This window comes from Cornus florida, unplaced genomic scaffold, assembly GCF_030987335.1.
Source record: "Cornus florida cultivar Cherokee Brave unplaced genomic scaffold, ASM3098733v1 CherokeeBrave_3.0.0_Hap2_Chr07, whole genome shotgun sequence".
NCBI classification, from domain to species: Eukaryota; Viridiplantae; Streptophyta; class Magnoliopsida; order Cornales; family Cornaceae; genus Cornus; species Cornus florida.
In genome coordinates this window covers 67,847,781-67,991,959 of record NW_026775577.1, presented here as the reverse complement: position 1 = coordinate 67,991,959, position 144,179 = coordinate 67,847,781, and positions in this window count along the sequence as shown.

Sequence of the window (144,179 nt, the reverse complement as noted above, 5' to 3'; positions counted from 1 at the left end):
GGCAACAGGGCACCTATGATGGCAACCCATCGCCTGTGCATTAGTCTCACAGCTCACTGTCAACTATACACCCTTGACAGTGGCTGTGAAGTAATCCTCCTCATCCTGATCCTCGTCTCCTGCAAGAAACTACAAGGAGTGGTAAAATGCTCGTACCAACATGGGATAGGCAATCTGGGCTGGACGCCGCAAGAATCCCGATAACTGCCGAGCCTGTAGGGCCTCCATCACCCAAAAGGTATCTAGATGGCACTGAAAATCCTCTACTACAAAATCTGTCTCATAGCGGATAGTACTGTATCGCCATGAGTCATCTAGTGCCATTGCCGGAGTACGGACTGGTCTCTGCCGCGGACATCGAGGCATCTCTACTATCCAAAACTCTGACTCAACCTCCTAGCACTAGCCAAACAAACTCCCAACTCTGTGCTCTAAGGTTTGCACCTAAAGTCCAAAGGCTCGAGCTTGGTACTGGCTGAGGCTCGAGCTTGGGATCCTGATGCTCGAGCTTACTGTAGGTAAAGGCTCGAGCCTGGGTAGGAGGGCTCGAGCTTCCTGGTTTGTAACTAAAGCAAAAACGTCCTTAAATCCACCAAAATTATCCAAAACACCTTCAAATTACCCCCAATCTTCTCCTTTATTACTCAACGACCCCTAAACTTCAACAAATTCACCCAAAACACCTCAAACCACCATAACCTGTGTTCTTTAAATCCAAATTAGATTCAGAATTTTTGAAAGTTTTTGGATGATTTTAAGGATTAGATATAGATATAAATGATTAAAATAATATTTTTATAGAATTTGGGCATGAAATTGGGTCGAAATCATAAGATATATATAAACTATATACATATACATATATATATATAGAATTCAAATGGAGAGTGAGTAAAAATCTTACCTCTTTGCTGTAGATCGAAGCCCAAAATAATGAAGACTAAGAACTTGAAGAGATTTGGAAGATTTAGGATGAAGAGGAGGCAAGAATGTATGGAGGCATGAGGGTTTCAAGCTTGGCTTGAGGGTTTTTTAATATTTTAAAGTACAAAGGCTCGAGCCCTAGGTTTAAGGCTCGAGCATGGCTGCTGAAAACCCTAAAGTTAATGATGAAAGAAGGCTCGAGCTTGAGGTTCTGATGCTCGAGCCTTTAGTAGCTGATGCTCGTGCCCCAAAGGTAAGGCTCAAGCATTGAGACAAATTTTTGAATTTTTCTTAATTTTTTAATTTTAATTTTCTTTTTCTGTTTTATCTAAACCTAAACTATCTTACACTTAAAATTATCTTAAACTAAACCTAAAACCTAGAAAAGAAAATAATTAAATCAAAAACTAAAATAACTAAATAAAAATAAAAATAAACTATGATGCAACATACAAATACTAAGTTTAACGTCTATAGCTTGACAACATGCTAAGTTTAATGTTGATAGCTCGACGAAAACCTAACCTCTCTAGTCCAAGTAAATAGGATCATGAAATTCTACTGCCTGCACTATGCCTCTTTGCACACTTCCCTCTATATAAGGCTTCAATCTCTGTCCATTGACCTTAGACAGTTGTCCAGTCTTGCAATTTTGTATCTTAATTGCACCGTAAGGTGTAACAGAAATAACCATATATGAACCTTCCCAATGTGACTTCAGTTTGCTAGGAAAAAGTTTCAGTCGTGTGTTAAACAACTAAATTTTCTTCCCAGGCAAAAAAGTCTTACGCAAGATAAGCTTGTCATGAAATGCCTTAGTGATGTCTTCCCGAGTGTGTGTACAAAATAATGCACAACACTTTGAGTTTGGAAATTAGTGTCAAGTGGGCATCATAATTTAAATTTATAAACCGCTTCACACCTATACTATGTAGTATGAGTAATAAGGGATCGTCCCAAGGGATTGAGGGTCGTACTAGGTTAAGGAATCAAGATTAGGGTTAGTAGGTCGAGTGATCAAAATAGTGGTTGGTGGTTGAATTAAACTAAAATGCAATTTAAACTAAAGTAAATAATAATGCAATTAAGAGAATGAAAGAGAGAGAGATCTTGGGGTTTAGAGATCACCACCAAGCATAGCTTTTCTACACCTTTAATGAATGATTAATGAGGGGAAAAACATGTATTGTAACAAGTGTGTTTGTGTGGTTGTTCCAACAAGCATGGATGACAAATTAAGCATATATTGTCTAAACAACATGGTGGATAGCACAACATATCAAATTAAGCCATTAATCCTTTCTTTAAGCTCACAATCCAAACACATCACAAGGTTAGAGATATATGTTACTTACTTTCATAAGTATGGAACATCAACAACAAATATAGATTGTCCTCCCATTTAACAACTACACTACAACTAAGTTGTTTATTGTTTTTCATCGTTTTTGACCTAATCTGATCTGGGGGCATTTTGGGAATTTACTTTAAAAAATAAATTCCTGTCTTAACTTGGTCACATAGAGAACGTGATTTTAGGGGGGGTTTCTTCACAACTTTTTTTTTTTTTTTTTCTAGAAAATGCCGTCTCGGTCACGAAAACCCCGCGTCAAATCTGATTTTTTGTGCGCACATGTTTTTTTTGAGAAAGTCTGTTATAAGGGCATTTTAGGGATTTCACGTCAAAAACAAAATTTTCTTTTGACATGGTTAGCTTGAAAAAATTATTTAAAGGGGGGTTTCTTCTTTGTGTTTTTCCAGAAAACATCATTTAGTACCTCAAAACGGCATACGAATTTCAGCATTTTGCCTAGGTTACTATTCACTGCTGTCAAAACATTATTCATTGCTGTCAAAACACTATTCACGACCGCGCAACTTTAAAACTTTGTTTTGACTTTTCTCTTCCATTCAAACTCTGAATCAAGTGATTCTTGAGTCTAACTTGATTAATTTTTCACTATCTTTCCAACGGTGTGCTCGGTAGTACCCAAATCTTGCTGGATATTACTATTTTGCCCTTGGGGCTAAACTTGTCCATTTTTAAAATGTCGCTTCCGCTTGTTTTCCTTTTGTTTCCGTGGCTTCATGAAAAGTCATGATTGTGTCTTATGGATGATGTACATATCTAGAGACGTCGCTTCTATGTAAAAAGATTATTTTGCCCTTAGGGGTTATTTGGTCTTTTTTGATCTTCTTTTTCCGCGTTAGTTCTTTTTGAGTTCCGTGGCCTCATGGAAGGTCACCTTGGTGTCTTAGGGATGTCGTATATTCTAGTGTGGTCAATACCTAGTTGCACAAAAGTGTGATAAAGTGTGGCCAAGTTTGAATTTATAGAATGCCACTGCCACTACTAACTATTAATGTAGCTGGAGTAAGTAGGGATCGTCGCAAGGGAAAGAAGTGGTATTCTTGGAATTAATTGTTGGATTAGTAGGTCAAATGATCGAAAGATGGTTTGTTGGTTGAATTATACTACAATTTAAACTAGATAAATGTAATGTAAAATAACTAAAACAAATGAGGTGTAGAGAATATGAGAGAGGAGTCTTGGGTCATAAAGTTCACCACTAAGCATTACCTTCCTAGACATTCAATATTTGATGGATTAGGGGGATTGTGTATTGTAAATGAAAGTGTGTGCCATTAATTAAAATATCAAACATAGATGGCCAAGTAAGCATACATTGTCTAGTCAATCTAGTGAATAACACAACACATCAACTTAAGCTATTAATCCTTCCATAAGCCCAATTAATGCACACTCATTAAGTTAGAGAAATATACCACTTGTATTCATAAGCATGGAGCATCAAACAACAAGAATAGATTATCCACCTATCTAAGAAAGTAAGGCAATTACACTACAACTAAGTTAGTGACATGAAAATTAAACTAATTAAACTAAGGGAGAGGTACAATCCATCAAGAAATGAGTATGAACCATCAAATAAACCATAAGAACATGTCATTAAGCACTATGTCTTGATAATCTCTAGATCTATAGCATCAATACACATAGACATGCATTAATAACATAAGAAATAGAGACAAATACATGAACATCTATTCTAGCATACATAGACATATGGATAGAATGAAATGATCAATTAGAAGCATTAAACCATATAATCATTGAATAAACAAGATCTATATATATAAAAGTGTCAAGACATGTATCACAATACAAATCCCCTCAAAATACATAAAACAAGAAGTATAAAGCATGCTTAGGGCTAACTCTAGCCCCAAGAGGATGTCTAGCCACTCATGGATGATGTCCTCTAACTCTCAAGGGCAAGCTCTATGGAAGAAATCTGCTCCTTGGTTAATGAAGAGTCTCTAATGGTGTCTCTAGCCTCTTCCTCTCCTTTTGCTTCCTCACTAAGTATTATCTTCTCTAAGTATGTGTATATGTGTAAAAGTGGCTCATATTCCTTATATAGGTAGGTCAAAAATCAACCCAAATGAGTTGGGCTCGTACACCAATAATCCTCTAATGATTGGATATGAGATAACTTTTAATGAGCTGGAATTTGGATTTTTCTCGGGATTTGGGAAGTTCAATCGATCGAATTTGTGGTGAGATCGATCGAACATGGCTGAGATCTATCGAATTGAAGTTGGATCGATCCTTAATGGTGGCGCTTTTTTGGATAAAAACAAATCTGAGATATTTTAAAGATATTTTTGGGAAAAGGACAAAAGTGGTTGGTAAAGTGGTACAGCTGGATAAGATCTAGCATGTGGATAAGGACAAGAAGGTTCGATCGATCAGAGAATGATGTTGGATTGATCGAACTTGTGGGATCTCTGAAGATGACATCATAGCCTGGATCTATCTTGAAGTGCTGAGATCGATGAAAGTTAGATCGATCGAACTTTTCTTGAGATCGATCGAAGTTGCTGAAATTCCACCCTTTGCTTCCTTTTACTCTACTTTGCTCCTTTTTTTAATTCATCCCAGAATTGCTTCAATTATGCTCTTATTTGGCTGAGTTAGCTTATTTTGGGGATAAGTACCTACAAATGTGTTGGTCCTAAAGTTCTTTATGCAGTGTTTGCCTTTTTAATGTCAAAAATCAGTGTAGCAGTGGTTTCTTTATTATTAATGTTGCCTGAAATAAGTCTCAAGGGTTGTGTGGTCATTTTCACATCAGTGATTTATACTCCATATCTGTCCTGAAAATTCATCACAGTGTACTAACCTGTTCTTGCTGAAATTGCTGAATTTTGTGTGGACTTAGTTCATAAAGTTGTCTCAGATGGTTCCAGGGGTAGCATTATCTTTTCTCAGCTGTACTTAATATAGATACGTATGTTCAGGATGCTGCATTGCACTGGAATGATCTCATTGAAGCTGCATTGTCACTTATACAATCTTAGGACTTTTTCTTAGCTGAGAAGATATAAATCTGTTACAAGGGTATCTTGGTAATTTTCTTCTATGCTCATGTGTATGTCACGCTCCAGTGGTCCCAGAGCAAATGAATATGCAAGAATATTGCATTTCTTAGAGGTTAAGTATTGAGCTAAATGGTGTGCACTGTCCTGTAGTGTGTATGTGTATTTTTCAGTATATATAGTGTCAAAAGTGCTTAGGTGTTCTTCAGTAATTGGCTCTTGCTCCTGAAAATATCTGCATTGTGCTTTATCAATGATTGGCTTGAGGTGATAGGTGTATTCCGAGAGTGTATGGAGTTCAGTGCACCTTGTGCTTATATATATATATATGCTGTTATAGCCATTTTAGGGATCCAGCCTTGAGAATGAAAAGTGACATTCAGCTGCAGCCTAAATTACCTAGAGAGCAATGAATGAATTTGATTTACTGAGAGTATCATGATGATTTATGCTATAAAATCTCACTGATTCAACCTTTGCTGAGGTTCTTTACTGAGAAAATGTTGCTGCTGCTGTTTTTGTTGTTGCAAGGGCTGGATTGAGTAGTGAATATGAGTTCGAAAGTGCTATGGTCTAGTTTGTAAGCTGACACAGGTATAATTCACTGATTTACACTTGCTCAATACCAAGTTATGTTGAAAATCATGCTGAACTTATATTTGGACAGTAATCACATCAGTTCTGCTAAATTTAATGACTGATTCTTAGATTTCAGTACTAATTGATTAAGCCTTGCTATATTATGAGTTTTTGATCTTCTAGCAAGTATATTTTGGTGAATCTAATATGTTGAAATTGACTTTGTGAGAGAATTGTGGTTAGCTACTATTTTCAGTATTCAAACCCTTGTGTTGAATTGAGTTTTGCTGAACCAAGGCCTGTTATGAACTTTGTGATTTGCTCATGCTACAATTCATTGTTCAATGTTATGATCATGAGTACTACAGTGAATGAAGACTGAATATGATGCTATTGATTGATTCTCGAAAGGAAATTCTTATTTTACCCCTCAAGTACTGATTGCTGCAAATAGTTATTTTGAAGTGGTAATTTGGAATTCTGAGGTGTCTGCCTATTTCAAATTGTAGGAAAGACTTGTGTTTCTTGCATATCATCTACTTGATGTATTTGGTGAGCCTAGAGAGCTTGTTTGGTCCTGCCAGGGTTGCTTAGGACAGGGGGAGTGTATGTGTACACTTTGTTGAGCTAGTGTGTGAATGAAGTGTGTGAAAGCTAGTGTCTACTTCTGATACAAAGGTGTGTGCAGAGAGTGAGACAGCTGAGTGTGTAACAGCTTACTTACAACTAGTGGATGCTTACATTGGCTGAGGCCAAGACCCAAGGTTTTCCCTAATTAAGAGGGTTTCCTTGTAAAACCTGTTGCATTGCTTTATCTACTGTTTTAATTTAACTTTCAGTTTAAAGAAAGAAGAAAGGACTTGACCAATTCACCCCCCCCTCTTGGTCCAACAAAATGGAAATAACACGAAATTAATACAAAGCGGTAAAATAAGATAGGTAAAGGTTCTAGAACACCTAAGCTTAAGGGGTTTAAATACGCACTTTTCAGCGCTCATCACTTAGTCTTTGATTTATAAACCTTGGCACTCTCATAAGCATCATTACGTAATTCTTCGAGCTCTATTAGTTGAAGCTTCCTGTTAGATCCAGCAGAGTTCATATCAAAGTTGAGTTTTTTTATGGCCCAGAAAGCTCTGTGTTCTAATTCTACAGGAAGATGACACCCTTTACCATAGACGAGACGGTAAGGTGACATACCAATCGAAGTCTTATAAGCTGTTCAGTAAACCCACAAAGCATCATTCAGTCTTAAAGACCAATCTTTACGATCTGGTTTAACCATTTTCTCAAGAATTCTCTTAATTTCACGATTGGATAATTCAACTTGGCCACTAGTTCTGGGATGATAGGGAGAAGCAACTTTATGAGTGACGGAGTATCTTTGTAGCAAAGTACGAAAATATTTATTATAAAAATGAGCACCTCCATCACTAATAATAGCTCGTGGCATACCAAACCGATGAAAAATGTTCATTTGAATGAACTCAATCATGACTGCTTGATCAACGGTTTTAGTAGCCACGGCTTCAATCCATTTAGACACATAATCAACAGCCATAAGAATATATTCATTTTTATTTGACTGAACAAAAGGACCCATGAAATCAATACCCCAAACATCAAAAACCTCAATAACTAAGATTGGAGTTAAGGGCATCATATTTCTTCTAGAAATTGATCTTAACTGCTGACATTTAAGGCATGACCTACAGAATAAATAAGCATCTTGAAAGAGTGATGGCCAAAAGAAACCGCACTAAAGAATTTTAGCTGCAGTTAATGACCTCTATAAGCTAAACTGTGACAGAAGGTCAGAATACTATAAATTTCACTCTCAGGAACACATCTACGAATGATTTGATCAGCATAATATTTGAAGAGCTGAGGATCTTCCCAATAGTACATCTTTCTATGAGAGAAGAATCGATATTTTTCCTGTTTTGACCAAGACAAAGGAATTCTGCCTATTGCGAGGTAATTCACAATATCAGCAAACCAAGGCAAATCCGAATGAGAAACCCCAAATAGTTGTTCATCCAAAAAGGAATCACAAATTGGAAGTGAAGTTGAGGTATTCGCAATTAGAATTCTAGAAAGATGGTCAGCTACCACATTTTCTGACCCTTTCTTATCCCGGATTTCGTAATCAAACTCTTGAAGCAAGAGGATCCATCGAATCAAACGGGGTTTGGTTTCCTTTTTGGAAAGAAGATGTTTTAAAGCAGAATAATTAGAATAGACTATGACTTTAGAACCCAACAGATATGATCTGAATTTGTCCAAAGCAAAGACAACTGCAAGTAACTTTTTTTTAGTAGTGGTATAATTCAATTGTGCCTCTGAAAGAGTTTTACTAGCATAGTAGATAACATGAGGAAGCTTATCTACTTGTTATACTAAGACAGCACCCATAGTATAATTAGATGCGTCACACATAATCTCAAATGGAAGAGCCCAATTTGGAGGATTCATGATAGGAGTTAAAGAAAGAAGAGAGCGAAGCTTATGGAAAGCTTCTAGGCATGACTCATCAAAGACAAAAGGAACGTCCTTTGCAAGTAGATTACACGAAGGATGAGAAATTTTGCTGAAATCTTTAATGAAATGTCGATAAAACCAGGCGTGCCCAAGAAATGATCGCACTCCCCTTACGGAGGTAGGAGTAGGCAATTTGGAGATCAAATCTACTTTAGCTGTATCAACTTCAATACCTCTCTCTGAAGTGATATGTCCTAAATGATCCCTTCTTGAACCATAAAATGGCTCTTCTCCCAACTAAGAATAAGATTGGTTTCCCTACAACGCTGAAGCATTAGGGACAGATTTTGGAGACAGTTCTCGAATATGGATCCGAAAATAGAGAAGTCATCCATAAAGACTTCGAGAAACTTTTCAACTATGTCCAAAAAGATAGACATCATATACCTCTGGAATGTTGCTGGCGCATTACACAATCCAAAAGGCATCTGTCTATATGCAAATGTACCAAATGGACAAGTGAAAGTAGTTTTCTCTTGATCCTTAGGATAAATGGCCATCTGATTATAGTCGAAATATCTGTTTAAAAAGCAATAATAGCTCTGGCCAGCCAATCGCTCTAGAATCTGATCGATGAATAGAAGTGGAAAATGATCTTTTCTAGTAGCGGAGTTAAGTTTTTGGTAATCAATACACACACGCCATCTAGTGGTGGTGCACTGTGGAACTAATTCTCCCTCGAAATTCTCAACCACTGTAATACCTGTCTTTTTAGGTACTACCTGAGTAGGACTCACCCACTTGCTATCTGAGATGGGGTAGATTATTCCCGCATCTAGGAACTTCACAATTTCCTTCAAAACCACCTCCTTCATATTATGATTCAATCTTCATTGGAGCTCCCGAGATGTTCGCGAATCCTCTTCCAAATGAATCTGATGCATGCAAATTATGTGACAAATTCCTTTTAAATCAGCCATACTCCACCCAATAGCCTCTTTATTTTGCTCAATAAATTTTAATGTATGATTGGAAGCAATGATCATCGGGAGGGTGTCGTTTAAACCCAAGAAAACATACTTGAGCTTGTCCGGAAGTGGCTTAAGCTCAAGCTTAGGTGGAGACTCTAAGGAAGGAATAGGCGGAATATTATAAAGTGATGAAAGAGGCTCTAATCTAGATTTCCATGGAGGAAAATCTATGATGGGAGTGGAGTTGAGCAAAGAATTCACTTCAGCTATCGAAGTTTCGATATTGAAATCTTCATAATTGAAGTGATTCAGATAAGCCTCTAAAGGATCCTTGGATAAAATAGTTGGGAGTAATTCCTCAACCAACTCATCAATAACATCAAGGAAGAAGCATTCACTATCATCATGGGGACGATGAATAGCACTGAAGATGTTTAGCTTGACTTTCATATTTCCAAAAGATAAATCCATGGCTCTAGTCCTACAGTTAATGCAAGCATTCGTTGTGGCTAGAAAAGGACGCCCAAGAATAACTGGAATATACTTTTTGGAATCGTGGACCGGTTCTGTATCAAGCACTAAGAAATCGACCGGAAAGAAGAACTTGTCCACTTTTAAAAGTACATCTTCAACAATACCTTGTGGTTGTTTGATAGAACGGTCAGCAAGTTATAGAACAACCGACGTAGGTTTTAACTCACCCAAACCTAACTTATCATACACCGAGTAAGGAATAAGATTAACACTTGCTCTTAGATGACGAAGTGCTCGCTCTATCACATTATTTCTAATGATGCATGAAATTGTAGGAGCACTGGGATCTTTAACTTTAAGAGGAGTGTTATACTTAAGAATAGCACTGACTTGCTTGGTGAGCCAAATTTTCTTAGGAATTTAGCTTTTAGATTTCCTCTTAAGGATGCACAAGTCCTTTCAAAATTTGGAGTAGGCAGGAATTTGCTTTATAGCATCAAGTAGAGAAAGACTGATTTTGACCTGTTTAAAGACCTCCATCATATCTTGAATTTTCTCCCCTTGTTTACCAAAGTGGGAGGGTTCCTTGAGACGTTCAGGATAAGGCGCTCTTGGCTTATAGGCTGTCTCAGGATTAGGAGCAGATGAAGAAGTGACTCCACCTTTAACTCTTGTGGTGGATTATGGAATAGAACTTGAGGAAACATCTTTGGGATGTGGGTTATGGATGATAGGAACAATGGGAATCCTAAGCTTCTCTTTTTCTTCCTGTCCTTTTTTAACTTGATTGTCAACCACTTTACCACTCCTTAATGTAGTGATAGCCTGAACTTGCTCATGATGAATACCTGAGGAATTGGTTTCTCCAATCATGTAGGTTTGCCCTTTCGGGTTGGCTATTGACTGATTAGGCAACTTTTCATTCTCTCTTCGAGATAGAGTACTCGCTATTTGCCCAACTTGTGCCTCTAGCTTTACTATGGCTTGAGAATGAGAATTAATAAGTTGGGTATTGGCTTTAAGATCAACAAGAGTATTGAGTACTTGATCCTCAAAAGTAGAATTTTTAGGAAGAGGTGGAAGATTAGGAGCTTGAGTGGGTTGATTCAGAAATTGAGGTGGATGGTAAATACCAGATTAGTTGAAAGAATTATTTTGTAGCATAGGATTGGATGAATTTTAATAGTATCCTTGAGATTGAGGTACAGTGGTTCCTTAACTTTGGTTACACCATGATAGATTAGGATGATCTTTCTAGCCAGGATTATATGTAGAAGAATATGGATTGTATGCTGGTCTAGAGAATACAACATTCACTTGCTCCTGTGGGATCTCAGATGTTTATCCCATTATAGGGAAAGTGTCGACAAAATAGGAAGGATTAGCACAGATTGAACAAACTTCCTTTGGCAAGGCAGTTTGTGGAATAGCAACAGGAGCAAAGCCAGATGATAGAATTTGATCGAACCTATGGTTCAAGGCTTCTATTTGAGCAGCTAATTCACTAGATTTGTCTACTTCAAAGACTTTTTCAACTTTATGCATTCCAGGTGAAGACCTAGACATAGAGTAAGGCGCATGTTGTGTTGAATTTTCACTTAGGGCCTCAAACAGTTCCCAAGCGTCAGCTGGACTCTTACACAGAAAAGCTCCATTACTAGAAGCATCAACCATGTTTCTATAAGAATCGGAGAGACTATCATAGAAAATATGTATTAAGTGCCATTGTGTAATATCATGGTGTAGAGACTTTCTTAAAAGATGATTATATCTCTCCCAAGCATCATGGAACTGTTCTCCTGGGATTTGGGAAAATGCCATGATTTCTCTTCTCATTTGACAGGTTTTACCTACGGTGTAGTACTTTTTCAAGAACTCTTGTTGCAACATCTTCCATGTAGATATGGAATTTGGAGGAAGGGAATGCAACCAAGTTCTTGCTTTGTCCTTAAGAGAGAATTGGAAAAATTGCATCTTGAATGAATCATTGGTAAGAGTGGTCAACTTGGTAGTTGAACACAATTCCAAAAATACATCCAAGTGTGTATAAGGATCCTTTGTTGTATACCCATGAATAGAGGTCAATTATGTTTTTCAAATGAATTGAACTTTATAACATTCATTCAATTCGGGTTTTAAAGAAAGATATTTTATAAAATTCAATTAACTATAACCTATCTGCGGTTAGCATAGATTATCCACCTACCTACTCTAACTAATTTAACTACTTTGCAAACAATTCACCTTTCCTAAGCATATATTATGAAAACATTCTTTTATAAAAAGCATTAGAACACTATTATATGACCTCTATTCTCATATCTGGCAGGGCTCCGCCAGATATCGTCCAATAAGATAGGTTCAGAATAGAAAACAAACAATTATCTAAGATAAGGTAATAATAGTTTATAGTCTATCAAAGCATGAAAACCAATTGAGTTATCTCAATTGCTCATAGTTATATAATCAAGAAAACATAATATATTTAAATAATCCCGAGTTAAGAATAATCAAACCATAATACTAGATTGGGTTACATCAGTGCCATAAGAGAGGAATTAGCTACTCATGACGATGTCAGATATCATCTGTGTTGGAGTTGTCTCCATCATCACGGACGTCACTTTTCTTCTCAGGATCTTCACTTTCTAAGGTTATGGAAACCCTAAAAGCCACTACATTATCAGCCTTCTGAATCACACTAGAAAAAGGACTTGGAATTTTAGACCTCTTCTATCAAGGCTTAAGCCTTCTTTTATAGAAGAAAATAAGGATCTGGTGAGCTTTTAGGTCTTCTGGCCCATCTGGAATGAGATACAGTTTAAAAAGAGAACATTCCCGTAACTTAACTCTGACATGTCATGGAAGGCTCGAGCTTTAGGAACAAAGGCTCGAGCTTTCCGAAGCATCTTTTTCTTCAACACTTATAATATCGTTTGGGATTGAAATCTTTTAACATTGCTCGATCCAAGCTTCTTGGGCTCGAGCACTAGGTACCAGGCTCGAGCATTTGGTTCTCAAGGCTCGAGCTTCAATGGATGGTGCTCGATCCTTGGGGTTAGGCACGAGGTCTGGGAGCTTGGAAATCAACTCTTCGGCACCTTATGCTCGAGCTTAAGGGTCAAGGCTTGAGCACCCTTTGGTCAGGCTTGAACCCAAAGGTACAAGGCTCGAGCTTTAATGCCTTGTTGATTTTTCTTCTTTGACTTGTAAGGCTCGAGCCTCAAGACTTGGGCTTGAGCTTTGGATTTTGAATTCTTTCAAACTTCACCATTTAAGCTCTCGGCTTGCTCTGGATGACCGGCAACGACTCTGTAATCCTCAATATCATCATAAAGTCCCAATTTTAACCATTTATCTAGAAAAGTACCTACAAACACACATTAAACATAAATTAGTCTAAATATAGATAGAAGTATTACTTTAGGCCTTAACATACGTATAGTTAGGGGCTCGAATATGTAATATTCAGTGCTCATCAGCACACACTTTGTTTACAACACATAATCCCCCTAATTTATCAAATGTTAAATGTCTAGGAAGGCAATGCTTAATGGTGAACTTTATGTCCCAAGAACCCTCTTTCATTCTTTACATCTCATTTGTTTTACTTGCTTTACATTGCATTACTTTAGTTTACATTGTAGTGTAATTGAACTAACAAAATCTTCTTTTGATCATTCGACTTACTAATCCAACATTAATTCTGAAATATCGTGCCTTTCCCTTGGGATGATCCATACTCACTCTTGCTACGTTAGTAGTAGTTAGTAGTGGTAGTGGCATTTTACAAATTCAAACTTGGCCATATTTCATCACACACCTTGCAATTTGGTGCACTGCACGATATACACCAGAACACTCCTCGAATGATTTTGTAATGTCCCGACTTTTTTTGGATTTTTTAAAAATTTTATTTTATTCATTTTCCGTACCTCTTTTTGCTGCTACACTGGCCCTGAGGGCTATTTCGGTCATATTTTGAGTCGAGGGACTTAGAAGTGCATTTTTAATCATTTTAAGTCAATTAGAAGTGACTATATCATTTTTAGAATTTTTCAAAAGTCGGGACGATTTTCGGGATCGAGAACCTCTCCCGGTTGTGCCTTTTCATTAGAAGGCATTGTAAACCTTTTACTCGTGTATACACACACACACACACACATATATATATAGACATTAAGGAGATATTTTGTTGGACATGTGACGACCCTAGTTTTTCAACCCGGTGCGTCAGTGATGACCCGAAAGGTGATCCAATAACGGATCCCGAATGCGGAAGCGAATTAAAGAAACAATATCTCTACGGATGCGCGTCATCCCTAAGACACAAAAATGGCTTCCTATGAAGCCGTGGAACTGAAAAGAAAACAAAAGCGAAAATGAAGTTTTGAAAACGATTAAGTTTAACCCTAGGAGCAAAATGGTCATTTAAAAGTAAAACTCGAAACCAACGAGCATAGATACAATCAAAAGGTTATTTGGCCCTTGGCCACACGTCATACATATAAAGAGGGTCCCAAATTGTGTGCTTAGGCACGCTTTACATATTCCAAATTAAAAATGAAATGCCAAAACCTAGTTAAGCGTTACAACTTCAAAAGTAAAACAAACATGCTAACATGTGCATGTATACAAAAAAACACATCAAAAGTACTTCAACACATCAAGCCGACCTGGGATGTTGTTCTTCCTAAAACAAAGTTTCTTTGCCTGAAAATATCCCAAACAACTAGGGTGAGTAAACAAGTTACTCGTAGGAAATGAACATGCGTATAACCTAAAGTTTTAATGGTTTTGCAAGTTTATATAAACCGATCCATGTGGTTCATGCCACCTAACGTCTATGTCCATGTGAGATTATAGGATCATCCCTATGCTACCTTAGAATATTATAACATAAACCACAAGGATAAAATAATTAAACGACGTTGGAGAAACCATCTTACGACAACAAGCTACAACTTCATAATGTTATCAACTTGAATCAAAGTACGAAATCAAATAAATGAAACAACATGTTACAAGATTTAATGTCATCAACTTGAAATGAAATGCAAAATCAAACAAAGTGGATATACTTAGACATCATGCCAAAATAGAACCAACAAAAATGGTTACTTTTGGGTTACTAGCCTGTGGGTAACCTCCCTAAGTGCGCACTATAATGTAGGGAAAACTCGTATCTCGTATACTAGAGCCTTACTCTAGCCATGTCACAACAACGATACCCCAAGAATCCAAAATCAACAAATTGTGCAACAATGCATATACATATATACCAAATGCACTTAGCCATTTACCATGCACAATCAAATATTTGAAAACACATAACATATGTCTTAAGTCCTCAAGCTATAATGGCATGCAATATGTCAATTTCACAATGTGAATTACTACAAGTTACAACCATGTCATCAATACATAAAGTTTAATTATGTAACTATACAACAAGTTCTAAATCCATGATTTAAACATTAAAACAACACCAAATATATATTTAAATCCATGGAAACAATTACTTAGAATTTAATCTCATTTCACAAGAATATACAATAAGCTTCTAAGTCATGATTTAAACAACAAAAACAACATCAAATACACAATTAAATATATAGAAATAATTATATAGAATTTAATGGAATTCCCATAATTAAATCTCTAGAATTTAAATCATCTCTAAATTTAATACAATTTCTACACAAGTAGTATATCATAACAAGCCTTAAACTACATTAAACCCTAAGTTAATTTCATTCATTTTTCATCTAGATATAACCTTAGAATTCAAAAGGAACATGCATACAAGTTATACTAATAGTGAGTTTCAATTCTCTAGATTTCAAATCATTTTCAAATGAAATAAGCTTTATATATATTAAAGATCAAGTCTAGGCCTTAAACAATATCAAGTCTTAACTTGATTTCATGCAAGATACAACTATAGACAAACTTAAAATGTAAAAGATACATGTGTACAATTTATATTAAACTTCAAAGACACTTAAAACACTAAGATTATAAACATGAAAACACCCCCTACTTCACTAGAGGATTGTTCCTTTAGAATCTAAGGCAAACGAACTCAAAATGGAAAACTGTAAAAAGGTGTTCTCGACCAAGAGGAGAGGAAGCTATGATCTTCAATGTGGGAGACCAAATTTGTAATGACCCTGGATTTTTTTCAACCCAGTGTCCTGTGATGACCCGAACTGGATCCAAGATGCGGAAGCTAGTAACAATAAACTGGTCTCCCAAGGCATAACACACCTCTAAAACCCTAAGATGACCTTCCATGAGGTCACATAACCTAAAGGGATAAGTGCAGAAGCAAGAGATCGGAAAAGTAACAATTAAGCCCCCCGGGGCAAAATAGTCATTTCTGAGAATATAGATTCGGGTGCCACCAAGCACACCACTAGAGAAATAATGAAAAACTAATCAAGATAGACTCAATAATCACATGATTCGGAGTCCGAACGAAGGAGAAATGGTAAGACGAAAAAAAAATGAGCACTTAAGGATAAAAGGATAAAATGGAAATTCCAAACTGAATTGAATACCCCCGTGCACACCATTGGATAGACAATGAAAAATTAACAAAGATAGACTCAAGAATCACATGATTCGGAGTCCGAATGGCAAAGATATCAAGTCACGAAGTTGAAGGAAGGGAAACCCTATCCCGGTTCAAACCAAATCCTGACACTATTTCACTAAAACTTGAATAACTTGAGTTACAAATTGAATCTGAAGCTCTAATTGGTACCATTGGAAAGCTTGTTTCGATGCGGTCAGTTTAGACTCAAGAACGGACTAATTCGGAGTTAAAACAAGTGAGATATGTCCCGTTGAAGAAAGATGTCTGGAGCTGGAACTGTTCCCGCGGGTGTGACGACCCTAATTTTTAGGCTAGTGCATCAGTGATGAACCGAAAGGATGATTCGGTAATGGATCCGAAATGCGGAAGTAAGAAACAAGACAATGATCTCCCAAGGCACAACACACCTCTAAGACACTTTGATGACCTTCCATGACGTCATGGAACTCAATGAAATAAAGTGCGGAAGCAAGAGATCGAAAAAATAACGATTAAGCCCCCAGGGGGAAAATAGTTATTTCTAAAAATATAGAATCGGGTGCTACCGAGCACACCACTGGGAAGACAGCGAAAAATTAACCAAGTTAGACCCAAGAATCACTTGATTCGGGGTCCGGATGAAGAAGATATGAAACTCCAAAGTTTCAAAAAATCAAACTTTTGAGTTAAAATCAATGCGGCAAGGGTACTTTACAAGGGGTAAAATGGTCTTTTAAGACAAAACTAGATGCAACTGAGTATACCATTAGATTGACAAGGAAAATTTAATAAATCTGGACTCAAGAATCACTTGATTCGGAGTCCGGGCAAAGAAGATATGAAGCCTCAAAATTTGAAAAAAATAGACTTCTGGGTTCAAATCAATGTGGCAAGGGTACTTTGTAAGGGGTAAAATGGTCTTTTCAAATAGAATTGGATGCAACCGTTCATACCGTTGGGTAGACAAGCAAAATTTAATAAACTTAGACTCAAAAATTACTTGATTTGGAGTCAGGATGAAGGAGATATGAAGCCTCAATGTTTCATAAAAACCAACTTTTCCGAGTACGAAAATCTGGGCAGGAATAGTGTTTTGACAGAAGGCAACTTTTGATTTTTTTCCCAGAACTGAGGCTAAAAATGGACCCTAAAATGAACTTTTCTGGAAAAACACGAAGAAGAAACCCCCCTTAAAATCATGTTTTCTACCTGGTTATGTGGAAGAAACGAAAAAAACATACATTATAAAATCCCTAAAATGCCCCTAGAACAGTGTAGGTCAAGAGGGACCCAAAAAGCTGGTACATGCATTTTTTTTTCGAAAATCAGCCAGAACAGAGAGTAAAAACGGGCTAGTAGATGAATTTTTCTGGAAAAACACAAAGAAAAAACCCCCTCAAAATTGAGTTTTCTACATGACTTGCAAGAGAATTAAAAAAAACTCACTGTAAAATGCCCAAAATGCCTCTAGCTCAGTAAGGGGTCAAAAACTTAAAAAATATAACTTTGCACCAAGCATGCATTTAGTGTTTTTAAGCGCGCGGGAATGGTCCGCGGCTCCCGAGAAGATCCGATGCAAAATCCGACCCCCCAACGGCCAAAAAGGCGAAAATGCATAAGAATTGAAAAATTTGAAAACCAAAATTAACAAATGATTTCAAATTACCGTTTGGCCCTTGGCTACACTTCATACATGATTAATGAGACCCTACGAAAGAATAAAAATGAAATTCCCACACCCGATGCAAAAGTTATGACACAATGTCTAAGCATTTTTCAGCATTTTTGTGATACCCTCGGATCCGAGACACGGGTTGATCAGGCCCAGGCCCAAACCCGAGGGAATATCAAACAATTAAAGTATATTAAAGTGAACACAGATGACAAAAAGAAACAATAAAGATAGAATAAAGCTGAAAGAAATAATAATAATAAAACTCTCCATGTATAATTGAAAATAAAACTCCAATCCTCCAAAACTTCAAGGTTACAACTTGGGAATCCACTGGATGGACCCCTAACCAAAAATTTAATTGAAACTAAAAAACTGAAAATAGATAATGCTAGAAACATCGAGAGAAGTCCTACATAATCAGATGAATGTGAGACTGTTCTCGACAAGCACGATCAAGCTCTAAGGCTGGAACCATCCGGTACCTGAAATGAATAATAAAGGAGTGGGTCAGACTCAAGAGCAAGTTCTAATCTAACTGCAATCCATACAGTGACCCGATACGCAGATACACCGTAGACACCTCATAATATCTATCTAGTCCATACGTATAAATATATCCACACAAAGGGACATTCACTAGTCTATAATAGGGGTCTCAATCTGAATAGAAGGCAACATGCGAATACGCACTCAAAGGTGGGCATGAGTACCTAGACCTAACATGGTACACCTCAACCTATTATAACCAGCTACGCATCCACCGCATATACGCACCCTAACCAACGAGTCTGAGACTCAAGCTCAGCTCGTGGTACCATAAACATATATATAAAATCCATCCAAATCCAGGGTATGTAGTTTAAATATTTATTAAACTGACATACAACAAACCAACTGGTTAGTCACTCAACTTATTCAGTTGATGTGACTTAACCACCATTCATTAATCCAGGAAGCCACTCAACTTAGTTGCAGTTGATATGTCTTAACCAAAATTAGGATTCAATATTTATAAATCCATTCCTTAAATCCGTTAGGTTAGGTTTAGGTGTTTGGAGCTAAATCGTCACCAGTATGTCACCGTCCCATACCGGTGCATACAATTCTCTATATCCTTATAAATTACATCATATATATAATAGTTTAGTAATTTACAATCCAAAATTTATATCCAAATAATTGCAGAAGGAATATTAACAATTTAGCAATCAAACTCCAGTAGTAATCCATGTAATTGCATCGAAGAATTAAATATTCTAACAATTAACATCCAACACATGCATAGTTCAAATTTAATAAAACAATGACCCTATCATGTATTTAAAATTAGTTCTATAATAATATTATAGTCCGATAAATCGCTAAATTAATTTAAGCGATCTAGTTCCCTCCATCGGGTAACAGAGTAGTAAGTCATATACTTATATTTTGTTGTATCCTTTAGCACAAAGCCCCCACTATGCCAAAAGTTTAATATATTACTCTAAAAGACTTCATTGTGCATCTAAAATAAATTTAAAATCATTTTATAGCACCCTAAACCGTCAGATTAAAATTAATCAACAAATCTTCTTTCAGCCGTTAACTGTACGCAAAGTTGTCAAATAGCGTACTGTTAATTCTATTTAAAACTAAGGGGTAAATTTATGCAATTCAAGACCTTAGTTACATGTTAAAATTATTATTTAAACACCCAATTAAATTTTTAAAACTGATTAATAACCCAGAATGCCCAAACAGTGTCTGAAAGTCACTTTTACGCACAAAACAAAGAAAGAGCCCGCTCTAGAAAAGTAGAGCAGGCTCAAGGTGACATAGATCTGGCTCTACCACACCTTGGAGCCAGCTCTAATAGGTGGGAGCCGGCTCTTGGCATTCCAGAGCCGGCTCTCTCTCCCCCTGTGAGCTTCCTCTCCGTTTCAGCTTTGTTCTGACCTCTGTTCCAACTCCAGCCAACTACAACCCTTTTGTTTGGTTTCTTAAACTGATCTTAAGTGTCTTATTAACACCCAAGAACATCCCAAAGGTTTGATAACAACCATTAGACCCAATCACAGAGATTAAACTTTGCTACCGAACTAACATGCGATAGGAACAAATCTGAAACTATTTGACAAATTGAAACGGAACAAATTGCAACACATATTTAAAATAGAATAATAACAACCCTATGAGTTTTATATAACCCTAGTATTGTTCCTATATTTTGTTTACAGTAGTTGCAATCAAATACAGAGACTAAAGTTACAACAGAAACAACATGCTTGCAGGACAAAAAACTGGAACGAAACTTGTATGCATTGCAACAGATTTATTTTCAACACAGCAGATCATCAATATAGCATAAGTTAAATAGGTAAATTCTAGTTACTGATTGATTAAACCCTAAAGATTATCTAGGTACACAGAACACGAGCCAAAGAGAAGGAGAAAGAGAAGAACTTGCCTGTGATTTCAGTTATGAAATCTCGGCGTTGTCTCTAAGTTTTCCGGTAATTACTGCAACACTGTCTAGCCTCCTATTACTTCTGTTCTTCCCTTTTCCTAAGCCAAATCTTGAAGCCTCGGTTGGAAACCTCACAAACTTAATCTGCTCTCTCAAAGCCTCACTCTGTAACTCTCTGTATCTATGTTACGTGAGTATGTTTTTTTTTTTTTTTTTTTTTTCCGACCCTTAATATAGATTATAACTATGTATATATAGGCGTAAAAATCCTAAACCCTAATCCTTATTTAATTAGAGACAGAGCCCTAATTCTAAACCTAGTCGGCCCATGAAACTATCTCTGTTACGGCTTACCTATACATGAATTTTCAACCCCAAAGATTACTGTAGCTTAAAACATAATTAAATTAAAATTCAATTAAATAATTAAATACACTTAACTAATTAAATAATAAAAGATAACACATGTTACATAGGTAAACAATTAAATCAAATTAATAAATAAAATAAACACATGTCACATAGGTAAACAATTAAATCAAATTAATAAATAAAAATAATTAAACCAAATAATCATCCAAAAGCAATAAAAATAATAAAAATAACAAATAAAAATGCCGAGACTATCATTTTTAAAATTAGGGGTATTACATTCTTCCCCCCTAACAAAAGGAATTCTGTCCTCGGAATTCGCTCTTACCTTCTTCCAATATTTCAGGAAACTGCGAGCGAATGACATCCTCCCGTTCCCAAGTGGACTCAGCCTCATTGTGATGACTCCACTGCACACGAACCAAAGGGATAACCTTATTGTGAAGGATTTGATCCCGACGGTTAACAATACGACATGGTGGCTCCAAATAAGTTGCATCCGGCTGTAACTCAATGTCCCCAACATTTATATGCTGATATCGATCCTCATCTCGCAGAAATTTCCGCAACATGGACACATGGAATACGTTGTGTACGCGGTCCAAATTATCCAGCAGTGCCAACCGATAAGCAACAGCTCCAACTCGATCCGTAATCATGAATGGACCGACAAACCGCGGAGACAACTTCCCTTTCTTCCCAAAGGGCATAACACCCTTCATAGGAGACACTTTGAGTAGAGCTTGATCCCCAATCTGAAACTCCACTGCCTGAGTACGACGATCAGCATAGCTCTTCTGCCTACTTTGGGCAGTACGCATGCGATCTCGAATAAGAGCTATCTTATCATAAGTATCCTTGATGAATTCAGGACCCAAGAATCTGCTCTAGCCAACCTCCATCCAACAAATGGGTGATCGACACGGTCGGCCGTATAACGCCTCAAAGGGTGCCATCCCAATAGTCTTCTGAAAACTATTGTTATAAGCAAACTCCACAAGTGGCAAATAATCCTCCCAGTGTCCCTTAAAGTCAAGAACACACGACCGTAGCATATCTTCCATGATCTAATTAATCCTCTCAGTCGGTCCATCAGTCTGAGGATGATAGGCAGTGCTAAGGTGCAATTCCGTACCCAGAGCCTGTTGAAAACTCTTCCAAAAACCAGACACAAAGCTCGAATCCCTGTCTGATATAATAGACAAGGGAATGCTGTGCAACTTCACAATATCTGATATGTAAAGCCTTGCCAACTGCTCCGAAGTGAAATTAGTGCAAATAGGTAAGAAATGAGCTGACTTGGTCAACCTATCCACAATGACCCATATGGAATTATGCCCCTTGAAAGAATTTGGCAACACTTCCACAAAATCCATAGATATGCTCTCCCATTTCCACTCCAGTGGATTGTGCCACACCCTTAGTTTAATTAGTTTAATTTTCATGTCACTAGCTTAGTTGTAGTGTAATTGCTTTAATTTCTTAGATAGATGGACAATCCATTGTTGTTGTTTGATGTTCTATACTTATGAGTGCAAGAAGTACATTTCTCTAGATTTTTGGTGTGTGCTATAATTGTGGTTTAATTGAATGGTTATTGATCTCATTTAATAGGTTGTGCTACTCACTAGATTGATTAGACAATCTATGCTTATTTGCCATCCATTATGCATTGTTTTCAATTGGTGACACACACACACATTTCATAACTTGAATTTCCCCATTAATTTATAATTACTAGTGTTTGGTGAAGTAAAGCTTAGTGGTGAACTCTAAGCCCCAAGACCTTTCTCTCATATATCTTTCTCTAATTTCTAGATTGTCATTTAATTGCATTGCTTTAATTGAACCATTAGTTTAGTAAAATCAAACCCCATTTTTGATCATTCGACCTACTAATCCATCATTGATTCTAAAGTACCATTCCTTTCCCTTGGGACAATCCTTACTCACTTTAGCTACGTTAATAGTTAGTAGTGGTAGTGGTATTCTATAAATTCAAACTTGACCACATTTCACCACACTTTTGTGCAACTCGGTCCGAGTGACACCAGTTAATCGGTTTGCTTCTTGATCGTAGGGAACATCATCAAAGGCCCGAAAAAAGGTAGAATTGACCGCTTTTGAAGGATAAGCACACTATACGAATAATGGTTGCGTCCTCTTTTTGCCATTTTCTAACATTTTTCCAACTGTCTTTGTTTGACTCCAAAAAGGCTTTAATGAACTGAAATTAGTCTGTTTGAACCTTATTGACCTAAAATTGACAAAAATATAAATTAGATCTAAAACATGAAAGTAAGATAGATGTAAGAACTAAAATACCCTAGCTTAGATGCTGAAATGTGCAACATTTCAGCACTTATCAGAGCTTACTTGTGGGTCTAACCCACGCTTTATTTTTTAGGTTATTAGAAGTTCCAGTCTCGAGGTTGAGGATCTGTAGCTTGGAGACTTGATTTTCATCTACTTTTAAGTAGTGTTGACATTTAATAGTTAGCTAATAATTTATTTATGTATATAAACTGATAGATTAGTCGATTTGGTTTAGGGGTCCTTGACTTACAGGATTCCCAAGTTGTATTCTAGAGAACTATATTTATGAATTTATTTTGTAAGGAATGGTTTATTTTATCAATAGAATTTCTATCAGCTAAATTATTTATTTATTTTTTATTCTCCTTGTATTCCGTGTTCGTTTATTGTTATATTGTTTTTTATATCCCTATGTTTCTGGATATGGTTCTGGCCAACCTACATATGAAAATTTTGGGGTATCACACGCTTAGTCAAGGAAACTTCACGTCCTAACTTCAACATCATCACCCCTTCTCTTCACTGTCCCTTAGAACACCCTTGGCCCCGACAAAAGTCAAATGGGGCTACCTGCCAAACCTATGAAATCTCCCTCATCCCGAGTCATTCCAATAAACACTCCACCCGCCTGGATCGCAAAATAACGAGTATCACTCCCGATACCCTAAGCATGCTCCAAGTACAAGTTCAGATCATAGCTTTCAAATTCTAAAACACAATCCACGTAGTAACACAGTACCAACCATCCACCACCTTACCCGTAAACAACCAAACACCTTAACAACAAAAACTGCCCGTATCATGTAATTCAACACTATCCAGCAAAAACTGACCACTACATATAACCTCGAGATTCTCTAGACAACAACACCACACAATCAACTCATCGAGAGTCAAAACATCCTTAACACACCTCTGTAAGTTTCCAAAATGGAAATCATCTCCCAACAAACCCGTCTCTAAAACAGACTCTTTCAAGACCACTAATTGAATTGCATCTACTAGTCGATCACCCGACACCGGCATAACTCCACTCAAAACTTAGGTTAATCCATACTTACTAGGTCATAACAAGTCCCCTTAACACCTATAACCAACACATCTCATCGAACCATACAAAAGTACACAAAATATACATCCACAATCCCTAGACCATACTCATAACTCCACCAATCTCTATCACACCTACCACAAATTGGTTTGAAGAGAACCTCTACACCAAATCGTGACCTAAGTCACAACACCCACATCTTAAAGTCACACATTTCTCACGAAACCTCACATCGTACACCTGATCTCCACAGTCACCAAAACCTATACACTAACACATGAAACTCATACGTCTCACCCTGGACACTGCACTATGTGATATGCAATCCTTCTAAAGTCGTACCCCAAACACCATACTATGAAAACAATGATAATATTGGAACAATCACTCACCGAATAGCTCAATCCACAACCTAGAAATCCAATCCATTAGTTCGATAAGAACTGGCACCCAAACAACCTTGGAGCAACTGAGCTCCTCACCTACTCAGGCCATAACTCACACAACGAACAACACCATTAACAAGTACTCAACCATACTAGCAACTATCACCTGCTCAACTGCATTTGTATATAAACATATATATATATATAAACCATAACCCACACCTTGGTACAATCGTATCCCTTCATTTAAAATTTTAACATTTTACTTTCTTTCTAGTCCTCATCTTTTCATATATAAAGAACATACTTCTATAAACCATGCCCAACTACCCATCACATTATCATCTAAAATATAATTGTACAAATCGTGCCTACCACTTGCCACTGCCATGGACATCATACTTGTCATCTTATCACAAATAGCATGTTTATCATTCACAAACAACTTAACAAGTAATCACATAGTCCATACGTCATACTTTAAAAATCTAATTACTTTCATTAATCAAATAGACCCTTCACACATACGCATTTCATTTACATGGCCTTGCATTTAAACACGTAAGCACGTAGCAAGTAAGCATGCTTCTCAAAACATTATATACTTAAGCATGAAACATGCAGTTAATGCAAGTTAGCTTTCTACCTCATCTAGGTAAGCCACTACCCGTCGTCTGGAAGGTATTTGACCTTAAAGCTTTGATACCAAATCTGTAACAACCTAAACCCGGGGATCCGGATCGTTAACCGAGTCTTAACCCGACCAGGGTACACCCAAGGATAAAATGTTTATTTTGACCAAAATAGTGCACTAAAGGTCATAATAATATCATTTTGGTCATTAATAATCAAATTGGATCACTTTCGGACTTACGGATGAAAGAATTAACTCCCTCTTCAAATCGGTCCACTTAGGGTTACAAGGTAAATTGGTCATTTTGGACCATACGACGCATTGGAGACCTTACAATTGTCATCTAGGTCATATCTAGTCACTTATATTCATTTGTAAGTGAAAGAAAACAACTTGGTTTGAGGTCACCTGTCTTAGGACTAAAAAGGGTAAAAATGTCATTTCGGACCAATCCACTTGCATTCTGACAGGGCTATAGTGATCCAAGCCTCCTAAATACCCCGTGGGACCCATACGTTGAAGCTCGGGGCCAACAAAAAATGTTTAAAAAAATAGCACCTAATTTTTAATTTGGAGCGCTCCGTCGATGTCCTCTGAACGCTCCGTAGATGTCCTCGGAGCGCTCAGAAGGTGCCACGGGCACCTTAGCGCACGCCCTGAGCGCTCGGTGGACACCCATAAAATGCTCCGTGGGCATCCTTGGAGCGCTCGGGGAGTGTCCTTGTCACCCAGGTGTGCACGCCGACCACTCGAAAAAGCCCAAAAATGGGCTGTTCGCCCCTTTTTGCCCTCGTTTATGATCCCGAACCCCTGTTTGGTCATTTTTTTACGTCTTTTCCCCTATTCCAACTCACACGCATGCATTAATACAAAAAGTGAAACATTGAAATACATTTTTAAATTACTTTTCATTTCAAAACTTCAATGTAAAAAAATAATCATAGTTTCATCATTTACATATCCGAAATGAATCAAAAATAATTCAAAAGATTACAAATATAATTTTAGACTCTTATGGTCAAAATTACCATACTTTATAAGAATCTACATCAATTTAAGCGTCTAATACAAGATGATAAAAAATGGTGCTTTCGCAACCTTAACTACACTTGTGAGGGTTCATCACCAACCACGTCATCGTCATGACATGAAAAATATTAAAGGAAGGGGTGAGCACAGAGGCTCAGTAGAAGATGCCTAATGCACCAACTTTGGACTCCCTTGAGCATATGTCACACATATGGGATAAAGGAACCGGGATCATACTTTGGGGTTTTCATGACATTTAATTCAAAAAACAATCTCAACAACAATGTTTAAGCATTTTGACACAAGTATGCATGAATGCAATGTAATACCCCATATTTTCCAGCCTTGGTCTCAACCGACCCTAACTTGGCCTCTATCAGCCCTAAACTTGGTCTCTACTGACCCCAATCTCACATTTGAAAACTGCTAACCGACTTTACTGAGGTGAGGTTGATAATTATTCCTGGTTCCAAATTCGGCAATCATTTGGGGCCTAGTATCAACTTTTTCGTGTCCTGAACAAGCACAAGCTCCCTCTAGGCTGAATTAGCACCGGACTCACAAAATCTAGTTTTTTTTTATTTATAAAAATATCATTCTAAACCTTTTTACATTTCCTGTGATGACCTTGGTTCTTTAAGCCAGTGCATCCTGTGATGAATCAGAGATTGACCCGATAGCGAATCCAGATGCGGAAGCAAGAAACAAGACAACGGTCTCCCAACGCACAACATGCCTCTAAGACACTTTGATGACCTTCTATGAGGTCTGGAACTTAATGAGAACTGACGCGAAAACAAAAGATCGAAAAAGTAACAATTTAACCCTTAGGGGCAAAATAGTCATTTTTGAAAATATTGATTCGGGTGGCACCGAGCATACCGCTAGAAAGACAATGAAAAACTAATCAAGATGGACTCAAGAATCACATGATTTGGAGTCCGGATGAAGGAGAAACGGCATGACAAAGAAAAACAAGCCCTTAAGGCTAAAAGGATACTGGTAATTATTTAGGAAGATCTAGGTATAACTGACCACACCTTTGGAAAGAAAACGAAAAATTAATCAAGTTAAAAAAAAAATTCACTCGATTTGGAGTCCGGACGAAGGAGAACGAGCGAAAACAAAGGTCAACGTCACGACGTCGAGACGAGCACCCCGACAAGCACCATGACATGCTAGGGGAAGAAAAGTTCCAGCCAGAACTGAGATCCGAAATGAGGTTCGAAACAAATATTTCTGGAAAAACACGAAGAAGAAACCCTCCCCCCCAAAATCAAGTTTTCTACCCGATAACGCGGAGGAAAACACAAAAAAAAAAACTCACTGTGAAATACCCAAATTACCCCTAGATCCGAAGAGGTCAAAAGGGTCAAAAAGCTGTTGCAGGATCTATCCACGACTGAGAGCAAAAATGGGCCATCAAATGAATTTTTCTGGAAAAACACGAATAAGAAACCCCCACCCCCCAGCGCGCGCGCGCGGGGGAAAATCAAGTTTTCTACCTGACTGCATGGACGAAAACAAAGAAAATGCACTGTATAATGCCCAGAATACCCCCAAGAAAATCAGGTCAAGAAGTTTAAAATCTTTCCGAGTTGCTACCAAAGGAAAGGAAATAGGGCTTCGGAAGGTTTTTAAATTGTCTAAATTGAAAATACAATCTTAAAATACACCCCCCTGGAAGTTTAGGATTGGTCGACACATTTTTCAAAAAAAAAAGTCGATGAATAGTACCAAGCACTAAAATCTCAAGTTTTAAAAAACATATTTGTAAACTTTAGAATTAATGGCCCTTGGCCTCATGTCATACATACAAAATAAGCATCCAAAAAGTATACAAGTTTTGACATATAAGGCTACAAAATGACATTTCATGCTAACATTTGCATGAAATAGAAACTTAAAAACTACAAGTCATCTAAAGAATGATAAGCATCACGAACCAAGCCTTCGTACCTGAAACAAATCCCCAGTAACTTTGAGGTGAGTAACATAAAGTTACTCGTAGGAAATGAGCATGCATCGACCTAGCATTTTACAAAATTATCACCTTAAGGTGAAACATGTCAAGGGACTCATGCCACCTAACGTCTATGTCAAAATGAGACTCAAGGAGCATCCTAAGCCACCTTAGATCATTTCTAACATAAATCACATCATTCATGCAATTTAACCATATAGAAGCATACTATACAAGGCGACAAGATATATGTTCTCAACAGTATCAATTTGCAATCTAAGATACAAAAACAATTAAAGTGGGTCATACCACCTAGCGTCTATGTTCCAAATGAGTCTAAGGAATTATCCTAAGCTACATTAGAACAATAAAACACAAGTCACGATATCGATGCAATCTAACCAACATTGGAACTTCCAATACAACGCATAAATCATGATTTCTCAAGTTAATATCTTGAAGCTCAAAATGGAAAATCAAATAAGGAACAACAAGTTACGATATCATCTAGTTATCAACTTGAAATGAAATGCGAAATCAATCGAGGTGGATACTTGGACGTCACACCAGATTAGACCGACACCATGTTACTTTAGGGTTACTAGCCCACGGGTAACCTCCCTATGTGCGCACTAGACTTGTAGAGGGACAATCCCCCGTACTAGAACATATCCTAGCCTTAGTCAAACAACGACATCCCCAAGTTTCCAAAATCAATAGGTTGTGCAACAACGTATATATCAACATGTATATACAAGATAATCAACTATCTACCACTTACAACCAAAATTGGAAACACATACAATACATGCTCTAAGTCCATAACTACTATAGTATGAAAGATGTCAAATACAAAATGTGTAACTCATTACACAAGACAATGATATATTCAATAAGAAAAACATATTCTCATGAATATAAATATAAAAACTATGTTATCCAATGCTCAAAATGTAACCAAGTGAATATACAAGTCCAAGTCCATGATTTAAACATAGAAACAACTTCCAAAACACAATTAAATCCATGGAGCAATTAGATAGAATTTAATTAAATAAAAATAATTAAATTCTCTAGATTCCAATTTAATTCCAAATAACCTCAAATTTATATATGTTGAAGGATATATCATGGTCATCACATATATAACATCAAATAATTAATTAAGTGATTACAACACTTAAAATAAAATTAATTAAGCTAATTAATTAATTTCCTCTAGATTTTAAAACAACTCCAAATGCTCTCAGCATATGTTTAAGAACTCACCAAGACCTACTTTAATATCACATTACAAGTTTATTTCATGCTTGATACAACTATGTGAATTAAACTTTCACAAAAGATAAATATTAAATAAAAGTTGCAATTCTTATTCAAATGATCCCAATTTAATATATATCATCCACCATACCAAGGCCTAAATTTCTATCATGGCACAATTTAATTCTAAGTTGAATGTCATCATAAGAATTAAATCTTACACAAAGAAAATAATTAAATTAAATTCTAGATTATGAACAAAAGCATGCATATAAGTTGTATAAGCATCATTAGCATGCAAGACAACAAAAATATGAAACTATAACTGCCCCTACCTCAATTTGAGATGAAAATCTCAAATCCCCACCGAAAGAAAAGTTCTCTGAATCCGATGATACTCCTAAGTTATGTCGAGGATAACACGGTGAACATTAAACTCCAAAGAGGACATACCAAAATCCAAACTTGACCTTAAACCCAAACTAAAAAAATGGTCAAAAATTGATTCTAATAAGGGTGAAAGATGCGCGTAGTCAAGACAAGCATAAAACATGAAGGCACTATAACTTTTTAACAAAGGGAATGAGGTTTAATTGAGAAAAGAAGGGTGGCAGCCCCCCTTGGGCTGCCATGGCAGCATCTGGTCATGCATGAAGAGAGAGGGGAAGATCACTTTTTAACTTTATAACCCCTTATCTATAGGAAAATCCTAAAAGTACCCCGAAAGGGCCCTGCGGGTCCGAAAAAGTGAAATTTGAGTAGATGCACTCAAATGGCAAAACTCCATGAATGAAAAAGAATTAAAATAAGAATATATGAACAACAGAAGAAAAGGCATCAAAAATTGAGTCCCGAACAAAGAGATATGCCCCGAACAAGTTTGGCGGCAACCAGGGCCAAAAACCCTGAAACTGGGGAAAAACGATCAGAAGACAATTCTAAGAGTACACGACTTGAAAAAAAGTGAAAATGAATCCCATACGAGGATACAAGCTCAAAACGAGGCATTTTTGCAATAACTTCCTTAATTACACAATGGCCCCTCCAAAAAGGGTTAACTGCACTAATAACCCAAAATGAAAATATCTTCCAAAAATATTTTCTTAAAAACCCCTGAAATAAAATATCTTCAAAAGATATTTATGAAAAACACCCTAAGAAAAAAAAAAAAGATTCTGAAAAACAATGCATCCATGCCGCTATGGATACCAGGAGCAACCAAAGTACTTTACTGCAAAAGCAAAGATACGTATTTCATAGAAACCACTTAGAATAAAGATATGTGAAGTTAAAAACCAACTCCGAGCATGAAAAGTGAGGTTGTGCCACAAAGTGACAAACGGGGAAAAGACATAATAGGGAAAAGGACGAAAAATGAATAGTGTCGAAAAACGAAAAATATGGAAATGACTCGGTCCTTAAAGGAAGTTGTCAATACAAAGGAAAGAGTCTTAGAAATCATTTTCGAGCACTCGAGATGACACTAAGTGATGAAAAACCAAACACATAATAGAAAAGACAACGGAAAAAATTTATCCGCAAAATTTGAGGAAAAAGGAAAGGAAGAAAATGACCGGGTCATTACATTTCCCTTTCTTGCCATGCCATGCATATGCACCAATCTCATCATTTTACTCTATTCTCATCAAAATAGTAACAATGATAAAACCATAACATTCTCTACAATAGGATCATAATATAACATTCTCAATGAACTAGACATCAATCATAAGCATGCTTATAATAATTTCCATATCATCACAATTATGCCAACATTTAGAATTTTGCATGTCAACAACTTAAAAGTATCATGCTACACACTTAACACATAAGGCATGCTCAACTTCAACATATTAGGATGCTTTCAATTCATCACCTTCAACCAAATATTAGTAATTCATAAGCTTGCATTCAGTATGGAACACATGAAAAATCAAATGGAGATTTCTCAAAAAGAGGCAAAGTTTAGAGAATTAGGAACCCCTACCTCAATTAGCTTAGCCAAACAAGCCCGTAATGCAAGCCCTAACTCGAAATCCCCCTTAGCCTTTGCCCCTCTCCAAGCTCTTCCACTTTCACTCCTACGGCATCTTCAACCTCACACACTAATTGCTCTAAATCTAAGCTAGAAACATGGAGTTTTAAGTGTGTATGTATAAATATAGAAAGAGAAATAAAAGAGGTAGAGAAAGAAGAACAATCCGAAAATGAAGAAGAAGAGGGGTGAGCCTTGGTCTTCCAATTGGTCATGTAGTCCTAAGGATGCCAAATGTCAAGCCCTAAGTGAATACTAACTTATGCCCAAGCTACCATCTTGCCCCATCTCTTTCAATGCAATCCCCTCCATGTGCTATAATGACAGGCTCTTTTTGCCCATTTTTACAGATTTTCTTTTTCCATTAAAGTTCCTTTTCTAAGTTCGGGTTTTGTCCCTTTGGGTCGTCTTGAGTGCTCGGGAATAGTTTTTGACACTCTTTTCTTTCAAGATTGATGTCATCCTTATGAGATCCGTGTTATCTTCTCTCTTTTTCTGGCATTTTTCTTTTTCGCGTAAATGAGTTTTTGAGTTCCTTTTGTTATTTGGATTTGATTTCTGACTTCATGAGCATTCATTACATTTGATTTTCATGAAATGCGTAGTTTTACTTTTGTAGAAAAGCATGTTAGTTGTTTACTTTTCACGTAGGGCATGGACGCATAGTTTCTTCGGAAACATTTTTATTTTACGTGGTGTTTTTTGTAATTAAATTTTCTTTAGATATTTGTCTTAAGGACCTATTTACAATATTATTTTGAAGAAATTTTGGGGAGGGACCTTTTAGCAATTTTTGGAAAGTGTGATAAGTGTCACACTCTCATTGGTCCACTTGTAAGCATTCCATTGATGACACTTGGGAGCCTTAGATGATGACATATGGAGGGTGAGGATTCACCCACTTGTTAGCCTAGGATTGGTGCACTTGGAGGTGTAGGATCTTGACAAGTGTAGCACTTGGATTAGGCCTTGTGAGGAGGCCTAAGATGGTGACAAGTGTAGGCTTTAGATTGCATCTTAGGTGAGAGCTTAGGATGGTGACAAGTGGAGGACCTAAATTTTGTCTTGCATCAGTGTGTGAGAGAGGTAGTGTATGTGTGTGTGTTTGTTTGGCTACCAAAGCCCTAATATGAGTGGAGAAATTAGAGAACAGATTCCATTTCATAAAGTTTTCTCCTTAGCCACCTTGCAGCCAAATAGAACCCTCTTTGCCATTTTCGGATTTTGAACCCTTCGCCTTAGGAATTTGATCACCCACCTTGAGACATATCTTCCTCTCTTCTTAATCTAGAACACCTTTTTTCCATTTTTTCATTTTGACCTTGTTTGCATGAGATTCAAGAGGGGTGTGTGACGACCCTGGATTTTTCAACCCAGTGTGTCCTGTGATGACCCAAAACGGATCCGAAATGCGGAAGCAAAAGATAGAAAAATGGTCTTTAGAGATACAACACTCCTCTAAGACACCAATTTGACCCTCAACGAGGTCACGAAACCCAAAGGAAGAAAATGCGGAAGCAACGTTTCAAAAACGGATAAGAATGAACCAAGGGGAAAAATGGTCATTCCACACTGAAATGGGTGCCACCGTGCACACCATTGGAAAGACAACAAAAAATTAATAAAGATAGACTCGAGAATCACTTGATTCGGAGTCCGGACGGCAAAGATATCAAGTTCTGAAGTCGAAGGAAGGGAAACCCTATCCCTGTTTGAACCAAGAACATATACTACCTTACTAAAACTTGAATATCTTGAGCTAAAAGAATAATCTGAATGTGAAATTGGTACCATTGGAAATCCTACTTCAGCGCGGTCAATTTAGACTCAAGAATCGCCTGATTCGGAGTTAAAATGAAGAAGATATGATGATTTGAAGTCGGAGGTGCAGTGCTGAACCAAGACACACATACACCCATGAACAGTACCTAGAGCGCTCGAGCAAGGGCTTCGAGCACTAAAAAATTGCCCAGAGAGTTCTGCCCAAAGTTAGAGCGCTCAAACCCCCCTCTTTAGAGCGCTCGAACTGCTGTAGGCTACACCTGAAATGCTAACTTGAAATGCAATTTTAAGGACTTTCTGGGCCCTTTTGAGAAAAACACAAAGAAAAAACTACCCTCAAAATCATGTTTTCTAGCTAACCATGCCAAAAGAAAACTTTATTTTTTCAAGTGAAAACCCCAAAATGCCCTTATGCTTAGTGTAGGCTCAAAACGGCGAAAATGCAACTTTGCACCAAGTATGCATTTGACCCCAAATGCATTTCTAGGCCGAAACGAATATGCACACAAATGCAATAAGTGATTTTGAGCTCGCGGGAATGGTCCGCGGCTCCTAAAAATGATCGAGTTAAAATCCGACCCCCCAACGGCCAAAAAGGCAAAAATGAATTTGAAATGGATATTTTGAAAAACCAAAATTAGCAAATGATTGGAAATTACCGTTTGGCCCTTGGCCACACTTTATGCATGATTAATGAGATCCTACGGAAGAATCAGAACGGAATTCCCACACCTGATGCAAGCATAGTGAGACAATAACTTAACATTTTTCAATATTTTCATAATATTTCATGAAGTCAAAACTGTATAGGATACAAATACATGTCATTGGCCTCCGGCCTCATCTCATACATGTCAAATACATTGAAAAGAGTGTACTCATGTACACATTACATGTTTAAATTCAAATATACATATTTTGACATATAAGTCTACAAATGGCTTTTCAAGCCAACCTTTACAAGAAATGAAAATCTTCAAGTCCACCAATCATCCAAGCATGACGAGAACCGCAACCTTGGTTCTTGTACCTAACATATGCCCCAGTATCATAGGGGTGAGTAACATAAAGCTACTCGTAGGAAATGAGCATGCATCGACCTAGCTTTTTACAATTTATCACCTTAAGGTGAAACATGTCAAAGGGCTCATTTTACCTAACTTCTATGTTAAAGTGAGACCCAGGAGCATCCTAAGCTACTCTAGAGCATAAATTAACAAGAATCATGACATATATACGTATATGAAATGAATTAAGATTGGGATAATCCACAGAACACGACAAGAAGGATGCTTGAGTATAGATCAACATGAATTGCATTTTCAATACAATTTAACAAGGTTTAGAATAGTCCATACAACACGATAAGATGAATACTTGAAATTAGGGATAGGGCATAATATCTATGCAATAGACCAAAGTTGGAACATTTCATGAAAAGCGAAAAGTTATAGATTAACATGAATCACATTATCAATGTAATTGAACAAGGCTTGAAATAATCCATACAACACGAAAAGAGTCACAAATCTTCAAGGAATACGACACTTGAAATTTAAGGGGTTAAATCATGAATGAAGCATAAAATCTACGCAATGAAATAAGATTGGAGCATTTCACATACACGACAGGTTTAAATCTTCAAGGAATAGCAACTTGAAATTTAAAGAGTGAAATCAACGAATGTGAAAACTCGGATATCGCCCGGATTTAAACCGTACCCTTGAGATCACTTTAGGGCTACTAACCCATGGGTACCTTTCCCCTAGTGCGCACTATAGTTGTAGAAGGACATTCCCCCATACTAGAACCAAGTCCTAGCCATGTCAATTCTTGATTGATATCCCAAGTTCCAAAATCAACAAGTTGTGCAAGTCAAGGTAGTATCAAGATACAAGTAATGTATTAAGCCACATTCCATATACAACCAAGATTTTGGAACACACAAGTCACGCCCTAGGTTCTCAACTATGATGGCATGTGAAATGTCAAGAAATCATAGTATGTATCCACATAGACTATGAACTAGGATATATAGCACATAGAATCCATTGATGTAAATATACCACAAGTATGAGATTGATGATTCAACTACTTACTAAGCAACATATGAGTAATCAAACCATTCCAAGATAAAGGTGCAAGTTCATTAACTACATTAATGGAGCCAAGTTGCAACAAGTCATGATACATGCTAAATAGGCAAAAGCCCCATGAAATAGATGTCCCTATCATTAGAACACTAAGAGGAAATTAATTAACCTAATTAATCAATTTCTCTTGAAATCAAAGTTGTCCAAAAATTATCAAATTTATATATGTGAATGTCCATTCCATGGTGGTTGCAAATATCACATTAATTTCACAAAGGGAGAAAAATATAATCATGTGGAATTTAATTAATTTAAATTAATTAAATCTCTAGATTTCAAAAGTTGTTCAAATGATCTCAAATTAATATATATCAAGGATTAAGTCATGGTCATACCATATATCAAGTCCAAAATGGGATACAAGCAAAACCCAATTTACTAGAATTTAAATCAAATTAAATTCATTAATTCTCTAGATTTGGAAACCTATTCAAATCCTCCCAAATTAACATACAACAAGGATCAAGTCATGGCTATGCCATATATCAAGTCATAAGTGAGTTATATGCAAGTTACAACAACCATTAATTTCTCAAATTAACGTTAAAACATGCATACAAGTTGTATAAGCATCAAAAGTATGCAAGATAACAAAATATAAACCTATAACATCCCCTACCTCACTAGAGAAGCGTCTCTCTAGAATCCAAGGCAAATCAACACAAAATGGTAAACCCTTCTAGGGTTATGAAGAGGAAGATGAGGGGAACAAAATGTATTCCCAAGTTCAAGCTTGGAAATCAATGGAAGGCTCTCAAAAATCAAGGTCAAAGCTTAAGGCTTTCGGCTCTATCCATGGAGGCTAGGGTTTTCTTTACAAGAGAGGGAGGAAATGAAAAAATGATGAAGATGAAATGTGAGTGGAGGGGATAGAGATCCTCCACTCACTATGTACTCTTACACTACCTCTCACACACACACTAATGCAAGATCAAATTGTGAGCCTACACTTGTCACTCATCCAAGCATCCATTGTAGGCTTAATCCTAAGCCTACACTTGCCAACCATTCAAGCCAACAAGTGCACCAATCCTAGGCCAACAAGTGGGTGAATCTTCACCCTCCATGTGTCATCATCCAAGGTCTCAAAGTGTTTCCACACACATGTCAACTAGTGGACTAATGAGAGTGTGACACTTGTCACACTTCCCAAAAATTGCAAAAAAAATCCTTTTTGAAAATATCTTCCAAATTAAATTACAAAATGGTCCCTAAGACGAAAAATAATTACTTTACAGTAATTACACAAAAACCACAAAAGTTAGGAAAATTACAAAAAGGTCTTGCATCTATACCATTTACAAGAAAAGTAAGCACTTAGCATGCTTTTCTACAAAAGTGAAAATACACATAGCATGGAATTTAAATATCATGGATGCATGCAAAATCGGAATCAAATCCGAACACGAAAAGTGAGGTTATGCTAACAAAGTGACAACCGAGAAAAAGACGAAAGTGAATAGTGTCACAAAAGTGGAAATGTGAAAATGACTCGATCCTCAAAGAAAGTCGTCAATCCACAGAAAAGAGTCTCGGAAACCATCTCTGAGCACTCAAGATGACACTAAGTGACGAGAAACCGAACTCAGAAAGGAAAAGATTAACGGAAAAAAAAACATCCGCGAAAATCTGAGAAAATGAAAGGAAAGAAAATGACCGGGTCATTACAGGTGAATCTCGAGTTGGCAGTTTCAGGAATCCTGAGACACTATTTTCCATTTTCTAATTTTGACCCCCTTGCTTGAGGAATTTTGTAACAACACGGTCATTTACCTTCCTTCCCTTTTTTCCTGAAATTTTACGAATAAATTTCTTCCGTTTAATTTTCTTTTCTGAGCTCTGTTTCTTGCTGCTTAGTGTCATTTTGAGTGCTCAAAAATGGTTTCTGAGACTCTTTCATGTGAATTGACAACTTCCTTTGAGGACCGAGTCATTTCTGCATTTTCACTTTTCAGACACTATGCACTATTTTGTCCTTTTCCCTATTCTGTCTTATCTCCGTTTGCTAGTTTTTGGCACAACCTCACTTTTCATGCTTGGAGTTAGTTTTTGACTTCACATGCCTTCATCTTGAGTGGTTTCCTCGAAATACGTATCTTTACTTTTGCAAGAAAGTACTCTGATTGCTCCCGGTGTCCATAGGGGCATGGATGCACAATTCTTTAAAATCTTTTTCTTTTCTTGGGGTGTTTTTCATAAATATCTTCTGAAGATATTTTATTTCAGGGGTATCTAAGAAAATATCTTTTCGAAGAAATTTTCATTCTGGGGCAGTTTCGTAGTTAACCCTTTTTGTAGGGGCCATTATGCAATTAACGAAAGTTATTGCAAAATGCCGCGTCTAGAGCTTGGATCCTTGTACGGGATTCATTTTCACATTTTGTCGAGTCGTGTACTCTTAGAATTTCCTTCTGATCATTTTTCTCTAGTTTCAGAGTTTCTGGACCTAATTGTCGCCAAACTTGTTTGGGGTATATCTCTCTGTTCGGGACTCAGTTTTTGACGCCATTTCTTCCGTTGATCATATTTTATCATTTTGAATCTTTTTCGTTCATGGAGTTTTGCCGTTTGAGTGCGTTTTCTCAAATTTCACTTTTCCGGACCTGGCGAGGGCCTGGGGCACTTTTTGAGGCTTACTATAAATAGAAAGTCATAAAGTGAAAAATCACTTTTCACTTCATCTTCCTCCCTCTTTGGCCGGTAGCCATGGGGGCTCCTTAGGTTGCCACCCTTTCTCCTTCTCCTCCACTTGATTTCCTAAGTGAAAACTCTTCGGCCTTTACGTTTATTGTTCCCCTCGACGTGTTCTATCTTTCCGCCCTACTAGAATTCATTTTTGAACATTTCTTGAGTTTGGGTTTGAAGTCAAGTTATGATTTTCATGGGGCTTCTTGGGGATTCATATAAATCGTGTTGTCCCCGACAAAACCTAGGAGTTTCGGCGAATTCAGAACACTTTTCTTCCGGTGGGGATTTGAGATTTTCAGCTCAAATTGAGGTAGGGGGTGTTATAATTCACTTTCTTGTTATATTACATGCTTGTGATACTTATACAACTTAATTACATGCTTGAATCACAAAATCTAGAAATTTTATTATTTATTTTTCTTGTGAAGGATTTAATTTTTCCGGTAGTCCATAACTTTGTTTAAACATTTGGCAAGATAGAATATTACCCCTTGATATGTTCATTGACATATATTAAATTTAGAGCATTTGGACATGTATTGAAGATTTTATTTAATATTTATCTTGAATAAAATATTAAATCTTGTGGCCTTAACTAACTTGAAATCAATATGTGTTAGCATATTATATTAAGCCTTAGCATGCTCTTCAATATAGGTGAATTTGAGAGTAATCGGAAGCGTTTTGAAATCTAGTAATATTTAATTAATTAGATTAATTAAATTGCTCCAAGTGCACTATTCACCTCATCGGATTTCCGACTTGATATTCTTGATATGCATGCCATGTAGTTTCACATATATTTAATCTAGAATATTTTATTAGGTTTTGAAACCTTTTATTTATTATTTTTTTAGTTTTAAGATTTAATACTCATGGTCGTACCTTGCATGAAATGTACTGGTATTGTGTTCTTAAATCAAGTTATGACATGTTGTATAACATATACTAAACTGAGGTCATTTAGATGGCTTTCAAAATCTAAAGATTTTAATTAAGTGAAATAATTAAAATCCATTCAATGGTTCGATGCACTTGATTAAGTTTCTAACCTTGTATTCATGATTTCCTTGACAAGTTCCTTCACGTGCATCAATTTGAGAATAATCGGATAAGTTTTGAAACTTATATTTAATTATTTTCCATGTATGGAACTTAACTCACATGGTCACGTTTTGTATGAGATGAACTTGGTGGTAAACTTGTTTTCGATATGATCCTTGACATGCCTTGATCGTAGAACATATGGACTTGCTTGAAATCTTGATAATTTAATCCCGTAGGTAGATTAAATTCCCTTTTATGTCTCACTCGAGCTAATCATGCCTTGATATCGTGTTTCTAGACTTCTTGTATCTTGGTTTCATTAATGTGCTTAATGAACATGTTCATTTGTCTTGGAATGGTTTATGTACACATGTGTTGTTTAGTATGCAATTGATATCATGTACCTTATACTTGTGGTATATTTGCTTCAATGGATTCCATGTGCTATTTATCTTGGTTGTGATCTATATAAATGCACACTTTGATTTCTTAACATTTCACATGCCATCATAGTTGAGAACTTAAGGCATGACTTGTGTGTTCCAAAATCTTGGTTGTGCATGATATGCGGTTAATTCATTTTTTGTATTTTTATACAATCTTGACATGCACAATTTATTAATTTTGGGACTTGGGATATCAATCAAGAATTGACATGGTTAGGACTTGGTTCTAGTGCGGGGGAATGTCCCTCTACAACTATAGTGCGCACTAGGGGAAGGTACCCATGGGTTAGTAGCCCTAAAGTGATCTCAAGAGTACGGTTTTAATCCGGGCGATATCCGAGTTTCTACATTAGTTGATTTCACTCTTTAAATTTTAAGTTGCTATTCATTGAAAATTTAAACTTGTCGTGCATGTGAAATGCTCTAATCTTGTTTCATTCCATAGATTTTATGCTTCATTCGTGATTTTACTCATTAAATTTCAAGTGTTGCATTCATTGAATATTTAAGACTCTTTTCGTGTTATATGGAGTATTCTATCCTTATTTAAATGCATAGATATTATGCCTTGTTCTTTATTTCATGTATAACTCTTTTTATGTTTCATGGAATGTTCCATCCTTGTTTAGTTGCATAGATATTATGCCTTGTCATTGATTTCTTGTATTACTTCTAGCGTGTTAATTGGAATGCTCTAATCTTGTTAATCACATAGATATTATGCCTTGTTCTTGATATCATGTATTACTCTCAATCATGTAAATTGCATTGAATAATGTGATCTTAGTATTCTAGTATTTGTCTTATCGTGTCCTTGGATTATCCCAACCTTAATTCCTTTCATATATGTATATATATCATGATTCTTGGTGCTTATACTCCTCTAAGGTAGCTTAGGATGCTTCCTGAGTCTCACCTTGACATAGACGTTAGGTGGCATGACCCTTTTGAACTGTATCATGTTAGTCTAAAAATGTGAAAGAAATCGAGTCATGCATGCTCATTCTCTACGAGTAAACTTGTTTAGTCACCCCGAAGTTACTGAGGGTTTTGATCAGGTATGAAGACATGTGTATTAAACTTTAATACTTGAAAAAGAATAATTGAAAGGTTTCAAAACCTAATCAAATATTCTAGATTTAATATATATGAAACTACATGCCATGCACATTAAAAATTTCAAGTCGGAATTCCAACGGGATGAATAGTACATTTTGAACAATTTAATTAATCCAATTAATTAAATATTACTAGATTTCAAAACACTTCCAATTTCTCTCAAATTCACCTATGTTGAAGAGCATGCCAAGGGCTAATATAATATCCTAACACAAATTGATTTCAAGCTAGTTGAGGCCACATGATTTAATATTTTATTCAAGAAAAATACTAAATAAAATCTTCCATACTTGTCCAAATGATCTAGATTTAATATATGTCAATTAACAAATCAAGGGGTAACATTCTATTATGCCACATGATTAAACAAAGTTATGGACAACCGGGAAAATTAAATCCTTCACAAGAAAAATAAATAATAAAATCTTTAGATTTTATACCCAAGCATGTAATCAAGTTGTATAAGCATCACAAGCATGTAATATAGTAAGAAAATAAATTATAACACCCCTTATCTCAATTTGAGATGAAAATCCTAAATCCCCACCGGAAGAAAAGTGTTCCGAATCCGCCGAAACAGAAGGGTTTTGTCGGGGACAACACGATCTACATGAATCCGAAGGAAGCCCCATGAAAATTACAACTTGAATTCAAACCCAAACTCAAGAAATGGTCAAAAATGAATTATAATAAGGGGAAATGGTAGAACACGTCGAGGGGAACAAAAAACGTGAAGGCCGAAGACTTTTCACTTAGGAAAAGTAAATCAAAGGAGGAGAGAGAAGGTGGCAGCTCCATGGACATCCATGGCTGCTTCAGTTCGTGCAAGGGGAGTGGGGAATATGAAAAATGAAATATCTCATCCCCTTTTTATAGAAATCTCAAAAAGTGCCCCGAACGGGCCCGGCCGGGTCCGAAAAAGTGGATTTTGAGCAAACGTGCTCAAATGGAAAAACTCCGTGAACAAAAAAGATTCAAAATGATAAAATATGAACAACGGAAGAAACGACGTCAAAAACTAAGTCCCGAGTAGAGAGTTATGCCCCGAATAAGTTCAGCGGCAACCGGGTCTAAAAACTCTAAAACTTGAGAAAAACGACCAGAACGGAATTCCAAGAGTCCATGACTTGACGAAATGTGAAAATGAATCCCGTACAAGGATCCAGGCTCTAGATGAGTCATTTTGCAATAACTTTCGTTAATTGCACAATGGCCCTACAAAAAGGGTTAACTGCGAAACTGCCCCAGAATGAAAATATCTTCCAAAAGATATTTTCTTAGATGCCCCTGAAATAAAATATTTTCAAAATATATTTATGAAAAACACCCCAAGAAAAGGAAAAGATTCCGAAGAATTGTGCATCCATGCCCCTATTAACACTAGGAGCTACTTTCTTGCAAAAGTAAAGATACGTATTTCGAGAAAACCATTAAAGATGAAGACACGTGAAGTCAAAAACTAACTCTGAGCATGAAAAGTGAGGTTTTTCCAACAAAGTGAAAAACGGGGAAAAGACAGAATAGGGAAAAGGACGAAATAGGGAAAAGGACAAGTGAATAGTGTCTCGAAAAGTGAAAATGCGGAAATGACTTGGTCCTCAAAGGAAGTTGTCAATCCGAACAAAAGAGTCTTGAAAACCATTTCCAAGCACTCGAGATGAGACTAAACGACGAGAAACAGAACTCAGAAAAGAAAATTAAACGGAAAAAATTTATCCGTAAAATTTCAGGAAAAAAAGAAAGGGAGTCAAAGACCAGGTCATTACAACCTACCCTCCTTAAATAAATTTTGTCCCCAGAGCAACGTCTAAACAAAAGGTCAAACCAAGGGACAGCTCATAAGCATTGAAGGACAACTCTAGAAGTTTTAAGATCAACCGAAGGAATGTGAAACCACGAACTGAGACAACACCCCACACGAGTCGACACGTCAACTCAACGTCAACCACTGAGAGAATTCCAAGACAACGAAACGTTGAAACACGATAAAAGGAAGAAGTGTCAAGGCAGTATGAATAGCAACCAGAACCCGCCCACACTTACTCGTCAGTAAGGTAGCATGACAGTACAAGGCACTAGTTCATAACATACCCCAAACCAGGTCAACTCTGATAAACCTATTGATGCGGATGACATCAATGTTGGAAATGATCGTTATCAAAAGCACTACGGGAACCAGGTATCTGCGAGAGTTGGGGGTAGCTAATCCTAAAATTTAGACAACAATGACACTAGCACCATTACGCTTAAGGCCTTAGATCTAGAAGCCACAAAGGAAAAAGGAAATGAAACGGTGCCTCCCTGGCCCACGTCTCACTCCACCAGACATGGATTGCAATTTTACGCTCACATGAGCCTTACTCGTATCAACCGTTAGACTAAGGTTGCAAAACACCCAACCAAGAAAACAGACAAGAAGGTTCCCTACATGGGTCCTTATGGAATGAATTACTCCTATCCAAGGAAGAAACTCGTTAAACAAGAATGCACCCAAGGGATGCGACAGAATCTAAGAGACAATGTGAAAGCCTGATATACAAGTAAACAGCTAGCATGCAACATAGCAATGGACTACATACTTACACAAGTAGCAGGATCATGTAATACAAGTCAATGTATACAAGAGAAGAACGTAAGGCATGATGATATGCTACATATAATCATGTTGAGATGAATAAGTGTATGCAATCTACTCAGACAGATGAATATCTACCATATGCTAAGATAACAACCAGGTACCATGTAAGGCAAAGGAGCATATATCATATGCTAAGACAATCATAATAAGCTTCTAAACAAGTTGCCACATAAGCAAACAGACATGTTGTCAAATTAAAACATGTTATTAGGAAGCATGTATACACATAAAGTATGCTTAACAGATAAACACCTGAACAGGAAAACATGTTATCACACAAGACATGTTATCAAGAAGCATTTAAACACGTAGAGCATGGCAACACAAGCATGGTGTGCACCCAAAACCCGTCGTCCAAGGTATTCGAACCCGGAAGCTCTAATACCACCTGAAATGACCCTGGATTTTTTAACCTAGTGTGTCACCTATGATGACCCAAAACAGGTCCAAGATGCGGAAATAGAAGAAGAAAATTGGCCTCAAGGGATGTACGTTATCCCTAAGACATCAAGATGATTCTTTGTTAACCCACGGAACTCAAATGAGCCAAGCAAATGAAGCAAGAATGCCTAACCGAAAAGAAATGAACCAAGGGTAAAATGGTCATTTCACACTAAAATGGGTGCTGCCGTGCACACCATTGGAAATACAACAAAAAATGAACAAAGTTAGGCTCAAGAATCGCCTGATTCTGAGTCCGAACGGCAAAGATATGAATGAAAACAAATGGCTTTCTCCGTTTAAGGATTACCACGACCCTATCTCACTAGAACTGGAATAACTCACACTACAGGTGGATTTTTGGTGAATGGTTGGTACCAATGGATAGCTAACTTGGAGCTCTTGAATTTAGAGTCAAGAATGACCCAAATCGGATTCAAAATGAAAGAGATATGATCTCCCAAAGTTAGAACAACAAGGCTGTCCAATAGATGCTGAGAGGGAGAGGGTTCCAAGGAGGATCGGTCGACTGAAATGCAATGGTCAGCCGACTAAAACTTAACCGTCGGTCGGCCGAACCCCAATCGTCAGCCAGCCGAAACAAGGGTTTTTCCTAAAAAGCCTACTGGAATGGTCTCGAGGGAATTGTCAGCCGACCGATGGAGCTTCATCAGCCAACTGAAACTCCTGCTGCTGCTATAAAAAGCTGTTATAATGGTGTATGTGATGCTAGGTTCATTTCTAAGGCTCTCTAAGCTTTATACATGATCCGGACAAGTTTGAAAACATCTTTTAACATCATTGACCCATTGAAAACATGCTAAAACAAGGGGGAACTCAAAATGACACCCCGTGAAGGAATTTTTCATAAAAATTCAATAAATTGTCCAAAAATAGGTCAAAAGTTGAAACTTAAGGGTTTTGTGAAATGTGGACATGCACGCACACGTAAAAACACATTTAAGATGCGTCCTAATGGTCCGCGACCTCAAAATGTCAATAATGCAAAATATGACCTCTCAACGACCAAAAATGCCTAAAAATGGAATAAATGGAACTACAATGCAAGACCTAGAATGAAATGGTGTTTGGCCCTTGGCCACACCTCATACACGATCATAGAAACCCTTTGAAAAAGAAAGAATGGAATTTCCACACCCGATGCAAAAGTTATAAGGCAAAGACTTGTAAATTTTCAATGTTTTCACAATGACTTTGAAAATAAAGTGCATAGAATACATAATACATGATATTGGCCTCCGGCCTCATCTTATACATGTTGAATACAATGAAAAGAGTGTGCTTATGCACACTTTACATATGTGGAATCAAAGAATACATGTTTTATACATAAGGCTATGACAATGGCATTTTCATGCTAACACTTGCATGAAATAGAAGCTCAAAAGCTAGAAGCCATCCCACTGAACAGCAAGCATCACGAATCAAGTCTTCGTACCTGATCAAATCCCCCAGTAACTTTGGGGTGAGTAAACAAGTTTACTCATAGAGAATGAGCATGCATCGACTCGATTTCTTTAGAGATTTTTAGGACTAACATGATATAGTTCAAAAGGGATCATGCCACCTAATGTCTATGTCAAAGATTAGACTCAGGGATCATCCTAAGCTACCATGGAGTATAAGCGACAAGAATCATGATATATATACATATATGAAACAAGTCAAGATTAGGATAATCCAAAAACACGATAGGAAGGATACTAGAACATAGATTCACATGAATTGCATTGTCAATACAATTAAGCAAGGTTTAGAATGATTCCATACAACACGACAAAAGGATACTAGAATACAAGGATTTCAGTTACCAATGCCATTAACATGATTGGAGCATTCCAATTTACACGATAGGCGTAATACACGAAGTCAAGAACATGGCATAATATCTATGCTATTAGATAAAGTTGGAACCACTCACATAACACGAAAAGAGCTACACATGACATCAAGGATAATGCATAATATTTACGCAATTAAACAAAGATGGGATGTTCCATAAAACACGAAAAGGAAGATACATGGAGTCAGGAGCAAGGCATAATATCTATGCAATCAAACAAGAATGGAACATTCCATAAAACACGAAAAGAGTTATACATGAATCAAGAACAAGGCATAATATCTATGCAAGTAAACAAGATTAGAGCATTTCACATACACGACAAGTTTAAATCTTCAAGGAATAGCAACTTGAAATTTAAAGAGTGAAATCAACCAATGTGGAAACTCAGATATCGCCCGGATTAAAACCGCACTCTTGAGATCACTTTAGGGCTACTAACCTGTAATGACTCGATTTTTTTCCTTCCTTTCCTTCTGCTCAGATTTTTACAGATATTTTTTTTTTTGTGGATCTTTTCCTTTCTGAGTTCAGTTTCACGTCGCTTAGTGTCGTCTTGAGTGCTCTGGAGTGATTTTCAAGACTCTTTTCGGTGGATTGACAATTTCCTTTGAGGACCGAGTCATTTCCACATTTTTCATTTTTCGACACATTCACTTTTTGTCCTTTTCCCTATTTTATCTTTTTCCCTATTTTGTCTTTTCCCCGTTTGTCAGTTCATTGGCATAACCACACTTCTTGTGTTCGGAGTTGATTTCTGACTACACGTATCTTCATTCTCAGTGGTTTCCATGAAATACGTATCTTTACTTTTGTAGTAAAGTACTCTGGTTGCTCCCGATGTCCATAGGGACATGGATGCACAGATCTTTGGAATCTTTTTCTTTTCTTGGGGTGTTTTTCATAAATATCTTTTGAAGATATTTATTTCAGGGGTTTCTAAGAAAATATCTTTTTTGAAGATATTTTCATTCTAGGGCAGTTTCGTAGTTTTCACTTTTTGAAGGGGCCATTGTGTTATTAATGAAAGTTTTGCTAAATATCTTGTTTTGAGCCTGGATCCTCATACAGGATTCATTTTCACTTTTCATTGCGTCGTGTACTCTTGGAATTTCTTTCTGGTTGTTTTCTCCAGTTTCAGGGTTTTTGGCCTCAGTTAGCGCCAAACTTGTTTGGGGCATAACTTTCTGCTCGGGACTCGATTTTTGACGCCGTTTCTTCCATTATTCATACTTTCTCATTATGAATCTTTTTTGTTCATGGAGTTTTGCCATTTGAACACGTCTGCGTGAATTTGACTTTTCCGGACCCAGCGGGGCCCGTTCGGGGCACTTTTAGGGTTTTTCTATAAATAGGAGCATTTAAGAGAAAATATCAGATTTTTCTCTCTCTCCTCTCTCTTGGCCGGCCATCCATGGCTGCCAGTCTTCTTCTTCATTTTTCGGCCACTTCACTTGGTTGAAAAGGTGTAGTACCTTTATGTTTATTGTTCCCCTCGACGTGCTATTCCATTCCCCCTTATTAGAACTCAGTTTTGACCATTTCTTGAGTTTGGGTTTAAAGTCAAGATGTGTTTTTGATGGGGCTTTCTTCGGATTCTTTTTCGTGGTGTTGTCCCCGACAAAACCTAGGAGTTTCGTCGGATTCGGAGCGGTTTCCATTTGGTGGGGATTTGAGATTTCATCTCAAATGGAGGTAGGGAATGTTTCAGGATTATTTGTGTGTTGTATTGTGTGTTTGCCATGATTATACAACATATATGTATGCCTTGTATCAAATCTAGAAAGTTAGTAATTTTTATTTCTTTGTATAAGATTTAAAATTCATGATGATATATAACTTTGATTTGAATTGTGGCATGCTAGAACGTTTAGTTTTAATATGTTTGTTAACATATATTAAATTGGGATTAATTAAATAAGAATTGTACTTTTTATTAATATTTATCTTTGTGAAAGATTAAAGTTCGTGGCCATACCTTGCATGAAATTGAGTTGTATTATGCTTCTAAATTAAGTTTTGACATATTAGTTAACATACTTTAATTTGAGATCATTTAGTTGAGTTTGAAATTCTAGAGACTTTAATTAAATGAATTAATTAAAATCTATTTTTTTTTTGGTTTCATAGGCCTAATTAAGCTTTTGAATGCATATATGTAATGACCATGATTTGTCCTTTAACATATATTAAATGGAGGCCATTTGGAGACAAATTGAAATCTAGAGAGTTTAATTATTTTGATTTAATTAAATTCTATCATGTTTATCCATGGATTTAATTATGTTTTAGAAGTTGCTTCTATGTTGAGATCATGGAATTGGACTTGTTGAGTATTCACTTGATTATGTTTTAAGCATTGAAAAGCATTGTTGTTAAATTTATATTCATGAGAACATGTTTCTAATATGAATATATTGTTAACTTGTGATTTTATAACATTATGAATATGAAATGCTTATTATGCACTATTGTGAGTTAAATTGCTAACTTGTTACTATGTGGTAGTAATATGTATAAGCTGTGAACTTATTTGGTATATTTTGGATTCTCTTGGGACATTGTTGTTACATGTGACATGGCTAGAGTTTGGCTCTAATGCGGGAGGTATGAGTTCTCCCCAATTGAGATAATGAGCACTTAGGGTGGTTTTCCCTGTGGGTTAGTGCCCGAAATAACCATTGAGGTCTCGGCAAAATTCTGAGCGTGATGTCCAAGTCTTCCACTATTTGTTTTCGCATTTAATTCCAAGTTTGCAATCGTGTTTATATTGTGACTTGTGGTTTTGGCTATTGGCGATTTGATGTTGTTAGATACATCTATACTCAATTGTTATATTTAGTTGATCTCACACTTTTAGATTTCTAGTTGATAGTCTAGAGAATCTATGTCTTGATGTGTGGTATTAGATATTCTAATTATACTAAATTGCTATATTTAGTTGATTTCGCATTTTTGATTTTAAGTTGATTACTTGGAAAATCTATATCTAGTTGCTTTGTGTAAACATGTTTCTATCTAGTTGCTTCGTGTAAGCATGTTTCTGTCTTGTTGCTTTGTGTAAGCATGTTATATCGTGTTGCTATGTGTAGCATGCTCTTGTGTTGTTGAAATTACATAAAGGATATGTTTTATGCTAGTAATGATCTTAGGTAGCTAGGATGCTCCCTGAGTCTCACCTTTGACATAGACGTTAGGTGGAATGAACCACAATGATTAAATCATGCAAAATTGTAAAACGTAGGTTGATGCATGCTCATTTCCTACGAGTAGCTTTATATTGCTCACCCCTACGTTGCTGGGGCATATTTCAGGTATAGGGCACGAGATTGGTGAGTTGCACATGTTTGGGTGAATTGCAGTATTGAAGTTTCTTTGGAGGCTTTCTTGTTCACATGCAAGTGTTAGCATGTTTAGTTTTGCCTATGTAATGTAATGTTTCTAGCTTAGAGGTTTGACATATCAAATGTGGAAAATGGAATGTAATGAGGCAGTAGGCCATTGTAACATATTTAAAATGCTATATTACACTTGGGTACATCATCACACTTTAGCATATAATGTAATTTGATCATGCCATGGGGGATTCAAATGAAAATTTAAGTCCATTTTCAGTTTTTGTTCATAGCAGGCCCATTTGCACATTTTCGAGTCATTTCGGTTGACCGAAATGCCATTTTGGCTGACCGAACCCCTTTGAAATTGTTTGAGCTTCAAAATTACCATTTCCAATAGCTAAAAGTACTGTTCAAGCTTATTTCAGTCGACCGATGGGTTACTTCGGTCTACAGAAACAACTAAGCCTTAAAAACTTGATTTTTGATCTTAGCATGTTCATTTCGGTCATCCGATGGGTTATTTCGGTTGACCGAAATGACCCCTTTCACCCAACTTCTTCAGTTCAGTTTCAGCACTGATGTTCTAACTTCAAATGACCATAACTTCTTCATTTTAAATCCAAATGGGGTGATTCTTGAGCCTAATTCATGGATTTTGAGTCGGCTTTCCAATGGTACCAATTCCATTCTCAGATTCCGATTACAATGAGAGTTATTTATATTTTAGTGAAGTAGTGTCAGTTTTTACTTCGACCGGGATAGGGTATTTTGTGGGATTCTTCTCCAATGTTCTTAGAACATCTTGAAATGTTGTGAAATGAATAAATTAGGTTATGTTCACCTTTTTTGACTTGTTTAGAGTCAAATTTCTCCTTTTAATTGTGAGTTGACCATTTTGCCCCTTGGTTCACGATTTTTGGCCGTTTTGACCTTTGTTTCTGCTTTCGTCCTCTTTGAGTTTCGTGACTTCATGGAAGGTCACATTGGTGTCTTAGAGATGGTTTATATCTCTAAAGACTTTGGTTTCATCTTTTGTTTCCGCATTTTAGATCCGTTATCGGATTAACTTTCGGTTCATCACTGACGCACCGGATTGAAAAACTTGGGCCGTCACATAACCCATGGGTACCTTTCCCCTAATGCGCACTATAGTATAGGAGGACAATCCCCCATACTAGAACCAAGTCGTAGCCATGACAATTCTTGATTGATATCCCAAGTCCCAAAATCAACAAGTTGTGCAAGTCAAGATTGTATCAAAATACAAGAAATGCATTAACCAGATATTATGCACAACCAAGATTTTGTAACACACAAGTCATGCCTTAGATTCACAACTATGATGGCATGTGAAATGTCAAGAAAATAAAGTGTACATCTATATAGACTAGAACTAAGGTATATATAGCACAAGAAAATCCATCGAAGCAAATATACCATAAGTATAAGATACACGATTCAATTACATACTAAACAACACGTGTAATTAAATCATTCCAAGACAAATGAGCATGTTCATTAAGCACATTAATGAAACCAAGGCACAAGAAGTTTAGATACATGATATCAAGGCATGATTAACTCGAGGAAGGCATAAAAGAGAATTTAATCTACTTGAGGGATTAAATTATCAAGGTTACATGTCAAGTCCAAATGTTCTACGAACAAGTTATGTCAAGGATTATGTCAAGGCCAAGTTCAATGTCAAGTTTCGAGTTTGTTTCATACACAACACAACCATGTGAGTTAAGTTCCATACAAGAGAAATGAATAAATATAAGTTTCAAAACTTATCCGATTATGCTCAATGTAATACACGTGAAGGAACTTATCAAGGAAATCATGAATACAAGGTTAGAAACTTAATCAAGTGCATAGAACCATTGAATGGATTTTAATTATTTCATTTAATTAAAATCTCTAGATTTTGAAACTCGTCCAAATGATTTCAAATTAATGTATGTTATTAAACATGTCAAGACTTGATTTAAGAGCACGATACAGGTACATTCTATGCAAGTTACGGCCATGTGTATTAAACTTTAATACTTGAAAAATAATAATTGAAAGGTTTCAAAACCTAATCAAATATTCTAGATTTAATATATATGAAACTACATGCCATGCACAACAAGAATTTCAAGTCGGAATTCCAACGGGATGAATAATATACTCGGAGCAATTTAATTAATCTAATTAATTAAATATTACTAGATTTTAAAACATTTCCAATTTCTCTCAAATTCACCTATGTTGAAGAGCATGCCAAGGCCTAATATAATATGCTAACACATATTGATTTCAAGCTAGTTAAGGCCACATGATTTAATATTTTATTCAAGATAAATATTAAATAAAATCTTCAATACTTGTCCAAATGATCTAGATTTAATATATGTCAATCAACATATCAAGGGGTAATATTCTATCATGCCACATGATTAAACAAAGCTATGGACAACCGGGAAAATTAAATCATTCACAAGAAAAATAAATAATAAAATCTCTAGATTTTATATCCAAGCATGTAATCAAGTTGTATAAGCATCACAAGCATGTAATATAGCACGAAAATAAATTATAACACCCCCTACCTAAATTTGAGATGAAAATCCCAAATCCCCACCAGAAGAAAAGTGTTCTGAATCTGCCGAAACCGAAGGGTTTTGTCGGGGACAACACGATCTACATGAATCCGAAGGAAGCCCCATGAAAATCACAACTTGACTTCAAACCCAAACTCAAGAAATGGTCAAAAATGAATTCTAATAAGGTGAAATGGTAGAACACGTCGAGGGTAACAAAAAACGTGAAGGCCGAAGACTTTTCACTTAGGAAAAGTAAATCAAAGGAGGAGAGAGAAGGTGGCAGCTCCATGGACATCCATGGCTGCTTCAAGTCGTACAAGGGGAGTGGAGAAGATGAAAAATAAAATATCTCATCCCCCTTTTATAGAAATCTCAAAAAGTGCCCCGAACGGGCCCTACCGGGTCCGAAAAAGTGGATTTTGAGCAAACGTGCTCAAACGGAAAAACTCCGTGAACAAAAAAGTTTCAAAATGATAAAATATGAACAAGGGAAGAAACAACATAAAAAACTGAGACCCGAGCAGAGAGTTATGCCCCGAACAAGTTCAGCGACAATCGGGTCCAGAAACTCTGAAACTAGAGAAAAATTACCAGAACGGAATTCCAAGAGTCCATGACTTGAAGAATTGTGCAAATGAATCCCGTATGAGGATCCAGGCTCCAGACGAGGCATTTTGCAATAACTTTCATTAATTGCACAATGGCCCCTACAAAAAGGGTTAACTGCGAAATTGCCCTAGAATGAAAATATATTCCAAAAGATATTTTCTTAGATGCCCCTGAAATAAAGTATCTTCAAAAGATATTTATGAAAGACACCCCAAGAAAAGGAAAAGATTCTGAAGAATTGTGCATCCATGCCCCTATGGACACCAAGAGTAAAGATACGTATTTCGAGGAAACCACTGAAGATGAAGACACGTGAAGTCAAAAACTAACTCCGAGCATGAAAAGTGAGGTTTTGCCAACAAAGTGACAAACGGGGAAAAGACAGAATAGGGAAAAGGACGAAATAAGGAAAAGGACAAAAGTAAATAGTGTCTCGAAAGGTGAAAATGCAGAAATAATTTGGTCCTCAAAGGAAGTCGTCAATCCAAACAAAAGAGTCTCAGAAACCATTTCAAAGCACTCGAGATGACACTAAACGACGAGAAACAGAACTCAGGAAAAAAAAATTAAATAGAAAAAATTTATCCGTAAAATTTTAGGAAAAAAAGAAAGGGAGTCAAATGACCGGGTCATTACACCGAATCTTGCGATTCTTGAGTCCATCATTGTTAATTTTTCATTGTATATCCAATTGTGTGCACGGGGGTATTCAATTCAGTTTGGAATTACCATTTTACCCTTTTAGCCTTAAGTGCTCGTTTTTTTTCCTTTTGCCGTTTCTCCTTCGTCTGGACTCCGAATCATGTTATTCTTGAGTCCATCTTGATTAGTTTTTTGTTGTTTCTCCTACGGTGTGCTCGGTGGTACCTGAATCTATATTCTCAGAAATGACTATTTTGCCCTTAGGGGCTTAATTGTTACTTTTCCAATCTCTTACTTTCACACTTATCCATTTGGGTTCCGTGACCTCATGGAAGGTCATCTTAGGGTCTTAGAGGTGTGTTGTGCCTTGGGAGACCGTTGTATTGTTTCCAGCTTCCGCATCTTGGATCCAGTTCGAGTCATCATAGGACACTGGGTTGAAAAAAAATCCAGGGTCGTTACAAGTGGTATCAGAGCGTCCGGGTTCGAATACCTTGGATGACGGGTTTGGGTGCATATTATGCTCACGGTGTTTTGCTTTGATATGAAATTGTATCTTGATAACATGTCTTATTTGATAACATGTCTTGTATGATAACATGTTCCCATGCTCAGGTGTTTTGAGACGCCTATTATTTGTTAAGCATGTCTTATGTGTATATATGCTTCCTGATAACATGATCTAGGTGGCTATCATGTCCTAGTGTGATAACATGTCTGTGTGCCTATGTTAGTATGACCGTATGCGACGCATACCTTATGTTTTTCATTCACGTGTATTGTTATACCATGTACTTATGTACTTCTTGATAACATGTTTTAAGTTGATAACATGTCTGTTTGCTTATGTGGCACCTTGAGTAGATAGTCCATTGCTATGTTGCATGCTAGCTGTTTACTTTTATGTCAGGTTTTGACATTGTCTCGTAGGATCTGTCGTATTCCTTGGATATATTCTTGTTTTACGAGTTTCTTCCTTGGACAGGAGAAATTCATTCTGTAAGGACCCATGTTGGGGACCTTCTTGTCTGTTCTGTCAATTGATGTAAGTAAGCTAGGCTCATGTGAGCGGAGAGGATTGCGATTCATTTCTTTTCCTTGTCTGGTGGAGTGAGGCGTGGGCCAAGGAGGCACCATTTCATTTCCTTTTCCTTCGTGGCTTCTAGATCTAAGGCCCTAAGCGTAGTGGTGCCTATGACATTGTTGTCAGAGTTTTGGGATTAGCTACCCCAACTCTCGCAGATGCCTGGTTTCCATAGTGCTTTTGGTAATGATCATTTCCGATATTTATATCATCCGTATCAATAGGTTTCTCAGAGTTGACCTTGTTCGGGGCATGTTATGAACTAGTGCCTTATACCGTCATAGTACCTTACTGACGAGTAAGTGTGGGCAGGTTCTGGTCACAGTTCTACTGCCTTGTCACTCTCTTCTTTTATCTTGATTCAGTGTTTCGTTGTCTTGGGATTCTCTCGGTGGTTGACGTTAAGTTAACGTGCTGATTCGTATGGGGTGTTGTCTCAGTTCATGTTTCGCGTTCTTTCAGTTGATCTTGGGACTTCTGTACTTGTCCTTCAGCGCTTTATGAGCTGTCCTTGGTTTGACCTTTTGTTCGGTCCCTGTTTTGTGCTTTTCCGGTATGTTCCGAATTTCTGGGATGAAATTCCTTTAAGGAGGGTAGGTTGTAAAGACTTGGTAATTTACCTTTCTTTCCTTTTTTCCTGAAATTTTACAGATAAATTTTTTTTGTTTAATTTTCTTTTTTGAGCTCTGTTTCTTGTCGCTTAGTGTCATCTCGAGTGCTCGGAAATGGTTTCTGAGACACTTTTATGTGGATTGACAACTTCCTTTGAGGACCGAGTCATTTCTGCATTTTCACTTTTCGGACACTATGCACTATTTTGTTCTTTTCCCTATTCTGTCTTATCTTCGTTTGCCAATTTTTGGCACAACCTCACTTTTCATGATCGGAGTTAGTTTTCGACTTCACGTGCCTTCATCTTGAGTGGTTTACTCGAAATACGTATCTTTACTTTTGCAAGAAAGTACTCTAGTTGCTCCTGGTGTCTAAAAGGGCATGGATGCACAATTCTTTAGAATCTTTTTCTTTTCTTGAGATATTTTTCATAAATATCTTTTAAAGATATTTTATTTCAGGGGTATCTAAGAAAATATCTTTTGGAAGATATTTTCATTCTGGGGCAGTTTCGTAGTTAACCCTTTTTGTAGGGGTCAATTTGCAATTAACGAAAGTTATTGCAAAATGCCTTGTCTAGAGCCTGGATCCTCGTACGGGATTCGTTTTCACATTTTTTCGAGTCGTGTACTCTTAGAATTTCCTTTTGATCATTTTTCTCCAGTTTCAGAGTTTCTAGACCTAGGGGCATCGGTTTTTGATGTTGTTTCTTCCTTTGTTCATATTTTCTCATTTTGAATCTTTTTTGTTCATGGATTTTTGTCGTTTGAGCGCGTTTGCACAAATTTCATTTTTCCAGACTCGGCGGGGCCCTTTCAAGGCAATTTTGGAGACTTACTATAAATACAAAGTCATAAAGTGAAAAATCACTATTCACTTCATCTTCCTCCCTCTTTGGCCGGTAGCCATGGGAGCTCCTTGGGCTGCCACCCTTTCTCCTTCTCCTCTACTTGATTTCCTAAGTGAAAACTCTTCAGCCTTTACGTTTATTGTTCCCCTCGACGTGTTATATCTTTCCCCCTTACAAGAATTCATTTCTGACCATTTCTTGAGTTCGAGTTTGAAGTCAAGTTATGATTTTCATGGGAATTCTTGGGGATTCATATAGATCGAGTTGTCCCTGATAAAACCTAGGAGTTTAGGTAAATTCGGAACACTTTTCTTCCGGTGGGGATTTGAGATTTTCAGCTCAAATTGAGGTAGGGGGTGTTCTAATTTACTTTCTTGTTACATTATATGCTTGTGATGATTATACAACTTGATTACATGCTTGAATCACAAAATCTAGAGATTTTATTATTTATTTATCTTGTGAAGGATTTAATTTTCCCGGTAGTCCATAACTTTGTTTAAACATGTGGCATGACAGAATATTACCCCTTGACATGTTAATTGACATATGTTAAATTTAGAGTATTGGGACATGTATTGAAGATTTTATTTAATATTTATCTTGAATAAAATATTAAATCATGTAGCCTTCACTAACTTGAAATCAATATGTGTTAGCATATTATATTAGGCCTTAGCATGCTTTTCAACATAGGTGAATTTGAGAGTAATCAGAAGTGTTTTGAAATCTAGTAATATTTAATTAATTAGGTTAATTAAATTGCTCCAAGTGCACTATTCACCTCATCGGATTTCCGACTTGATATTCTTGATGTGCATGCCATGTAGTTTCACATATATTTAATCTAGAATATTTGATTAGGTTTTGAAACCTTTAATTTATTATTTTTCTAGTATGAAGGTTTAATACTCATGGCCGTACCTTGCATGAAATGTACTTGTATTGTGTTCTTAAATCAAGTTATGACATGTTGTATAACATATATTAAACTAAGGTCAATTGGATGGCTTTCAAAATCTAGAGATTTTAATTAAATGAAATAATTAAAATCCATTCAATGGTTCTATGCACTTGATTAAGAATCTAACCATGTATTCATGATTTCCCTTACAAGTTCCTTCATGTGCATCAATTTGAGAATAATCGGATAAGTTTTGAAAATTGTATTTAGTTATTTTCCATGTGTGAAGCTTAACTCACATGGTCGCGTTTTGTATGAGATGAACTTGCAACTTGGTGTTAAACTTGTTTTCGATATGATCCTTGACATGCATTGATCATAGAACATATGGACTTGCTTGAAATCTTGACAATTTAATCCCGTAGGTAGATTAAATTCCCTTTTATGTCTCCCTTGAGCTAATCATGCCTTGATATTATGTATCTAGACTTCTTGTATCTTGGTTTCATTAATGTGTTTAATGAATATGTTCATTTTTCTTGGAATAGTTTATGTACACGTGTTGTTTAGTATGCTATTGATATCATGTACCTTATACTTGTGGTATATTTGTTTCGATGGATTCCATGTGCTATATATCTTGGTTGTGGTTCATATAAATGCACACTTTGATTTCTTGACATTTCACATGCCATCATAGTTGAGAACTTAGGGTATGACTTGTGTGTTCCAAAATCTTGGTTGTGCATGATATGTGGTTAATGCATTTCTTCTATTTTGATACAATCTTGACTTGCACAACTTGTTGATTTTGGGACTTGGGTATATCAATCAAGAATTGACATGGTTAGGACTTGGTTCTAGTACGGGGGAATGTCTCTCTACAACTATAGTGCGCACTAGGAGATGGTACCCATGGGTTAGTAGCCCTAAAGTGATCTTAAGAGTACGGTTTTAATCCGGGCGATATACGAGTTTCCATATCGGTTGATTTCACTCTTTAAATTTCAAGTTGCTATTCCTTGAAGATTTAAACTTGTCGTGTATGTAAAATGCTCCAATCCTCTTTCATTGCATAAATTTTATGCTTCATTCGTGATTTTACTCCTTAAATTTCAAGTGTTGCATTCATTGAATATTTAAGACTCTTTTCATGTTATATGGAGTATTCTATCCTTCTTTAAATGCATAGATATTATGCCTTGTTTTTTATTTCATGTATAACTCTTTTTGTGTTTCATGGAATGTTCCATCCTTATTTAGTTGCATAGATATTATGCCTTGTTATTGATTTCTTGTATACTTCTATCGTGTTAATTGGAATGCTCTAATCTTGTTAATCGCATAGATATTATGTCTTGTTTTTGATATCATGTATTACTCTCAATCATATAAATTGCATTTGATAATGTGATCCTAGTATTCTAGTATTTGTCTTTTCGTGTCCTTGGATTATCCCAACCTTGATTCCTTTCATATATGAATATATACCATGATTCTTATTGCTTATACTCCTCTAAGGTAGCTTAGGATGCTCCTTGAGTCTCACTTTGACATAGACGTTAGGTGGCATGGCCTTTTTGAACTGTATCATGTTAGTCTAAAAATCTGATAGAAATTGAGTCATGCATGATTCTCTACGAGTAAACTTGTTTACTTAATCCGAAGTTACTGGGGGTTTTGATCAGGTATGAAAACGTGGGTCGTGATGCTTGCTGTTTATTGGGATGGTTTCTAGCTTTTCAGTTTCTATTTCATGCAAATGTTAGCATGGAATATCATTTTATAGCCTTTTGTATAAAACTTGTATTATGTGCTTAAGCACAATTTTTGGTATTCATTCTATGTATATGATATGTAGCCAAGGGTCAAACTTCATTTGTAATCAATGTATATTGAAAAATGTAGAATTTTGCCTTTAATGAGAAAAGCATGAAATCGTGGGTTTCAATATGTCATTTTCGCATTGGTGTGTGCATTGTGTATCTAATTCATTCTTTAGCATTCATTTGCCATATGTGAGGTGTGGTCAAGGGCCAAACACCATTTAGTGTTCATTTTTGCATTTTAGTTCACATATTGCATTTTTGGGCTAAAATAGTAGAAACCGAGCCTTTAAGGGTTCATTTTTGAATCGGGTTGTGTAAAGTGTGTTACGGCACCTCTACTAGGTCTCATTAATGTTGTATGAAGTGTGGCCATGGGTCAAATGGTCATTTAAAAGCATTTTATAATTTTAGTTTTCAAATTTCCCTTTTCTTGTTTATTTTCGCCTTTTTGGCCGTTGGGGGGTCAAATTTTGCATCGGCGGTATTTTTAAGCCGTAGACCATTGTAGCACGTCCTAATAGGTAAATTACATCCACATGCATGATCGTTTCTAGGAAAAACGCTTTCGTTTGTGTTTTGAGCCTCCTACGAACTCATTTCACCTTTTTATTGAAGAATCTTGCTTAAGGGAATTTTGGGGATTTCCTTTGGGAAATAAATTTCGTTCTTGACTCTGTCACATAGAAATGTAATTTTAGAGGGAGTTTCTTCTTCATGTTTTTCTGAAAAATGTCATCTTGACTACGAAAACCGCGTTGCAAACTCATTTTTCTGCTAAAAACACTATTTCTGCATTTTTTGAGGTTCCAGACCACCCCACTGCCTCATTTGGCAGACCCCCACAGTGTTCTGGCGAGTGCCCTCGAGATTCTGCCATGTTTGGTGGGCCCTGGCAGCTTTTGGGCTGGCCCCCGCGGGAACAATTCTTGCTCTAGACATCTTTCTTTAACAGGCTATACATCACTCATTTTTACTCCGAATTGGTCCGTTCTCGAGTCTGAACTGACCGCGTCGAAACAAGCTTTCCAATGGTACTAATTAGAGCTTCAAATTCAATTTTTAACTCAATTTATTCAAGTTTTAGTGAAGTAGTGTCAGGATTTGGTTTGAACCGGGATAGGGTGTCCCTTCCTTCGACTTCGGGACTTGATATCTTTGCCATTCGGACTCTGAATCATGCGATTCTTGAGTCTATCTTTGTTAATTTTTCATTGTCTATCCAATGGTCTGCACGGGGGTATTCAATTCAGTTTAGAATTACCATTTTACCCTTTTAGCCTTAAGTGCTCGTTTTTTATTCGTCTTGCCGTTTCTCCTTCGTCCGGACTCCGAATCATGTGATTCTTGAGTCCATCTTGATTAGTTTTTTGTTGTTTCTCCGGTGGTGTGCTCGGTGATACTTGAATCTATATTCTCAGAAATGACTATTTTGCCCATGAGGGCTTAATTGTTACTTTTCCGATCTCTTGCTTCCGCACTTATCCCTTTGGGTTTCGTGACCTCGTGGAAGGTCATCTTAGGGTCTTATGCAACGACCTGGTTATTTACCTTCCTTTCCTTTTTCCTGAAATTTTACGAATGAATTTTTTTCGTTTAATTTTTCTTTCTGAGCTCTGTTTCGTGTCGCTTAGTGTCATCTCGAGTGTTCGGAATTAGTTTTTGAGACTCTTTCATGTGAATTGACAACTTCCTTTGAAGACCGAGTCATTTTCGCATTTTTCATTTTTGGACACTATGCGCTATTTCGTTCTTTTCCCTATTCTATCTTATCTCCGTTTGTCAGTTTTTGGCACAACCTCACTTCTCATGCTCGGAGTTGGTTTTTGACTTCACGTGCCTTCATCTTGAGTGGTTTTCTCGAAATACGTATCTTTACTTTTGCAAGAAAGTACTCTGGTTGCTCCCGGTGCTCACAGGGCCATGGATGCACAATTCTTTAGAATCTTTTTCATTTCTTGGGGTGTTTTTCGTAAATATCTTTTGAAGATATTTTATTTCAGGGGTATCTAAGAAAATATTATTGGAAGATATTTTTATTCTGGGCCATAAGTGTAGTTTTCACTTTTTGGAGGGGCCATTGTACAATTAATGAAAGTTATTGCAAAATGTCTTATTTTAAGCCTGAATCCTCATACGGGATTCATTTTCACATTTTGTCGAGTTGTGTACTCTTGGAATTTCCTCCTGGTCGATGTTTTCAAGTTTCAGGATTTCTGGCCCCGGTTTTTGCCAAACTTGTTTTGGGCATAACTTTCTGCTCGGGACTCAGTTTTTGACGTCGTTTCTTCCGTTGTTCATATTTTATCATTTTGAATCTTTTTCATTCACAAAGTTTTTCCATTTGAGCGTGTCTGCTCAAATTTTACTTTTTCAGACCCGGCGGGGCTCGTTCGGGGCACTTTTTGAGATTTCTATAAAAGGGGGGTGACATATTTCGTTTTTCATCTTCTCCCCTCTTCATACACGACCTGGAGCTCCCATGGCAGCCCAAGGGGTGCTGCCATCTTCTCTCTCCTCTTTTGGTTCACTTTTCCTTGATAGAAAGTCTTCGGCCTTAACGTTTGTTGTTCCCCTCGCCGTGCTCTACCTTTCCCCCTTATTAGAATTCAGTTTTGACCATTTCTTGAGTTTGGTTTTGAGGTCAAGTTATAATTTTGATGGGGCTTTCATGGGGGTTATGTTCACGGCGTTGTCCCCGACAAAACCTAGTAGTTTCGTCGGATTCAGAGCCGTTCCATTTTGATGGCATTTGAGATTTTTATCTCAAATTGAGGTAGGGGATGTTGTAGGTTTAAATTCTTGTTATATAGCATGCTTGTGATGCTTATAATACTTGTTTGCATAATTAAATATAAAATCTAGAGATTTTATTATTTATTTTTCTTGTATGGGATCTAATTTTTCCGGTTGCTCATGACTTGGTTTAAATGTGTAGCATGATTTTATATTGCCCCTTGATATGCTCATTGTCGTGTATTAAAATTGGAACATTTGAATAAGTATTAAAGATTTTATTTAATATTTATCTTAAGTGAAAGATTAATTCACATGGCCTTAACTAGCTTGAAATTAATATGTGTTAGCATATTATATTAGGTCTTAGCATGCTCTTCAACATAGTTGAATTTGAAAGTAATTGGAGGTGTTTTGAAAATTAGTAATTATTAATTAATTTGATTAATTAATTTGCCCCGAGTGCACTATTCACTCTATTTAAATTCCGACTTGATATTCTTGATTTACATGCCATATAGCTTCACATATATTTGATTTAGAATATTCGGTTAGGTTTTGAAACCTTTTATTTAATTAAATTCCATGTTTAAGATTTAATCCTCATGGTAATATACAACTTGGAATTGAATTGTGGCATGCTAGAAAATTAAGCTTAGATATAGTTGTTCACATATCTAAAATTGGGTTTAATTGCATGAGAATTGCAACTTTTATTTTATATTTAACTTTAGTGAAAGTTTAATTCACATGGTCGTAAATTAAATGAAATAAACTTGTAATGTGATATTTCACTAGTCCTTGGCATGTTCTCTAAGATATGTTAAATTGAGAGCATTTGGTTAAGTTTGAAAATCTAGGGATTTTAATTAAAAGAATTAATTAAAATCTATTTAATGGTCCCCTTAGCTTAATTAAGTTTTTAACTTGATAATTGTATTGATCATGACTTGTTACTAGCATATATTAATTTGGGACTATTAGAAGTGTTTTAGAACCTTGGGATTTAAATTAGCATGATTTAATTAAAGTTCTACTTTATTGTTCCAACAACCTAATTGAGTTTTAGAATGGATATAGGTGATGACCATGCCATGTCCTTTAACATATATTAAATTGAGGTTATTTGGAATTAAATCAGAATCTAGAGAATTTAATTGTGTTTATCTATTTAAATTCTATCAATTTGCTCCATGATCTAGTTGTGTTTTAGAAGTGGTTTCTATATTCAAATCATGGACTTAGACTTGTTGTATATTCATTTTGTTTTGTTTTGAACATTGGATAACATAGTTGCTATGTTTGTATTCGTGATAATATGTTTTCTTTATTGAATATATTGTTGCCTTGTGTAATGATTTGCACACTTCGTGTTTAACATCTTTCGTGCATAGCGTGTAACGAATCGCACACTGAAGATTCGACATTCATCATATTATATTAGTTGTGGATTTAGAGCATGTATTGTATAGGTTTCCAAATTTGGTTGTGCTTAATAGATAGTTGATTATCTTGCATATTCCTGTTGATATATGCGTTGTTGCACAACTTGTTGATTTTGGAAACTTGGGGATGTCGTTGTTTGACTATGGCTAGGACGTGGTTCTAGTACGGGGGAGAGTCCCTTTATATGGTCTAGTGCGCACATAGGGAGGTTACCCATGGGCTAGTAACCCTAAAGTAACTATGTTGTCGGTCTGATCCGGCGTGACGTCCGAGTATCCACTTTGTTTGATTTCGCATGTCATTTTCAAGTTGATAACTAGATGATGTTGTAACTTGTTGTTTCTTATTTGTCGTTTCATTTTAAGTTACAGGATGTTAACTTTGCGAAATTGTGCTTTATGCGTTATATTGGAAGTTCCAATGTTGGTTAAATTGCATCGATATTGAAAATCGTGTTTTGACGTTCTAATAAAGCTTAGGATTGATCCTATTGATTCATTTATAACATAGACGTTAGGTGACATGAACCACTACTGTTATTTTGTGCTTCAGATTCTAAGTTGATGGTTTTGAGAACTTATACCATGTTGCATTGTATAACATGCTCTTTTGTTGTTGAATTGCATGGATAATGTAATTCTTGTTAACTTGTATTCAAATATGCTTTTGTCATGTTGTATGGATTCCTCTAGACTTTGTTCAATTACATTGATAATGTGATCCATGGTAACTATAAACTCGTTGTATTAATCGGATTACTCCAACTTTGATTTGTTTCATTCATGTATTTATATCATGATTCTTGTTGCTTTGTATAACATGTTTCTATGTTGTTGAAATGTATTGATGATGTGATTTATGCTAAAAACACTCTAAGGTAGCTTAGGATGCTTCCTGAGTCTCATTTCGACATAGACGTTAGGTGGCATGAACCCCTTTAACATGTTTTGCCTTAAGGTGATAAATTTGTAAAATGCTAGGTCGATGCATGCTCATCTCCTACGAGTAGCTTTATGTTACTCACCCCTACGATACTGGGGCATATTTCAGGTATGAAGACTTGGTTCGTGACGCCTAACATTCCTTGGATGTCATGTAGCTTTCAAGTTTCCATTTCATGCAAATGTTAGTATGAAATGTCATTTTGTAGACTTATATGTCAAAATATGTATATTTGATTCCATGTATGTAATGTGTACTTAAGTACACTTCTTTCAATGTATTTGGTATGTATGAGATGAGGCCGGAGGCCAATGACCATTATATTGTATTCTATGTACTTTTTAACTTCATGAAATATTGTGAAAATCTTGAAAAATCGCAAGTCATTGCTTCACCATGGTTGCATCAGGTGTGGGAATTCCATTCTCATTCTTTCATAGGGTCTTATTAATCTTGTATGAAGTGTGGCTAAGGGCCAAATGGTCATTTGACTTCATTTTACATTTTTGGATTCCATGTTTTCCATTCTAAGTCCATTTTTGCCTTTTTGCTCGTTGGGGGGTCGGATTTTGCATCGGCTATATTTTTAAGTCATGGACCATTGTAGCGCGTCTAAATAGGTAAGTTACGTTTGTGTGCATAGTCGTTTTCGGGCAAAACCTCATCGTTTGTGTTTTGACCCTCCTACGAATTCATTTTGCGTTTTTGTTGCGTATTTTGATCTAGGGGTATTCTAAACTTTTTAACTCAGTTTTATTTCCTTCTTTCAACATGGTTGAATAGAAAACATGATTTTAGGGGGGGGGGGGGGGGGGTTTCTTTTTTGTGTTTTTCCAGAAAATGTCGTCTTGGCATTGGAAATCGCTTACGAAGTTTAGCTTTCAGTTTTCTATTTAGTAGCTTTTTCTACCCTCTGGACCAGATTTCTTGGGAGGGCATTTTGGGCATTTTACATCACTTTTTTTTTTTTTTTTGAATTCTCTCACGAGTCATGTAGAAAACTCAATTTTGAGGGGGGTTTCTTCTTTGTGTTTTTGCAAAAAAATTCATCTAGGCCTCTAAATTCAGCCTCTGTTCTGGATTTTTCTGAAAAACAAACCCACAGCAGCTTTATGGGCTACTGCTGCCAGCCATGTGTGCACCAGCGCGCGCGCGGCGTGCATGGGCGCGCGTATGGGGCTGTCGTGGCCCCTCGTCGGGTTGCCGCGACGTCAATTCTTCTTTTGGGCTTTTCTCCTTCGTCCGGACTCCGATTCAAGTGAATTTTTTTTTGAACTTGATTAATTTTTCGTCGTCTATCCAATGGTGTGCTCGGTTACACCTGGATATTTCTGGATAATTACCAATTTTCCCTTAAAGCTTTAAGTGTCTATTGTTCATCGTTATGCCGTTTCTCTTTTGTCTGGACTCCAAATCATGCGATTCTTGAGTCCATCTTGATTAGTTTTTCATTTTCCTTCCAGCGGTGTGCTCAGTGGCACCTGAATCTATAGTTTTCAGAAATGACTATTTTGCCCCTGGGGGCTTATTTGTCATATTTTCAATCTTTTGCTTCTGCATCAGTTCTTGTTAAGTTCCACGACCTCATGGAAGGTCACTTTGATTTCTTAGAGTCTTGTTTTCTGCTTTCACTTCCGCATTCGGATCCGTTATCGGATCATCCTTACAGTTCATCACAGGACACGCTGGCCTAAAAACCATGGTCGTCACATCTTAGAGGTGTGTTATGCCTTGGGAGACCGCTGTATTGTTTTTAGCTTCCGCATCTTGGATCCAGTTCTGGTCATCACAAGACACTGGGTTGAAAAAAAATCTAGGGTCGTTACAAGCGGTATCAGAGCGTTCGGGTTCGAATACCTTGGACGAAGGGTTTGGGTGCATATCATGCTCATGGTTTTTTGCTTTGATATAACATTGTATCTTGATTATATGTCTTGTTTGATAACATGTCTTATATGATAACATGTTCCCATGCTCAGGTGTTTTGAGACGCCTATTATTTGTTAAGCATGTCTTATATGTATATATGCTTCCTGATAACATGATTTAGGTGGCTATCATGTCCTAGTGTGATAACATGTCTGTGTGCCAATGTTAGTATGACCGTATGCGACGTATACCTTACGCTTTTCATTCACGTGCATTGTCATACCATGTACTTACGTACTTTTTGATAACATGCTTTAAGTTGATAACATGTCTGCTTGCTTATATGGCACCTTGAGTAGATAGTCCATTGCTATGTTGCATGCTAGCTGTTTACTTTTATGTCAGGTTTTGACATTGTCTCGTAGGATCTGTCGTATTCCTTAGATGTATTCTTGTTTCACGAGTTTCTTCCTTAGACAAGAGAAATTCATTTTGTAAGGACCAATGTTGGGGACCTTCTTATTTGTTATATCGATTGATGTGAGTAAGCTAGGCTCATGTGAGCGTAGAAGACTGTGAGCCATTTCTTTTCCTTGTCTGGTGGAGTGAGACGTGGGCCAAAGAGGCACCGTTTCATTTCCTTTTCCTTCCTGGCTTCTAGATCTAAGGCCTTAAGCGTAGCGGTGCCTATGACATTGTTGTAGTGCTTTTGGTAATGATCATTTCCGACGTTGATGTCATCCGTATCAATAGGCTTCTCAGAGTTGACCTTGTTCGGGGCATGTTATGAACTAGTGCCTTATATTGTCATGCTACCTTACTAACGAGTAAGTGTGGGCGGGTTTTGGTCGCTGTTCATACTGCCTTGCCACTCTCTTCTTTTATCGTGATTCAGTGCTTCGTTGTCTTGGGATTCTCTCGGTGGTTGACGTTGAGTTACCATGCCAATTCATATGGGGTGTTGTCTCGGTTCATGTTTCGCGTTCCTTCAGTTGATCTTGAGACTTCTGTATTTTTCCTACAGCGCTTTATAAGCCGTCCTTGGTTTAACCTTTTGTTCGATCCCTGTTCTGTGCTTTTCTAGTATGTTCTGAATTTCGGGTACGAAATTCCTTTAAGGAGGGTAGGTTGTAACGACCCGGTCATTAACCTTCCTTTCCTTTTTTCCTGATATTTTACGGATAAATTTTTTCCATTTAATTTTCTTTTCTGAGCTCTGTTTCTTGTCGCTTAGTGTCATCTCGAGTGCTCGGAAATGGTTTCTGAGACACTTTTATGTGGATTGACAACTTCCTTTAAGGACCGAGTCATTTCTGCATTTTTACTTTTCGGACACTATGCACTATTTTGTCCTTTTCCCTATTCTGTCTTATCTCCGTTTGTTCATTTTTGGCACAACCTCACATTTCATGCTCGTAGTTAGTTTTTGACTTCACGTGCCTTCATCTTGAGTGGTTTCCTCGAAATACGTATATTTACTTTTGCAAGAAAGTACTCTAGTTGCTCCCGGTGTCCATAGGGGCATGGATGCACAATTCTTTAGAATCTTTTTCTTTTCTTGGGGTGTTTTTCATAAATATCTTTTGAAGATATTTTATTTTAGGGGTATCTAAGAAAATATCTTTTGGAAGATATTTTCATTCTGGGGCAGTTTCGTAGTTAACCCTTTATGTAAGGGCCGTTGTGCAATTAACGAAAGTTATTGCAAAATGCCTCGTCTGGAGCCTGGATCCTCGTATGGGATTCATTTTCATATTTCATCGAGTCGTGTACTCTTAGAATTTCGTTCTGATCGTTTTTCTCCAGTTTCAGAGTTTCTGGACTAAGTTGCCGCCGAACTTATAAAGGGCATATCTTTCTGCTTGGGACTCAATTTTTGACGCCGTTTCTTCCGTTGTTCATATTTTCTCATTTTGAATCTTTTTTGCTCACTGAGTTTTGCCGTTTTAGCGCGTTTACTCAAATTTCATTTTTCCGGACCCGGTGGGGCCCTTTTGGGCCACTTTTTGAGACTTACTATAAATAGAAAGTCATAAAGTGAAAAATCACTTTTCACTTCATCTTCTTCCCTCTTTGGCCTGTAGCCATGGGGGCTCCTTGGGCTGCCACCCTTTCTACTTCTCCTCCACTTGATTTCCTAAGTGAAAACTCTTCGGCCTTTACGTTTATGATTTCCCTCGACGTGTTATATCTTTCCCCCTTACTAGAATTCATTTCTGACCATTTATTGAGTTTGGGTTTGAAGTCAAGTTATGATTTTCATGGGGTTTCTTGTTGATTCATATAGATCGTGTTGTCCCCAACAAAACCTAGTAGTTTCGGCGAATTCGGAAAACTTTTCTTCCGGTGGGGATTTGAGATTTTCAGTTCAAATTGAGGTAGGGGGTGTTATAATTTACTTTCTTGTTATATTACATGCTTATGATGCTTATACAACTTGATTACATTCTTGAATCACAAAATCTAGAGATTTTATCATTTATTTTTCTTGTAAAGGATTTAATTTTCCCGGTAGTCCATATCTTTGTTTAAACATGTGGCATGATAGAATATTAGCCCTTGACATGTTCATTGACATGTATTAAATTTAGAGCTTTTGGACATGTATTGAAGATTTTATTTAATATTTATTTTGAATAAAATATTAAATCATGTGGCCTTAACTAGCTTGAAATCAATATGTGTTAGCATATTATATTAGGCCTTAGCATGCTCTTAAACATAGGTGAATTTGAGAGTAATCGGAAGTGTTTTAAAATCTAGTAATATTTAATTAATTAGATTAATTAAATTGCTCCAAGTGCACTATTCACCTCATCGGATTTCCAACTTGATATTCTTGATGTGCATGCCATGTAGTTTCACATATATTTAATCTAAAATATTTGATTCGGTTTTGAAACCTTTCATTTATTATTTTTCTAGTATTAAGGTTTAATACTCATGGTCGTACCTTGTATGAAATGTACTTGTATTGTGTTCTTAAATCAAGTTATGACATGTTGTATAACATATATTAAACTGAGGTCATTTGGATGGCTTTCAAAATCTAGAGATTTTAATTAAATGAAATAATTAAAATCCCCTCAATGGTTTTATGCACTTGATTAAGTTTCTAGCCTTGTATTCATGATTTCCTTGACAAGTTCCTTCACGTGCATTAATTTGAGAATAATCGGATAAGTTTTGAAACTTATATTTAAATATTTTTCATGTATGGAGTTTAACTCACATGGTCGCGTTTTGTATGAGATGAACTTACAACTTGGTGTTAAACTTGTTTTTGATATGATCCTTGACATGCCTTGATCGTAGAACATATGGACTTGCTTGAAATCTTGATAATTTAATCCCGTAGGTAGATTAAATTCCTTTTTATGTCTCCCTCGAGCTAATCATGCCTTGACATCATGTATCTAGACTTCTTGTATCTTGGTTTCATTAATGTGTTTAATGAACATGTTCATTTTGTCTTGGAATGGTTTATGTACACATATGTTGTTTAGTATGCAATTGATATCATGTACCTTATACTTATGGTATATTTGCTTCAATGGATTCCATGTACTATTTATCTTTGTTGTGGTCTATATAAATGCACACTTTGATTTTTGGACATTTCACATGCCATCATAGTTGAGAACTTAGGGCATGACTTGTGTATTCCAAAATCTTGGTTGTGCATGATATGTGGTTAATGCATTTCTTGTATTTTAATACAATCTTGACTTACACAACTTGTTGATTTTGGGACTTGGGGATATCAATAAAGAATTGACATAGCTAGGACTTGGTTCTAGTACGGGGGAATGTCCCTCTACAACTATAGTGCACAATAGGGGAAGGTACCTATAGGTTAGTAGCCCTAAAGTGTTCTCAAAAGTGTGGTTTTAATCCGGGCGATATCTAAGTTTCCACATTGGTTGATTTCACTCTTTAAATTTCAAGTTGCTATTCCTTGAAGATTTAAACTTGTCGTGTATGTGAAATGCTCCAATCTTGTTTTATTGCATAGATTTTATGCTTCATTCATGATTTTACTCCTTAAATTTCAAGTGTTGCATTCATTGACGATTTAAGACATTTTTTGTGTTATCTGGAGTATTCTATCCTTGTTTAAATGCATAGATATTATGCCTTGTTCTTTATTTTATGTATAACTCTTTTCGTGTTTCATGGAATATTCCATCCTTGTTTAGTTGCATAAATATTATGCCTTGTCATTGATTTCTTGTATTACTTCTATCATGTTAATTGGAATGCTCTAATCTTGTTAATTGCATAGATATTATGTCTTGTTCTTGATATCATGTATTACTCTCAATCATGTAAATTGCATTTGATAATGTGATCCTAGTATTCTAGTATTTGTCTTATCGTGTCCTTGGATTATCCTAACCTTGATTCCTTTCATATATGTATATATATCATGATTCTTGTTGCTTATACTCCTCTAAGGTAGTTTAGGATGCTCCCTGAGTCTCACCTTGACATAAACGTTAGGTGGCATGACCCTTTTGAACTGTATCATGTTAGTCTAAAAATCTGAAAGAAATCAAGTCATGCATGCTCATTCTCTACGAGCAAACTTTTTTACTCACCCTGAAGTTACTAAGGGTTTTGATCAGGTATGAAGACATGGTTCGTGATGCTTGCTGTTCATTGGGATGGTTTCTAGCTTTTTAGTTTCTATTTCATACAAATGTTAGCATGGAATATCATTTTATAGCCTTTTGTATAAAACTTGTATTATGTGCTTAAGCACACTTTTTGGTATTCATTCTATGTATACGATATGTAGACAAGGGCCAAACTTCATTTGTAATCCATGTATATTGAAAAATGTAGAATTTTTCCTTTAATGGGAAAAGCATGAAAACTTGGGTTTCAATATGTCATTTTCGCACCGGTGTGTGCATTGTGTATGTAATTCATCTTTTAGTATTCATTTGTCATATGTGAGGTGTGGCCAAGGGCTAAACATCATTTAGTGTTCATTTTTGCATTTTAGTTCACATATTGCATATTTGGGCTAAAATAGCAGAAACCGAGCCTTTAAGGGTTCATTTTCAAATCGGGTTGCGTAAAGTGTGTTCCGGCACCTCTACTAGGTCTCATTAATCTTGTATGAAGTGTGGCCAAGGGTCAAACGGTGATTTGAAAGTATTTTATAATTTTAGTTTTGAAATTTCCCTTTTCTTGTTCATTTTCACCTTTTTGGCCTTCGGGGGCTCGAATTTTGCATCTGCGATATTTTTAAGCCGTAGACCATTGTAGCACGTCCTAATAGGTAAATTACGTAAGCGTGCATGATTGTTTCCGAGAAAAACCCTTTCGTTTGTGTTTTGAGCCTCCTGCGGACTCATTTCACCTTTTTGTTGAGGAATCTTGCTTAAGTGCATTTTGGGGATTTCCTTTGGGAAAAAAATTCCATTCTCAACCCTGTCAAATAGAAAATCTGATTTTAGGGGGAATTTTTTCTTCGTGTTTTTCCGAAAAATGTCATCTTGACCACGAAAACCGCGTTGCAAACTCAATTTTATGCTAAAAACACTATTTCTGCATTTTTTGAGGTTCCAGACCACCCCACTGCCTCATTTGGCGGGCCCCCGCAGTGTTCTGGCGGGCACCCACGAGAATCTTCCGTGTTTGGCTGGCCCCCGCAGCTTTTGGGCGGGCCCCCGCTGTAACGACCCAGTCATTTACCTTTCTTTCATTTTTCTTGAAATTTTACGAATGAATTTTTTTCGTTTAATTTTCTTTTCTGAGCTCTGTTTCGTGTCGCTTAGTGTCATCTCGAGTGCTCAGAATTGGTTTCTAAGACTCTTTCATGTGAATTGACAACTTCCTTTGAGGACCGAGTCATTTTCGCATTTTCACTTTTCGGACACTATGCGCCTTTCGTCCTTTTCCCTGTTTCGTCTTTTTCCCTATTCTGTCTTTTCTCGTTTGTCACATTGTTGGTACAACTTCACTTCTCATGCTCGGAGTTGGTTTTGACTTCACGTGCCTTCATCTTGAGTTGTTTCCTCAAAATACGTATCTTTACTTTTGCAAGAAAGTACTCTGGTTGCTCCCGGTGTCCATAGGGGCATGGATGCACAATTCTTCAGAATCTTTTTCATTTCTTGGGGTGTTTTTCATAAATATCTTTTGAAGATATTTTATTTTAGGGGTATCTAAGAAAATATCTTTTGGAAGATATTTTCATTCGGGGGCAGTTTCACAGTTAACCCTTTTTGTAGGGGCCATTGCGCAATTAACGAAAGTTATTGCAAAATGCCTCATCTGGAGCCTGGATCCTCGTACGGGATTCATTTTCACATTTTGTCGAGTCATGGACTCTTGGAATTTCCTTCTGGTCATATTTCTCCAGTTTCAGAGTTTTTGGACCCGGTTGCCGCCGAACTTGTTCGGGGTATAACTTTCTACTCGGGACTCAGTTTTTGACGCTGTTTCTTCCGTTATTCAAATTTTCTCATTTTAAATCTTTTTCGTTAACAGAGTTTTTCCGTTTGAGCGCGTTTGCTCAAAATGCACTTTTCCGGACCCGGCGGGTCCCTTTCGGGGCACTTTTTGGGTTTTTCTATAAAAGGGGGAGGAGATATTTCATTTTTCATCTTCCAAACACACTTGCATGACCAGAGCTCCCATGGCAGCCCAAGGGAGGCTTCCACCACCTCTCTACTCTTTTGAACATCATTCTTTTGTTAAAAAGTTGAAGTGCCTTTACATTTTGTGTTCGTGTTGACTACGCGCTTCTTTCACCCTTATTGGAATTCATTTTTGGCCAAATTTTGAGTTTGGGTATGAGGTCAAGTTCTGATTTTCATGGGGCTTCCTTCGGATTCATGTAGATCGTGTTATCTCCGACAAAACCCTTCGGTTTCGGCGGATTCTGAACACTTTTCTTCCGGTGGGGATTTCATCTCAAATTGAGGTAAGGGGTGTTATAGGTTTAATTATTGTTATATAACATGCTATTGATACTTATACAACTTGTTTATATGCTTAAATATGAAATCTAGAGATTTTATTATTTATTTTTCTTGCATTGGATTTGATTTTCCCGGTTGCTCATGGCTTGTTTTAAACATGTAGCATGGTAATATAATACTCTATAATATGGTCATTGACATATATTAAATTGAGAGAATTTGAACAAGTATTAAAGATTTTATCTAATATTTATCTTGAATAAATATTTAATTCACATGGCCTTAATTAGCTTGAAAACAATGTGTGTTAGCATATTATCTTAGGCTTTAATTCACTCTTCAACATAGGTAAGTTTGAGAGTAATCGGAGTTGTTTTGAAATCTAGTAATATTTAATTAATTTGATTAATTAATTTATTTTGGGTATACTATTCACCCCATTGGAATTCCAACTTGACATTCTTGATATGCATACTATATGGTTTCACATATATTAAATCTAGAATATTTGGTTAGGTTTTGAAATCTATCATTTATTATTTTTCTAGTATTAAAATTTAATGCTTATGGCCATTCATTGCATGGAATTCACTTGTGTCGTGTTTTTAAATCATGTCATGGTATGTTGTATAACATATTTAAATTTGAGATCATTTGGATGAATTTCAAAGCTAAGAGATTTTAATTAAGTGTAATAATTAAAATCCATTCAATAGCTCATTGGTCTTGATTAAGTTTCTAACTTGGAATTCATGCTTTTCGTGACAAATTTCTTCACATGTATCAAATTGAGAATAATCGGATAAGTTGAAACTTATATTCATTTACTTCCTTTGTATGGAACTTAATTCACATGGTTATGTCTTGCATGAAATGGACTTATAACTTGACATTGAACTTGACCTTGATATGATCCTTGACACACCTTGTTCATAGAACATTTGGACTTGCCTTGTAATCATGATAATTTAATCCCTTAGGTTGATTAAATTTTCCTTTTTATGCTTCCATCGGTTTAATCATGACCCCTTGTATCTAGGTTTCATTAATGTACTTCATGAATATGCACACTTGTCTTGGAATGATTTAATTACTCATATGTTGCTTAGAAAGTAATTGAATTATGTATCTTATACTTGTGGTATATTTACTTCAATGAACTCCATGTGCTATATATCTTGGATGTTGTCTATATAGTTGCACAACTCGTTGATTTTGGGACTTGGGATATCAATCAAGAATTGACATGGCTAGGACTTGGTTCTAGTATGGGGGAATGTCCTCCTACAACTATAGTGCGCACTAGGGGAAAGGTACCCATGGGTTAGTAGCCCTAAAATGATCTCAAGAGTATGGTTTTAATCCTGGCGATATCCGAGTTTCCACATTGGTTGATTTCGCTCTTTAAATTTCAAGTTGCTATTCCTTGAAGATTTAAACTTGTCGTATTATGTGAAATGCTCCAATCTTGTTTCATTGCATAGATATTATGCCTCATTCATGATTTCAAGTATACTCCTTGTCATGTTAACTGCATCGATAATGTAATTCTTGTTAACATATGTCCGAGCATACTTATTGTCATGTTATATGGAATGTTCCATCCTTGTATACTTGCATAGGTATTATGCCTTGTTCTTGATTCCGTGTATAATTCTCATCGTGTTAATTAGTTTAATTTCAATTATGTTAATTGCATCGATAATGTAATTCTCGTTAATTTATATTTGAGAAATTTTCTTGTCGTGCTTTATGGAATATCTCTACCTTGCTGCATTGCATAGATTTTATGCATTATCCTTGACTTCGTGTATTCTTCTTTTCGTGTTAAATAGGTATGTCCCAATCATGTAAATTGCATTGATAATGTGATCCTTATATTCCATTGTTTTCTTATCATGTTGTATGTATCTTACTGGTTATATTCATTGGATTATCCCGATCTTGATTTGTTTCATACATGTTTATGTATCATGATTCTTGTTGCTTATACTTTAGGGTAGCTTAGGATGCTCCCCGAGTCTCATCTTGACATAGACGTTAGGTGGCATGAGCCGTTTGACATACTTCACCATAAGGTGATATAACCGTAAAACGCTAGGTTGATGCATGCTCATCTCCTACGAGTAGCTTTATGTTACTCACCCACGTAGTGGGGACATTTTTCAGGTATGAAAACTTGGTTCGTGTTGCTCATTGCTTCTTGGATGGATTGTAGCTTTCGTGTTTCTATTTCATGCAAATGTTAGCATGAAATACCATTATGTAACCTCTTTGTATCAAATTGGTATATTTAACCTCATGTATGTAAAGTGTACATAAGTGTACTCTTTTCAACGTATTTAACATGCATGAGATGAGGCCGGAGGCCAATGACATATATCTTGCTTTCTATACACTTTCGTTTTCAAGACTTAATATGAAAATTATAATACCCCTAATTTTAAAAAGGATAGTCTCGGCATTTTTATTTGTTATTTTTATTATTTTTATTGTTTTTGGGTGATTATTTGGTTTAATTATTTTTATTTATTAATTTGATTTAATTATTTACCTATGTGACATGTGTGTATTTTATTTATTAATTTGATTTAATTGTTTACCTATGTGACATGTGTTATCTTTTATTATTTAATTGGTTAAGTGTATTTAATTATTTAATTGAATTTTAATTTAGTTATGTTTTAAGTTACAGTAATCTTTGGGGTTGAAAATTCATGTATAGGTAAGTCGTAATAGAGGTAGTTTCATGGGCCGACTAGGTTTAGAATTAGTGCTCTATCTCTAATTAAACAAGGATTAGGGTTTAGGATTTTTACGCCTATATATACATAGTTATAATCTGTATTAAGGGTTGGAAAAAAAAAACCTACTCACGTAACATAGATACAGAAAGTTACAGAGTGAGGCTTTGAGAGAGCAGATTAAGTTTGTGAGGTTTCCGACCGAGGCTTTAAGATTTGGCTTAGGAAAAGGGAAGATCAGAAGTAATAGGAGGCTAGACTGTGTTGCCGTAATTGCCAGAAAACTTAGAGACGACGCCGAGATTTCATAACTGAAATCACAGGCAAGTTCTTCTCTTTCTCCTTCTCTTTGGCTCGTGTTCTGTGCACCTAGATAATCTTTAGGGTTTAATCAATCAGTAACTGGAATTTACCTATTTAACTTATGCTATATTGATGATCTGCGGTGTTGAAAATAAATCTTTTGCAATGCATACAAGTTTCGTTCCTGTTTTCTGTCTTGCAAGCATGTTGTTTTTGTTGTAACTTTAGTCTCTGTATTTGATTGCAACTACTGTAAAAAAAAATATAGGAACAATACTTGGGTTATATAAAACTCATTGGGTTGTTATTATTCTGTTTTAAATATGTGTTGCAATTTGTTCCGTTTCAATTTGTCAAATAGTTTCAGATTTGTTCCTATCGCATGTTAGTTCGGTAGCAAAGTTTAATCTCTGTGATTGGGTCTAATGGTTTTTATCAAACCTTTGGGATGTTCTTGGGTGTTAATAAGACACTTAAGATCAATTTAAGAAACCAAACAGAAGGGTTGTAGTTGGCCGGAGTTGGAACAGAGGTCAGAACAAAACTGAAACGGAGAGGAAGCTCACAGGGGGAGAGAGAGCCGGCTCTGGAATGCCAAGAGCCGGCTCCCACCTGTTAGAGCCGGCTCCAAGGTGTGGTAGAGCTGGCTTTATGTCACCTTGAGCCTGCTCTACTTTTCTAGAGCAGGCTCTTTCTTTGTTTTGTGCGTAAAAGTGACTTAATCAGTTTTAAAATTTTAATTGGGTGTTTAAATAATAATTTTAACATGTAACTAAGGTCTTGAATTGCATAAATTTACCCCTTAGTTTTAAATAGAATTAACAGTACACTATTTGACAACTTTGCGTACAGTTAACGGCTGAAAGAAGATTTGTTAATTAATTTTAATTTGACGGTTTAGGGTGCTATAAAATGATTTTAAATTTATTTTAGATGCACAATGAAGTCTTTTAGAGTAATATATTGAACTTGTGGCACAGTGGGGGCTTTGTGCTAAAGGATACAACAAAATATAAGTATATGACTTAGTACTTTGTTACCGGATGGAGGGAACTAGATCACTTAAATTAATTTAACGATTTATTGGACTATAATATTATTATAGAACTAATTTTAAATACATGATAGGGTCATTGTTTTACTAAATTTGAACTATGCATGTGTTGGATGTTAATTGTTAGAATATTTAATTCATCAATGCAATTACATGGATTACTACTGGAGTTTGATTGCTAGATTGTTAATATTCCTTCTGCAATTATTTGGATATAAATTTTGGATTGTAAATTACTAAACTGTTATATATATGATGTAATTTACAAGGATATGGAGGATTGTATGCACCGGCATGGGACAGTGACATACTGGTGACGGTTTAGCTCCAAACACCTAAACCTAACCTAACGAATTTAAGGAATGGATTTATAAATATTGAATCCTAATTTTGGTTAAGACATATCAACTGCAACTAAGTTGAGTGGATTTCGGGATTAATGGACGGTGGTTAAGTCACATCAACTGAATAAGTTGAGTGACTAACTAGTTGGTTTGTTGTATGTCAGTTTAATAAATATTTGAACTACATACCCTGGATTTGGATAGATTTTATATATATGTTTATGGTACCACGAGCTGAGCTTGAGTCTTAGACTCGTTGGTTTGGGTGTGTATATGCGGTGGATGCGTAGCTGGTTATAATAGGTTGAGGTGTACCCTGTTAGGTCTAGGTACTCATGCCCACCTTTGGGTGCGTATTCGCATGTTGCCCTCTATTCAGGTTGAGACCCCTATTATAGACTAGTGAATGTCCCTTAGTATGGATATATTTATACGTATGGAGTAGATAGGTATTGTGAGGTGTCTACGGTGTATCTGCGTATCTGGTCACTGTATGGATTGCAGTTAGATTAGAACTTGCTCGTGGGTCTGACCCACTCCTTTATTATTCATTTCAGGTACCGGACGGTTCCAGCCTTAGAGCTTGATCGTGCTTGTCGAGAATAGTCTCACATTCATCTGATTACATAGGACTTCTCTCGATGTTTCTCGCATTATCTATTTTCAGTTTTTCAGTTTCAGTTAAAGTTTTGGTTAGGGGTCCATCCAGTGGATTCCCAAGTTGTAACCTTGAAGTTTTGGAGGATTAGAGTTTTATTTTCAGTTATACATGGAGGGTTTTATTATTATTATTTCTTTCAGATTTATTCTATCTTTATTGTTTCTTTTTGTCATTTATGTTCGCGTTAAAATACTTTAATTGTTTGATATTCCTTCGGGTTTGGGCCTAGGCTTGATCAACTCGTGTCTCGGATCTGAGGGGTATCATATTTGGTATCAGAGTACTCCAGGTTCAAGTGTCTCTAGGACATTTCGTATTAAGACTTCCGCGTAGCATTTTTTTAATAGAGTTTATGTTTAAGATTCATTGAATTCTTTTATGGTTCGTTTAAACTCGTACTGATGTCTGCCTTTCTATGTTAATAGCATGGTTAACACTGGAAGAGGACAGAACATAAACAGTCGACAGAGGGGAGCGACATGTAGACAGCAGGAACGTTTACAACGTCGGCAAATGGAAGAAGAGCAGCAAATGCCAGGGTTTCAGGAAGAGCAGGAGGAAGTTCAATAAACTCAGGGTCGGGTCAGAGATCCAGAGATTCCTTCACACCTCAATGACCTTGTTGCTCTGGCTATAGAGGCTGGGGTAACAGCTGCACTCCGGAACCAACCACAGGTTCAGCAGGCACCTGTACCAGCACCAGTGGTTCAGACGGATTCTTGGGGAAAGGCTAGGAGCTCTTTCACAAAGGGGAGTCCACCTGTGTTCTCAGGCTCCACCGATGCGAGAGTAGCTTACCAATGGAAACAGGACAAAGAGCGTCATCTTCGTTTGGTTCAGTGCACGGAGGTGTAGAAGCAAATGCTTGCTACCTTCAAGCTGGTTGGGGATGCACTACAGTGGTGGGAGTCAATTATCACCCCAGAGGAGAGGATGACATTGACTTATGATGAGTTCAGTGCTCGCTTTGACGAGAAATATTTTCCCTATGCAGTTAGGGCAGCTATGAAGATCGAGTTTCTAAATCTGCAGCAGGGAAACATGACAGTGGCGGAGTATGAGTAGCAGTTCACACACTTGTCTCTCTTTGCACCGGAGGAGGTGGATACAGAGGAGAAGAAGCGTAACAGTTTCGTCAAGGGATTGATGTGGTCTATCAAGAGAGCTATTACAGGTAGTCCAGCCTATACTACCTATGCTCAGGTGGTAGACGCTGCTCTACAACAGTATCAGTTGACTGTGGACATCAGACAGGCTTGTGGTGAGAAGCGAGGTGATAAAGACTCTACTAATCAGTCAGCTGAAAAGGGGAACGGCAATGGTCACCGGCAGAATGACTAAGACAAGTTCCAGGGACAACAGCCTTGAAAGAAGCACAAGGGTGGTTCAGGTGCTCATCGAAATGGGGCACCTATTCAGAGGCAAAAAAATGGGGGACCACAGGTAGGACAGGGTCAGCCACAGGCTAACCGACAGAGGAGGCCATTTGGTACTTTTCAGGGTAGTTGTTACACTTGCGGAGAGTATGGTCAAACCACCAGGCAGTGTCCTAAAGCAGGACAGGGACAGGGACAGTATATGCAACAGGGACAGAGGGCGCCAGTACCTTTACCAGCTCCACAGGTTCCACGGATTTAGGGACAGACACATCTGGCTTTACCAGCACCACCGCAGACTCAGGGACAGGCACCACAACAGTTGCACTATGGCAGGGTGTATAACCCCATGCCACAAGATGTTCAGGCACCTCAAACTATTGAGGGTAAGTTTCCTATTTATGGTTTACATGGACGTGTTTTATTTGATATGGGTGCTACACACTCATTTGTAGCTAAGACTTTTGTTGCTTTATCTGGGATGAGGACGAGGGTATGCATTAGACCTCAGGGTATTTCTACACCATTGGGCGATACAGCTATTATACATGAGAGTGATGGGCCTGTGACAGTAGATATTGGCAGACTCAGATTTCTAGCCAATCTATTGGTCCTGGACATGCACACTTATGATGTGATACTTGGGATGGATTGGTTGTCTCACTACCATGCCTAAGTTGATTGTTTTAATAGATCTATTATTTTTACCATACCTGGTCAGGATATGTATGTAGTGGCTATACCACGTTCTAAAGGGGGCGGTGGCACCTATTGGTTCCATGTGGAGGAGGAAAAGAAGGAGGGGATTACTGTGTCATTAAATAACATACCAATTGTACAGGATTTCCCGGATGTATTTCAGGAGATTCCAGGGTTGCCACCTAGTCGCAAGATCGATTTTGTGATAGACTTAGCTCCAGGCACTGCGCCTATTGCTAGGGCACCCTATAGGATAGCACCGGTGGAGATGAGAGAGCTGAGGGATTAGATTCAGCAGTTACTCAGCCAGGGTTTTATTCGTAGGAGTACATCACCTTGGGGAGCACCGGTTCTGTTTGTGAAGAAGAAGGATAGTTCGCTTCGTCTGTATATAGATTACAGGGAGTTGAACAAGGTTACGATTTGTAACAAGTATTCTTTGCCCAGGATTGATGACTTGTTTGATCAGTTAAGGGGAGCCACATACTTCTCCAAGATTGATCTACGTTCTGGGTATCATCAGCTGAGGGTTAGGGAGCAGGATGTTCCTAAGACAACATTTCTCATGAGATATGGTTCTTATGAGTTTCGTGTTATGCCGTTTGGGACGACTAATGCACCTGCGGTGTTCATGGACTTAATAAACAGAGTCTTTCGGGCTTATTTGGATCAGTTTGTTATTGTCTTTATTGATGACATCTTGATCTATTCTCGGTCGGAGGACGATCATGCTCGACATCTTCGTATAGTCTTGCAAACGCTTTGTGAGCACCAGTTATATGCCAAGTTCGAGAAGTGTGAATTTTGGTAGTGGGAAGTGAAGTTTCTGGGTTACGTGGTGTCAGAAGGGGGGATATCGGTTGATCTAGCCAAGGTTTCAACTGTGGTAGAGTGGGGTCAACCTACTTCACCTACCGAGATTCGGAGTTTTCTCGGTTTGGCAGGATATTATCGTCGGTTCATCCAGGGGTTCTCCAAGATAGCAGGACCACTCACTCATCTGACCAAGAAGGGTGTACAGTTCGTGTGGGATGAGCACTGTCAGCAAGCTTTTGATGAGCTGAAAAGGATGTTGGCTTCTGCACCGGTTCTGGCTACTCCACAGAGCGGGATAGAGTATATTGTCTACACGGATGCTTTGTTGCAGGGTCTTGGATGTGTTTTAATGTAAGAGAAGCGACCAATTTCTTATGGATCTCGGAAACTTAAGCCTCATGAGCTTAATTATCCAGCACATGATTTGGAGTTGGCAGCAGTGGTCTTTGCCTTGCGTATATGGAGGCATTATTTGTTGGGTGAGTCCTTCAGATTATTTAGTGATCACAAGAGTCTGAAGTACTTGGTCACTCAGCGGGAGCTGAATATAAGCCAGCGCAGATGGTTGGAGTTTGTAAAAGACTATCATTTTTCTATACAGTACCATATAGGGAAAGCGAATGTGGTGGCGGATGCACTAGTCGCCGACCTGTTGGTAGTCTTTCTGCTCTATTCACTACTGAGTGGAATGCTTTAAAGGGTGTGGGTGAGTTATCGGATGCTTTTATGGCTTGCATGGTGGTTACACCTTCCATCATTCGGAAGGTTTTACAAGCACAACTCACAGATCAGCAGTGCATTGACAAGGTTACAGAGATAGCTTCTGGAGAGGTTCCATTTTACTATGTTGGGGCTGACGGAGGTTTGAGGTACAAGGGACGGTTAGTGGTACCTTCTGCTGATGGTTTGAGGAAGGATGTGATGACTGAGACTCACCACTCTAAGCTCTCTGTTCATCCAAGAGGTGATAAGATGTATCAAGATATTAAGCGGCAGTTTTGGTGGGTAGGTATGAAGAGGGACATTGCTCTTTTTGTTTCTCAGTGTATTACTTGATAGATGGTTAAGATTGATCATCAGAGGCCGCCAGGAGCTCTACAGCCACTACCAAGTCAAAAATACAGCCTATGATTGAAGGAAATTAACAGCTACCACCGTTAGGTAGAGTTCAACGCGCTCGGGAATTAGACAACACACTTGTAACGACCATGGTTTTTAGGCCAGCGTGTCATGTGATGAACCGAAGATTGACCTGATAACGGATCCAGATGCGGAAGCAAGAAATAAGACTCTAAGAAGTCAAAGTGACCTTCTATGAGGTCGTGCAACTCAATGAGAAATGACGCGGAAGCAAAAGATCAGAAAAATAACAATTAAGCCCCCAGGGGCAAAATGGTCATTTATGAAACTATGGATTCGGGTGCCACCGAGCTCACCGCTAGAAAGACAATGAAAACCTAATGAAGGTGGACTCAAGAATCACATGATTTGGGGTCCGGTTGAAGAAGATATGAAACTCTATAGTTTCATAAAATCAAACTTTTGGGTTTTTGAAATCAATGCGGCAAGGGTACTTTACATGGGTTGAAATGGTCTTTTCAGACCAAACAAAATGCAATTGAGCATACCATTAGATAGATCGGGAAAAATTAATGAATCTAGACTCAAGAATCACTTGATTCGAAGTCCGGACGAAGAAGATATGAAACGTCAAAGTTTCAAAAAAACCAACTTTTGGGTTTAAAAACAGTGCGGCATGGGTATTTGACAAGGGGTAAAATGGTCTTTTCAGATAGAATTAGATGCAACCGTACAAACTGTTGGATAGACAAGCAAAATTTAATAAACTTAGGCTCAAAAATCACTTGATTTGGAGTCCGGATGATAAAGATATGAAGCCTCAAAGTTTCAAAAAAATAGACTCACTTTCCAGGTCAAAAATTTGGGCATGAATAGTGTTGTAACAGCAAGCCACATTTGATTTTTTTTTTTTTTTTTTTTTTTTTTTTTTTTTTTTTTTTTTTCAGAATTGAGGCTCTGAACGGACCCTTAAACGAGTTTGTTTGGAAAAACACGAAGAAGAAACCTACTTTAAAATCACGTTTTCTACCCGGCAGCGCAGAAGAAACAAAAAAAAACATGATGTAAAGTCCCTAAAATGCCCCTTGGACAGCATAGGTCAAGATGGACCCAAAAAGCTGCTACATGAGTTTTTTCAGAATCTGCCCACAACAGAGAGCAAAAAGGGGCAAAAAGTTGAACTTTTCTGGAAAAAAATAAAGAAGAAACCCCCCCTCAAAATTGAGTTTTCTACGTGCTGCAAGAGAGAATTAAAAAAAAACATAATGTAGAATGCCCGAAATGCCCCTCCATGAAATCTGGTCATGGAGGTCCAAAAAGCTGCTAAAAAAAAAACAGAAATATGAAATTTGTGATTGATTTTTGGCACCAAGACGACATTTTCTGGAAAAACACAAAATAGAAACCCCCCCTAAAATCATGTTTTCTAAGCGACCATATCAAAGAAAGAAAATAAAACTAATGTGAAAGGTCTAGAATGCCCCTAGGTTAGATTATGCAAAAAAAAAAATGCGAAATGAATTCACAAGAGGCTCAAATCACCAAGGATGAGCTTTTACCTGGAAATGACCATGCACGCAAACATAACTTACCTATTAGGATGTGCTACAATGGTCCAGGACTTAAAAATACCACTGATGGAAAATCCAACCCCCCAACGGGCAAAAAGGCAAAAATGGAACTTGGAATGAAAACTCGGAATCCAAAAATACAAAACGGGGTCAAATGACCGTTTGACCCTTGGCCACACTTCAAACATGATTTATAAGACCCTATGAAAGAATGAAAACAGAATTCCCACACCCGATGCAACCATGGTGAGACAATGACTTGGCGTTTTTCAATATTTTCCTAATATTTCAAGAAGTTAGAAGTTACAAAAAATTCAATATACATGTCAATGACCTCCGGCCTCATCTCATACATGTTGAATACATTGAAAGGAGTGCACTTAAGTACACATTACATACATGGAATCAAAGAATACAAGTTTTACATATAAGTCTACAAAATGACATTACATGCTAACATTTGCATGAAATGGAAACTTGAAGCTACACGACATCCAAGGAATGCTAAACATCACAAACCAAGTCTTCTTACCTGAAATATGCCCCAGTAACGTAGGGGTGAGTAACATAAAGCTACTAGTAGGAGATGAGCATGCATCGACCTAGCATTTTACAATTTTATCACCTTAAGGTGAAAAATGTCAAAGGGGCTCATGCCACCTAACGTCTATGTCAAAGTGAGACTCAGGGCGCATCCTAAGCTATCATGGAGCATAAGCAACAAGAATCATGATACATATACACATTTGAAACAAGTCAAATTTGGGATAATCCAATGAACATGATAAGAAAGATACTTAAATACAGATCAACATGACAAGTTTACCATCTTCTATGAATCATATTATCTATGCAATTGAACAAGGTTAGGGACAATCCATAACATGAAAACAATGGAATATAAGGATCACATTATCAATGCAATTTACATGATTGGAATTAAACCAATTAACACGATGAGAATTATACACGGAATCAAAAATAAGGCATAATATCTATGCAAGTATACAAGGATGGAACATTCCATATAACATGACAATAAGTATGCTCGGACATATGTTAACAAGAATTACATTATCGATGCAATTAACATGACATGGGGTATACTTGAAATCATGAATAGGGCATAATATCTATGCAATGAAACAAGATTGGAGCATTTCACATAACACGACAAGTTTAAATCTTTAAGGAATAACAACTTGAAATTTAAAGAGTGAAATCAACCAATGTGAAAACTCGGATATCGCCCGGATTAAAACCATACTCTTGAGATCACTTTAGGGCTACTAACCCATGGGTACCTTTCCCCTAGTGCGCACTATAGTTGTAGGAGGACATTTCCCCGTACTAGAACCAAGTCCTAGCCATGACAATTCTTGATTGATATCCCAAGTCCCAAAATCAACAAGTTGTACAAGTCAGGATTGTATCAAATACAAGAAATGTATTAACCACGTTTCATGCACAACCAAGATTTTGGAACATACAAGTCATGCCCTAAGTACTCAACTGTGATGGCATGTGAAATGTCAAGAAATCATAGTATGCATCTATATACATTATAACCGAGGTACATAGCATAAGGATTCCATTGAAGTAGATATACCACAAGATACATGATTCAAGTACTCACTAAGCAACACATGTGTAAGTAAACCATTCCAAGACAAATGAGCAAGTTCATTAAATACATTAATGAAACCAAGATATAAGGGATCATGATGCTTGATAAAAGGTACAAGTTCTTGAAATGCAAGTCAAATTCACAAGCTTAATAAGAATTCAATAACAAGGCATGATTAACTCGATTGAAGCATACAAGGGAATTTAATCTACTTTAGGGATTAAATTATCAAGGTTACAAGGCAAGTCAGGGATCATGTCATGGATGAATTTAATGTCAAATTACAAGTTCATTGCATACAAGACACCACCATGTGAGTTAAGTCCATGAACCATTGAATGGATTTTAATTAATTCCATTAATTAAAATCTCTAGTTTTTGAAAGTCTTCCAAATGATCTCAATTTTAAATATGTTATACAACATACCAAGACATGATTTAAAAACACGACACAAGTGAATTCCATGCAATTAATGTCCATGAGCATTAAACTTTAATACTAGAAAAATAATAAATGATAGATTTCAAAACCTAACCAAATATTTTAGATTTAATATATATGAAACCATATAGCATGCATACCAAGAATGTCAAGTCGGAATTCCAATGGGGTGAATAGCACACCCGGAATAAATTAATTAATCAAATTAATTAAATATTACTAGATTTCAAAACAATTCTGATTTCTCTCAATTTAATCTATGTTGAAGAGCATCCTAGGGCCTAATATAATATGCTAACATATATTGATTTCAAGCTATTTAAGGCCATGTGAATTAATCTTTCACCTAAGATAAATATTGTGACGGCCCAAGTTTTTCAATCCGGTGTGTCAGTGATCAACCGAAAGATGACCCGATAACGGATCCGATATACGGAAGCAAAAGACAAACAACAGTCTCTAGAGATACAGCATGACTCTAAGACACCATTGTGACCCTCAACGAGGTCACGGGACCCAAAGGAATCAAATGCGGAAACAACATTTCAAAAACGAACAAGAATGAACCTAGGAGAAAAATCATCATTTTGAGCTTAAAAGTGGGTGCCACCGAGCACACCAGTAGAAAGACAACGAAAAATCAATGAACTTAGACTCAAAAATCGCTTAATTCGGACTCCAGATGAAGAAGATATGGCTAATGGAAGACGAAGGGGCAAAACGGTCAAAAAGTGCAAACCCTAGATCATCTAACCGGTTAGATGGCCTTCCAAACCGGTTAGGAGGCCAAAATTCATGACAAAAACACTGCCCATGCACATGTAACCGGTTACCAAACTCATCGTAACTGTTTACATGTGAAGAGGGCAGTAAGGTGCAACCCAAAAACTTGGTAGCAGGGGTTTTTCCCAAAAAAATGGAAATTTAAGGGCCTAGATGACATTTTCTGGAAAAATTGAAAGAAGTAACCCCCCTCAAAATTGAGATTTCTACGTGACAAGTGAGGAAAATCTAAAAATACATAATTTGAAATGCCCAAAATGCCCTCCCAAGAAAACTGGTCCAGAGCGTTCAAAAAGCTGCTAAATTTAAAAACTGAGAGCTGAACTTCGGATGCGATTTCCGATGCCAAGATGGCATTTTCTGGAAAAACACAAAAAATAAACCCCCCTAAAATCACATTTTCTAAAGTGACCATGTAAAGAACGTAATTTATTTCCCAAAACAAATTCCCAAAATACCCTTAGGTCAGAATATGCAACAAAAGTGAAAAATGAGTCCGTAGGAGGCTCATTTCACCAAAGAAGAATCTTTGCCCAGAAACGACCATGCATGCAAACGTAACTCACCTAATAAGATGTGCTACAATGGTCCATGGCTCAAAAATATGGCCGATACAAAATATGACCCCCCCAACGGCCAAAATGCCAAAAACGAAGTTTGAAACGAAAACTTGGAATTTAAAATCATGAGATGGTTTCAAAATGTGAACCCTATAACAACCATTAAGAACCTTACAGAGGTCTAGAAAACGCTGCAGTCGAAGAAGAAGCAGCAGAACGGACTACGGCACTAAGGGGAGAAGAGCAGGCTCCAAGAAGAGGAGGAGCCGGCTCTTTCTACCTTAGAGCCGGCTCCAAAGGAAGGTGGAGCCGGCTCTAGCATCTAGGAGCCGGCTCCTAGATTAGTTGAGCAGGCTCTTTTGGAAAAAATAGAGCAGGCTCTTTGTTTTGAATGAGCCTGCTCTCAATTGAACGCACCAAATTTTGTTTCTGTGCACTGTTTGGTCTGTATAGGTTCTTGGAACTTTGTTAGGCTATTTTAAATTGTTGTTGGGTCTAGAATAAATCCGTTATACTATGGAAAACATTAATCCATGATTAAGCATAAGAATGGAGCAAAATAAGTCTAAGGAAAGCAGTAGATTGTAAACTGATTGTCGTTGCATTACAAACTGATGTTTAATTAAAATCTTGTTTATATAACTCTGTCTTGTGATTACTTTGGATGTGGATGGGATCTTAAAACCTAAAATAAAACTAAGCTCAATGACGGGAAACCACCGGAGTTGGAGAAGACAACAGAAGAAGAACAGACGTATACTTAAAGTGGAGAAGGCTCTACTTATTTGGAGAAGGCTCTACTTGAGTGGAGAAGGCTCTACTTTTTTTTGGAGAAGGCTCTACTTGAGTGGAGAAGGCTCTTTGAATTTTGGAGAAGGCTCTTTGAAACACAGAGCCTTCTCTTTCTCTTAAATATCATGTATACTGAGTTTTAAATGGTCTGGTTGGTTAAATCTGAGTTTCTAAAACTATTTAAAGGCTATTAAATGATGTAATATACTGCTTAGGACTTATAAAATAATGGAGAAGCAAGCTTATATTCTAGAATAAAGGATAGAATTAACATAAGTTTAAACAAGGGTTGTATGTGAAAGATTAAACCACTGATTTGAAGTGCAAACTGTTTTAGAAATCTGATGCCTGTACACGACACTAAGTTTTAAATTATGTTGTGTAGCTAAGGTTTAAGCATTCCGTTATTGAATTATAGGTATGCTTGGTTGGAATTAACGGACAATTAAATCTGTTGTATATCTCTGTTAGGACACTGTTTGGAGGAGATTTGATGCTTTTGCATGGTCTTAAGTTTTGGATAATGTTTTACAACTGTGTTTTAAGCATGTTTTCATTCAATAATGTGTATGCTTAGTTGGGTTAAACTGATGCTTAAATCTGTACATGAAGTGCATCAGTCAGGGTACTATTTGGATAACCAAAGTTGCATAAACCTGTTTTAGCAATTTAATAGACTAAAACTTGGATTCTGAATTTTCAGTGGAGACATGGTTTAGTGACACACATGTTAAACTATACTTATGATTGTTTTAGCAATTTATTGGTTAATAATAGGATTATTTAACCTATTCACATGCATGATGGAGTCCCTGACATATTAAATTTGGTCTATGCATGCTCTGGATGTTAGTTGTTGATTTGTTAAATCGTCTCCTGCAACTATACGGTTAAATGCTTGGATTTAAATTGCTGAAGCTTTAAATATTTTTCTGCAATTGTTTGGATGGTAGTTTTTGGTCTGTAAATTATTGAACTGTTATGTATGTTGTAATTTACATGGATATGGAGGATGGTATGTACCGGTATGGGACGGTGACATACTAGGGACGGTTTAGCTCAAAACGCATAAACCTAACCTAATGGATTAATGGAATGGATTGAAAGATATCGAATCCTAATTGTGACTAAGTCAGATCAGCTGTAAACAAGTTGGATGACTTCCTGGATTAATGGATGGTAGTTAAGTCATATCAACTGAATAAGTTGAATGACTAACTAGTTGGTTTATTGTATGACAGTTTAATAAATAGTTGAACTGCATATCCTGGATTTGTATGGACTTTATATATTTATTATATGTGCCATGGTATGAGCCTGAGTCTCAGGACCATGGTTAGGGCGCGTATATCGCCTAGGATGAATAACTGGACATAGGTGTTGTCCCCTGGTAGGTCTAGGTATTCATGCCCACCTTAGGGTGCGTATTTGCATGTTACCTTCTATTCAGGCTGAGACAGACCTACTGTACTAGCGAGCGTCCTATAGTGTGTACTATATATACATATATGGACTACTCTAGTTATTGTTGAGTCTTCCTAGGATGTATCTGTGTATCGGATTACTGTTTGGATCGTAGTAGATCAGGACTTGCATGTGGGCCTGACCCACTCTATTATTTTTCAGGTGTTGGACAGTACCAGGCTTAGAGCTTGATCGTGTTGATGCAGATACAGACACTCACTCTTCTGGTTACATAGGATTTTCTTCCTACTTTAATTTTGGTTTTTAATTATGTAAATTTATTCAAGGTTTTGGGATTAGGGGTCCACTAGGTGGATTCCCGAGTTGTACGGTTTAAAATTATATTAATTTATTAATTCAAGTCTGAGGATTCTTATTTTAGTTTTCTTCCAGCGTATTATTATTAAGTTTTTTTTTACTCTGTTTTTATTTTCTGCTTGTTTACATATTAATTGTTTGGTATCCCTCGGATCTGTGCTCGGACTTGATCACCCGTGGCTCTAGAATTAAGGTGTATCACAGTCTATGTCAAAGGTGAGACTCAAGGAGCATCCTAGCTACCTAAGATCATTTCTAGCATCAATCACCTCATTCATGCAATTTTAGCAACATAGGGTTATGCTTACACAAAGCAACAATATAAGAGCATGCTTACACAAAGCAACGACATAGGCGCATACTTACACAAAGCAACCACATATAGATTCTCAAGGTAATCAACTTGAAGTCTAAAATGCAATATCAACTAAATATAACAATTTAGCATAATTAGAATATCTAATACCACATATCAAGACATAGATTCTCTAAGTTATCAACTAGAAATCTAAAAGTGTGAAATCAACTAAATATAGCAATTTAGTATGGATGTACTTAACAACATCAAAATCGCCAATAGCCAAAACCACAAATCTACAAGGTAAACATGATTGTTTACTTGGAATTGAATGCGAAAACAAATAGTGGAAGACTTGGACATCAAAGCTCGGATTTCCGCTGAGACAAGGCAAATTTGGAGCTACTGACCCCCAAGCAACCTTCCCAACGGGCGAACTTTTGACTCAGAGGACTCTTGTCCCCGTACTAGAGCCAAACCCTAGCCATCACCGCTTAACAATGTCCCAAGCAACTCCAAAATAATCCAAATAAGTTCATAACTTATACACATTACTACTACATAGTAACAAGTTAGCAATATAACTCTCAATGGTGCATAATAAACATTTTATATCCACGATGCTATGAAATCACAAGCCAACAATATATTTATATTAGAAATATACTCTCATGAATATAAATTTAACAACTATGCTCTTCAATGCATATCAATCAAGTAAATATATCACAAGTCAAAATCCATGCTCTTAAAATAAAAACAATTTCTAAAACATGATTAGATCCATGGATAAACAAGATAGAATTTAATTACATCAAAATAATTAAACTTTTTAGATTTCAAATTATTTTCAAATGGCCTCAATTTAATATATGACAAAAGACATATCCTGGTTATTACATATATTCACCCAAAAGGTTAATTAGGCCCATGAAACCACAAAAATTAGATTTTAATTAATTCTCTTAATTAAAGTCTCTAAATTTTCAAACTCAACCAAATGCTCTCAAATTTAAGTATGTTAACAAACATGCCAAAACTTAATTTAGAAGTATAATACAACTAAATTCCATGGAAGGTATGGCCATGAACTTAAATCTTTCACAAAAGATAAATATTAATGAAAAAGAGCAATTCTTATTTAATTAATTCCAAATTAATATATGTTAACCAACATATTAAAACAAGAGTTTCTACCATGCCAGAATTAAAATCAAAGTTATATATCATCATGAATTTTAAATCTTATACAAAGAAATAAAAATTACTAACTTTCTAGATTTGATACAAGGCACATATATAAGTTGTATAATCATGCTAAAAACTCAATACAACACACACAAAAGCCTAAAACATTCCTTACCTCCTTTTGAGATGAAATTTCAAATCCCCACCAAAATAAATCGGCTCCGAATCCGACGAAACTCATAGGTTTTGTCGGGGACAACACCACGAACATGAATCCCTAGGAAGCCCCATCAAAAACACAACTTAAATTCAAACCCAAACTCAAGAAACGGCCAAAACAAAATTCCAATCGGTTGGAATCGAAGGCCTCGCCGAGGGGAACAATAAACACAAAGGCATCACCACTTTTTAATGAAGGGAAGAAGTCCAAAAGAGGAGAGAGAAGATGGCAGCCATGGATGGAGCTTGGACCGGCCATGAGAGAGGAGAGAGAGAGAAAAATCTGATTTTTCTTTCTAAGACCTCCTATTTATAGAAAAATTCAAAAAGTGCCTCGAATAGGCCCCGCCGGGTCCGGAAAAGTGGAATTTGCGCAGACGCGCTCAAATGGCAAAACTTCATGAACAAAAAAGATTCCAAATGAGAAAATATGAATAACGGAAGAAACGACATTGAAAACCGAGTCCTGAGCAGAGAGTTATGCCCAAAACAAGTTTGGCGCAAACTAGGGCCAGAAACCCTGAAACTGGAAAACATCGTCCAGGAGGAAATTCTAAGAGTCCATGGCTCGACGAAATGTGAAAATAAATCCCATACGAGAATCCAGGCTTAAAACAAGGCATTGAGCAATAACTTTCATTAATTGCACAATGGCCCCTCCAGAAAGTGAAAACTGCGAAACTGCCCTAGAATGAAAATATCTTCCAAAAGATATTTTCTTAGATACCCCTGAAACAAAATATCTTCAAAAGATATTTATGAAAAACACCCCAAGAAAAGAAAAAGTTTCCAAAGAACTTTGCATTTATGCCCCTACGGGCACCGGGAGCAACCAGAGTACTTTCTCACGAAAATAAAGATACGTATCTCATGGAAACCACTGAGAATAAAGATACATGAAGTTAGAAACCAACTCCGAACACAAGAAGTGTGGTTACGCAAACAAAGTGACAAACGGGGAAAAGACGAAATAGGGAAGAAGACGAAATAGCCCATAGTATCGAAAAACGAAAAATGTAGAAAAGATCCGTTCCTCAAAGGAAGTTGTCAATCCATAGAAAAGAGTCTTAGAAATCACTCCAGAGCACTCGAGACGACACTAAGCGACGGAAACAGAAATCAGAAAGGAAAAGATCCACGGATAAAAATTTATCCGAAAAATCCGGGTCATTACAACCTTCCCACCTTAAAGGGATTTCATCCCCGAAATCCAGCCCAACGAAACAGAAAGTGAAACCAGGATAACTACAGAGTACATCTCCGAGTACCCCACACAACACGCCACACCAGCGACCTCAAAGCTGAAAAGAACACACAAACCAGTGTCATTTGCACACACATGCTCATGACAAGACAACCTTTCGAAGGCAAAATGACCACATGGCCACACGACAAGTCAGAACTTACACAAAGAACCCAAGGTCAGACAAAAGAACGGAAAACAATAACCGTAAGTGTCGCTCTTGACAAACCATCATAAGGGACCAAAAACAACTACCAAAAGAAGTCCAAGATAACCACATATCAAATTAGGGTACAGAACAAACACAACGTGGTAGTACGAATGGTGACCAAAACCCGCCCACGACGTACTCAAATGTGTGGTAGCAATGACAGTATCTAATGCCCGCCCATACTTTCTCGTCAGTAAGGTAGCATCGACGACAACTAGTACTCGCCTACAACATACAACTTGTACGGGAGCATGACAGTATAAGGCACTAATTCATAACCTGCCCCCCACTAGGTGTACCCAAGAAACCTCTTGATACAAATGACATCAATGTCAAAAATGATCATTACCAAAAGCACTACGGGGACCAACATTTTGTGAGAGTTGAGATATGGTCCAAAGATGTCCGGTCGGACCATTCTGGCCAATCCCAAAACTATGACAACAATGCTATAGGTATCGCTATGCTTAAGGCCCCAAATCCTCAATACAGCAAAACTAACTTCTCCAATGTCTCAAAATACCCCCATTAACAACATTAATTAGGAATCCAAAACCTGATAAGAAAATCAACGCCTACAGAAATCAAAACGAACCTCACAATAAGACATTTCATCAAAAGTCGTTCATATTACTCCCTGAAACAGATCCACTACAAGACCAATCACCACAATCAAACATCAGATCCGCATCCCTATCATGGATAACTAAATCCTCAAAATACAAATCCACCAAGTGGCACATACATCAAAATGCCAACAACCAAGGTCACAAGATGAATCTCTCAAAACCATGCTTGGCAACACCAAGCTAAATCAAAATTCTTCAATTTTTATTGATCCATAAACAACCACTGGAACTACGATTCCTCAAAACTACGCCTAGCCATAACTAGGACGAGAAAACTCCACAAACAGTCATATCGAACAGCGATCCTTCAAAACTACTCCTAAGAGTCAACAACAACAAGATTTCCAAAACTGAAATAAGTCTCCAAAAGACGTTCTCAAAAGAGCATCGAGCTTACCTTACAATCAAATAAATCCTCAATGATATGGACACAAGTCCCCATAAAATGATCTCACACTAATCAACTCACTCTGAGCACCACAGCCGTCAACAACCATGGTAGAAACTCCCTAAGGGAAGACACGAAAGAAAGGAACCACCAGTCCTAAAAAGGACAACACCTCGACTCTGTCTCTAAAATGAAAGACAACAAGGTCAAAGACTTCACCCTCTGTATGGAAGTAAGCCAACCAAAATCTATCAAATCCTCACCAAGGACTCAAAAAAAAAACAATGGTGATCCTCACGGACCAGCCAACCCCAACAGCACACAACACGACGGAGAAAAGAGACTCACTCCTTGTGAAGTCCCTTACACGAACCAACACAAAACCCTTGTGGAAACCCTCATACACACTACATGCGACCGAGGGAAACGAATGGGAAAACCAAACTTGGAAGTCGTGCATATAACAAAGAATGCAACTACCAGAAAGAAAATCTACTCACGTAGATAAAAATCAAAAGTACATGCAACACGTCTCCACGTAAGCACAAAAACATGTTACAAATGTACAGTAACAACATGGCATCTCTAAACATATAAAGAAGGCATGCTAATGCCACACAACAAGAAGGCAAATGTGGATATACCTCCACGTACTCATGCATTAGAATATCATAAATCATACTACTAACATGGTAGAAAATGAAACTGCATAAGACAATATGATGCAACAATGAACCCTATGGACATCGTGTCCTAGAGTATCTAAGAAAAGAAATGACAATTCCTAGTCATAAATTGTCTCCAAAACTAATGCGACAACAACCTGTCTCAAAGCGAATGTGAGCCCTTACCACAATGGTAAGACTCTAACAATCCATCTCAAAATCTAGAAGTGACACTAACAGTGCAGTGCTATCACTACCCGTAACATCAATCAATTGATTTGATCCTGAAAGCGTCATCAAGCAAGAACTCCTCAAGGAAAATGGCAACTACAGCCATACCAATAACAACTAAATCAATCACCATGACTGATCCCCAAAACATCCATCATCATCACCGATCAAAGGACAATGCCTATCAAAACAAAACCAACACTTATTCTACCCAAACTACGTTTGTAGCTAGCCAGTACGGTAGCATGACAGTGCCATACACCCACCCATAAATGTACCCGCCCACGAAAATTGCAATCCCAGAAGAATCATGCTGATCAACTAAGGATCCTAAGAGGTCCATAACTTCATCATGGCTCAAAACCAACAAATCTACCACTATGATAACACCAAATGACTCATCTCACAAGAGCCTAAACAAAAGGTGACCATCTACTTACCTCAAAACCAATACTAGGTCGACAACAACCTATACTACCTCGAAACTATGACTACAATCACCATCAACCTCAACTCGTGCCTCAGTGACCAATCCCGTGTCATGCCAAGTATGCAACACAATTATGCATATACAATTCTAATCTGGCATACGTCACATGTCATGCTCTTTATATTAGAATAAAACAATGTTAAACAAATGGTATACAACATGTTGCACGTAAACATATAAACATGTTATTAACCAAAACATGTTATCATAAAGCATATAAATAGATAGAGCATGGCAACAAAAGCATGAAATGCACCCAAAACCCATCGTCCAAAGGTTTTCGAACCTAGGGGCTCTGATACCACTTGTGACGGCCCAAGTTTTTCAACCCGGTGTATCAGTGATGAACCGAAAGATGACCCGATAACGGATCCGAAATATGGAAGTAAAAGACAAACAACGGTCTCTAGAGATACATCATGACTCTAAGACACCATTGTGACCCTCAACGAGGTCACGGGACCCAAAGGAATCAAATGCGGAAACAACATTTTAAAAACGAACAAGAATGAACTTAGGGGCAAAATTGTCATTTCCAGCTTAAAAGTGGGTGCCACTGAGCACACCATTGGAAAGACAATGAAAAATCAATGAACTTAGACTCAAAAATCGCTTGATTCGGAGTCCAGATGAAGAAGATATGGCTAGCGGAAGACGAAGGGGCAAAACGGTCAAAAAGTGCAAACCCTAGATCATCTAACCGGTTAGATGGCCTTCCTAACCGGTTAGGAGGCCAAAATTCACGACAAAAACATTTCCCATGCACATGTAACCGGTTACCAAACTCCTCGTAGCCGTTTATATGTGAAGAGGGCAGTAAGGTGCAACCGAAAAACTTGGCAACAGGGGTTTTTTCAGAAAAAATGGAAATTTGAGGGCCTAGATGACATTTTCTGGAAAAACTGAAAGAAGAAACCCCCCTCAAAATCGAGATTTCTACGTGACTCTAGAGGAAAATTGAAAAATACGCAATGTGAAATGCCCAAAATGCCCTCCTAAGAAAACTGGTCTAGAGGGTCCAAAAAGCTACTAAATTTAAAAACTGAGAGCTGAACTTCGGATGCGATTTTTAATGCCAAGATGGCATTGTCTGGAAAAATACAAAAAAGAAACCCCCCCTAAAATCACATTTTCTAAGTGACCATGTGAAGAACGGAATTTATTTCCCAAAGAAAATTTCCAAAATACCCTTAGGTCAGATATGCAACAAAAGTGAAAAATGAGTCCATAGGAGGCACATTTCACCAAAGAAGAATCTTTGCCCAGAAACGACCATGCACGCAAACGTAACTCACCTAATAAGATGTGCTAAAACGGTCCATGGCTCAAAAATATGGCCGATACAAAATATGACCCCCCCAACGGCCAAAATGCCAAAAACGAAGTTTGAAACGAAAACTTGGAAATTAAAATCATGAGATGGTTTCAAAATGCCGTTTGGCCTTTGGCCATACTTCATACATGATTAATGAATGCTAATGGAAGAATTAAAATGGAATTCCCATACCCAATGCGAACATGGTGAAGCAAAAACTCAATATTTTTCAATATTTTCATAATATTCCATGAAGTCAAAATTTATGTAGGATACAAGTTACATGTCATTGGCCTCCGGCCTCATCTCATACATGTCAAATACATCGTAAAGAGTGTACGCATGTACATATTACATATAAGGAATCAAATGTACACATGTTAACATATAAGACTACAATTGGCATTCCAAGCTAACCTTCACAAAAATGGAAGTCTCCAAGTCCACAAACCATCCAAGCATAATGAAGACCTCAACTTTGATTCTTGTACCGGAAATATGCCCCAGTATCATAGGGGTGAGTAATATAAAGCTACTCATAGGAAATAAGCATGCATCGACCTATGTTTTACAAGTTTGCATGATTTAATTATTGTGGTTCTTTCTACATAACGTCTATGTCAAAGGGAAGACTCAAGGAGCATCCTAGCTACCTAAGATCATTTCTAGCATCAATCATCTCATTCATGCAATTTTAGCAACATAGGGTCATGCTTACACAAAGCAACAACATAGGAGCATGCTTACACAAAGCAACGACATAGGCACATGCTTACATAAAGAATCCACATATAGATTCTCTAGGTAATCAACTTGAAGTCTAAAATGCAACATCAACTAAATATAACAATTTAACATAATTAGAATATATAATACCACACATCAAGACATAGATTCTCTAAGTTATCAACTAGAAATCTAAAAGTGTGAAATCAACTAAATATAGCAATTTAGTATGGATGTACTTAACAACATCAAAATCGCCAATAGCCAAAACCATAAGTCAACAAGGTAAACATGATTGTCAACTTGGAATTGAATGCGAAAACAAATAGTGGAAGACTTAGACATCAATGCTCGGATTTCTGCCGAGACAAGGCAAATTTGGAGCTACTAACCCCTAGGCAGCGTACCCAACGCGCGAACTTTTGTCTTAGAGGACTCTTGTCCCCGTACTAGAGCCAAACCCTAGCCATCACCGCTTGACAATGTCCCAAGCAACTCCAAAATAATCCAAATAAGTTCATAACTTATACACATTACTACTACATAGTAACAAGTTAGCAATATAACTCTCAATGGTGCATAATAAGCATTTTATATCCATAATGCTATGAAATCACAAGCCAACAATATATTCATATTAGAAACATACTCTCATGAATATAAATTTAACAACAATGCTCTTCAATGCATATAACACAATCAAGTGAATATATCACAAGTCAAAATCCATGCTCTTAAAATAAAAACAACTTTTAAAACATGATTAGATCCATGGATAAACAAGATAGAATTTAATTACATCAAGATAATTAAACTCTCTAGATTACAAATCATTTCCAAATGGCCTTAATTTAATATATGACAAAAGACATATCATGGTCATTACATATATTCACACAAAAGGTTAATTAGGCCCATGAAACCACAAAAATTAGATTTTAATTAATTCTCTTAATTAAAGTCTCTAAATTTTCAAACTCAACCAAATGCTCTCAAATTTATGTATGTTAACAAACATGCCAAAACTTAATTTAGAAGCATAATACCACTCAATTCCATGGAAGGTATGGCCATGAACTTAAATCTTTCACAAAAGATAAATATTAATTAAAAAGTGCAATTCTTATTTAATTAATCCCAAATTAATATTGTTAACCAACATATTAAAACAAGAGTTTCTACCATGCCACAATTCAAATCCAAGTACTATATCATCATGAATTTAAAATCTTATACTTAGAAATAAAAATTACTAACTTTCTAGATTTGATACAAGGCACATATATAAGTTGTATAATCATGCTAAACACTCAATACAACACACACAAAAGCCTAAAACATTCCCTACCTCCATTTGAGATGAAATCTCAAATCCCCACCAAAATAAATTGGCTCCGAATCCGACGAAACTCCTAGGTTTTGTTGGGGACAACACCACGAACATGAATCCCAAGGAAGCCCCATCAAAAACACAACTTGACTTCAAACCCGAACTCAGAAAATTGCCAAAACAAGATTCCAATTGGTTGGAATCGAAAGCCTCGCCGAGGGGAACAATAAACACAAAGACATCACCACTTTTTAATGAAGGGAAGAAGTCCAAAAGAGGAAAGAGAAGATGGCAGCCATGGATGGAGCTTGGACCAGCCATGAGAGAGGATAGAGAGAGACAAATCTGATTTTTGTTTCTAAGACCTCCTATTTACAGAAAAACTCAAAACGTGCCCAGAACGGGCCCCGTCGGGTCCGGAAAAGTTGAATTTGGTCATACGCACTCAAATGGCAAAACTCCATGAACAAAAAACATTCCAAATGTGAAAATATAAACAACAGAAGAAACGACGTCGAAAGGCAAGTCCCAAGCAGAGAGTTATGCCCAAAACTAGTTTGGCGCAAATTGGGACCAGAAACCCTGAAACTGGAAAACATCACCTAGGAGGAAATTCTAAGAGTCCATGGCTCAATGAAATGTGAAAATGAATCGCATACGAGAATCTAGGCTTAAAACAAGGCATTGATCAGTAACTTTCATTAATTGCACAATGGCCCCACCAAAAAGTGAAAATTACGAAACTGCCACAGATTGAAAATATCTTCCAAAATATATTTTCTTAGATACCCCTGAAACAAAATATCTTCAAAAGATATTTATGAAAAACACCCCAAGAAAAGAAAAAGTTTCCAAAGAACTTTGCATTTAGGCCCCTACGGGCACCGGGAGCAACCAGAGTACTTTCTCACGAAAGTAAAGATACGTATCTCATGGAAACCATGGAGAATGAAGATACGTGAAGTCAGAAACCAACTCCGAACACAAGAAGTATGGTTATGCAAACAAGTGACAAATGGGGAAAAGACGAAATAGGGAAGAAGACGAAATAACGCATAGTGTCGAATAACGAAAAATGTGGAAACGACTCGGTCCTCAAAGGAAGTTGTCAATCCACAGAAAAGAGTCTTAGAAATCACTCTAGGGCACTCAAGACGACACTAAACGACATGAAATTGAACTCATAAAGGAAAAGATCCATAGAAAAAAATTTATCCAAAAAATCCGGGTCATTACAACCTTTCCACCTTAAAGGGATTTCATCCTCGAAATCCAGCCCAACGAAATAGAAAGCGAAACTAGGATAACTACAGAGTACATCTCCGAGTACCCCACACAACACGCCACACTAGCGACCTCAAAGCTGAAAGGAACACACAAACCAGTGTCATTTGCACCTACATGCTCATGATAAGAGAACCTCTCAAAGGCAAAATGACCACATGGCCACACGACAAGTCAGAACTCACACAGAGAACCCAAGGTCAGACAAAAGAACGAAAAACAACAACCGTAGGAGTCCCTCTTGACAAACCATCATAAGGGACCAAAAACAGCTACCAAAGAACTGCAAGATAACCATATATCAAATCAGGGTACAGAACAAACACAACGTGGCAGTACGAATAGTGACCAAAACCCGCCCACGACGTACTCAAATGTGTGGTAGCAATGACAGTATCTAGTGCCTGCCCACACTTACTCGTCAGTAAGGTAGCATCGACGGCAACTAGTACTCACCTACAACACACAACTTGTACGGTAGCATGACAGTATAAGGCACTAATTCATAACCTGCCCCCCACTTGGTCTACCGAAGAAACCTCTTGATACAAATAACATCAATGTCAAAAATGATAATTACCAAAAGCACTACGGGGACCAACATTTTGTGAGAGTTAAAATATGGTCCAAAGATGTCCGGTCGGACCATTCTGGCCAATTCCAAAACTCTGACAACAATGCTATAGGTACCGCTATGCTTAAGACCCCAAATCCTCAATACAGCAAAACTAACATCTCCAATGTCTCAAAATACCCCCATTAACAACATTAATCAGGAATCTAAAACTTGACAAGCAAATCAATGCCTACAATAATCAAAACGAACCTCACAATAAGACATTTCATCAAAAGTCCTTCACATTACTCCCTCAAACAGATCCACTACAAGACCAATCACCATGATCAAACATCAGATCCGCATCCCTATCATGGATAACTAAATCCTCAAAATACAAATCTACCAAGTGGCACATACATCGAAATGCCAACAACTAAGGTCACAAGATGAATCTCTCAAAACCATGCTTGGCAACACCAAGCTAAATCAAAATTCTTCAATTTCTATTGATCCATAAACAACCACTGGAACCACGATTCCTCAAAAATACGCTTAGCCATAACTAGGACGAGAAAACTCCACAAACAGTCATATCGAACAGCGATCCTTCAAAACTCCTCCTAAGAGTCAACAACATCAAGATTTCCAAAACTGAAACAAGTCTCCAAAAGACGTTCTCAAAAGAGCATCGAGCTCACCTCACAATCAAATAAATCCTTAATGATATGGACACAAGTCCCCATAAAATGATCTCACACCAATCAACTCACTCTGACCACCATAGCCGTTAACAACCACGGCAGAAACTCCCTAAGGGAAGACACGAAAGAAAGGAACCACCAGTCCTAAAAAGGACAACACCTCGACTCTGTCTCTGAAATGAAAGACAACAAGGTCAAAGACTTCACCCCCTACATGGAAGTAAGCCAACTAAAATCTATCAAATCCTCACTATGGACTCAAAAAAAAAAAATGGTGATCTTCACGGACCAGCCAACCCCAACAGCGCACAACACAATGGAGAAAAGAGACTCACTCCTTGTGAAGTCCCTTACAAGAACCAACACAAAACCCTTTGTGGAAACTCGCATATACACTACATTCGACCGAGGGAAATGAATGTGAAAACCAAACTTGGAAGTCATGCATATGACAAGGAATGCAACTACCAGAAAGAAAATCTACTCACGTAGATAAAAATCAAAAGTACATGCAACACGTTTCCACATAAGCACAAAAGCATGTTACAAATGTACAGTAACAACATGGCATCTCTAAGCATATAAAGAAGGCATGCTAATGCCACACAACAAGAAGACAAATGTGGATATACCTCCAACTACTCATGTATTAGAATATCATAAATCATACTACTAACATGGTAGAAAATGAAACTGCATAAGACAACATGATGCAACAATGAACCCTATGGACATTGTGTCCTAGAGTGTCTAAGAAAAGAAAGGACAATTCCTAGTCATAAACTGTCTCCAAAACCAATGCAACAACAACCTGTCTCAAAGCAAACGTGATCCCTTACCACAACGGTAAAACTCTAACAATCCATCTCAGAATCTAGAGGTGACACTACAAGTGACACTAACAGTGCAGTGCTCTCACTACCCGTAACATCAATCAATCAATTTGATCCCAAAAGCGTCATCATGCAAGAACTCCTCAAGGAAAATGGCAACTACAGCCATACCAATAACAACTAAATCAAACACCACCACTGATCCCCAAAACAACCATCATCATCACCGATCAAAAGACAATGCCTATCAAAACAAAACCAACACTGATTCTACCCGAACTACGTTTGTAGCTAGCCAGTACGGTAGCGTGACAATGCCATACACCCGCCCATAAACATACCCGCCCACGAAAATTACAATCCCAGAGGAATCATCCTGATCAACCAAGGATCTTAAGAAGTCCATAACTACATCATGGCTCAAAACCAACAAATCTACCACTATGGTAACGCCAAATGACTCATCTCACAAGAACCTAAACAAAAGGTGACCATCCACCTACCTCAAAACCAATACTAGGTCGACAACAACCTATACTACCACGAAACTGTGACTATAATCACCATCAACCTCAACTCGTGCCTTAATGACCAATCCAGTGTCATGCTAAGTATGAAACACAATTATGCATATAGAATTCTAATCTAGCATACATCACATGTCATGCTCTTTACATTAGAATAAAACAATGTTAAACAAATGGCATACAACATGTAGCACGTAAACAAATAAACATGTTACCAACCAAAATATTTTATCATACAGCATATAAACAAATAGAACATGGCAACAAAACCATGATATACACCCAAAACCCGTCTTCTAAAGGTTTTCAAACCTAAGGGCTCTGATACCACTTGTCATGTCCCAAGTTTTTCAACCCGGTGCGTCAGTGATGAACCGAAAGATGACCCGATAACGGATCCGAAATGTGGAAGCAAAAGGCAAACAATGGTCTCTAGAGATACAACATAACTCTAAGACACCATTGTGACCCTCAACGAGGTCACGGGACCCAAAGGAATCAAATGCGGAAACAACATTTCAAAAACGAACAAGAATGAACCTAGTGGCAAAATTGTCATTTTTCACTTAAAAGTGGGTGCCACTGAGCACACCATTGGAAAGACAATGAAAAATCAATGAACTTAGACTCAAAAATTACTTGATTCGGAGTCCGGATGAAGAAGATATGGCTAACGGAAGACGAAGGGGCAAAACGATCAAAAAGTGCAAACCCAAGATCATCTAACCGGTTAGATGGCCTTCCTAACCGGTTAGGAGGCCAACATTCACGACAAAAACACTGCCCATGCACATGTAACCGGTTACCAAACTCCTCATAACCGTGTACATGTGAAGAGGGCAGTAAGGTGCAACCCAAAAACCTGGCAGCAGGGGTTTTTCTGGAAAAAATGGAAATTTGAGCGCCTAGATGACATTTTCTGGAAAACCTGAAAGAAGAAACCCCCCTCAAAATCGAGTTTTCTACACAACTGGAAAGGAAAATTAAAAAATACGCAATGTGAAATGCCCAAAATGCCCTCCCAAGAAAACTGGTCCAGAGGGTCCAAAAAGCTGCTAAATTTAAAAACTGAGAGCTGAACTTCGGATGCGATTTCCGATGCCAACATGGCATTGTCTCGAAAAACACGAAAAAGAAACCCCCCCTAAAATCACATTTTCTAAGTGACCATGTGAAGAATAGAATTTATTTCCCAAAGAAAATTTTCAAAATACCTTTAGGTCAGAATATGTAACAAAAGTGAAAAATGAGTCCGTAAGAGGCTCATTTCACCAAAGAAAAATCTTTGCCCGGAAACGACCATGCTCGCAAACGTAACTCACCTAATAAGATATGCTACAATGGTTCATGGCTCAAAAATATGGCCAATACAAAATATGACCCCCCCCCCCCCCCCCCAACGGCTAAAATGCCAAAAATGAAGTTTGAAACGAAAACTTGGAATTTAAAATCATGAGATAGTTTCAAAATACAATTTGGGCCTTGGCCATACTTCATACATGATTAATGAATGCTAATGGAAGAATCAAAATGGAATTCCCACACCCAATTCGAACATGGTGAAGCAAAAACTCAATATTTTTCAATATTTTCATAATATTCCATGAAGTCAAAATTTACGTAGGATACAATTTACATGTCATTGGCCTCCGACCTCATCTCATACATGTCAAATACATCGTAAAGAGTGTACTCATGTACACATTATATATAAGGAATCAAATGTACACATGTTAACATATAAGACTACAATTGGCATTCCAAGCCAACCTTCACAAAAATGGAAGTCTCTAAGTCCACAAACCATCCAAGCATAATGAAGACCTCAACTTTGATTCTTGTACCTGAAATACGCCCCAGTATCATAGGGGTGAGTAACATAAAGCTACTCGAAGGAAATGAGCATGCATCGACCTACGTTTTACAAGTTTGCATGATTTAATTATTGTGGTTCATTCCAACTACGTCTATATCAAAGGTGAGACTCAAGGAGCATCCTAGCTACCTAAGATCATTTCTAGAATCAATCACCTCATTCATGCAATTTTAGCAACATAGGGTTATGCTTACACAAAGCAACAACATAGGAGTATGCTTACACAAAGCAACGACATAGGCGCATGCTTACACAAAGCAACCACATATAGATTTTCAAGGTAATCAACTTGAAGTCTAAAATGTAACATCAACTAAATATAACAATTTAGCATAATTAGAATATCTAATACCACACATCAAGACATAGATTCTCTAAGTTATCAACTAGAAATCTAAAAGTGCGAAATCAACTAAATATAGCAATTTAGTATGGATGTACTTAACAACATCAAATCGCCAATAGCCAAAACCACAAGTCAACAAGGTAAACATGATTGTCAACTTGGAATTAAATGCGAAAACAAATAGTGGAAGACTTGGACATCAAAGCTCGGATTTCCGCCGAGACAAGGCAAATTTGGAGCTACTAACCCCTAGGCAGCCTACCCAACGCGCGAACTTTTAACTTAGAGGACTCTTGTCCCCGTACTAGAGCCAAACCCTAGCTATCACCGCTTAACAATATCCCGAGCAACTCCAAAATAATCCAAATAAGTTCATAACTTATACACATTACTACTACATAGTAACAAGTTAGCAATATAACTCTCAATGGTGCATAATAGACATTTTATATCCATAATGCTATGAAATCACAAGCCAACAATATATTCATATTAGAAACATACTCTCATGAATATAAATTTAACGATAATGCTCTTCAATGCATATAACACAATCAAGTGAATATATCACAAGTCAAAATCCATGCTCTTAAAATAAAAACAACTTCTAAAACATGATTAGATCCATGGATAAACAAGATAGAATTTAATTACATCAAAATAATTAAACTCTCTAAATTTCAAATCATTTCCAAATGGCCTCAATTTAATATATGATAAAAGACATATCATGGTCATTACATATATTCACACAAAAGGTTAATTAGGCCCATGAAACCACAAAAATTAGATTTTAATTAATTTTCTTAATTAAAGTCTCTAAATTTTCAAACTCAACCAAATGCTCTCAAATTTAAGTATGTTAACAAACATGCCAAAACTTAATTTAGAAGCATAATACAACTCAATTCCATGCAAGGTATGGTCATGAACTTAAATCTTTCACAAAAGATAAATATTAATTAAAAAGAGCAATTCTTATTTAATTAATCCCAAATTAATATATGTTAACCAACATATTAAAACAAGAGTTTCTACCATGCCACAATTCAAATCAAAGTTATATATCATTATGAATTTTAAATCTTATACAAAGAAATAAAAATTACTAACTTTTTAGATTTGATACAAGGAACATATATAAGTTGTACAATCATGCTAAACACTCAATACAACACACACAACAGCCAAAAACATTCCCTGTCTCCATTTGAGATGAAATCTCAAATCCCCACCAAAATAAATCGGCTCCGAATCCGACGAAAGTCCTAGGTTTTATCGGGGACAACACCACGAACATGAATCCCAAGGAAGCCCCATCAAAAACACAATTTGACTTCAAACCCGAACTCAAGAAACGGCCAAAACAAGATTCCAATCGGTTGGAATCGAAGGCCTCGCCGAGAGGAACAATAAACACAAAGGCATCCCCACTTTTTAATGAAGGGAAGAAGTCCAAAAGAGGAGAGAGAAGATGGTAGCCATGGATGGAGCTTGGACCGGCCATGAGAGAGGAGAGAGAGAGAAAAATCTGATTTTTCTTTCTAAGACCTCCTATTTATAGATAAACTCAAAAAGTGCCCCGAACGGGCCCCGTCGGGTCCGGAAAAGTGGAATTCACGCAGACGCGCTCAAATGGCAAAACTCCGTAAACAAAAAAGATTCTAAATGAGAAAATAAGAATAACGGAAGAAAAGGCGTAAAAAGTGCCCCGAGCAGAGAGTTATGCCCAAAACAAGTTTGGCGCAAACCGGGGTCAGAAACCTTGAAATTGGAAAACATAATCCAAGAGGAAATTCTAAGAGTCCATGGCTCAACGTAATGTGAAAATGAATCCCATACGAGAATCCAGGTTTCAAACAAGGCATTGAGTAATAACTTTCATTAATAGCACAATGGCCTCTCCAAAAAGTGAAAACTGCGAAACTGCCCCAGAATGAAAATATCTTCCAAAAAATATTTTTTTAGATACCCCTGAAACAAAATATCTTCAAAAGATATTTATGAAAAACACCCTAAGAAAAGAAAAAGTTTCCAAAGAACTTTGCATTTATGCCCCTACGGGCACCGGGAGCAACCAGAGTACTTTCTCACGAAAGTAAATATACGTATCTCATGGAAACCACTGAGAATAAAGATACGTTAAGTCAGAAACCAACTCCGAACACAAGAAGTGTGGTTACGCAAATAAAGTGACAAACAGGGAAAATACGAAATAGGGAAGAAGACGAAATGACGTATGGTGTTGAAAAAAAAATGTGGAAACGACTCGGTCCTCAAAGGAAGTTGTCAATCCACAAAAATGAGTCTTGGAAATAACTCCAGAGCACTCGAGACGACACTAAGCGACGTGAAACTGAACTCAGAAAGGAAAAGATCCACGGAAAAAAATTTATTTGAAAAATCTGGGTCATTACAAATATTAACTAAAAGCTTTAGTGCTTATTTAAATGCTCTAATTTTAATATATGACAATGACAATATCATGGGGTAATATAATATCATGCTACAAGTTTAACCAAGTCACGAGCAACCGGGAAAATGAGATCCCGTACAAGAAAAATTAATAACAAAATCTCTAGATTTTATATTTAATCATATAAACAAGTAGTATAAGCATCACAAGCATGCTATATAATAAGAATTTAAACCTAGAATATCCCCTACCTCAATTTGAGATGAAAATCTCAAATCCCCACCTAAACGAAAGTGCTCCGAATACGACGATACCGAGAGGTTTTGTCGGGGACAACACTGTGAACATGAATCAGTAAGAACCACCATGAAAATCCCAACTTGACTCCAAACCCGAACTCAAAAAATCATCAGAAATGGATTCTAATAAGGGCATAAGATGCGCGGCGTCAAGACAAGCATTAAACGTTAAGGCCGAAGACTTTTCATCAAAGAAAAGTGAACCAAAAGAGGAGAGAGAAGATGGCAGCCATGGAAGGCTATGGGATCTGGTCCAAAACGTGTGGGGAAGAAGTGGAAAATTATGTTTTAATTTTTCAAACCCCCTATTTATAGAAAATCACAAAAAGTGCCCCGAAAGGGCCCTGCCGGGTCTGGAAAAGTGGATTTTGAGCAGACGCGCTCAAACAGCAAAACTCCATGAACAAAAAAGATTTAAAATGAGAAAATATGAATAATGGAAGAAACGGCGTCAAAAACTAAGTTCCGAGCAGAAAGTTATACCCCGAACAAGTTCGGCGGCAACCGGGTCCAGAAACTCTGAAACTGGAGAAAAACGACTAGAACGGAATTCTAAAAGTCCACGACTTGACAAAATGTGAAAATGAATCCCGTACGAGGATCCAGGCTCCAGACGAGACATTTTGTAATAACTTTCGTTAATTGCACAATGGCTCCTATAAAAAGGGTTAACTGCGAAACTGCCCCAGAATGAAAATATCTTCCAAAAGATATTTTCTTAGATACCCCTGAAATAAAATATCTTCAAAATATATTTACGAAAAACACCCTAAGAAATGAAAAAGTCTCTAAAGAATTGTGCATCCATGCCCCTGTGGGCACCGGGAGCAACCAGAGTACTTTCTTGCAAAAGTAAAGATACGTATTTCGAAAAAACCACTCAAGATGAAGGCACGTGAAGTCAAAAACCAACTCCGAGCATGAGAAGTGAGTTGTGCCAAAAACTGACAGACGGAGATAAGATAGAATAGGGAAAAGGACGAAATAGCGCATAGTGTCCGAAAGTGAAAATGCAGAAATGACTCGGTCCTCAAAGGAAGTTGTCAACTCACATGAAAGAGTCTCAGAAACCAATTCCGAGCACTCGAGATGATACTAAGCGACATGAAACAGAGCTCAGAAAAGAAAATTAAATGAAAAAAAATTATCCGTAAAATTTTAGGAAAAAGAAAAGGAAGGCAAATGACCCGGTCGTTACAACCTACTCTCCTTAAAGGAATTTCGTCCCTGAAATTCAGAACACACCGGAAAAGAATAGAGCAGGGACCGAACAAAAGGTCAAACGAAAGACAGCTCATAAAGCACTGAAGAACAAGTACAGAAGTCTCAAGATCCACTTAAGGAACGCGAAACACGAACTGAGACGTCAACTCATACGAATCGGCACGTTAACTCAACGTCAACCACCGAGAGAATCCCAAGACAACAAAACGTCAAACACGGTGAAAGAAGAGAGTGACATGGCAGTACGAACAGCAACCAGAACTCGCCCACACTTACTCGTCAGTAAGGTAACATGACAGTATAAGGCACTAGTTCGTAACATGCCCCAGAAGGGAACTTTTTGATACAAATGACATCAATGTCGAAAATGATCATTACCAAAGGCACTACGAAAACTAGGCATTTGCGAGAGTTGGGGTAGCTAATCCCAAAACTCTGACAAAAATGACACTAGCACCATTACGCTTAAGGCCTTAGATCTAGAAACCACGAAGGAAAAGGAAATGAAATGGTGCCTCCCTAGCCCACGTCTCACTCTACCAGACAAGAACTACGATTCTACACTCACATGAGCCTTACTCGCATCGATTGATAGAACAGACAAGAAGGTTCCCTACATGGGTCCTTACGGAATGAATTTCTCCTATCCAAGGAAGAAACTCGTGAAACAAGAATGCATCCAAGGGATACGACAGATCCTAAGAGACAATGTCAAAACCAGACATAAAAGTAAGCAGCTAGCATGCAATATAGCAATGGACTATCTACTCAAAGTGCCACATAAGCAAACAGACATGTTATCAAATCAAAACATGTTATCAAGAGTATATATACACATAAAGTATGCTTAACAAATAATAGATGTCTTAAAACACCTAAGCATGTGAACATGTTATCATATAAGATATATTATCAAACAAGGCATGTTATCAAGATATAAATGACACATCAAAGCAAAACAACATGAGCATGATATGCACCCAAAACCCGTCGTCCAAGGTATTCGAACCCGGATGCTCTGATACCACCTGTAACGACCCTAGTTTTTAGGCCAGCGTGTCCTGTGATTAACCGAAGATTGACCCGATAATGGATCCAGATGCGGAAGCAAGAAACAAGACTCTAAGATGTCAAAGTGACCTTCCATGAGGTCGTGCAACTCAATGAGAACTGACGTGGAAGCAAAAGATCAGAAAAATAACAATTAAGCCCCCAGGGGCAAAATGATCATTTCTAAAACTATGGATTCGGGTGCCACAAAGCTCACCACTGGAAAGACAACAAAAAACTAATGAAGGTGGACTCAAGAATCACATGATTCGAGGTCCAGTTGAAGAAGATATCAAACTCTATAGTTTCATAAAATCAAACTTTTGGGTTTTTGAAATCAATGCGGCAAGGGTACTTTACATGGGTTGAAATGGTCCTTTCAGACCAAACAAAATGCAACCGAGCATACCATTAGATAGACCGGGAAAAATTAATGAATCTAGACTCAAGAATCAATTGATTCGAAGTCCGGACGAAGAAGATATGAAACGTCAAAGTTTCAAAAAAACCAACTTTTGGGTTTAAAAATAGTGCGGCATGGGTATTTGACAAGGGGTAAAATGGTCTTTTCAGATAGAATTGGATGTAACTGTGCGTACCGTTGGATAGGTAAGCAAAATTTAATAAACTTAGACTCAAAAATCACTTGATTTGGAGTCCGGATGATGAAGATATGAAGCCTCAAAGTTTCAAAAAAATACTCACTTTCCGGGTCAAAAATCTGGGCATGAATAGTGTTGTAACAGTAAGCCACATTTGATTTTTTTTTCAGAACTGAGGCTATGAACGGACTCTTAAATGAGTTTTTCTGGAAAAATACGAAGAAGAAACCCCCCTTAAAATCACGTTTTCTACCCGACATTGTGAAAGAAACAAAAAAAAAACATGATGTAAAGTCCCTAAAATGCCCCTTGAACAACATAGGTCAAGATGGACCCAAAAAGCTGCTACATGAGTTTTTTCAGAATCTGTCCACAGCAGAGAGCAAAAACGGGCTAGAAGATGAATTTTTCTGGAAAAACACAAAGAAGAGACCCCTGTCAAAATTGAGTTTTCTATGTGCCTCATGAGAGAATTAAAAAAAAATGCAATGTAGAATGCCCGAAATGCCCTTCCATGAAATCTAGTCATGGAGGTCCAAAAAGCTGCTAAAAAAAAAACAGAAAGCTGAACTTTGCGATCGATTTCCGGCACCAAGATGACATTTTCTGGAAAAACACGAAAAAAAAACCCCCCCTAAAATCATGTTTTCTAAGCGACCATGTCGAAAGAAGAAAATAAAATTGATGTGAAAGGTCTAGAATGCCCGTAGGTCAGATTATGCAAAAAAAATGCGAAATGAATTCACTAGAGGCTCAAATCACCAAGGATGAGATTTTACCCAGAAATGACCATGCACGCAAACGTAACTTACCTATTAGGATGTGCTACAATGGTCCACGACTTAAAAATACCACTGATGCAAAATCCGACCCCCCAATGGGCATAAAGGCAAAAATGGAACTTGGAATGAAAACTCAGAATCTAAAAATACAAAACGGGGTCAAATGACCGTTTGGCCCTTGGCCACACTTCAAACATGATTTATAATATCTATGCAATGGAACAAGATTGGAGCATTTCATATAACACGACAAGTTTAAATCTTCAAGGAATATCAACTTGAAATTTAAATAGTGAAATCAACCAATGTGGAAACTCGGATATTGCCCGGATTAAAACTGTACTCTTGAGAGCACTTTAGGGCTACTAACCCATGGGTACCTCTCCCCTAGTGTGCACTATAGTTGTAGGAGGACATTCCCCCGTACTAGACCAAGTCCTAGCCATGATAATTCTTGATTGATATCCCAAGTCCCAAAATTAACAAGTTGTGCAAGTCAAGATTGTATCAAATACAAGAAATGCATTAACCACGTTTCATGCACAACCAAGATTTTGGAACATACAAGTCATGCCCTAAGTACTCAACTATGATGGCATGTGAAATGTCAAGAAATCATAGTATGCATCTATATACATAATAAACAAGGTACATAGCATAAGGATTCCATTGAAGTAGATATACCACAAGTATAAGATACATGATTCAAGTAATCACTAAGCAACACATGTGTAAGTAAACCATTCCAAGACAAATGAGCAAGTTCACTAAATACATTAATGAAACCAAGATACAAAGGATCACGATGCTTGATAAAAGGTACAAGTTCTTGAAATGCAAGTCAAATTCACAAGCTTAATAAGAATTCAATAACAAGGTATGATTAACTCGATGGAAGCATACAAGGGAATTTAATCTACTTAAGGGATTAAATTATCAAGGTTACAAGGCGAGTCAAGGATCATGTCATGGACGAATTTAATGTTAAATTACAAGTTCATTGCATACAAGACACCACCATGTGAGTTAAGTCCATGGAACCATTGAATGGATTTTAATTAATTCCATTAATTAAAATCTCTAGTTTTTTGAAAGTCTTCCAAATAATCTCAATTTTAAATATGTTATACAACATACCATGACATGATTTAAAAACATGACACAAGTGAATTCCATGCAATGAATGGCCATGAGCATTAAACTTTAATACTAGAAAAATAATAAATGATAGATTTCAAAACCTAACCAAATATTCTAGATTTAATATATGTGAAACCATATAGCATGCATACCAGGAATGTTAAGTCGGAATTCCAATGGGGTGAATAGTACACCCAGAATAAATTAATTAATCAAATTAATTAAATATTACTAGATTTCAAAATAATTCCGATTTCTCTCAATTTAATCTATGTTGAAGAGCATGCTAGGACCTAATATAATATGCTAACACATATTGATTTCAAGCTAGTTAATGCCATGTGAATTAATCTTTCACCTAACATAAATATTAAATAAAAGCTTTAGTACTTATTTAAAGCTCTAATTTTAATATACAACAATGAGCATATCATGGGGCAATATAATATCATGCTACATGTTTAAACCAAGTCACGAGTAACCGGGAAAATTAGATCCCGTACAAGAAAAATAAATAATAAAATCTCTAGATTTTATATTTAATCATTCAAACAAGTAGTATAAGTATTACAAGCATGCTATATAACAAGAATTTAAACCTAGAACATCCCCTACCTCAATTTGAGATGAAAATCTTAAATCCCCACCGAAACGAAAGTGCTCCGAATCCGACGATACCGAGAGGTTTTGTCGGGGACAACACTGTGAACAAGAATCCGCAAGAAGCCCCATGAAAATCCCAACTTGACTCCAAACCCAAACTCGAAAAATCATCGAAAATGGATTCTAATAAGGGCATAAGATGTGCGGCGTCAAGATAAGCATTAAACGTTAAGGCCGAAGACTTTTCATCAAAGAAAAGTGAACCAAAAGAGGAGAGAGAAGATGGCAGTCATGGAAGGCTGTGGAATCTGGTCCAGAGTGTGTGGGGAAGAAGAGGAAAATTAGGTTTTAATTTTTCAAACCCTCTATTTATAGAAAATCACAAAAAGTGCCTCGAAAGGGCCCTGCCTGGTTTGGAAAAGTGGATTTTGAGCAGACGTGCTCAAACGGAAAAACTCCATGAACAAAAAAGATTCAAAATGAGAAAACATGAATAATGGAAGAAACGGCATCGAAAACTGAGTTCCGATCAGAAAGTTATGCCCCGAACAAGGTCGGCGACAACCGGGTCCAGAAACTCTGAAACTGGAGAAAAATGACTAGGATGGAATTTTAAGATTTCACGACTCGACGAAATGTGAAAATGAATCCCGTACGAGGATCCAGGCTCCAGACGAGACATTTTGCAATAACTTTCGTTAATTACAAATGACTCTTACAAAAAGGGTTAACTGCGAAACTGCCCCAGAATGAGATACCCCTGAATTAAAATATATTCAAAATATATTTACGAAAAACACCCCAAGAAATGAAAAAGATTCTAAAGAATTGTGCATCCATGCCCCTGTGGGCACCGGGAGCAATCAGAGTACTTTCTTGCAAAAGTAAAGATACGTATTTCAAGGAAACCACTCAAGATGAAGGCACGTGAAGTCAAAAACCAACTCTGAGCATGAGAAGTGAGGTTGTGCCAAAAATTAACAGACGGAGATAAGACAGAATAGGGAAAAGGACGAAATAGCGCATAGTGTCCGAAAGTGAAAATGCAGAAATGACTCGGTCCTAAAAGGAAGTTGTCAACTCATATGAAAGAGTCTCAGAAACCAATTCCAAGCACTCAAGATGACACTAAGCGACACGAAACATAGCTCAGAAAAGAAAATTAAATGAAAAAAAAATTATTCGTAAAATTTCAGGAAAAAGGAAAGGAAGGCAAATGACCTGGTCGTTACAACACTGCTAGCAGTCATCTCGATCGATCAAAGATTTTCGATCAATCAAACACTTAGCTTCGATCGATCGAAGCTGACGTGTCATCAAATATATCTTTAAGGCCTTATCTACTTTGTTGAGCTGGCATCGCCTCATTTCGATCGATTGTAGCCGACTTCGATCGATCGGGACTTCCTTCTATTGATCGATTGGTGCAACTTTCTTGACTTCTTTCCAACTTTACTCCTTAGCTTCAAAATTGACCTAAATGACTCTTATTAGCCTGTTTGAACTTTATTGACCTAAAATAGGCAAAAACACAAATAAGTAGTAAGACATGAAATTAAGATAGATAAATAGACTAAAATACCCTAACTTAGGTGCTCAAATGCGTCACATTTGAGCACTTATCATTAGCCCAGGGCCAAAATGGAGTTAAACAGGGCTTAAAAGAAATTTCTAGCAGTGGGGGATTGATCCCCCACTGTTGGCAGAATGGTGTGAAAAATTGCCCTTGGGGGATCAATCCCCCAGCCCCTGGCAGCATTGCGGGATTTATCTGCTTACTTGGCTATGGGATTTTCTTGTTTGGGCTTATTTTGTGAACTATTGGCCTCCAATAGGGTTTGTACTTAAGGGAAAGAAGGACCCAATAGTTGGGAGTTAGTTTTTATTATTTTATTAAGTTTTTTTATTTTTCTGTAATCGAAATATATCGTTCTCTCTAGAAAACATGAAAAAGAAAAATGCTAGGGTTTTGGGAAAAAACACAGAGAAGAAGAAGAAGGGCTAGATGAACCAAATAATGTAGCTTGTTGACATCTTGCATCCATCAATCATGAGCAGCTGATTTTTCGACTTAGGGTTGGATAAACCCTAAGCATGTAACCTAATTCTTAACTTTTTACTTTTGGGGATTTATTTGTGTAATTAATGTATAGCCTTGAAATGTAAATTAATTTTTTCATTTAATTATCTATGTCAATCTCATATTGTCTTATATGTGTTTGATTGATAATTAATCTTTACACTGAATTTTTTTGTGAATTGAATTTTGTGATAGCTATGCATTGTGTTAATTAGATGTAATTGTGTTTTGATTTGATGGAATTTGCTCTACTAGATGGATTGCACTGCACAGTTAGTTTAATTAGGTTAATTTCTTGTTGAATTTAGTTAATTTCAGGCTTACTTAGTTTACTTGCACTTTCACCAAGCCTCTGAAAACCAATAAACAAAACATCTCTAACCAAAATCATCCTAATTAAAGTTTTAACCTTTAATATAAGATGATACATATATATTATAATTAAATAATTATATATAATATAACAGTCACATCCATTATTGGGTTCATTAATTTTTTTAAAACCATTAAGTAAGGATTTAATCATAATCATACCTAATCCAGTCATCAATTACCTTTCTCCTTTTAAAGTAAAACTCCTTTAACCTTAACTCTATTTTTTATACAATTAATTAGCCATTTAAATAATAAATAACAATTCAAAGAATGTTTCCTTTAATCCAAAACCCAATACCCATCAACGTAAGATTTTGTTTATTTAAATCACATAACAAAGATCTATGCCTTGACAAATCGTCCATATCTTCACCAATATTATTTTATTAATATTATAAAATAATATATTAATATTATAAAATAATACACTAACCTTTAAACACTAGATTATAAAATAATATAAGAATATATATCATCTCCAACTCATACACACAATAATCAGAGATGTAAATTTAATCATCTAATACACATAGCAATTTATTTATACTTTGGCAAATCAATCATGCCCTTACAAATATATTTATTTATACATTGGCAATTCAACCAGGCCTCCACAAGTATATTTATTTATACTTCTAATTAGTAACTCATCCATGTTTCCTATGTATGTAATTTATTCATACAAATAGTAAGGCAATATATTTAAGCCTTTGACAACTCATCCATGCCTCCCATTCAACCATGTACCAAATTCTAAAATTAACAATAAGATAAATCATACATAGACATTCCATGCAAGTTATAAGCTTATAGTTAATTTAAATAAATAGTCTATTATGATTTCATCAATAATACCACATATATAAACATGGTAAATATGAATGAACAACTTATTAGTTGATTAGGTTAGATTTATTTATTTATTTGTGAAAGTATATGACTAGCCAATAGAACCTTATATTCAATCCACCAAGTGATAAAACCAATCAACCACTAGCATTTGTGCTAAATAACACGTACATTACATAATTTACTTTAATAATAATATTTCTATTCAACCACTAATCTAATGTCCAAAAGTGGTTATAACAAATATCCAAATATCACGTTATACGTTAAATATAAATATTCAGAATTATTTAGGCCAATACCCAACCAATACAAATTATCCAAATTAGCTAAAACAATTATGGGATAAGATATATATATTTAACCAACACATCTTACGATATAATTGGCTAAAATAATTATCGGGTAAAATATATGTATATACAAAATTCGTGCTGTCTTCCAGTCCAGTTTTGACAAGGTAAACATCCATTAAATTTTTGTGAAATACAAAATTGTAGATCTTCAAATTTTCGTATAAATTAAGTGAAATTTGAGCCGTTTTGGCACTCGAGGAAAAAGATATAGACAAAATATTAAAATGGGTTCAAGTTCCCAAAATTGAAGAAAGTTTCCTAGTTGAAGAAGAATTTTTCCTTTTCTTCTAATGTACGATATAGGCTAACCAACACGTCATATAATGTATGATATAGGTTAACCTGAACTCCTTTGTCCTAATGTCTAGTTAATTAATTAATTACAGTAGCCTCATATAATCATATATAACATGTAAACATGATCAAACAATCACCATCTAATCAGATCCATAATTACAGAAGCTATATAACACTATTCAGCATAATCATATATATAAGTATATATACATGTCAATTTTTTCACATGCATTTATCCTATGTCTAGGTGATTAGCAGGCTATAATAGTCTATGATTTTGATACCCAATATGTAGAATTTATAGGTTTTGAGAGGAGAAATAGAAAAAAACTTGCTTGAAGGTTTTAAAATAAAACTAACGTTGCAAACTTCCTAATTTAGATCTATTCTGCAACTCCAGCCACCGTCCGGCCTTCTCCTCCTTGTTCTGGCCTCCCTTCTTTTCTTTCTCTTTTCTTCTTTTTCCTTTTTTTTTTTTTTGTTCTTTCTCGGCTCTCTCTCTCTTTCTCTATTTTTTTTTCATGTCAAAATCCTCTCACGTCTAACATATATATATATATATATATATAATACTCACACAAAAAATATAAATAATATATAGGAAACTTAAATCCTTATCCATGTAGGATTCTAACTATATTAATATACATAAAACATATAAATATATATATATATGCATATAGTCCTATACGTGTAATATATATTTATAAATTCTTTTTAACTGATACTTACCATATATATGCATATTGTAACGACCCACTCCACCACATGGTATGATATTGTCCGCTTTAGGCCTGAACCCTCACGGTTTTACTCTTGGGTTTTACCCCAAAAGGCCTCATACCAATTGGAGTAACACACCCACATATAAGCACTTCACCTTTCCTTTACCCAGGCGATATGGGACTGTGCACCCATAGCTCGCCAATGTGATAGCTTGACAGTATCTCGCACCCGCCCACGGCACACCCGCCCATAAGGTCATCACAATCCACCCCCCTTGGAGGCCCGATGTCCCCGTTGGCACACTTCCGGCTGGGTTAGGCTCTGTTACCATTGAAACGACCCACTCCACCACATGGTATGATATTGTCTGCTTTGGGCCTGAGCCCTCACGGTTTTGCTCTTGGACTTTACCCCAAAAGGCCTCATACCAATTGGAGTGACACACCCATATATAAGCACTTCACCTTTCCTTTACCCTGGCGATGTGGGACTGTGCACCCATAACTCGTCAGTGTGGTAGCCTGACAATGTCTCGCACCCGCCCACAAGGTCATCACACATATAGTCCTATACATATATTCTTAATATAAATATATAACTCTCGATATATATATATATATATATATATATATATATATATATATATATATATTTATATAATCCATTAATATGTATCATATATATATATATATTAATATATATACTTATGCATAAATCCATGGGCCTTTAAACCATCCCAAATCCTCTAAGGCTTCCTTCTTTAGCCCAAGACCCAAATCCTTTGGTCCAAATAATCTAAGTCCTCCATTAAACTTAAACAAATAATTAAATAAATAAACACTTAATATTAAAACAACTAAATACATGTAGCACATAAACAAACAAGAATTACCAATCAAGCCATGTCATACAAATAAAAATCAACACACCAACAAATCAATAAAAAATCAAGCACATACACACACACAGTCATCATACCAATAAATCAAATAAACAAGTAAACAAATAATTAATTTAAAACAAATAAATCCATTAAATTCATTTAAAGGAAATTAATTTAATTAAATAATTCCCCTAAAATATAGGGGTATTACAAGGCGCGTAGATGCCTTGTGATGAATGGTTCGAGTGACCGACTAGGTGTTAGGGACTGGTTTTGATTTTGTGCTTGACCTTGGTAGACTATTATGTGTTGAACACTCAGGTCACGGTGCTCATTCTCCCTTTTCGAGATTTGGTGGCGTGGTATTGCCACTTAGAGATTTCTTTTCTCGTGGCATGTTAGTGGTCACTATAGGGAATACTTAGAGTGGTGCATACTCTCATGCTGTGATAGTATCATCCTTGGGATGCTTAAGGGGAGATCGCTTGGTGGTAGCTTGTTGATCCGATGGATTGAGAGGTTCGAGTTATAATTTGGGATGAATGGTAGTAGAGGTGTTATGGCGTGATGTCTTAGTACTGATGAGTAAAACAGTTTAAGGTGTGATCCGAATGTGGATTAGAGTGTATGAGTTACTTGTTGTATGTTGTCAAGTAGGTGATGGGGTTATATGTCAGTCTGGACAGTGGTAGAATGTTTCATCTTTTAGAGCCAATAAGGGTGGTGTTACTATATATGTCTATTGTAACGCTCCGAATTTTCTAAATAAAATCCTCGATTTATTCATATCAAAATACTTCATAAAAGACACCCAGGATCTCAAAAGAAATAAAATACCCTTTATTGATACAAAATCAATCAAATTTCCTCAAATAAAAAAGGCAACATCTTAAATTAATTAAATTGATACTAAATCAATTTCCTCAAATAAATACATAAAAATCTCTAAAGAAAATAATTAATCCTCAACACCAACTCTTCCACCTAAGCCAGCAGCTAAAAATCCTCAAGCATCCTCGGTACCTAAAATTGTAGGGGGGTGAGACGGGGAAGTCCCAGTAGGAATACCATAACAAGGATTTTAAAAAGTTTCATGCAAAATTCATTTCACAAAAAGATACATATACATTTAAACAAAATAAATATATGCAATTTTAACAAAATATCATTCAATAAAATAATTGAAATAAATCATCCAAGCCATTCGAGTATGATAATCCCCACACTGCAAATGAAATATTCATCTGAGCATCAACATCCAAACTATTGGCACTCTCTGTGTGCACCTCGGCACTGTGTGTGTGCCTCCTCAAAACTTTCTGTATCATTTCTAATTCTCTAATTTCTCTTCCTCTAAATTCTCCAACTCAGTGCATAACACACCAAATATATAGGCAAAAATGGACCGACACAATTCACACAACACACCATCACGCCTTTATCAGACAAAATCATTTCATTTGGACCAAAAAAAATCTACTGGTCGCGCCACCTTTCTTTCTTTCCTTATCATCATATCTTTCATTCATCTAACTTAACAAATGCAATCTCATTCCAAAAATAACACCACGTGTAAAATTTCAAGGTCAAATACAATGAATCAAAAAAATGGACCCCGCCACCCATTTCTTTCTTCCACCTTTATCTCATTACTTTACTTTCAATATAATCACTTATCAAACAAAACCCATTAGCCAGCATAAAACAAGGCCACATGACCAGCCAAGCAACATGGAATTTTGACCACAAAAATTCCTAGTGGACCCGCAACCAATTTTCCTTTCTTTTCTTCTTTTTCCTTTTTGTCTTTTTCTTTTTCTTTCTTTTTCTTCCTCCAATTTCGCTGCCAGCACTTTGCTTCCTTCCTCTTAATCTTATCTTAATACATATATATATATATATATATGAGCTATACCTCCTCAAAATCAAACACCATTAAAAAAAAAAAAAAAGATTAAATCATAATTTAATCCTTTATCATTAATTTCGTCCATATGCTCCTTTATCATTAGTGTAACAAAATAAAATCATCTAATTAATCTTCAACAAAATTATATGGACAACAAAAATTAAACCTATTAAATCTTTTCATTGGCTAACTGACCAAGTCTCCAATCAAAATTAAATAATCAATGACCCAAATCTTCAAAATAAAAAATTAAACAGTCAATCTTTGGCAATTAAATCATGAAATAAATATAATTTTAACACTAAAAAAATTCGGGTTGTTACATATATTTTTGTAATGACTCTGTCATTTTCCTTCCTTTCCTTTTCTCAGATTTTCACGGATATTTTTTTTTCCGTCATTCTTTTCTTTTCCGAGTTCATTTTTTCATCACTTAGTGTCGTCTCGAGTGCTCTGGAATGATTTTCAAGGCTCTTTTATTTGGATTGGCAACTTCCTTTAAGGACCGAGTCATTTCCACATTTTTCGTTTTCGACACTATTCACTTTTCGTCCTTTTCCTATTTCGTCTTTTTCCCTATTTTGTCGTTTCCCCGTTTGTCACTTTTTGGCACAACCTTACTTTTCGTGCTTGGAATTGGTTTTCAAATTCACGTACCTTCATCCTAAGTGATTTCCACGAAATACGTATCTTTACTTTTGTAAAAAAGTACTCTGGTTGCTCCCGGTGTCCATAGGGGTATAGATGCATAGTTTTTCAGAATCTTTTTCTTTTCTTGGGGTGTTTTTCGTAAATATATTTTGAAGATATTTTATTTCAGGGGTTTTTAAGAAAATATTTTTTGAAGATATTTTCATTCTGGGCCATTACTGCAGTTTTTACTTTTTAGAGGGGCCATTGTGCAATTAGCGAAAGTTATTGCAAAAATACCTCGTCTGGAGCCTGGATCCTCGTATAGGATTCATTTTCACATTTTGTCAAATCGTGTACTCTTAGAATTCCGTTCTGGTCATTTTTCTCCAGTTTCAGAGTTTTTGACCTCGGTTGCCGCCGAACTTGTTCGGGGCATATCTCTCTGCTCGGGACTCGACTTTTGACGTTGTTTTTTCCGTTGTTCATGTTTTCTCATTTTGAATCTTTTTCATTCACGGAGTTTTGCTGTTTGAGTGCGTCTGCTCAAATTTCACTTTTTCGGACCTAGAGGGCCCTTTCAAGGCACTTTTAGGGTTTTACTATAAATAAGTGGTTATAAAATTGAAAAGTCACTTTCTCCTCTCTTCATACACGACCTGAAGTTTCCATGTTAGCCCAAGTGGGGCTACCACCCTTCTCCTCTCATTTAAACCTCCTTCCCTTTGTTATAAAGTCGTAGTGCCTTCGCATTTTGTGTTTATCTTGACTACGCGCTTCTTTCACCCTTGTTAGAACTCATTTTTGGCCAATTTTTGAGTTCGGGTTTGAGGTCAAGTTAGGATTTTGTTAGGTCTTCTTTGGAATTTAATGTTCACGGCGTTGTCCCCGACAAAACCCCGAAGTATTGTCGGATTCAGAGCCGTTTCATTTTCGTGGCTTGTGAGATTTTCATCTCAAATTGAGGTAGGGGATGTTTTAGAATTATATATGTGTTGTATTGAGTGTTTTCCATGATTATACAACTTGTTTGCATGCCTTGTATCAAATTTAGAAAATTAGTAATATTTATTTATTTGTATGAAATTTAATTTACAAGGATGTATATAGTTTAGAATTGAATTGTGGGATGATGACAAATTATGCTTTGATATGTTTGTTAACATATATTAAATTGGGATTAATTGAATAAGAATTACACTTTTTATTTAATAATTATCTTTTGTGAAAGTTTAATTATCATGGACGTACCTTGCATGAAATGAACTTGTACTATGCTTTTAAATTAACTCTTGGCATGTTCCTTAACATACTTTAATTTGAAAGCATTTGGATAAGTATAAAAATCTAGAGATTTTAATTAAAATGATTAATTAAAATCCATTTAATGGTTCCATTGGCCTAATTAAGTTTTTAACTTGATATTTATGATGACTAGGGCTTGTATACTAGCATATGTTAATTTGGGACCATTTGATGTTGTTTTAGAATTTAGGGATTTAATTATCATGTTTTAATTAAATTCTATCATATTGATCCAATGACCTAAGTAAGCTTTTGATTTGATTCATGTAATGAATAAGTTATGTTGTTTAACATGTGTTAATTAGGGTTCATTTGATTGAAATATGAAACTTATAAAAATTAATTAAGTTATATAATTAATTTCCGTTTATATTGCATTATTGATTAAATCATGTGTTTAACATTGATATTATGTTTGAAGCATGATTTTAGACTTGTAATGGACTTATGCGATTATGTTTCAATATTGAATTATATTGTTTTAGCATGTAACGAATCGCACACTGAAGATTCGACATGTGATGTTATTATAACACGTAACGAATCGCGCTCTGAAGATTCAACATTGTCATCCTATAATAGTTGTGGATTTAGGGCATGTATTGTGTGGTTTCAACCTACTTGTGCATGGAATGTAGTTTCGTGCTGATATATATATATTTCGTATATAAGTTGTTAATTTATTTATTTTGGAGTCTTGGAACATTGTTACTGTGATATGGCTAGAATTTGGCTCTAGTGCGGGAGGTATGAGTTCTCCCCATTGAGATAGTGCGCACTAGGGTGGTCTTCCCAGCGGGCTAATACCCGGAATAACCAATTTGTTCTTGGTTTAGTCCGAGACATGATGTCCAAGTCTTCCACTATTTGTTTTCACATTCAATTCCAAGTTGACAACCAATGTTTATGTAATACCCCGTAAATTTTTTAAGAGTTTATTTAAATTCTTTCTGTCTTAGATTAATTATTTAATGAGTTGATTTATTCACCTTTTTATTGCATATGCTAAATTATTAAAGTTGGTATCAGAGCATTCCAGATTCGAGTGTCTTAGGGATCTGTGGTTACTATACTTCCGCGTTGTGTATTCTGATAATTAGAGCCTAAGTATTAGGGTTCTTTGTACTCTTTTAGTCGGTCCATTATAATGTACTGATGTTAGATTTTCTAATCCGATAGAAAAATGGTTAGACGTGGGACAAGGAGTGCGAATAGAAATCGCAGTATTTCCCCAACTCCAGATAAGAATCAAGAATTTACTCCTCAAGTTGTTGATATCATTGCACAAGCTGTAGCAGCAGGAGTAGCATCTGCTTTACGAAACTAGCAACCTCCTCAGATGGCGCCTGCTCCTGAACAAGTAGCACAGCCAATGTCATGGGACAAAACTCGTCACTCATTCATCAGAGGGAATCCACCATCATTTGCAGGGTCCACGGATATTATGTTAGCCTATCAATTGAAACAGGGGAGCGAACGTCATCTTCGGATGGTAGTCTGTACCGAAGTGCAGAAACAGATGTTAGCTACTTTTATGCTGATAGGCAATGCGTTGCAGTGGTGGGAGTCTATCACTACCATTGAAGAGAGGACCAGATTGACATATGCTGAATTTCAGACTCGCTTTGATAGCGAGTATTTTCCCTTGTCAGTAAGATCTACAATGAAGACCGAATTTCTGGATCTACAACAGGGGGATATGACTGTGGCCGAATATGAACAGAGGTTCATTAATTTGTCTTTATTCGCACCAGAGGAGGTGAATACTGAAGAAAAGAAGAGAGACCGTTTTGTTAAGGGGTTAATATGGCCAATTAAGATGGTGATCGTAGGTAGTCTTGCATATACTACTTACATACAGGTGGTTAATGCCACTTTACAGCACTGCCAGATAAGGAGTGATTACCGGAAATCCAAGGGAGATAAACGAGCTGACCGAGACTTCACTCACCAGACAGTGGAGAGGGGAAGCAGTAGTGGTACCAAGTTCAATGACTGGGGCAGAGGTCAAGAACAGCAACCTTGGAAGAAAAACAAAGGAAACACAGAGGTGCAAAGAGATGGGGTTCCTAATCAGGGTAGACAAGTTGGGGTACCTCAGACTGGACAAGAACAGTTTTTGGGAAATCAACAAAGGAGGCAGACAGGTCCTTTTTAGGGACATTGTTATCACTGTAGAGAGATTGGGCATCTAGCCAAGATGTGTCCTAAAGCTAAGCATGGACAGTATGGGCAACCGAAACCTAATCAACCTTTACCTTTACCGGCCTCACAGATACCACGTGGGCAAGTTCAGAACTTTCCGGCACTTCTAGCACCACTACTTCCTCAGGGACAACCTCCACAACAGTTGCACCATGGCAGGGTATATAACTTCATACCATATAATGTGCAGTCTCCTCAGGCTATTGAGGGTATATTTTCTATACATGGTAAATCTGCTCATATACTGTTTGACACTGGTGCATCACATTCTTTTGTGTCTAGATCTTTTGTTAACTTTTCTGGTATGGTGACTCAGTTTTGTGACCAACCTCTCAATATTTATACACCATTGGGAGTTGGCGCAACTTTACGAGAGTGTCGCGGTGATGTTCTTATAAATATGGGCCGGCTTCGATTTCTTGCAAATTTGTTAGTTTTAGATATGCATTCTTATGATGTTATACTTGGGATGGACTGGTTATCTCAGTACCATGCTCAGGTTAACTGTTACGAAAAGTCTATTGTATTTGCTATACCAGGATAGGAGATGTATCTTATTATTGTACCACAACCTGATAGAGGGCCTAGCACTTATTTATTCGTTATTGAGGAGGACTCACAGGAAGCGATCGCGGTATCTCTTGACAGCATCCCGGTAGTACAGGAATTTCAGGATGTATTCCAGGAAATTCCAGACTTGCCACCGAGTCGGGAGATAGACTTCGTCATTGATTTAGCTCCAGGCACTACGCCTATTGCTAAGGTGCCATATAGAATGGCACCAGTGGAGATGCGAGAGTTGAAAGATCAAATTTAACAGTTGCTCAGCCAGGGATTTATTCGTAGGAGTACCTCACCATGGGAAGCACCAGTATTGTTTGTTAAGAAGAAGGATGGATTTCTTCATCTTTGTATTAATTACAGAGAACTAAACAAGGTCACTATTCGCAACAAGTACCCGTTGCCCAGAATTGATGACCTGTTTGATCAGTTGAAGGGAGCTACTTACTTCTCGAAGATAGATTTGAGATCTGGTTATCATCAGCTACGAGTCAGAGAACAAGATATTCCAAAGACAGCATTTTTCATAAGGTACAGATCTTATAAGTTTAATGTTATGCCTTTAGGCTTAACTAATGCCCCAGTTGTCTTTATGGACTTGATGAATAGAGTATTCAGAGAGTACTTAGATCAATTTGTCATTGTTTTCATCGATGATATTCTGGTTTACTCTAAGTCAGAGAAGGACCATGCCAGACATTTACGCACCGTCTTGCAGACACTTCGAGAACATTAGTTGTTTGCAAAGTTTGAGAAGTGTGAATTTTGGCAGAAAGAAGTCAAATTTTTGGGCTATGTAGTGTCAGAAGAAGGGTTAGCAGTAGATCCAGCCAAGGTTGCGGCAGTTATGGAGTGGGGACAACCTACCTCACCGACAGAGATTCGCAGTTTTCTGGGATTGGCGGGGTATTACCGCAGGTTCATCCAGGGATTTTCCAAAATTGCGGGTCCACTTACTCATCTGACCAAGAAGAATGTACCATTTGTGTGGGATGATTCTTGTCAGACTGCTTTCACTGAATTAAAGAGTAAGTTAACTTCTGCACCTGTCTTAGCCACACCTCAGAGTGGAATCGAGTATTTAGTATATACTGACGCTTCTCTGAAGGGTTTAGGTTGTGTGTTGATGCAAGAAAAGCGACCAGTTTCTTATGGGTCCGGGAAGCTTAAGCCTCATGAGCTTATTACCCAACTCACGATTTGGAGTTAGCAGCAGTGGTTTTTGCTTTGCGTATATGGAGGCATTATCTTTTGGGGGAGACTTTTTGATTGTTTAGTGATCATAAGAGTTTGCAGTATTTGTTTACCCAGAGGGAACTGAATATGAGGCAGCGCAGATGGTTAGAGTTCGTGAAAGATTATCACTTCTCTATTCAATATCATCCAGGGAAAGCGAATGTAGTAGCAGATGCACTCAGCCGCCGACCCTATATCAGCCTTTCAGCGTTGTTTGCAACAGAATGGGATGCTTTGAAGGCTGTTGATGAGTTAACATACGCTTTTATGGCATGTGTGGTAGTAACTCCTTCTATCATTCACCAGGTCATTAAAGCTCAACTCACAGATCAATAGTGTATTGATCGGGTTTTGGAGTTAGCTTCAGGTGATGTTCCTTTTTATTTCATGGGTATGGATGGAGGATTGAGGTACAAGGGACGTTTAATTATTCCTTCAGCTGACAATTTGAGAAATTTTGTGATGAGAGAGACACACACTTCTCAGTTCACTGTACATCCAGGGGAAGACAAGATGTATCAGGACATGAAACGCCAATTTTGGTGGGCCGGCATGAAGAGAGATATAGCTATCTTTGTCTCTAAATGCAGCACTTATCAGATGATTAAGATTGATCACCAGAGACCGCCAGGATCTTTACAGCCACTTCCCATACCAGAGTGGAAATGGGAGAGTATTTCCATGGACTTTATAGAGGGATTACCTACTTCACATCATAATCACAATTCTATTTGGGTCATTGTTGATAGATTGACCAAGTCCGCTCATTTTTTGCCTGTTCGTTCAAACTTTACATTAGAACAGTATGCTAAGCTTTATATTACAGAAATGGTGAAACTTCATGGCATACCATTGTCCATCGTATCAGATAGAGATCCGAACTTTGTATCAGGATTTTGGAGGAGCTTTCAGCAGGCTTTGGGTACAGAACTTCATCTTAGCACTGCCTATCATCCTCAGACAGATGGACAGACAGAGCGAGTTAATCAAATTTTGGAAGACATGTTGCGGGCATGTGTTCTTGATTTTAAGGGCAATTGGGAGGAATATTTGCCGCTTTCAGAGTTTGCTTATAACAATAGTTATCAGAAAACTATTGGTATAGCATCATTTGAGGCTTTGTACGGAAGACCGTGTAGGTCTCCTGTTTGTTGGCTTGGAGTTGGCGAGAAGAGCTTCTTAGGTCCTAAATTTATTAAGGACACGTCAGAAAAGATCGCTATCATTAGGGATCGGATGCGTACAGCCCAAAGCAGACAGAAAAGTTACGCTGACTGTCGAACTCGTGTTTTGGAGTTTATGGTTAGTGATCAGGTTTTACTTAAGGTTTCTCCCATGAAGGTAGTAATGCGGTTTGGGTCAAAGGGTAAGTTATCGCCTCGTTTTGTGGGTCCTTTTATGATTACAGATCGGATTGGGCAGTAGCTTATCGTCTGGCTTTACCAGATAATCTTCCAAGGGTACATAATGTTTTTCATGTGTCCATGCTGCAAAAATTTCTACGGGAAGAAGATAGATATCAACACATTGACGTGGGTGAGATTGAGTTACAACCCGATGCAACCTATTTAGAACAACCTTACTGTATTCTCGATCGTAGGAATCAGATACTGCGCACGAAGACTATTCCATTAGTATGTGTACAGTGGAGTCATCATAGTGAGACAGAGTCTACTTGGGAACAGGAAGACATTATCCGTGCCAAGTATCCAGAGCTCTCTAATACAGGTATGTAGTGAATTTCGGGGACGAAATTCCTTTATTAGGGGGGAAGAATGTAATACCCCGTAAATTTTTTTAAGAGTTTATTTAAATTCTTTCTGTCTTAGATTAATTATTTAATGAGTAGATTTATTCACCTATAAATTTTGTATGTTAAATTATTAAATTAATTTTATTTATTTGTGCACGTAATATTGATATTTATGTTCTATATATTATATAATGTTAGTTTAGAAATTTTATTGGTTATGTTTTATATTAATTAATATTAGTTAATTAAAGTATTACATTTGTATTATAGTGTAATAATAATAATAATAATAATAATAATAATAATAATACTAAAGCAATGTCATGATGTAAAGTTAATATTAGGATTGGATTTCATTTACTAGGGTAGAATTTTATGGCAATTGTTGGACTTAGCTTGCATGGCCTTAAAGTAATGTAGGTAGGAATGTTTGGATAGTTAATATAAGTTAGATATTTGTATTATATATATTATATAAGTTAGTGTATATATAATAGTTAGCTAACTTACCATTTGAAGGAAAAAGCTCACGTAAGTAGAAGAGCAAAAATAACAGTGAGCTATTCTAGAAGAGTGAAAGGAAAAGAGAGAAAAAGAAGCTTGAACCGGTGTAGGTGATTTTACCCGACTACGCACAACCGGCGGATTTGTTTCAAATCCTTAAGGCAAGTTATTATCTACTTTTCCCCTTTGAATCCATAAATTAATTATTTAATGTATTTAGATTATTTTGGAGCATAGAGAACATGCTAGGATTTTAATAAATTATTAATTTTAGTTTATTAAATTAGTGAAATATTAATTATTTAAGGGGTTAGATATTATTTTATTAGCCTATGTAATTAATTATAGCTAAAAATAATTATTAAAGGCTTTAGGGATTTTTTTAGAATTTTCTAGAATTTTTCGGGATTTTTCTATAATTTCCGGCGAGGTTTCCGGCCGCCAGCAATGAGGAAGATGACCGGAGTGATCCGGTGTGATGCGGCGCACTGTAGGTTAGTATGCGCATGCATCCTGGTCATTGGAAGAATCAGATTGATCCGGTGCATCGCAGTCCATGTTACTGCAATACATCCGGATTAGTAACCGTTGGATTAAAGGATGATCATTAGATCAATCCAGTATAGTTCGCCCACAGAGACGTGGTACAACCAACCAACCAGCACGCGCCACATCAGTAGGAACCATTAGTGCGCACATGGCAGCGCGTGCGCGCGCGTGGCTGATGCCAAACGCGCGTGGGGAGCGTGTAAGCGCGTGTGCATGTGAGGAAGGTGGCGGCGCGTGTGGGAAGCTCTGGGAGGCGCGTGTGGGGTCTCTGCAGCAGTTGGAAAAGTCCATAATACCCCTAGGGACTGTTTTGTAATTTTCAGAACCTTTAACTTGTATATTTGGGCCTAGGGTTGGTAGTTACGGGTTTAACGGAACATTAAATTATTATTTTTATTACCCGTTAATTATTATTTATGTTCGATTAATATTTCTAGACATAAATGGTATCGTTTACAATACGGATCGCTATTAACGGATGTGATTAATGTAATGACATATTGAAATATTAATTGTGTTATTATTTTATATGGTATTAATCATTAATGCTAAATTAAATTGATTGCACGATTTTCTTCATATAAATTGTCCATTATACATTATGGGATTATTTATGCTGTTAATGAAATATAAATCATTATTATTATGCTGTGTGCATTTCAAGTAATAAATGGACTGCTAAATAAATTATGTCGCATTTATATTATATGGATGTGTTGCCATATAGAACCATGTGAGCTGACTAATAAGTTTAGACTCATTTATACCTTACACATTCGTTGCCATAGACAGCTGTGTGACTCTCGGGGTATGTGGTTTAATATTATTGGCATGTGTTGCCTAAGTGATATGCTCAATACATTCATTAGTACCTTGAGATGTGTTACCACTGTGTAGGACTCATAGTCTGTGGTTTCAGTACCGTGCACCATGTATTAATAGCTGATTCCCAGGTGGGGAAAGGAGACACTTAACCACCTCGTGTGAGTCTAAGTGGTCACCGTCTACTCTAATTGAGGTCATATTATACGTGGTATAGTTTCATTAGGGTGTATACAGGTATAGTATACTGCCAAATATGAATGATTAATTTACTTGATTCTTTGATTTGGGTCATAGTAGAGAGGACTTGCTCGTGGGGTTGACCCACCATTGTTGTTATTTCAGGACACAGTCAGTACTTGTTTTCAGGTTGAGGCTTAGCAATGTGGGACCACCATCCGAACTCATCTACTCTTACGGTCTTATCCAGGGTAGAAGTTTTATGTATTATTTTGTTTTCAGTTTTATTTACTTCCGACGTTGAACTTTCAGGTTTATATTTAGGGATCCTTGACATAGGATTTTCAAGTTGTATAAAAGAGTATTGTATTTAATAAAGGATGGATGGATATTTTATTATTTAGTTTCCTTTCCCGTTTAAATTCTTCTATTATTATCATTTTGTACTCCATGCTTGTATATTGCTAAATGTTTTTGATATCTCTCATTTTTTGTGTATAAGCCTGATCAACTTATGCGTGAAAAATGTGGGGGTGTTACAGTTTAATTGTGACTTGTGGTTTTGGTTATTGGCGATTTAATGTTGTTAAGTACATTCAGGCATTATGATTTTTAATGAATCATTGCAGGTTTTGATGTGGTTAGGTACATTCATGTTTCATAATTTTTAATGAATCATTATTAATTTTGATGTTGTTAAGCACATCTATGCTATATTGTTCAAATGTGATTTACGAATGATCTTATAGATTCATTTGGAACATAGACGTTAGGTGGCATGACCCACTTTAGTCATTTACACACTTTTAGATTTCAAGTTGATTACTTTGAGGATCTATGTCTTGACGTGTGGTACTAGAAACTCTAATTTATGCTAAATGGTTATATTTAGTTGTTTACACAATTTAGATTTCAAGTTAATGACTTTGAGAATCTATATTTTGTCGCTTTGTATAGCATGCTCCTATGTTGTTTGAATTGTATGAATGATGTGTTTTATGCTATAAATGACCTTAGGCAGCTTAGGATGCTCCCTGAGTCTCACCTTTGACATAGACGCTAGGTGGAATGAACCACGATGTTTAAATCATACAAACATGTAAAACGTTAGGTCAATGCATGCTCATTTCCTACGAGTAGCTTTATGTTACTCACCCCAAAGTTACTGGGGTATATTTCAGGTACAGGAATCAAGGTTGAGATTTTCATTATGCTTGGGCGATTAGTGGACTTGAAGGTTCCATTTTGTGAAGGTTGGCTTGAAATGCCATTTGTAGCCTTATTTGTCAAATGTGTATATTTGATTCTAAACTTGTAATGTGTGCCTAAGCACACTTTTTTATTCTCATTTTATGTATATGATATAAGGCCAAGGGCCAAATTTCATTTGAAGTCCATGTTTATTCATAATGGTTGTATTTTGCCTTTAATAAGAATATGTGAAAAAACATGCGTTTTAGTATGTTATTTTGCACCGGAGTGTGTTTTATGTATGAAATTCATTATCATATAATATGTATGAGGAGTGGCCAAGGGCCAAAAACCATTTAGTTTTCATTTTTGCATTTTAGTTCACATATTGCATTTTTGGGCTAAAATAGTATAACCGAGCCTTTAAGGGTTCATTTTCAAATCGGGTGGCGTAAAGTGTGTCTCGGCAACTCCACTAGGTCTCATTAATCATGCATGAAGTGTGTCCAAGGGCCAAACGGTAATTTGAAATCATTTGTAAACTTTAAATTTCAAATTTTCCATTTCATGTGCATTTTCGCCCCTTCGGCTGTTGGGGGGTCAAATTTTGCATCGATGGTATTTTTAAGCTGTGGATTATTGTAGCACATCCTAATAGGCAAGTTACGTTTGCGTGCATGGTCATTTCCTTGCAAACCTTCTTCTTTGATGAAATGAGCCTCCTATGGACTCATTTTGAAACTTTGTTGCATAATCTGATCTAGGGGCATTCTAGACTTTTCACATCAGTTTTATTTTCCTCCTTTAAGATGGTCAACTTGGAAAAATTATTTCAAGGGGGGTTTCTTCTTCGTATTTTTTCAGAAAATATCGTTTAGTACCTCAAAACGGCACATGAACTTCAGCATTTTGCCTAGGTTACTATTCACGGCTGCGGCGACGTCAAAACTTTGCTTTGACTTTTCTCTTCTATCCGGATTCCGAATCAAGTGATTCTTAAGTCTAACTTGATTAATTTTTTGCTGTCTTCCCAGTGGTGTGCTCGGTAGCACCCGATTTTATATTTTTTCAGAAATGACTATTTTGTCCTTGGGGCTATTTTTGTCCGGTTTTCTTGTAATTCGCTTCCGCTACTTTCTTTTGAGTTCCGTGACTTCACAGGAATTCATGTATGTGTCTCGAGAATAATTTACATTCTAAGGACGTCATTTCTATGTAAAATGACTTTTTTACCCCTAGGGGCTTATTTGTCATATTTTCGACCTTTTGCTTCCGCATCAGTTGTCATTGAGTTCCATGACCTCATGGAAGGTTACTTTGACTTCTTAGAGTCCTATTTTCTGTTTTCACTTTCGCATTTCAGATTCGTTATCGGATTATCCTTTCGGTTCATTACTGACGCAATGGCCTAAAAACTAGGGCCGCCACAATTTTTCTTCTGATGAGTCATTGGGTTACTATGACTGAGGTCACGAGTCTTATGTGCGTAGTGTTCGAGGTGGTGTTACTTGGGGAAGTAAAGATGGAAGCATCATTTTATGACATAAGGACTACAATTTAGGAGGACTGTTCCTAAGTATATTGGAACGGTATCCAATAGGCAGTTATCATTCCTAGTGTTGAGTGTTGTGAGGATTGATACTCTTGTTAGGTAGTCTTGTTTCAGATGGTATTCTAGCATTTGGCATGCAGATGTTGCGTATCAAATTCGTTTTGTCTAGCATAGGTATCACAGTATTGCGTATGTGAGGTATCGATGTTGGGATTCCTAGGTGTCTTCCAATAGGAATTGATATTACGAGATGGTTAGTTAGTGGCGAGATCACCTAGATTTGAGTTTGTAGTTTCATACTGGTGTCTTGTTTGGTTCATCTCCTTGTGTGTAAGGAGTTTAGTTTCATCCTAAATGAGATTGGATGTCCACGATTAAATATTTACTGATTAGCGTGTGATGGGATGTTAGGTATGCCCAGATTCAGTTTCCAGTCTCTTATAAGAGCAGGAATTGTTAGCCTTTTTGGTTGCACTGGTCCTAACAAGGACGTTGACGGTATGGGGGTCATTTCTCCATTTAGGAGTTGTGCAAGCCCATGGATGGGTGGGTCTATAGCAATTTCTATTTATTGTAAGAGGTATCCGGTAAGGGTTTGATTTGACTCATTCCCACGGAGGGAGGCGAAGTCTCTAGGTTCAGTAGTGTCTATTTTGAGGGTGGTTTTGACTAGTGGAGTGTACAGCTTGAGTAGTTGGTCATTGGTTATGAGTTCCTGTTAGTTGGTACTAACGGTGATAGCTAGGGGATGGTCATGAACTGTAAGTTCCAAGAAGACTAGGTGATGTGATATGAGTCCTGTACTCAAATGTTTTCATAGATGTTGCATTAAGCAGTGTCTTGAGGACAAATGTTGATATCATTTGAGTACTGTGTAGCTAAAAAAATGAACGTGGGATTACTTTGAGGAGTATTTGTAATGATCGGTTATGGGTTTGAGATTACAGGTATTAGATAGTCTTACGAGGTGTTTTGATGATGTAAATGTTGGATCGAATCATGTCATGGAGTTTTTCTCTAGTGCGGGTTGTTAGAGTTGGATCGGAGAGATTTTATGATGGTCGTTGATTGTGGAATGTAGTGTTGCATTACCCTTTGTTCATTATGAGTTGTGATTAGGATTTGATTCGGCTGCTTAGAGCAATGTGCGTGACAGTATGACTGTTGAGGTTAAGTAGAACGATCAGTGGATAATGAGTAAGTCTTGTGGTTATTTTATAGACTATGTGAGACTGTGTTTGAGGTTTGGACCCGAGGACAAGAATGATGTCGGTGTTGAGACCGGATGGATGATGAGAATGGCCTGGCCAACCATTTCTCTTAAATCAGTCCCTCTTTAACACGATGTCAGGTCAACGGTGAATGATTGCTTTAAGTGATTAACGACAATGAGAGCGTGGTATTGTGCATGATGTCAGTATGATAATATGGATTTAGCTTGAATAAGATTCTCTTTTGGGGATTATAGTGTTCTATAGATTCATGTAGTTTGTCTCAGATGACAAAGTACATTATACAGGATTACGTATCTAATGAAGTTCGATGGTTCAATAGATCATTAGATGTTGTGATTGATAATCGCTTATACGGTTATGTGGTGGTGTAGCTACGTATTAGGTAGCGAATATGTGGTTTGTTAGGGATATGAATACTTGTATTTGGGACTGAATATGAAATGATTAGGATTCTTCATCTCGGGTTTTGTATATATTTTAAAGGATAAGTTGAGGTCAGACGTCATTGTATTAAGTGATTTTGCGATCATTTTCCTTGTGAGCTACGGAGTTTAATATGGATGTATAGAGTGTGCCCGATGTGGATTTTAAGGTAAGCATAGAATCTAATGGTTTATGTGGTAGGATGTTGTGTGATGAGTACTCACATAGGGTGGTGAGCATTGTGTTGCTAGTGACAGTGGTGTGTGATTGCCTATTAATTTTCGGTGTCAAAGGCAATAAGGTTTTCAGCTTATAGTCTTGCAGTTTTGTGAGTTGTTTCTCATGACGGTGTACGGTTGTGGGCCTCCATATTAAGGAGGGTAAATTTCGAGGATGAAATCTCTTTAAGAAGGTTAGATTGTAATGTCCCGAATTTTTGCATGCCACGTGGGCCCCGAGGGCTGTTTCGGTCATTTTCATTGGAGGGCGTTGTAGACCTTTCACTCGTGTATACATACATATATATATATATAGACATTGGGGAGATATTTACTGAGACATGGAGGCGATTGCATTGAAAGAGAAGGGGCAAGATGGTAACTTGGGCATAAGTTATTATTCACTTAGGGCTTAACATTTGGCATCCTTAGGACCATATAACCAATTGGAAGACCAAGCCTCACCCCTCTTCTTCTTCATTTTCGTATTTTTCTTCTCTTTCTACCTCTTCTATATCTCTCTCTATATCTATACATACACACTTAAAAGTCCATGTTTCTAGCTTATATTTGGAGGAATTAGAGCATGAGATTGAAGGTGCCATAGGAGTGAAAGTGGAAGAGCTTGGAGAGGGCCATCTTTTGACATCCATATTGCAAGGGCTAAGGGGAATTTTGAGTTAAGGCTTGCATTAAGGGATGGTATGTCTATGCTAATTGAGGTATGGGTTCCTAATTCTCTTAACTCTGCCTCTTTTTAAGAAATCTCTAATTGATTCTTCATGTGTTCCATATTGAATTCATGCTTTTGAATAACTAATATTTGGTTGAAGGTGATGAATTGAAAGCAAACTAATATGTTGAAGTTGAATATTCCTTATGTGTTGAGTGTGTACCATGATACTTCTAAGTTGTTGACATGCTAAATTCTAAATGTTGGCATGATTGTGATGATATGGAAATTATTATGAGCATGCTTATGATTGATGTATATAAAATGCTATGTTTGTATTTGATTTGTGGAAGGATGCCATGCTTATGTCTAGTTCATTGAAAATGTTATATTATGATCCTAATGTAGAGAATACTTTGGTTATATCATTGTTACTATTTTGATGAGAATAGAGTTAAATGTTGAGATTGGTGTACGTGTATGGCATGGTGGGAAAGGGAAATATAAAAGGTTTAGAATGATATTTTTATAAAAAGAAACTAAATTTTACGAGTCCGGTGCTAATTCGGCCTAGAGGGAGTGCGTCCTGTTTAGGACGCTAAAAAGTTGATATTAGGCCCCAAATGGTTGCCGAATTTGGAACCAGGGATAGTTATCAATCTCACCTCAGTAAAGTCGGTTAGTTGTTGTCAAATGTGAGTTTGGGGTCGGTAGAGACCAAGTTTTGGGCCGGTAGAGAACAAGTTTTGGGTCGGTAGAGGCCAAGGGTTGGAAATATGGGGCATTACATTGCATTTGATGCATACTTGTGTTGAAATGCTTAAGCACTATTATTGAGATTGTTTTATGAATTAAATGTCATGAAAACCCTAAAGTATGATCCCGATTTTCCTTTATCCCATATTTATGACGTGTGGCTCAAGGGAGTCCAAAGTTGGTGCATTAGGCATCTCCTACTGAGCCTCTGTGCTTACCCCTTCTTGTAATATTTTTTAGGTCATGACGATGACGTGGTTGATGACGAACCCTCACAGGTGTAGTTAGGGTTGGCTAAAGCACCATTTTGTATCATCTTGTATTAGACGCTTAAATTAATGTAAATTCTTATAAAACATTGTAATTTTGACCGTAATGGTCTAAACTTATATTTTTAATCTTTTGAATTATATTTGATTCATTTCGAATATGTAAATGATGAAACTATGTTTTTACATTAAAGTTTTGAAATGAAAAATGATTAAAAAATGTATTTAAATGTTTCACTTTTCGCATTAATAAATGTTTATGAGTTGGGACAGGGCCAAGGAGATAAAAATGACCAAACAGGGGTTCGGGATCACGAATGGGGGCCAAAAGAGGCGAAAAGCCCATTTTTGGCCTTCTCTGAGCACTCTATGCTTTGCTGCGAGCGCTTGGCATGCTCGTCGGGGTACCCCAAACACTCCCTGAGCGCTTCGAGGATGCCCACGGAGCAATCCGAGGGTGTCCACCGAACGCTCAGGGCGTACGCTGGGTGATCGTGGCACCCTTCGAGCACTCCGAGGAAATCGACGGAGCGTTCTGAATTAGAAATTAGGTGCTATTTTTTGAACATTTTCAGTTGGCCACGATCTTGAACGTATGGGTCCCACAGGGTATTTAAGAGGCTTGGATCACTATGGCCCTACCGGAATGCGAGTGGATTGGCCTGAAATGAAATTTTTACCTTTTTAGCCCTAAGATGGTTGACCTCAAACTAAGTTATTTTCTCTCACTTAAAAATGAATCTAAATGACTAGATATGACCTAGATGACAGTTGTAAGGTCTCCAATGCGTCGCATGGTCGTAACCTAAATGAACTGATTTGAGGATGGAGTTTATTCTTTCATCCTTAAGTGAACCAATTTGATTATTAATAACCAATATTATATTATTATAGCCTTTAGTGCACTATTTTGGTTAAAATGACCATTTTACCCTTGGGTGTACCTGGGTCGGTTTAGGATCCAGTTAGCGATCCGGACCCCCAGGTTTGGGTCGTTACAGATTTGGTATCAGAGCTTTAGGTTTGAATTGCTTTCAGACAACGGGTAGTGGATTACCTAGATGGGGTAGAAAGCTGACTTGCATTGGCTGTATGTTTCGTGCTTAAGTGTTTAATGTTTTAAGAAGCATGCTTACCTGTTACGTACTTACGTGTTTAAATATCAATATATGTTAAATGCATGGCCATGTAAATGAAATGCGTATGTGTGAATGGTCTATTTGATTAATGAAAGTAATTAGCTTTTTAAAGTATGACGTATGGACTATTTGTTTACTTGTTAAGTAGCTTGTAAATGATAAGCATGTTATTTGTGATAATATGATAAGTACGATGTGCATGGCAGTGGAAATTGGTAGGCACGGTTTGTACAATTATATTTTAAATGATAATGTGACGGGTAGTCGGGTATGGTTTCTACAAGTATGTTTTTATAAATGAAAGGATGATGACTAGAAATAAGGTAAAATGTTAAAATTTTAAATGAAATGACATGATTGTACCAAGGTGTGGGTTACGGTTTATATATATATAAATGTTTATATACATATGCGGTTAAGCAGGTGATAGTTGCTAGTATGGTTGAGTACTCGTTAATGGCGTTATTTGTTGTGTGAGTTATGATCTGAGTAGGCGAAGAGCTTGGTTGCTCCAAGGTTGTTTAGGTACCGGTATTTGTCGAACGAATGGCTTAGATTTCTAGCTCGTGGATTGAGCTATTTGGTGCATGGTTGTTCCAATCTTCTTATTATTTTCATAGTGTAGTGCTTGGGGCACGACTTTAGAAGGATTGTGTATCACATAGTGTGGTGTCCAGGGTGAGACGTATAAGTTTCATGTGTTAGTGTATGGGTTTTGGTAAACATGGAGGTTAGGTGCACGATGTGAGGTTTCATGAGAAATGTGTGACTTTAAGATGTGGGTGTTGTGACTTAGGTCATGGTTTGGTGCAGAGGTTCTCTTCGTACCGGTTTGTGATAGGTATAATAGAGATTAGTGGAGTTACGAGTATGGTCCAGGGATTATGGATGTATGTTTTGTGTAGTTTTGTATGGTCCAGTGAGACATGTTGGCTATGGGTGCTAAGGAGACTTGTTAGGTTTTAGTAAGTATGGATTGACATAAGTGTTGAGTGGAGTCATGCCGGTGCCCAGTGAGCGACTACTAGATGAGATTCAATTAGTGGTCTTAAAAGATTCTGTTTTAGAGACATGTTTGTTGAGAGATGATTTCCATTTTGGAAACCTACGGAGGTGTGTTAAGGATTTTTTGACTCTTGGTGAATTGATTGTATGGTGTAGTTGTCGAGAGAATCTCAAGGCTATATGTAGTGGTCAGTTTTTGCTGGATGGTGTAGAGTTACATGATATGGGTAGTTGTGGTTGTTAAGGTGTTTGGTTGTTCACGGGTGAGGTGGTGGATGGTAGGTGCTGTGTTACCACGTGGATTGTGTTTTAGAATTTGAAAGTTGTGAACTAGACTTATACTTGGAGCATGCTTAGGGTATACGGAGTGATGCTCGTTGTTTGGGGATCCAGGAGTGTGGAGTGTTTATTTGAATGACTTGGGACACGGGTGATTTTATAGGTCTGGCAAGTAGCTCCATTTGACTTTTGTTGGCCAAGGTTGTTCTAAGGGATGGTGAAGAGAAGAGGTGATGATGTTGAAGTTAGGATGTGAAGTTTCCTTGACTAGGCGTGTAGGTTGTCTTAAGATGAATGGTTCGAGTGACCGGCTAGGTGTCAGGGACTGGTTCTGATTTTGTGGTTGACCTTGGTAGACAGTTGTGTGTTTAGCACTCGGGTTAGGGTGCTCACTCTCCCTTTTTGGTATAAAGTCAATCCCAAGTGAAATAAAGAATGGAATGAGATGAATACATACATAGGTACAAAAGTAAACTTTGATATAAAAAGGCCCTTCGCCTCTTTACATTGCATCAAATGTTTTCCAAGATACAATATGGTTGAATCAGAATTACATCAATGCTCACGAGGTGGTTTATATATAAAAGTATTCCAATATATTTAAGAAAACTCAAATAAGAACAAAAGTAATACATCCAAGCTAGATGAAGCTACATCCATGCTAAGCACGCCTTGTCCTGAATTTTTTTTATCAATGGGTGTGACTAATTTAAATTACTCCGTAGGAAAGTGTATTATGAGGATAAGGTTTCTTTGGCCTTGCAAGAATAACATAAATCATAACATGTGGAACATACCTCCTATACGTTTAGTTCAAGGGAGAAGCTAATGGATCATCCTATAACTATTATTGAAGCATTGTAAACAATATCCACAACGCTAATGATGTAATAACGCTACTCTATTGGCTATTGCCCTAATCAATAAATAAAATTCTTGAACAAATCGATGTAACATGTAAAAATTGCCCTTCCTTTCAAAATCACATTGCTCCCTATATGGAAGACATCACAAGCAACCTATTCCTCAATGCGAGTTTAACTATTTACAAAATTTCTCTACCTTCTTTAGACAGGACACAACCAATCTCTAATAAGAGTAACGTTTCCTGACTTGTCTTTAATAAAGTCAAAACTTGAATATGTAATTCTATTGCCGATTCAAACTGACAAATAAGAGGGTTGCACAATCTATTATACAAAACCTTAGACATCCCTGCCCAAAAATCTTTTATTAATCATTGCCATAGGCAATTCTAAAAAAAGAAAGTGAATGTTCCCCTTTGCCTGTACCTGTAACGGCCCTGGTTTTTAGGCCAGTGCGTCAGTGATGAACCGAAAGGATGATCTGATGACGGATCCGAATGCGGAAGCAAAAACAGAAAACAAAACTCTAAGAAGTCAAAGTGACCTTCCATGAGGTCGTGGAACTCAATGAGAACTGATGCGGAAGCAAAAGATCAAAAATATGACAAATAAGCCCCCAAGGGCAAAATAGTCATTTTTGAAAACTATAGGTTTGGGTGCCACCTGAGCACACCGCTAGAAGGATAACAAAAAACTAATCAAGATGGACTCAAGAATCACATGATTCGGAGTCCAGACGAAGGAGAAACGGCATGACGAAGAAAAATGAGCACTTAAGGCAAAAAGGGTAAACTGGTAATTATCTAGGAATAACCGGGTGTAACCGAGCACACCATTGGAAAGATAACGAAAAATTAGTAAAGTTCAAAAAAAAGTTCACTCGATTTGGAATCCGGACGAGGGAGAAACGAGGGTTTGAAGTTGAGACATCATGGCGGCCCGACGAAGGCCATGGCGCACACGGTGCCCATGCACGAGCCCACCGGCGCCCAATGGCATGCACAAGCTAATAGCAAGAAAAAAAAAAAAAGTGAGGTTCCAGAACTGAGACTTGAAACGGAGGCTAAGACGAGTTTTTCTAGAAAAAAACAAAGAAGAAACCCCCCTTAAAATTGAGTTTTCTACCTGACCACGTGAACGGAATCGAAAAAAAAATGACTGTGAAATCCCCAAAATGCCCCTAAATCAGAACTGGACAAGAGGGCAAAAAGCTGCTACAGGATCTATCTACATCTGAGATAAAAAACGGGCAAGAAGATGAATTTTTCTGGAAAAACACAAAGAAGAAACCCCCCTCAAAATTTAGTTTTCTACGTGACTTGTGAGAGAATTAAAAAAAAAATGCAATGTAGAATGCCCGAAATGCCCCTCCATGAAATCTAGTCATGGAGGTCCAAAAAGCTGCTAAATAAAAGAAAAAAAAAAACAGAAAGCTGAACTTTACGATGAATTTCCGATACCAAGACGATGTTTTCTGGAAAAATACGAAGAAGAAACCCCCCTAAAATCACGTTTTCTAAGCGACCATGTCAAAAGAAGAAAATAAAACTGATATGAAAAGTTTATAATGCCCCTAGATCAGATTATGCAATAAAATTAAAAAATGATTGCATAGGAGGCTCAAATCACAAAAGAAAGGATTTTTCCCAGAAACGATCATGCATGCAGACGTAAATGGTGATTTTGAGTGCCTGGGAATGGTCCACGACTCCCGAAAATGGCTGAGTCAAAATCTGACCCCCTCCCCCCCCAACGGCCAAAAAGGCAAAAATGAACTTGCAATGGAAAATATGGAAACCAAAATTAGAAAATGGTTTCAGATGACCGTTTGGCCCTTGGTTACACTTCATAAAAGATAAATGAGACCTATTGGAGATGCCGGAACACACTTTGCACCACCCGATTTGAAAATGAACCCTTAAAGGTTCGGATTTTACTATTTAGCCCAAAAATGCAATATGCGAACTAAAATGCAAAAATGAAAACTAAATGGTATTTGGCCCTTGGCCACACCTCACATATGGCAAATGAATGCTAAAGGATGAATTACATACACAATGCACGTACTGGTGCGAAAATGACATAATATCTCATGAATTTTCAATATTTCCATAATGAAGTTTGTAAGTAACAGTGCATAACATACATAATATATGATATTGGCCTCCGGCCTCATTACATACACATCAAAAGAGTGTCAAAAGGTGCACTTAAGTGCACATTACTGGCTTAAACAATTAGTACAATATTTGTCAAAATAAACAAAAGTAAACATGATTTGCTACCATGTGCATATTCAATGTCATAAAAAATACTTCAAGACTTCTAGCATGTTTAAGAGTGTTGTGTATCCCACAACAAAGCTTCTTTACCTGCAAAACACCCAGTAACTTCGGAGTGAATAAACAAGTCTAACAAGTTTATTCGTAGGGGACAAGCATGCATGACTCGATTTCTTTAAGATTTTTAGACAACATGAATCATTTCAAAAAGGGACCATGTCACCTAACATCTATGTCAAAGATTAGACTCAGGAATCATCCTAAGCTATCTTAGATCATTTCTAGTATAAATCACATCATCTATGCAATTCAAATAATATGGAAGCACGTTAAACAAAGCAACAAGATAAAGGTTCTTAAAGGTATCAACTTGCAATCTAGAATACAGAAACAACTAAAGTGATCATGCCACCTAACGTCTATGTTCTAAATAAGTCTAAGGAATCATCCTAAACCATGTTGAACAATCAAAATGCAAATTACAATTTCAATGCAATCTAGCCACATAAAAGCATGTTATACAAGGCAACAAAATACAAATTCTTAAAGCTATCAACTTGAAATCTAAAGCGCGACAACAATAGAAGTGGGTCATGCAACCTAACGTCTATGTTCCAATTGAATCTATAGAATCATTCCTAAACTACATTAGAATATCAAAATACAAATCACAATATCGATGCCATCTAACCAACATTAAAACTTCTAATACAACGCGTAAAACATGGTTTCTCAAAGTAAACATCCTGAAACTTAAAACAAAAAAAAACAAGTAAGAAACAACAAGTCATAACATCATCTAGTTATCAACTTGAAATGAAATGCGAAATCAAATAAAGTGGATACTTGGACGTCATGCCGGATCAAACCTACAATGTGGTTACTTTAGGATTACTAGCCCATGGGTAACCTCCCTATGTGCGCACTAGACTATATAGAGGGACTATCCCCCGTACTAGAACCACGCCCTAGCCGTAGCCAAACAACGACATCCCCAAGTTTCCAAAATCAACAAGTTGTGCAACGTATATATCAGCATGTATATACAAGATATTCAACTATCTACCATGCACAACCAAATTTGGAAACCTATACAATACATGCTCTAAGTCCACAACTAATATGATATGATGATGTCGAATCTTCAGTGTGCGCTTCGTTACACGCTACGCATGAAAGATGCTAAATACGAAATGTGCAAATCATTACACAAGGCAACAATATATTCAATAAGGAAAATATATTCTCATGAGTATAAATATAGCAACTATGTTATCCAATGCTCAAAACATAACCAATATACAACAAGTCCATGTCCAGGATTTTGATATAGAAATGACTTTCAAACACAATTAAATCCCTGGCTCAATTAGATAGAATTTAATTAAATAAAAATAATTAAATTCCCTAGATTTTGATTCAATTCCAAATAACCTCAAATTAATACATGTTAAGGAACATGGCATGGTTATCACCTATATCCATTCTAAAACTCAATTAGGTTATTGGAACAACAAAGTAGAACTCTAATTAAATCATGCTAATTTAATTACCAAGGTTCTAAAGCAACTTCAAATGGTCCACAATTAATATATATTAATAAACAAGTCATGGCCAATACAAATATCAAGTTAAAATCTTAATTAAGCTAATGGAACCACAAAATAGATTTTAATTAATTCTTTTAATTAAAATCTCTAGATTTTCAAACTTAACCAAATGCTCTCAATTTAACATATCTTAGAGAACATGCTAAGGACTAATGTAATATCACATTACAAGTTTGTTTCATTCAATTTACAACCATGTGAATTAAACTTTCACTAAAGTTAAATATAAAATAAAAGTTGCAATTCTCATGCAATTAATCCCAATTTAATATATGTGAACAACTATACCAAAGCCTAATTTTCTAGCATGCCACAATTCAATTCCAAGTTGTATATCACCATGAGGATTAAATCTTAAACAAGGAAATTAATTAAATGAAAGGTTTCAAAACCTCACCGAATATTCTAAATCAAATATATGTGAAGCTATATGGCATGTAGATCAAGAATATCAAGTCGGAATTCAAATGGAGTGAATAGTGCACTCGGGACAAATTAATTAATCAAGTTAATTAATGATTATTAATTTTCAAAACACCTCCAATTACTTTCAAATTCAACTATGTTGAAGAGCATACTAAGGCCAAATATAATATGCTATCACACATTGATTTCAAGATAGTTAAGGCCACATGAATTTATATTTTATTCTAGATAAATATTAAATAAAATCTTCATTTCTTATCCAAATGCTCCAATTTTAATATATGTTAATCAACATATCAAGGTGTAATATAATATCAAACCACAAGTTTAAAACATGCTATAACTCACCGGAAAAATTAAATTTCATACTAGAAAATAAATAATAAAAAATTCTAGATTTAATATTCAAGCATGCAATTGAGTTGAATAAGCATCACAAGCATGTAATAGAGCAAAAAAGTATATTATAATACCCCCTACCTCAATTTGAGATGAAAACCTCAAAGGCCCATCGAAAGAAAAGTGTTCTGAATCCGCCAAAACTGAAGGGTTTTGTCGGTGACAACACGATCTACATGAATCCGAAGGAAGCCCCATGAAAATCACAACTTGACCTCAAACCTAAACTCAAGAAATGGGCAAAATAAAATTCTAATAAGGGGGAATGGTAGAACACGTCGAGGGAAACAAAAAACGTGAAAGCCGAAGACTTTTCACTTAGGAAAAGTAAATCAAATGAGGAGAGAGAAGGTGGCAGCTCCATAGGCATCCATGGCTGCTTCAGGTCGTGCAAGGGGAGTGGGGAAGATGAAGAATGAAATATCTCATCCCCCTTTTATAGAAATCTCAAAAAGTGCCCTGAACGGGCCCCGCCGGGTCGGGAAAAGTGGATTTTGAGCAAACGCACTCAAACGGCAAAACTCTATGAACAAAAAGGATTCAAAATTAGAAAATATAATAACGGAAGAAACGACATCAAAAACTGAGTCCCGAGCAGAAAGTTATGCCCCGAACAAGTTCGGCAGCAACCGGGTCCAGAAACTCTGAAACTGGAGAAAAATGACCAGAAAGAAATTCCATG